At 36.6% G+C, this 144,179-nt stretch overlaps 2 protein-coding genes and 1 long non-coding RNA gene across 5 annotated transcripts; 1 reads left to right on the top strand and 2 right to left on the bottom strand.

Moving 5' to 3' along the window:
• Positions 1–24,903: 24,903 nt before the first annotated feature.
• Positions 24,904–62,757, bottom strand: SEC11A (SEC11 homolog A, signal peptidase complex subunit). 2 transcript variants are annotated; one of them, XM_051981211.1, is made up of 6 exons: positions 62,608–62,734; positions 51,128–51,237; positions 40,011–40,160; positions 31,378–31,497; positions 25,686–25,743; positions 24,904–25,443 (listed from the first exon to the last, which is right to left on the bottom strand). In XM_051981211.1, exons 1-6 carry the CDS (start codon positions 62,656–62,658, stop codon positions 25,393–25,395), a joined length of 540 nt encoding a protein of 179 aa, XP_051837171.1. In that variant the 5' UTR covers positions 62,659–62,734; the 3' UTR covers positions 24,904–25,392. The 2 variants fall into 2 exon arrangements, with proteins under 2 accessions (XP_051837171.1, XP_051837172.1); XM_051981212.1 differs by lacking the exon at positions 40,011–40,160 and having other exon boundaries at positions 62,608–62,757.
• Positions 62,758–64,950: 2,193 nt separating this feature from the next.
• LOC127551466 (uncharacterized) lies at positions 64,951–71,204 on the bottom strand. Of its 2 annotated transcripts, XR_007951095.1 has the most exons (3): positions 71,011–71,204; positions 69,125–69,179; positions 64,951–66,565 (listed from the first exon to the last, which is right to left on the bottom strand). It is a non-coding gene; the product is annotated as an uncharacterized LOC127551466 (long non-coding RNA). The 2 variants fall into 2 exon arrangements; XR_007951094.1 differs by lacking the exon at positions 69,125–69,179.
• Positions 71,205–71,313: 109 nt separating this feature from the next.
• On the top strand, positions 71,314–141,770 carry ZNF592 (zinc finger protein 592). The gene is made up of 9 exons (XM_051981210.1): positions 71,314–71,668; positions 115,266–117,598; positions 121,297–121,475; positions 138,046–138,222; positions 138,571–138,730; positions 138,828–139,130; positions 139,608–139,720; positions 140,537–140,672; positions 141,180–141,770. Exons 2-9 carry the CDS (start codon positions 115,286–115,288, stop codon positions 141,672–141,674), a joined length of 3,876 nt encoding a protein of 1,291 aa, XP_051837170.1. The 5' UTR covers positions 71,314–71,668; positions 115,266–115,285; the 3' UTR covers positions 141,675–141,770.
• Positions 141,771–144,179: the final 2,409 nt, after the last annotated feature.

Genomic DNA, 144,179 nt, shown 5'->3' with positions numbered 1-144,179 from the left:
AGGTCCTTCTGGTCTTAAATCAATTAATTGTATGGAATTACATTACAACAGGTTACCAAAAAGAGGCCTAGATTAGGAGTAAGGGGAACTGAGTTCAAATTTTATTTCTGTTATGTACTAGCTGTGGGAACTTGGGCAAGTAATTGTCCCTCTCTCTGGATCTGTTTCTTTCTTCCTTTTTTTTTTTTTTACAATGGAAAAAGTGCTGGATTTGAAATCATTTATCAGGGCTCAAATCCCAGTTTTGTCCCTTATTATTTGACTTTGGGCAGACCATTTAATTTCTCTGGGGTCTCAGAGATTTCCTCATTTGTAAAATGAGTCTGATGACTTCCAAGGGTCTTTCAAAGTATTAAACAAAGAATCCTATAATAGATCCAGGAATCCTAAGAAGTAGAGGAAGGTTTTTATATTCTTCTTAATTGCAACAACTCTGAAATATGGAGATCAAGTGAATTGCTCAATCATACAATGACTTTGTACAGACAAGATAAAAAACTTTTGAGAAAATGGAAGCTTTACTCTCAATATCTTCATTTAAAAGTAAGAATGTTGGACCAGAAGATTTCCAAGGTCTTTTCTAAGCCTGTGATCCCTCAAATCTCCTTTTAATTTAACTATTGGAAGAATATAAAGAACAATGTCCAAAATGGAAGTGACCTTCATAGGAGAAATTTAGATGAAATCCAAGGATGAGTCTATGGGAAATGTGTCATTAAATACTAGAACAGGTGACTACAAGAGGTTGTGACATCCCTTCCTGGGAGATCCTTTGATTTTTATGTAAATAATAGATAGCCTGTATCTTTTTCCAATCTCAAACTACTTGCATGTTAAAAAAAAACCCCAAAAAACAAACCCTAATACTAATTCAAAAGGTCTTTGCATCCCTTTATTCTTTTTTGAGCTTTATTAAGATAGACACAATTTTTTCACAGAATTGTAATCTGTATCCAAATGAGTCCATCTTTGGCTTTTGTGGATCAGCATTATTTCCTAGGTAAATTACTATGTATTGATATAATGCTCAGTTGTTGTTATTACTGTTGTTGAGTCATTTTTACTCATGTCAGATTCTCCGTGACCCCATTTTTGGTTTTCTTGGCAAAGATACTAGAGTGGATTTGCCATTTTCTTCTCCAGTTCGTTTTGCAGAAAAGAAAACTGAGGCGAACAAATTAAATTGACTTGCCCAAGGTCACATGGTTAAGGAGTATCTGAGACCAAATTTGGACTACGGTCTTTCTGATCCCAGACCTAGAATTTTATTCACTACACCACCTGGATGCAGTTTAAAAGATTTTAAAGCCAAAATAGACATTTAGAGTTCATCTTCTTCAACATCTTCAGTCTATGAATAAGGAAACTGAGGCCCAGAAAAGTTATATCACTTTTCCAAAGTCATACCAGTTTCAAGTGAAAGATTCAGAATTCAACTCTCAAGTCAGTGTTCTTTCACTATGGCTTTTACCTTATCAATTATTTACTATTATAAATTACACTTGATGGATCATTAAAAGCAAGCTTTTCTTTTTATCTGCCTAGGCTGGACACAGTCCCCCTGGAAGCAGGGCAAGAAGGAAAGCTCAGAGAAAGTCTTTGATTCCAATCATCAAACTCTAGATTGAGAGATGATGCAGCAACATCCAACCTACCTAAAAAGCAAGAGCAGGACTGAATACAGATCTGTTACATTGATTATAATTCTTGATCCTGATCCTTCTACAAGAAGTTTAATAAGAAAAAGTTCATAACATTTCCCAAAGATCCTTTTATGATAGAAAACTACTTCTTGGAAGCATATGAAAAGGCCATGTCAATGTAATGGAATACAACTTTGCTCTCCCAAAATAATAAATAAAAATAATAGAAAGAACATACAGAAAGATGTAAAAAATGCCACAAAGAGAAGAGCAAAATTGTATCCATGTACACATTGATTGGGACTGTATTTAAAAACAAACTAACAAACCCAACCAATCACTGAAAGCCAAAGAATTTTATAAATCCCAGATGGAAATAATGGTGGGTTGGTATTGTGCTGATCAGATATTATTTTTTGTTCCCTTCAATTCTATTCAATTCAGTTCTATACATTTGCTAAGCACCTACCCTAAGGAAGGCATGGGACTGGGCAGTCAGGATCCAAAACAGTCTCTCAAGGGATTTCATCTTCTAGGATGATATTGATATTGTCAGTTGTGAAGGCTTATGGAAAATTATGTCATAATTTGATGTAAATTTTTTTGCTATAATAATATTACATTATATTTCTTTATCACAATACATTCAGCTATCCCCCAACTGCTAAACACATAAATTACATGTGAGTTTTTGATATTATAAAAAATCCTTCAATAGATATTTTTGTACAAATGATTCTTCTTCTTTTCTTCCAACAATATCCTTAGGAAATTAGCTTTGTGGTTTTTTAAAATTGTGGTATTTATTTTTAATACACATTGCTTTATGAATCATGCTGAGAGAGAAAAATCAGAGCCAAAGGGAAAAGCCATGGGAGAAATTAAAAAAAAAAAACAAAAAACAGAAACAAGAAGTGGACATAGCATGTGTTAATTTACATTCAGTCTCCTTAGTTCTTTTTCTGGATGCAGAGGGCATTTTCTGGGCAAAAAAAATTATATCAAAATTTGATTGCCTAGAGAAGTTCATCAGTATGGTATGTCAGTTTCATGATGGCATGCTTGCCTGGGTTCTGGACAAATGGCAATGTTTTTGAACTTTGCTAGGCACTAATGGTGTGAAATAAAGCTAAGTGCTTGCTTCCATACTTTCTAGCATGATATTTTCAGCCATCTTGTCAACATGTTCTTGAGAACAAACATGGAGTCATAGGTCAATTACTGCACTGATGGTAAATTCTTCAACTTGAAAAGGCTACAAGCTAAAACTCAAGTGGAGGGAGTGTTGGTGCATGATTTTTTGTTTACAGATGATCGTGCACTCAATGCAGCCTTCAGAGTTGAGATGCAACAAAATATGGATTGATTCTTCTGCTTCTTGTACTAATTTTGACCTCACAATTAACACCAAAAAAACACAGGTACTCCATCAGCCTGCACCACACCATCCATATATGGAACCATCAGTTTTAGCAAATGGTGAAGTTTTGAATGCTGTGGATAAGTTCACTTACCTTGGCAGTTTACTTTCCAGAAAGTGTAGACCCATGATCAATTGTGGGAAGAGGATTTTTCTCTCTTTTCTCACCCTCCAAATATATATGATATCTTGGAGCAAATCACTCTGCTAAAAGAAGATACTACAGATAGCAGGGCATGGGCCTAATGAATTAAAACCCAAGACAGGAAGAATTTGGAATTGAGCTCTGTAGAGGAACGAACCTAGAGAGACCAGCTGAGTGACATGTGGGGGAGCAACATGAGAACATAAGAACACCATAAGAAAAAGGACATCGGGACCCTTCAGTGTTTGTGTAAATTGCCTGAGCCACATATGTTCCCTTGAATGTTTAACTTTTTGTTTGAAGGATACTTGAAGGATGTCTTCTCTTTCTATTAGAGAAATGTGTAGTAGTGGGAGGTGTTCATAGGAGGAATGTTTTATTATTAAAATGCCATCTGAGTAACTTATTTTGATCTAATAATGTCTCCTGGCCAACTATGAAAGGTAAGTGCATCTGTAAGGGGATCTATACAAATATACATGAAAATAGTATATACAAAGTTAGAAATAGGAGCTGCACCTATGATTTCACTGGAATGGAGAACTCTCTGAAAGGGGAACTCCTTCCTCCAATATATAATACTATAACTAGACTTGCCTAGGGCAGTTGTGAAACTCAAATAAACATGGATTGGGGAAGGGCAGCTAGGTGGTATAGTAGATAGAGCACCAGTCCTGAAGTCAGGAAGACCTGAGTTCTAATCTGGTCTCAGACATTTAACACTTCCAAGTTGTGTGACCCTGGGCAAGTTACTTAACCCCAATTGCCTCAACAACAACAACAACAACAAAATAAAATAAATAAAATGGATTGAGCTGGCTCACATTGACTTAGAAAATCACAAATTAACATTGCCTATGTTGTGTTGTATTTTTATTTATTTTGTTAAATCTTTCCTGTTGTTGTTCAATCATGGTTGATCATCACACACTTGCTGTTTCCAGGTACAATGCTCTCTTGGTTCTGCTCACTTTATTCAGCATCAGTTTATGTAAGCGTTTCTAGGTTTTTCTTAAATCAGCCTGCTCTGGGTTCATATTTGAACTCTGGTCCTCCAATCTACAGGACTGTGCTCTACCCACTACAGTACTTCTATGCCCAAATTTTCCTAATGAAGTTTTAATCTGGTTCAGGCTACACTCAGAAGTCTTAACTTCTTCTTAGGACCTGCTGGTAAGAGTTTACTAAAGTACAGAGAGGTTGTCAGTCAGTCAATAAGTATCTATTAGGCACTTAATATGTTGCAGGAACTGTTTTATTTATTTTGTATTTTATTAAAGCTTTTTATTTACAAAACATATGCATGGGAAATTTTTCAACATTGACCCTTGCAAAATTTTCTGTTCCAAATTTTCCCCTCCTTCCTCCCACCCCCTCCCTTAGATGGCAGGTAGTCCCATACATGTTAAATATATTAAAATATATATTAAATCCAATATATGCATATATGTATTTATACAGTTATCTTGCTTCACAAGAAAAACCGGATCAAGCAAGCAGTAAGTTATAATTACTTTGGTTTATCTTTTATTAAACATATGACAGTCGTCTCAGAAAGAGAAGAGACAACTACAAACATTTTATTAGAAAACAACATTGAAAATATACATAACAATCCTTTTTAAAAACTATTTACATCTAAATCAATCAGAGGCAGTAAATCTTCTATAAAGCCAATAGTCATATTGGATGAATTTGTATGTAGCATGCATACAAATTTTCAGATCGTGAGTTTGTTTAAAGTGGAACCCACTTATTCCTATCGCAAGACCAAGAAGGTACATCAGTCTCCTATTCCTACAAAAAGTCCCTTTCTTCTCAATAGCTAATACTGGGCATAGATGAGACCTGGAAAGGAAGGAAAGAGAAACATTTGCCAATGGCCTTTGATTGATTTTGAAGTTCAGCTATTCCTGATCTTTGTATATAGCATGATATAGAGGACCAAGATAGAGTTGGAATCAAGAAGAAAAGTTCTAATCCACTGTTATGACCTTCTAATCATCTTGCTTCAAATCTTTCCCTATTCCAAATCATCCTTTACTTAGTTACTAAGGGGTGTTTTCTTAACACTGGTCTGATCTCTATAGTTCAATGAAGGCAGAAGCTCTCTATTGATTTGATTTGATATGTTATATAATATAATATAATTAATGAGATTGTTATTATTAAATAATAAGAGGCATAAAGTACATGAGATAGCCAGGACTTTAGTTCAGGCTCAGGTCTGCTGGGGCAAACACATATTCTCTCACTGCCAGAAGTCAGCAACCCTCATTGTGCTGGCAGGTAGCGTCTTTTCCTGCTGCTTCTTCATGAAGTCTGAAGGAGAGTCCTGTAAGCTTCATATATGGGAAGAGTAAAAAGATGGAGTCGATCCTTTTAAAATCTTCAATATGCAGCTCTTCCTGGCTCAGAGGCCAATCTACCTTCATATAATTCTGATTTGGAGCATGGTGAACATGAGGACCAAGTAGAACAACCTGGTTGTACATGTCTTTTAGCAGGGACCTAAAATTCCTATCTCATCTTCCTAAGAAGCTAAAGTACCTGCTGCAAAAGGGTTGGTTGATTGTGATATAATTTTAAAAATTTAAACATAATTTAAAAGGGTATTTATGGAAGTTCTGGGATAAAAGTGAAACAAAAACAATCTAATTTTTAAGGAAAAGGAAATAAATAATTCTGAAACCAAAATAGCTCAAATGTTGACCTCTGTTTAAAAAAGAATCCCTATTCTCTTCCTTTTTTTTTTTTTTTTTTGCTATAAAATTGAGAAAGATGACTCTGTTTAGCTAAACATAAAATAACATTTAAGGAAGTCATTGAAGACATACTACCGTGGGGACTGAGTATAAAGGGGTTCTGATAGTCAAGAAAGAGCATCTAATTCCTGAGAGGAAACTATGACAACTGAGCAGAAAACTATGTCACAAAGCAACCAATGAGATGTTGATTTTCAGTCTTCAAAGAACCGTGATCAACTTTCCCTGATCTAGTAAGAGAAAAGTCCTCTCTCCCTCCTTATTATATGTATGTATGTATGGTATATGTTTATATATCTATTATATAATATATATGGGTAAATATATACATATTTAGCCACATATATGCACACATATCCACACTGTGGATGTGAATATATATATATATATATATAACATTTCTGGTTTTATATCTCCTTTATTTTGAAATATATGCCTTCTTCCTCTCTTACCTTGTAAGCTACCTTTTAAATAAAAATTTTGAAAAAGAAAGAAGAATAAAAGTAATTTAACAAAACAATCAATGAATTAAAACACAATATATGCAATGTTTCATCCCCACAGTCATCCAACTTTGAGAAAAAAAGAGGGAAATACATTTTTTCATCTTTTTCCTAGGGCAAGTTTGGTCATTGTAATTGTACAACCTTCAGCTTGGGGATATTTTTGTACTCGTTTAAATTGGTATAGTTATTATATCTAGGATATTCCAAAAGTCTTACTGAGGATTTAAGTTTTCATAGTTTAAATAGCTATAATATTTAATAAATTACAATTTAGTTATAGCTATTGCTATTTAGGGCAGCTAGATGGCTCTGTGGATTAAGTACTGAGCCTAGAGTCAGGAAGATCTGAGTTCAATATAACTCCAGATACTTGTGTGACCTTGGGCAAGTCAGTTAACCTTATTTGCTTCAGTTTCCTCATGTGTAAAAAGAGCTGGAGAAGGAAATGGCAAACTGCTCTAAAATCTTTGCCAAGAAAACCCAAAGAAGGGGTAATGAAGAGTCAGACATGATTGAACAATAAGCAATAAATAGCTATTGAAACTATGAAAGGTTAAAATTGTATTAAGAATTTTGGAACACTTTGCATCATTTCCTTTTTTGGCTTATTTCACTCCTCATTAGTTCACATAATTCTCCTTTGTCTAAACTCCTTCTTCATTCATTAGATGAACTTTTTATGGTGTGCAGGTTACTAAGCAAAAGGATAGAATTAGATAAGATATAATATCTGCCACTAGTCTTTTAGAAAGATAAAACACCAATAGAATAGAATGAAATATACAGAAATATGAGCTAAGACTACTAGAGGATTGCTAAGATCAAAAGAAATATGAAATCTGAAGAGAAACATCAACACTAACCTAGGGAAGGAGAGATATCCATAAGGATCAGATTTAAAGATGGAATGGGCTTCTGAAATCCAATCCAATCCTTTGACAAATGAGAAAACTGAGGTGCAAAGAACTCACTTGCCCAGAGTCACACCACAAGAAAATATCCCTGAAATGTGAATTGAACTCAGGTTTTTCTGCTTCCAAGTCCAGTATCCCGTCCACCATACAAACTAGTTGAATGACTTTAACTTTAAAGTTCCATAGTAGATACTTAATAAATATTTGTTGAAGAAGGGGTCACACAAGGCACAATAGGAAATTTAAGGAGAAAGAGAGAAACTTGGGGCATTCGGGAAAGTCAAAAATATTAGTGCTATAATGAAAAATGCTATTTACCATCAGAGAAAAAATTGATAAACTTGAACACAAATTGAAGAATATTTTTAAAATATCCTTTTTTCTTTTTCTTTTGTATTTTTTAATAACATGACAAACACAGAAATATGTTTTGCATGATTTTATATATATAATTGATATTATATTACTTGCCTTCTCAAGGGATGGAAGAAGAGTAGAAGGGAAAAATAATCTGGAACTCAAAAAAAAATTTTAAATTATTGCTAAAATTGTTTACATATTATTGAGAAATATTTAATGAAATAAATAAAAACATATCCTCAAGGATTATTATTCTTGGGAATTTGAAGATCAATATCTCTCAGTGGCTAATTTGGGACTTTTGGGTTCATCTCAAATACTAAGCATTCCTCCAGAGAACTGGATATTCTTCCTCAGTAGTAAGGATTCTTTGCCTCTAGTTCTTACTTCACTGAGTTGTTATGAAGATCAAATATTAAGTGGGAAATGGAATGACTCCCATTGTTGAAGTTTGCTAGACAAGTAATATACTTAGGGGAGAGCCAGATTTCTGTTCAAGTGAGGAAATGGAAGAAATGTTGGCTAAAAAGATCAAGATTTACGCAAATGAAATGAGGACTCCTAATACAATAGTAGAATTCTGACATTTGGGAGTGCCTTTGCCCAGTTTCAACATAGGTAATCTTCTTGCCCCAGATAACACTGTGAAATTTCTAGTATTGGATTTTAGGAGGGAAAGGATTGGTCAGTGGGAGGCAAAGGAGCTTTGCCTCTGGACACTGCTGGGAACTGGCTTGGAAAGTATTACCTCCATATTTGTTGCAATTGGACCTGTGATAGAATTCCTTCCCTGTCCTCTCTTTTTTCTTCTATTCCAACATGGGTAGGCTCAGAACAAAGCTGCTTCTGAGACTTGATTTACCTTAGTTTTTTTGACATAGCTTCCTAACCATTTAGACTCGCAGTGGTTCTCAAAGTATGGTCTAGAGAATCCTGGGGATCTCTGAAACCCTTTTAGAGGGTATACAAATTCAAAAATAGTTTTTATTTCCAGTATGGAAAATGTCTACAAATTCTGTTTTGGAGCACGGAGAGATCCTCAATAATTTTTAATAGGATAAAGATACTGAAAACAAAAGTTTGAGAACCACTGAGAGGCATAAAAAGTTCCAGCTACAATTCAGTGCCTCACTATGTTAGGGCAAATTAAACTCCTTTTGTAAATTTTCAAGAATTTTTGAGTGCTTCATTTTGCCCTAACATGGAATCTGAACTAAATGCATGTTGGCACTAGAGCTAGCCTACAACACTGGCCAAAACTGGTCAGAGTAATATGTAGATCCTAGCCCAGTGGTTCTCAAACTTTTGTTCTCAGTATCTTCATGTTGTTAAAAAACTATCGAGGATCTGTTCAAAGAATTTTTGTTCACATGGGTTATATTTATAGCTATTTACTATATTAGAAATAAAAAATGATTTTGAATTTGTAGAACCTCTGAAAGGGTTTCAGAGACTCCAACAATTCTTTAGACTACATTTTGAGGACCACACTGTAAACTCAAGACAAAAAGGATAATGTTTTTTTCTATCCCAGGTCTTAAATGCTCTTTGTACTTAACCTTATTTTGTCTTTTACCAGTCATTTGCCCACGTTTGGCTTATCCATTAGATTGCAAACTCCCTGAGAGTCTTTGTCTTATCTTTCCTGGCATCCCCATTTTTTTAGCACAGCATCTTGCATGCCCTAAGGACTTAACAAATATTCTTTAAATTGAATCGAACCTGAACAAATGTTAGGAAAAGAAACTCATAGCCTCTGGAGAAGAAAGAAATTCCAGAGACTTTGAAATATTAAAAGTTTATATTAAAGAAACTAAGAAGTAGTAAGATGATGGACAAGACACTAGAACTTCCAAGGAGATTACCTCATGTCTCCTTTCAGCTTCATAAGAATCTGAATTCATAATCCATTATTGATGGGAACCAGAGGATGGTTGTAAGAGAGCTTGATACTAACTCTTATTTGAAGTGAACTATATTTACTATGGGATGATGCTAAATTAAGAGGTGTTAGGAACACTGGGAAAGACATAAATAATACCAAATGGACCAAAAAGAGAGAAAACATGTGAAGAAGAAAATGTGAAATGGAGACAAAAGAGGGCAGAAAGAAATATCTAGATTAAAGGAAGAGAAGAAAGTTTATAGTTACAAATGAAAAGAAGGATGAGGAAGCAGAAAGAGAAAGGTGAAAGGAGAGGTGGGCAAGGAGAGGAAGGAATGAGAACTAGAAATGAGACCCAGAGGCAGACAGGCAGGAAGAAGCTTACAAGGAATGTGCTTTCCTAAGAGACAATAAATATGAAGATCCAGATTACAATGAGGGGAGGAAAAACATAGCAGGAGAGGATTTAGGATTAAGTCTATAAACTGGGAAAGTTAGAATTCTGACTGAAAATCTTAGGAGTACAATATTCAGAATATAGTGGGTATTCAATAAATATTCATGTCTGACAAATACAAGCTGATGAAAAAGACAAAACAACAACAACAACAACAACAACAAAAAGACAAAAGAATCAGGAAGGGAAAACTCAAGAGCCAGATGAGAAATCAAGAGGAAGAAGTTAAAATTAGAAGATGAAGCTTTCATGAATAGAAAAGAGGTGAGGAAGAAGAAAGCAAATAGTACATTAGAAATGGATTTCAAGACTTGGAGAGAAAAAACCCCACAAGAAAAACATTCACCAAACAAGAGGAGATAAGAACAAAGAAAAGGAGGAAGTGAATATTTTGTTAATAGAAAAATAATTTCTTCTCTCTCAGTTTTCTCATCTGCAAAATGAAAGAATTGAACTAGATGATCCCATCCCTTCTATTTTCTAATATTCAATGATTTATCAACCATGAGATCATAGGATTACATATTTTAGAGCTCAAAGGGTCTTAGAGGCCACTGAGTCTAAAGTAATCTCTCTCATTTTACAAATGAGGAAATTGAGACACAAAGAAAATTAAATAACATGCTCAGGTTCACATAGCTAATTATCATTTGAGGCAGGATTTGAACCTATGTTTTCCTGGTTCAGTGCAGTGGCAAGAACTATGGATTTAGAGTCAATTTACCAAGCTATAAAATGAGGGGATTGGATTCAATGGCCTTTAAAGTCCCTTCCTGCTTTAAATCTATGATCCTAAGAACCTATGACTCCCACTCCACTCTGTCCATGACGCCATGCTATTCAATGGCAGCAGAGTAAACAGGAAAAGGAGCCCTGTGGTCAACCTAATTGTTCCTCTAAAACTTCTGATCCCCAAACTAGTAAGTTCTAGTTAGTCCAGGACTATAAAGTAATTAATCCCATGTGAGAGCACTCTGATAACAAGAAATAGGTTGCAACTAAGACTTCAGCCCTAGTATTTTATTTTAACATTTTAATTTATTATTTTTACTACACTTTCAATATTTATAAAAGATACCAGTTAGCAATCCAATCTCCAAACAGTGAAAATCTCCAACCTTCAAATATGAACCTTTTGCATTTTAGTCATATTAGAAAAGAAAAAACAGTCAATATTATCCTTAAAAAAACAAACTTAAGTGTCTTAGCATTTTAAGACTCTTGAATCATCTGTTCTTCTTGAGAAGACAGACTAAAGTACTGAACTACTACTGATTCAAAGCTAGGTCCAGTAGGACCTAGGAACTATCCTAAAAAAAAAGGTGTGGCTGTAGAAAAGCCTTTTATGTTCACTGCAGTTGGCATCAGGCTATTTACTTAGTATTTCTGTACTGTGGAGGCTCCTTTCATCTGAAGAAGTTTACATTATGGAATCTCAGAGATCATAGTTGAAAAGGACACTGTAAATTATCTAGTCCAACTTCCTCTTTTACAGATTAGGAAACTGAGGCCTACAGAGAGTGACTTGGCTAGGAGCCCAGTAGTATTCTTTCCACTGTTTCCTAGGTGAGCGTCAGACAATTAGAGGTCCAGAATAAGCACTGGCCCAGAAGTCAGAAGATATGTATTCTAGCTCTACTATTATTAGTAATGTGACTTCTGCCTACTTAGCATGGATATGAAGGCACTTTGGAAACTGCAAAGACCACGAAAATGTGGAGATTATTACTGAGACGGGGTAGGCATAAGTAGGGTGAATAATTTGCTCAATGGAATGGGTTCAGTTCTTCCTTAATATCTCAGGGACAGGCTTTCTGCTTCAATGATCCTTACACCATCTATTCCATCTGCAAAATTCACTCTTTGGCTACTGGTCTAAGGAGTAGAGGCTCTGTGTCCAGGGTTGCTACCCATCTTCTTAAAACAGAACTCACCATGACCTTTGTTGTTCCCGAAAGGAAAGTCCAATAAGGATATTTTTAATGTTCACAAGAACTTCAAGGAACTTTACCTATCACTAGAAGGATTAATTTATCCTTTCAATAAATAACGGACCTAAACATTTATTTTAGATTTATAAAAATACATGTACCTGTTACTCCTAACTCACAAGGGAATACACAGAATTAAGGCAGCAAGCACATTTATATAAAAAAAATAAAATAAAATAAAAAAAGCTATCATTTTCAGTGAATTATGAAATTTTAGAAGTAGAAGTTGATCTTAGAACCATTCTCCTCATTTTATATATGAAGATACTTCCTTATGTGACAATATCCAATTTATCTTGTATATATTTTGCTTGTCCATAGTAGCATGCATATTTTCTTTTCCATTAGACAGTGAATTCCTTGAAAGGAGGGAAAGTTTTGCCTTTCTTTATATTCCCAGAATATAGCACATTATCTAGCATATAATATGGGCTTAATAAATGCTTGGCAATTTGATTTGAGGAAACTAAAGTTCATAGAGATTAAGTGATATGCCCAAAGTCATAGATTTAGTTCATGGCACACCTAGTTAGGACTAACACCTAGGTCTTTTGGTTCCTAGGTTAGTGTTTTTAATCCAATCCTACCTGGGGAAAGTCACATAATGTTCATCTTACATAGTTGTTATGGGCCAGAACTCTGAAATTGAAACAAAGGATCCTTACAAGGTACTAAGTCAGTGGAATAGAGACAATAGTTATCTAATTTAGCATGGTTCAGTATGATTGATTTAATCCTATAAGGAGATGTTATGGGCCAGAACTTGGAACAAGGTACTAAGTAGAATTGAGGAGACAATGGCTAAATTTACTTTAGCATTGATTTAATCCTACAGCAAATAATGGTTTCCTAGTGATATAATGATTGGTTTATACTCAGTGTGGAGCATATAAACTAGAAGCCTCAGCCAGGGAGATTGAGAGACAGGGGACAGAAGGCTGGAGGCTGGAGGCTGGAGGAAGGCTGGAGCACAAGCCCTTGGACTCAGATAGATTCATCCCATCTCACACCGCTTAGTGGCAGGCTCTCCTTCTTCACTTTTCCGCTGAAACCAAGGCTCGGAAGATCTCCAGAAAACTAGCTGAGCCCCAAGGACTTTGAAAGAGACAATAAAGGATTTGGACTTTAACCCCTGCCTGCACTTGTTATTACTGAACTGAAATGAAGGCTGCTCCAGAGATTCTCAACAGAGAACATTACATTTTAGAGAGAATATTACACATAGTAATTCCAAAAGCTAAAGAATCTTCTAAACCAACTGATGGTTACTTCCCAATTCTTGGAAATATGTTTTTTAAATCTGCCTTTTGTCTATGTAGAAAATTGATTCAAATTTATAAGAATTCAAGCCATTCTCCAATTGATAAATGGTCAAAGGATATGAATAGACAATTTTCAGATGAAGAAATTAAAACCATATGTTAGAGTTAGATGCTCTAAATCACCATTGATGAGAGAAATGCAAATTAAGACAACTACTAGATTGGCTAAGATGACAGGAAAAAATATGACTATTGTTGGAAAGGATGTGGGAAAACTGGGACACTAATACATTGTTGGTAGAATTGTGAATGGATCCAGGCCATTATGGAGAGCAATTTGGAACTATGTTCAAAAAGTTATCAAACTGTGCATACCTTTTGACCCAGCAGTGCTACTACTGGGCTTATATCCCAAAGAAATCTTAAAGAAGGGAAAGGGACCTGTATATGCAAGAATGTTTGTAACAGCCCTTTTTGTAGTGGCCAGAAACTGGAAACTGGGTGGATGCCCATCAGTTGGAGAATGGCTGAATAAGTTATGGTATATGAATGTTATATATGGAAAATTATTGTTCTGTAAGAAACGATCAGCAGGATGATTTCAGAGAGTCCTGGAGAGACTTAGATGTACTGATGCTAAGTGAAATGAGTAGAACCAGAAGATTATGTATAATGATAACAAGAAGATTATACGATGATCAAGTCTGATGGAAATGACTCTCTTCAACAATGAGATGACTGAGGTTGGTTCCAATGGTCTTTTGATGAAGAGAGCCATCTACATTCAGAGAGAGGACTGTGGGAGCTGAATGTGGATCACAACATGGTATTTTCACTCTTTCTGTTGTTGTTTGCTTGCATTTTGTTTTCTTTCTCAGTTTTTTTCCCTTCTTGATCTGATTTTTCTTGTACAGCAAGATAACTGTATAAATAGGTATACATATATTAGATTTAACATATATTTTAACATATTTAACATGTATTGGATTATCTGCCATCCTTAGGGGAGGGATTAGGGGAAAGGAGGAGAAAATTTGGAACACAAAGTTTTGCAAGAGTCAGTATTGAAAAATTACCCATTAATAAGTTTTGTAAATAAAAAGCTTTAATAAAAAAAATAATAAATCTGCCTTTCTCAGGATGAGAAAATGGATTATAAATCACTTGTGTAGACCTCAGTAAAACCGACTACTATTTTAGAACTGAAATTCTTCATGGCATAAAAAGGATATCCAGAAAACAAATGTGAACCCAAAGTAAAGTTGATAAGATTGTTTAAGAGCTGATCAGACTCTCTGACTCTAATCATACCTATAATTATTTTTTTAAATAATATTTCCCAATTACACATACGAATAACTGTTAACATTCCTTTTAAATTTTGAGTTTCAAATTCTTTTTCTCCTTTTCTCCCTCTTCTTTCCCCTGTTCGATATGGTAAGCAATTTGATATAGAATATACATGTGCAATCATACAAAACACATTTCCATATTAGTTATATTGTGAAAGAAGACACAGATCAAAAAAACCCCCACAAAAAAGAAAAAATATGTTTCTATTTGCTTTCAGACTTTTATCAGTCCTTTTACTAGAAGTGGATGACATTTTTCATCATGAATCCTTGGGAATTGTCTTGCTATCCCTAGAATTCTAAGGAAAAACCTTAAAAAAATTTTCTGAAATCACCTAATAATATCCCCTTTCTCATTAACTGATGATACATGAGAAAAGAGAACTGAAATTGGGTTTTGACAAAAATTTGAAGCTTGCTAATTTGCTTGCCTAACACAATCCTTTCATAAACTGATAATACATGAGAAAAGAGGACTGAAATTGGGTTTTGACAAAAGTTTGAAGCTTGCTAGTTTGCTTGCCTAACACAATCCTTTCATTTTCGACAAAACATCCTCTAACAGTTCCTTAACACTGAGCTTCCCAGGTTGGGTAAATTGGCCAATTTACAGATGCATCCTCTAGAGAGGCAGGCTGGACAGATCCTAAGAGATTGGTCCAGTGGTTCTTTTTTTTTAATTTTTTTTAAATCATGTAGATGCATCTGCTAAATCCTGGCACTTTTCATCTTTCTAATGAATTCTAAGGCAGATTTGATACAGGTAATCTTTACCTGGTTCTATGGACAGAATACACCTCAGGCAAAACCTACAATGGTCTATGACAATTTCTCAAACTAACTTCAATGTATTGTTGTATTGTTGCTGTTGTTGTTATAGAGCAAAATTTCGTATTAAGTGGGTTGTGTGGACCCTACCATGTGAGTGTGACTCCTAAAGTCTCAAAAGAGTCTTGTTAGCAGGCAGATATGAAATGATCCCTAGGGAGAACATTATATTAAACCTCTAGCATGTAATTCCCCAAAGCTTCAACAAAATAAAGTTTCTGAAAATGGCTAATAAATGTGCACACTGTGAAGTATCAAGAGACTATCTCTGTCTGTCTGTCTGTCTGTCTCTCTTTCTTTGTTTTTCTGATTTTCTCTCTGTCTTTCTCTCTGCCTTCCTCTCTCTCCTCTCCTTCCCCCTTCCCGCCCCCCCCCCCCCAAGCTGATGGGGCAGCAAGGCCTATGGGCACAGAAAATATCACCATTCCATTTGGGCTGATTTATTTGACAAACTTTTAATCACTAACGACACAGAAATGAATGAATATATGAAAACACATTTAAATGCTTACTATAGGCCAAGAATTGGGTCAATTGTAGAGGATACAAATACAAAACCAAAGCAGTCCCTGCTTTCCCAGGAAATTAATTCTAATTGAGGAAGACAACATATACAGGAAGGTAGTAGCTAGGGAGTAGTAGTATGGTCTGTAAAGTTATAGGAAAGATGAGTAGAGTTATTGGGCAATTGCTTGAGTTCTCCTTGCTAGAAATGGAAGTGTTGATGTCATTATTGTTCCCATAGAGATACAAAGAAGTGTGTCAGTGACCAGCAAAGAGTTCCAGACGCCACATGATCAAACACACTGCCTACTCCTACAAGAGAAATAAAGGATGAACTCAAAAGTGCAAACTAAGACAGAATATTTTTTGAACGTGGTCAATACAGGAATTTAATTTGCTTTAATATATATGTTTGTAAAAGAGTTTCCCAATTGAGAGTCAGTGAGAAGAGGAAGGAGAAAAGATACACCTCTATCAAAATGAAATTTAACTTTGAAAAAAGGAAGAAAAACTGGGTTTGTATCCCAAGGAGATCTTAAAGGAGGGAGAGGGACCCACATGTGCAAAAGTGTTTGTGGCAGCTCTTTTTATAGTGGCAAGGAACTAGAAACTGAGTGGCTGCCCATCAGTGGGATAATGGCTGAATAAATTGTGGTATCTGAATGCTATGGAATATTATTGTTCTGTAAGAAATGACTAGCAGGAAGAGTTCAGAGAAGCCTGGAGAAACTTATATGACCTGATGCTGAGTGAAATGAGTAAAACCAGGAGAACATTGTACACAACAAGATTATATGATGATCAATTGTGCTGGACGTGCCTCTTTTCAACAATGAGATGATTGAGGCCAGTTTCAAAGATCTTGTGATGAAGAGAGCCATTTACACCCAGAGAGAGGACTATGGGAACTGAGTATGAACCACAACTTAGCATTTTCACTCTTTTTGTTATTTGCTTGCATTTTATTTTCTTTCTCATTTTTTTCCTGTTTGATTTGATTTTTCTTGTGCAGCAAGATTGTTTAAATCTGTTTGCATATATTGAATTTAACATATAGTTCTACCATGTTTAATATATATTGGATTTCTTGCTATCTAGGGGAGAGGGTGGGAGAAGGGGAGAAAAATTGGAACACAAAGTCTTGCAAGGGTTAATATTGAAAAATTATCCATGCAATTGTTTTGAAAATTAAAAGCTTTAATTAAAGAAAAAAAAAAGAGGCACCTGAGCTCTAACATGGCAGGAAAATGACTCTGAGCCACATGGTGTGAAGTTAGAAATAATGAATCTTTACCAATTCTCATTCCCTTCAGATCTTTCTCTTTCCTCGCTTTCCCCAAATCCTCTTTTTTCATGTTATCTACAATCCACACCTTCAACAAACTCCCTCTGCCTACCTCCCTCTCCTTACTCCCATCTCTCCATTTTAATCCTAGCCTCCTTAAGCCCCACAGCCTGCCTAGCCACTAGCCCCTTCCATTGTGCCTTTTACAAGATGCCCTGCTGTGCATCAGCTTTCCTTCCATTTTCTCACTGCTTCTCCTTTCTCCACCTCCCTTTTTCCCTCCCTGGTACCACTTTACTGGCAACGCTTGCTCAAGAAAACTGCCACTTAGGAGAAAGAAATTTGTGACCAAAGATGAACTAGAGACCATTACTGATCACAGAATAGAAAATTTCGATTACATCAAATTAAAAAGCCTTTGTACAAATAAAACTAATGCAAACAAGATTAGAAGGGAAGCGACAAACTGGGAAAACATTTTCACAGTTAAAGGTTCTGATAAAGGCCTCATTTCCAAAATATATAGAGAACTGACTCAAATTTATAAGAAATCAAGCCATTCTCCAATTGATAAATGGTCAAAGGATATGAACAGACAATTTTCAGAGGATGAGATTGAAACTATTACCACTCATATGAAAGAGTGTTCCAAATCATTATTGATCAGAGAAATGCAAATTAAGACAACTCTGAGATACCACTACACACCTGTCAGATTGGCTAAGATGACAGGAAAAAATAACGATGAATGTTGGAGGGGATGCGGGAAAACTGGGACACTAATGCATTGTTGGTGGAGTTGTGAACGAATCCAACCATTCTGGAGAGCAATCTGGAATTATGCCCAAAAAATTATCAAAATGTGCATATCCTTTGATCCAGCAGTGTTTCTATTGGGCTTATATCCCAAAGAAATACTAAAGAAGGGAAAGGGACCTGTATGTGCCAAAATGTTTGTAGCAGCCCTGTTTGTAGTGGCTAGAAACTGGAAAATGAATGGATGCCCATCAATTGGAGAATGGCTGGGTAAATTGTGGTATATGAATGTTATGGAATATTATTGTTCTGTAAGAAATGACCAGCAGGATGAATACAGAGAGGCTTGGAGAGACCTACATGAACTGATGCTAAGTGAAATGAGCAGAACCAGGAGATCATTATACACTTCGACAACGATATTGTATGAGGACATATTTTGATGGAAGTGGATTTCTTTGACAAAGAGACCTGAGTTTCAATTGATAAATGACGGACAAAAGCAGCTACACCCAAAGAAAGAACACTGGGAAACGAATGTGAACTATCTGCATTTTTGTTTCTCTTCCCGGATTATTTATACCTTCTGAATCCAATTCTCCCTATGCAACAAGAGAACTGTTCGGTTCTGCAAACATATATTGTATCTAGGATATACTGCAACATATCCAACATATAAAGGACTGCTTGCCATCTAGGGGAGGGGTGGAGGGAGGGAGGGGAAAAAAAAAAATCGGAACAGAAATGAGTGTAAATATAATGTAATTATTAAATAAAAAAAATTTAAAAAAAAAAAAAAAAAAAAAAAAAAAAAAAAAAAAAAAAAAAGAAAGCTGCCACTTTCTCCATTCCCCATGACTCTGGTGGAGGACCAGGGGCATACTTGCTCTCTTCTCTACTGTGTCTCTACCATCTTGCAACAACTTAACCTCTTTTGAGGGCCCCTCTAGCTGCTTTTATCATCCTCTTCCTGGTTAGAGATTTTCTCATCTTCAATGAGGAGGTGTGAGTTTGAGTGGGTTTTATCCTGCAGAATAATGAGTTTCTGGAGATCGTAAAAACCAGGAGAACATCTGTATGAGAAACGAAGAGGTGAATTCCTTTGTGGCTCCTTGAAATGAAGGATTTAGGAACATCTAATATCCACCCCCACATCATCTCTAGCAGGAGAAAGAAGTCTTAAAGACTATGTGAATAAATGCTGCTAGTTTTTCTGGGTTTTGGATTTTGATTTGGGGTATTTAAATACAGTACTTTCAAATTTCCCAAGCACACAAAAATGGATATACTAAGATAAGAAGTTCTTCCTGCCCAGGCGTAATTCAGTCTCCTTTCAAATATACCTCAAATTTATTTTAGGGACATATTAAGCATCCTAGTTTCCTTTAATAACCAATTGTGACCAGGTATGGCAATACGTATGTATACTTCCTCCTACTGGAGGAGAGGCTAAGGCCAGTAAATTACTTGAAATGGGGATTCTGAGATGAAGAATGGCTAAAGCTGATTAGGTGTCCATACTAAATCTGGCTCAAATATGGTGAACTGGGGATTAAAGAGGGCCACTGGCTGCCTACAAGGTGTAGATAGCTAAAATTGAAAAAAAAAAATGGAGGCTAAAGCTTCAATAACAATCACTATTGGGATTTGGCCTGTGAGAATCTACTGCATAGGGAGGACCAGTCTCAGCCTTCAAACTCTCCCTGCAATAGATTTTAGCTGTTATCCATGGTATTTTAGGATCTATAGCCTCAGCTCTTGGGGCTCTCAGGCCTCTCAATGTTTCCCATACACTGTGTTTAGTAGGATGTTACAGAAATCATCCTGGACTTTCAGTCAAGACTGAATTTGAGTCCCTACTCTGCCTATTGGGAAAGGGGGGGATGCTGGGAACACATAACTGAGTTATGTCTTCAGCTGAGACAGGATAGTCTCAGAGAAGAAAGACCTGTTATGTTTGTCCTGGAGGGCAGAAAAAGATATAATGAATGAAAAATGTCAAAAGGCAGGCTTCAGGTCAGTGTAAAATTAAGATGTTTTAACACTTAGAATTGTCCATACCAGGGCTGTTTTGAGTAGTGAATTCTTCTGGAAACTGAGTGGATGCCCATCAGTTGGAGAATGGCTGAATAAGTGATGGTATATAAATGTTATGGAATATTATTGTTCTATAAGAAATCACCAGCAGGATGATTTCAAAAAGATCTAGAGAGACTTACATGAACTGATACTAAGTGAAATGAACAGAACCAAGAGAACATTCTACACAACAGCAGCAAGATTATGCAATGATCAATTCTGATGGACATGGCTCTTTCCAACAATGAAGTGATTCAGACCAATTCCAGTAGACTTGTGATGGCAAGAGCCATATGCTCCCGAGAGAGGGCTGTAGGGACTGAACATGGTTCAAAGCATAGTATTTTCATTTTCATTTTTTTTTTTTTTGGCTTGGTTTTTTTCCCCTTTTGATCTTATTTTTCTTGTGCATCATGATGAATGTTTAACAGTGAATATTATTTACTTACTCTTTCTGTTTAAATACAAAACTAGAAAATAAATAGTCCCGTCTACATTAGACCAAATAGATCCACTACTCTGTTAAATCCATTGAGTAGATTAATGGTTCTTGGTAGTCATTCCCATTTCCTCTTCTCATTTTTCTTCTATTATTCTGCCATTTTCTTATTTAAGAGATCCTCTTCCCTCTTTTTTCATATACACATTCTTTATTTCACCTAACTTCATGATGAATATATTTAGAAGAACTGCACATGTTTAACCTATATCAGATTGCTTGCTGTCTTGGGGGAAGGAGAAAGCTGAGAGGGGGAAGTAGGAGGAGAGAAGAGAGAGAAAAATTTGGAACACAAAGTTTTGCAAAGGTATATATTTAAAACTTCCTTTGCATGTATTTGGAAAAATATTTTTTAAAAAATTATGGTATCCAGACTTGCACTCAGCATACTGATGCCTAGAGATATGTGGAAATTTTATACAGGGAGAGAATGAATGCTTCCCATTTTGTTTCTTGTTGCCCAACAATGCCTGATATTTTATGGCTCTTTACTGGAAAATGTTATCAAGGGCAAAAGAAGAGGAAGAGAGATATTTATGACACTCAAGCAACACCTAAAAGGATTATATAACTAACCTTTAAAAAGGGACCAAATTAGTAGACAGTTTTTTTTGTTTTTTAATCAAGGAACAGCAAAAAAAGTAGTAGACTTAAGAATGAAAGGAAGGAAACTGGCATTTAGTATCAGGAAATGAAAAGGACAGCATCTAGAGTGGGCTATATAGATGGAACCAGCAAACAAACATACCCCAATCCATATACAATTCAAGTTTAGATTGTGAAGGATGAGTGAACATAATGCTTGAATGCTTCAGAATATTCATGACTTCACTGGTGCAGCTATTCCACCAATGCAGACACGTGCCTTAGTAGACAATTTTATCATGAGTTGCTATGGCTAAAAAACAATTCTTAGTAATGCTTATGTTCAGGTGACATAATCTTGTTGATACAGACCCATCTTCAAATTTGGGCCTGAGCTTGGGCCTTGGCCTGGCAGGGTTCTGACATAACTTTTGAGAACCCAAGGTCATGGCTATGCCACGATGAAATCATAGTCAGATAAGTGAAGATAATTTTGAAGACCTGCAATGATTGGTTCTGGACTTGCTAATTGTAACATAAGTTTTTAATGGTCCTCATCCCTAACAAACACTTATGTGGGAGGACTATGTTATAGCCTATGATGCAAAAGCACTTACAATCTAAGAGTGAAAACAGGACATATATAAATGAAAAGTTGACAATATAAGGCAAATTATAGTATATACAATAAAGGTGAATCCTGAGGAAGGAATATCATAAGGACTGGTTAGCTGGGGGAATGGGGACTTGAAATGGACCTAGAAGGAAGGGGTAGGGTTAGACAAAGATGAAGAGGAAGGAAAGGAAGAAGGCATTCTAAGATGAGAAACATGGACAGAAATATGCCTAAGGGCTCGGGAAATAATGGAAACTAAGTTTGGAGAAGTAGGGAGGACCCAGAAAATGGATGGTCTTAAATGCTAAACTAAGGCCTTTACCCTGGGGATGGGAGGCACAGCAGAGCAAACAATCCATAAGTCCTCGTTTTAAACTTTGTTTAGTGTATTATGGCACTCTTATCATAAATGGGAATTTCTGGGTGTGGAGGCGTGTGATGGTCATGGAATTTTTTGTTTTAGATATTCTGAGCTTGAAGTGGTGTTAAGAGGCAAACAGAAAAGTAAGGCTCAAAATGAGTCTAGGCAAGGACTGCAGATGGAAATTTGGGTGTCTTCATGGACAAGATGGCCTTAAACCTCCCTCCCTTTCAGATTCACACCCATGAATACCCAAGGGATGTACAGATGCTGAAACTGTTCTCTGAAGTTACCAGCAATCATTTAATTGCCAAATCCAATGGCTTTTTCTCCACTCTCATTCTCCTTGACCTCTCTGCAGTCTGTGATACTAGTCATCATTCTTTTTGATATTATCTTCCAGATTTTTAGTATATCCCTCTCTCCTGATTCTTTTTCAAATTATCAGACTGTTCTTTCTCTGTTCCCTTTGCTGGATCCTCATCCAAATTGTGTCCTCTTAACAGTCAGTGCACCTCAGAATTCTGTCTTGTACCCTCTTCTGTCCTCCTCTGTCCTTCTGTTTTCTCTTGGTACATAAATTCCCATGGATTTAATTATCATCTCTATGCTTCTGATTCTCAAATCTACCTATCCTGCCCTAATCTCTCAGCAGATCTGACTTGCATCTCCAATTACCTTTCATACATCTCCAATTGGATGTCCAACAGATTTAGATCTTGAATTCAACAAGTCAAAATTAAACTATTTTCCTTCCAAATACTGCAAACCCTCCATTCCCCTCACTTCCCTAAAACTGCAGAGGACATCGTCATTTTGCTGGTCCCTCAGGCTTGCACCCTAGGTGTCATCACCAATTAACTACTTCTCACCCTTTATATCCAATCTGCTGCCAAGGTCGGTTGAGGTCACCTTTGAACCATCTGTCAAATATACTCTCTCTGATGACCCGGCCACTACTTTGGTGCCTGGACCATTGTTACATCTTCCCATTCTAAAACATCTTCATTAAGCCACCAAAGGGATTTTCCTAAAGGGCAGGTTTCCAACTATGCTGCCCTTTTTCCCTACTCATCAAAACCCAGGGGCTCTCTATTGCCTCTAGAATCAAATACAACATCATCTGTGTTCAAATCCTTAATAACCCAGCATACTCTTGCCTTTTCAGTCTTCATATTTAACCTGACTTCCTGCTACTTATTCTTCAATCCAATGACATAGAATATCTTATTCATAAAAGAGATCAATCTCTTGGTTCTGGACACTCTCTTGGTTGCTGCTTTTGCCTACAACCCAATTTTCCTCCTCTTCTTAAAAATTCTTTATCATTAGCAAACTGCGTCATTGTGCCTCTTTGTCCGCCCCGACTAAGCCTTCAGACTGGTTCTAACTAGACCAAGGGAAGAAAACAGATGGAGAAAAGAAATGAGAGACTTCCTCCACAAAAATGAGACTGATAGTAGAGTGAGAGGCAAGGGATGGAAATAATAGCCAATAGTATAGAAATTTTATCCTCGTGGCATGAGATATGGACTTCATTTTCCTCATTTTATAAGAAAAAAATGCAGACACTTTAAATATTTTATCCAGAGTCAATAAGACCAGAACCTTCCACATTCATGGCATCATAGCACAAACCAAAGCATTTGTTATATGAAATTCTAAATCGCTTTGATCCACAGGAAGGAGCAAGAAGCTCTTCTACTTAGGGAAGATGGATTCTCTAGTTGTAACAGCTGATGCTATGGGCTCATGGAAGATATTTGTAAAAGATTCACAGCTAAATGAAAAAATACCACACCAGTGGTGTGGTACCCTGTAATTGCAGTACTTCAAGAGGATAGATTAGTTCTCCCCTCCCAACTCACTCCACTGTATAGAGAAACAGCCTTTTCCCTGCCAGTACTGAACTTCTTGGACAAATGATACAAAGTATTTTTGAGCTGAGATATATAACACTGGGCCACCACTTTCAAATTTCTCATAAAAATAGAATAAATTGATGATGTTTTGCTCTAGAATCACAATTCAAATGATCTGAATTTAAATAATGGTTCTATTAACTACGGTATATAACCTTGGAAAAATTTCACTTCTCTGGAGCTCAGTTTCCTTATCTATAAAATAAGGGCATAAGATCAGATGATCTCTAAAATCCCTTTCAACTCCAAAGTCTGTGATCTTGTGTTTTCTCAAGTTTCCTCCTAAATCCTTCCATCTGTCACAACATATTAAAAAGCCTCTGCTCTGGATATACTCCCAGATATCTTACCATCTTGCAGACTGGACTGAGGAAGACAAAGGGCAGGAGTCTGAAATAGGTAAGAGCAGACACCTACCTAGCAGCAACTACCTGCCTTCAGGCCTCTAATGCTTTGATGAAAATCAAAAATACAAATATGTGTAAGCTAGAGGGTGGTTCTGAGCCTTTCAGAGAAGCCTATTATATGTACATTAGAAGATGAGTTAGTGAACAAGAATTTTATTTGTATAATGTATTCAAAAGCTAAGAGAGTCTTTTTGCTTCACAAAGGACAGCAGGAGAAAATATAGCTGCTAAACTTTGGGGGAAATGCTTTAACCAAAGGACTCTTCAACCAAGCTTCCAATCTTTAGAAGATTTTATAAAACAGCACAAGAATGAAAACTCTAACAGCTCTTCCCGACAAACACAAGTCAGGGATAAGGGGTTCAATGTGCAAAGTCTTTTATTCAAAGTTTTGAAAAGTTAAGACTTATGATGACCTCAATATATACCATTCCCATTATCAAGAGGAATGGCGGTTTCAAACTCATCCAGAGCTAAAGCATTATTTACAGAGTTCTGTAGGCACTTTAGAAGTGAAGCTTAGCTTCAAAATACAAACACTGAGGGCTTTGGCTCAACCTTTTAATATAAAAAAATTCATTGATGTACAAAAAACGCTAAAATGTGATATGAGAACATATGAAAACCTGTGGCTGAAATTCCCTGTGTGTGTGCACACAGGCACACATGCACCCACCCACACAGTCACCCACACTTTGCAGTGGAAACTTATAAACTAATCCAAATCGATGCAACCAAGAAGCACTGAGATCTGCATTTTTTGCTTCCTTTTTTCACAGATCAGGATCTATTCCAAACATTTTGTAACAAAAAGCATAGTATCTTCCTCAGGAGCTATAAGGCAGACATCTTATTCCCGATGAACCAGGACAAATAAACCCAGTAAAAAGAGAACTGCATACTGGAAAACAAAGGAACAAAAATCAGACTGTAAATCCACATTTAATCTCTTCACTCCACCTCCACCAAGAAACTTAAACTAATCAAAAGGGATCAATTTTTGTTCACATGCAGTAAATTGAATTAACCAATTACTTTTCTTTTTTATTTGTAATTAGTGTGTGTGTGTGTGTGTGTGTGTGTGTGTCCCCAAACTGGACCAAGATATTAATTTTCTAAGGAAACAGTAAAGCTTTTTCTTACCTTAAATTTAGGATAGTCATTCATAAGAATTGTCACAATTCCAATATAAGGAACAAATCTAAGAGAAAACATATTTTGTTACAACACATTTCATATAAAACAATCAATGAAAATATTCACTAAGCATCTCTGTGTAAGGAATTAAGAATACACATCCAGGACTTAAGAGGCTTTCAAATTTAGATGTACTAACAGGACATAATACAGAATTACAAGAGGCAAGAAGATATATGTTGAAATTCAAATGAACTACAGGTTTGAAAAGCTCCTTTTGTGACTAAGAAAAAGTTATGCAAACTCACCTGAGAAATCAACAATATTTTACCATGTATGCAGCATGCTGCTATTACAATCCTCAATTCTCTATCAATAGTAGGAGAGGGTATCTCTGAGACCAACACTGTTCCCTATAATTGCTTTCAGTTTTGCACTTTGTCATTTACATACACTGCCATCCTAGTTCAGCTGGTTTCACTCTGCATCAATCCACATAAGTCTCATGTTTCTCTGAATTTTTTATGGTAAATAGTATTCCATTATGATCATATACCATAATTTATTCATCCATTTACCACTTAATGAGTATGTACTTTGTTTACAGCTTTTTTTTCCCTACTACAAAAAGTTTAATTACAAATAGTTGAATAAATATGATCTTTCTTTATATTTGATTCTCTTGTGGTATATGCCTACAGTGGGGCAATAGTCAAAAGACATAAAACAATTTAGTAACTCTTCTTGCATAATTCCTAATTTTTTTCCCAGAATAATTGTTCCAATTCACAACTCCAATAATTACACTAATAAATCCACTTCTTACAACTCCGCCAATATTGACTATTCAACATTTTATCAATTGGAGCATGAGTTTAATGATTCTATCTATGCCATGACTCCCAAAACTATTTACTGAGCTGCATTCTCTTCCCTGAGCTTCAGTCTCACACAACTGATTGCTTTTTGAACATTTCAAAATGGACTTCTCAGAACTCAAGTTCTAAAAATGAACTTATCTTTACCCTTAAAATCTCTCTTTTTTCAAAATTCCCTATTTCAATTCCAGGAAGCACTATGCTTCCAATGGCTAAGTTTTATTAATTTAGCATTATCCTGGATTCCTTACCCTCCCTTATCTCATACAATCAGTTACCAAATACTGCCCTTTCCAACTCTGTATTATCTCTTGAAAAGGACCCCTTTACTCTCACAGTAACCATTTTAATGTAGACCTCAAATCACTCTCCCTAGATTGTTGCAATAGCCTCCTAATTGGTTTCTGGGTCTCAAGTTCCCACTACAAACTGCTACCAAAGTAATTTTCCTTAAGCATTGATCTCATCATGTGATTTCCATTGCTTCCTATTGCCTCTAGGATAAAATATAAAACTCTCTTGTTTGATTTTTAAAGCCCTACAGTGTAATGGGCTGAAGCTTGAGTTGATGCACTGAGGTCCCAAGCATGTGAGGCTAAATAGTAATTGGCCCATACTCTATTAATATATATGCTTGGAGAAAGAATAGCCTCCGTCCACTCTTTGTGCAAGTCCTGCTGTGTTGTATAGGAAATGACAATTTTGGTGGGTGGAGACAGGGAAGTAGAAAGGGAAGCGGAAAGAGAAACCGCTGGCTGGTTTCTTGACCCACCTTCACCTGTAATCCCCCTTCACCTCTGCTGGCTGGCTTCCTGTCGCAGCTGCCCATATTGCTATCGCAATGCCCCTTCACCTCAAAAAGAATAAAGATTGAAGATTTTTCCCTTAACCTGAATTCCTGACTCTGGCTGATTTTAAATACACGCTCATCACACTACAGAACTGACCCAAACTACCTTTCCAGCCTCTTTGGGTGTTACCTGCTATCTCCTTCCTGCATTCTGCAATCTAGCTAAATGAACCTTTTCTCTGTTCTATCATATCTTTGTGTCTTTGTACTTCTAGTCTGAGAATAGGTATTCCTATACACATGTGATTGAATTGTGTTCCCTCCTTCACTCTACCTCAGAGTTCCTCTCTTAACATACACACTTTTATGTACATTTGTCTTCCTCATGAAGATATAAACTCCTTTTTGCATTTTATCACCAGCACCTAGCACATAGTAGGTACTTGTTGATTTGCTTTTTAATTCACTATACAAAGCACTATTTTAGAATGATTAATCAAACCATAGTATGCAGGATGGAGTGGAAAGGAGAAACAGAAAGAGCACTTAGGAGATTAATGGCCTTTCAGTCTTGAGTAGAGTCAGTTATGACAAACTTGGACTAGGGTAATGACAATAGTAAAAGAAAGAAATCCTAAGTGTACAAGAAAATTATTTCAGTTTGGCCTACAAAACAAAGGTGGGGTTGAAAAGAATATTGTGAATTATTTCCAACAGACCAGCTGATCTCCACTGCTTTCACTTCTAAACATCTCTACTATGTTTTATGCTTTTATCTGAAAAAAATATGTGCAACTAAAGATAGAAAAGGAGAGAGGGTTTAAAATCACAGCAGGAATGACAGGGAAATACTTTCTATATGAAAGCCACAAGTTAGTAAGGGAAAAGAAAGATCCTTCTTTACTAGATTTAAAAAGAGGAAAACTCTGGGTTCAAAATGCACTTTGCTATCTTACTTGAAGCCAGGGGATAAGATAGAGTAGTAATTTCATGATAAACAAAGAATGAAATTAACAACAAACTTTGTGTTATAAAACATTAAATAAACTTTAAAATTAAGATCCCTTAATGATTATATCCCAATCTCACTACTTGACAAATGAGGTTTTCCTCCTTTTCTCCTCCCCTCCAAGGCAAGGGCAGATGAGGGAGATATTTAGCAAAACTGGTGAGATGGAATGGGAATACAGACAGGAACTGAATCTGGAATGCCACTAGAATAGGGAATTGGACAAGTAATGAAATAGGAAACTCCCTAATTCCAAGGGCATGTTAGTCTATCTGCAACATGTAGCCTTAGAGAGTTGCTTAAAACAGAGTTGTCATAAACCCTCTCTCTCTCTCTCTCTCTTTTTTTTTTTAAATTTCATAGCTTTTTATTTACAAGTTATATGTATGGGTAATTTTACAATATTGACAATTGCCAAACCTTCTGTTCCAATTTTTCTCTTCCTTCCCCCCACCCCCTCCCCTAGATGGCAGGATGACCAGTAGATGTTAAATATATTAGAGTATACATTAGATACACAATAAGTATACATGTCATATACTCTCAATGGAATCAGATTAAAATGTAATTAGGAAATGTTTGACAAAAGAAGTAAAAAGACAATAGAACATGTCATTTCCTAATTTAAGACTCTATCTTTAGTGGATCCCTTTCTATTTCAGTCCAACAATACTAGACAATACTACTAGGAATTTGGTGTCCTGTCCAGGATCACACAACCAGTATATGTCAGAAGTAAGATGTGAATCCAGATGGTCTTGGCTTTGAGGACGCTACAGGAATGGGGATAATGGGCTGAATCCGGGGAACTGGAGGTCTTCAATTTTCCAAACTAATCCTGATGTATTAACTCAGGGATCCTAAAGAAGGTACCAAAGACCTTATCTATAATATTTATAATTATCTATCAAACACTACCTGCCACCAGGTCTATCTCCAGCCATCTTTGTATCACTAATGCCCTCATGTTACAGATTTCTCAACATCACATTTGGCTGCTCCCCCCATCCCTGTCCAATAGAAAATCTTATTGCGAGAGGTAGGAGTCTTGGTAAAGTATTCATCTGATTAATCTACAATAACTTGTAAATTAATAATAGATTTAATTATTTTAAAATAGATAATATTTTATTTTTCCCTAATTACATGCAAAACAAATTTTAAAATTAAAAAATGTTTTGAGTTCCAAATTGAGATGTTTAATTCTTAATAGGATATCTATACTTTTAAAGGAAAAGCTTAATAACATAAATAACTTTAACTGCTAAAATGTGTGGATCAGAGATTTTTTGAGGATAGTGAAGCTTCACCAATTTCAGCTCCAACCTTCAATTTTTCTTTTTTATTTAATCACTCCACTAGTAAGTAAAATGCAAGGAACAAGCATTTTAGCAACATATCATCTGTTTTCTTTTAACGTCCACCTTGTGCAAAAGGGTTTTAGGGACTTAAACAGAATGATATTTGGGGAGAGTTGGCTGGCATAGCTCCTCTCTGGGTATGTTCTAAATTCATGTCTCTGAGGAGGAGAAGGGCTCCTGTATTTTTAACACTTACTCTTTATAATTCAATTGCACTGCTAGCATCTTATTGTTGCACTTCTATTTCATTTCAACACCCACATAAAAGCAACAGCTTTGAGAGAACCCTCTAATTTGGGAATAGGAAAGATTTCAGTTTGATATTAAACTCTTCAGTGCATCATGGAGAATAAGAACTACAACATCTTCAGTAAGAAGGCTGACATTAGATTTTCCCTTAGATTCTTTCACTAATAATATCCTGGTGGTTACCTAAAAGAATCTGGAGAGAGACTTTGACCCTTCTGCCTAAAGATCTACAAAAATGAAGGCCTATAAAGATGCTATCATCCTCTCTAGCTTTTTTGGGTTGCCATGGCTAATCAATTCATCAAGCGGTAATAACACATGACTAATAAAAAATTGTGTAAATTTTTTAACCTGAGATTGTAAACCTGAGATTTGATGAAAAAAGGGAAGCTGGTCATGTCACAAGAGCAAGAGATAACCCACTAATAGCTGTCTAGTATACAAAAGCATTAGCAGAAGACCCCTTTAGCACATTGGAGGGATGCTTCCTGTGGCAGATGAATGGGAACCAATGAGAAGAATCATAGAAGGACTGTGAGCGTAACCACTGGAAGGAGTGCCACATCAATGTGGTAAAATAACCAAAGTATCCAAAAAGTGGTATCAGTAGTGAGAATTTTAATGCTAGCTTGACCTTTCCTTTTCATCCTAGATATTTAGATCCGAGGCAACTCCCACTATTATGGGGTATCTAGGGAGATTTTAATATTAATATTAGTAAATATAAAGTAAATTTGCTGTTAGAAAAATAGTAAAAACTTAAAACGATCATATTCTCTATTTTACTCATTCCCTTTAGGAGCAGAAATCTTTAAAAGCCAAGTACTGTGTAACTCCATCTGATTGTGTTCTGCAAGGTACACTCTTCTAGGTGTGTGATACTAGTAACTTTATAACTAAAGAGTTTAGATTAGGGTTAGGAAAGTGATAATTCCATTCCACTTGAATGGCTTACAATACCTGTCTTTTTACAATACTCTTCTGATGTAATTTAAGATAAACTGGCTTCATCTCATGTCACTCTTTTCCTTTTTTCTACAGAATAAAACTAACTGACTTGTCAAAAGCATGGTTAAAATGGTCTTGGGGGAAATAATAAGATAAATGCTTTTTAAATAATGAGTCACTAATCAGGAGATTAAACCCTTTGATTGCTGTGAGTATATTCTGAAGAAAGTGCAAGGTACATTTTGCCACATCTGGGGTTCTTTGTTCTGCAATTTTTGTTATCTTTTTCTTTATTCTACTTTTCTTATATGCAAAGTAGGACAGAATTCTAGGGTGCTCTACAGTTTTATAAAGTCACCAACTAGTGTGTGGTGAGGCAAGAAAGAAATTCCTCTTGGTACAATAATATTTTACACTCTACAAAATATTTTAAGTAACCCAACAAACCCAAAATGTTACTTACCCTCTTGCTCGTCCCACTACGTCTTTCTTCTCTAGCCAGAGCTGTCCTTGCTTATATAGCCCTCGATCATCAACAGCATTATTGTCTCCTTTGGTCAAAAACTTGACATGTCCATCTTGCCTTATAAATAAAAAAGAAAATCTCAAATAATCAGGTTGCTTACGCACGATTGAAAATCTAAAATTTATCATTTGAAAACAAAAAACTTTTTATTATTTGTCAATGTTCCTATGGACTTTAAGAGTTGGAAAATATTTTGAAATAATTTCCTAATATGAAAACTAGATTTTAGATATATTAAAGTGAAATTGTTTAGGGGTTTTTCAGTCAAAGATGACTGCTCATTAGTAATCAGAAGCACTACCAATTATTTTACAATGTGAAAAATGATGCTTTAATCCTGTTAAAAATATGATAGGTTTCTAAAAGTTCAATAGAAAATAAAAGGTTCCATTGTCTTCTATTAAAGTTTTACTCAATTTTGTTCAAGTCAGTAAAGAGAAGAAAGATGACTTCAAATCCCTGTACAATCTTCTACTACCCACCTTAAAGTTACCATATCAAAAGCTAGCTCTCTGGGAGGAGTTAAAACTGCAGACAAAACAAAACTAGAAGGTGTTGCAAACACTAAAGACAGAAAAGTGCCAAAAGGCATTGAAAGGAAAAGTGATGCCACTTATAAAAATGCAAATAAATACAGAGAAAAATCATCCAGAGATGGTTATTCAAAGGAGGTGATAAAAAAAAATCTGAAAATATGTGGAGAGGAAAGGGGGAGGAGAGAGAAGCAGACAGATGCCAAGAAAGAGCTGGCTCCAACAGTGATGACTGAGATTGTTATAGAAATAAAAATGCCACCAACCTCAGCAGCAGAAAACAAAGTGAGTTATAGGAAGGCAAAAACTAGGAGATGGAAAGGTGTTGGGAGTTTTTTATTGACGGTAGTGGAAGGGGAGACACAATAATCTCAACTGTTCTTACAGCAGAGCTCTCCTTAGTATGAGCAGTGTATAGAATTCACAAAGAACATTTACAGAAACACACAGTACAACAGTATTTACCTAATAGGAGAATTTATGGAGTTTTGTTCTTTGGTCTGACACTGAAAGACCAGCTTTCTCTGACTGAAGTGAGTATTCTCTCAGGCTCACCAGCTCTTATTATAACCTACTCAAAATTTCACACTTTATGGGAGGTCAACTATTGATGGATGAGGACACATTTACTTAGAGCTTCAAGTTTTTACTGACATAACTACTAAAATACTTAATATCATCAAATTCTGAGGAACTCAAAGCACTAATGATTAGCCCTTCACTTTACAGTGATGGTGGATCAGAGGAAAGGAAGAGAGTGTCATTCTCTGTAAAACTAGGGAAAACAAGATAAAGAAAAGCTAATGATTCAGTCTCCTGCACTAAACTGCTATCAGGAGTCTAAGGCAGCAGAATATCTTGAATTAGAACTGAAAATGCATGATCACTGGACCATCATGTCTCCTATAATCTTACTTTTCAATGAAACCTCTGTTTTGGATTAAAAACTACATAGGAAAATGTGCTCCAAGTTGTATCTCCAAAAACTCAGTACAAAAAAGCCAGAAAATAATAAAATGAGTCAAGGGATTACCAATGAGAATATAGCTGAGAGAAGATCTAAAAGGCTTATTATACTGCATATATTTCTCAAACAATTTGCTATGGCAAAACACATCTCTAAATTAATATCTTTTTCAATCAACAAGCATCTCTTTTTTTTATTCTACCCATCCTCCTCCATTCCCATTGGAGAAAAAACAAAAACCTTTGTAAAAGATAGAGCAGAACACACCCTCAGTTATAAACAGACTAAAAAGCATTGAGAATACAAGACCCCACTGTTTGCTGACTATAAATAAGCAATTATATAGCAAAATGCAGCCTTACAGGCTCTCTTCCAACAAGATGCAAATGTTAATTTCATATCCATCGATCCATATGTATTTGCTAAGCAAGCACTGGGAATACAAAGAAAAACAAAAATAGTTAAAACCAGCCAAACAAACAAACAAGAAAAACCCTTCAAGGCAACCTTCAAGGAATTACATTTTAACAGGGGAGATAATAAATATACAAATCAGAAAAAACCAAGATAAATATACAGTGAGTAGAGTATAACTTTATCAAGGGAATGGCACTAACAGTTGGAGGTAGGAAAGACTAGGAAAGGTCTCTTGAAGAAGAGTGGGATTAAAGAAAGCCAGGAATTCTTTGAGAGAGACAATCTTTCTCTTTCAGAGAACAAGCTTTGTTCAACAAGTGTCTATCAATATTAAATAAAGCATAAAACAGGGAGCTACATGATCATCAAAGATATGCTGTACACTGATATAGGGGATGTGCCGCAGAGTCCAAATGCAAGATGGATACAAGGTCCATTCAGACAATAAGTGATATTGTATCAACAAGATCAAGTCTCGTAATATTTACAATAAAATCTGCAACCACTCAACAGAAAGAAGTTCAAAAATCCTCACAGGAAAACCAAATCACAAGAGTTTACACATTAATACATATCTCTTATGCCTTAGTAAGAAAAAGAAAGAAAGCTTAATAGTAAAAACTGATGACATTTAGTAAAGCCCTTAAAATAGATTTGTCAATTAACTTAACTATGAAAGATGGAGACATCCTTCACAAAATGCTTCCGCCCCTACTACATAAAAAGTACCATAACAATTAAAAACAACTAATAGTCCCAGCATGCTTAACACAATATATTGAAGAGACAAAACAGATAATACACATATAGAATACTCTACAAACTTAATGCAAAATTGACTGTAGTGGAGTGAACAAAAGGCTTGGTCAAGATCCCAGGAAATAGAAGGGGTTAGAATCAAGAGCATAACTAAAAGAGTTGGCAAGAATCTGGACCACTCACTTCTTTATCTGAGAACTAAAAGCAACAAAGAGTGGAGAATAAATGAAGAAGTGCAGTGTATGGAGGTGGGAAATTGAAAAAACTTCTGATATATGGTCTTAATCTTAGTGAAAAAGGAAAGGTAAGGTTTTCTGAAGATGAACATAAGAGACGGGGGCTTACAGAGAGAAAAAAAGTTATTTTGGGGAATGAAAGAAGGATCTGGTAAAAGAATGAAAGGATGGTCAGTAGTGGTAAAAGTCTTGGGAAGGCTAGGAAATATAAATTTTAATAGAATGAAATCAATTCAATTTCAGTATTTTCTCCAGCAATATTAGATTAATATTTAGTTTTCCTGGGAGAACAAAATATACTAGTTTTCCAACATCTAATCCTTCTAAAAAAAAAAAATCTTCCAACCAGCTTTTTCCAATTTGTCTTTTCTTTTCTCATGTTTACCAGCTTCCTTCTGGGTCAGTAATGCAAGAACAGAGGTAAGCCTGTAATGTGCAGATAAGAGTACCAGGTTCCTCCTTTTTCTATTGCCCAATCAGGGAGTTATTTGTGCAAATCTCAATCTCATGTATAGAAGAGGCTGCAAGACTGCCTGACTGGGACAGACACACAAGGATGCTATTCCATGACTACAAGGAGCTGATGATTTCTTTCTTTTGGCTCAAAGACAATGTGGTGATGAGCTATGTATTTCTTCAAATAGCTTTTAAAATTATTAACCACAACAACTTTGCAATATTATAAGTGACCAAAAACTAGAAATGGAATTAAGACATGGAGGCTGTATGATAGAATGCCATGGCAAAATGAATAATGAGCACAAATAAGCTATGGCATGTTTCCAATGATGACTTGTACACATTAAGGGTCATAAAAGACATATTTCCTGGAAGATTGGAAAAGGCAAGCCAGTCAGGTGAGACCGAGTAACAACAGATGTACAGTTCAAATGTAGAGAGTCTCATAGAATGTTAAAAGACCTAAGCAGAAGTTTCTTTTCTTGGGGTCCAATTACTTGGTTTTAAAATTTTTTAATCTTGTTTTTATTTTTTCTAATTCATAATATTCACTTTTGAAAGTTTTGAGTTCCTCCTTCTAGACTCTTCTCCACCCACTGAGAAGGCAAGCAATATGATATAAATTATACATATTAGGCTATGCAACATATTTCCATATTAGTCATGTTGAAATAAAAATTAAGAAGAATAAAATGAATGAAAACAGTATGCTTAAATCTATTGGGGCTGTCTTGGATCATTGTATTGATCAAAGTAGCTAAGTCCTTCATAGTTGAGCATCTTTACAATATTGCTATCACTGTGTACAATGTTCTTTCTCCAATGTGCAACGTTCTGTTCACTTCACTTTGTATCACTTCATGAAAGTCTTCTCAGGTTTTTCTGAAACCATCTCCTTTGTCATTTCTTATAGCCCCAAATCATAAACATATCCCATATTTTGTCTAGCTATTCTAGCTATTCCAGGGGCATCCCCTGGATTTCAAGTTCTTAGTTACCACAAAAAGGCTTCCAAAAATATATTTTTTCTTTGATCTCTTTAAAATACAGGCCTAATAGTAGTATTACTGAATCAAAGGGTATTCAGTTTTATTCCCTTTGGGCATAGTCCCAAATCTTCTCCAGAACAGGTAGACTTGAATTTGTTTTAAAAAAATATTTTGGTACCAATATGACTGATTTCCTCTGTAACCCTGTATATTATGTTTTATGTATTAAAAAATACTATTATGGGAAGAGATCTAAAAGCTTCATCAGACTGCTGGACCCATAGCTTCAAAAAAGGTTAAAAAAAATCTTATCCTAGAAGAAGGCTTTTTTAACATTCTAAATAATTCTCTATATGGGATTTATGGAAGGATATAGATGAAAATTCCAATGGATGAGAAAATATGGAAAGGCTGTCATTAAAACCACTGAGGGGAACATTTACACAAAAGATATGAATGCAACAGTCAATTTACAAATGGGATAATATAAAAGAATAAAACTATATTATGTGCACATATAAAAGATATTTTACATTAAGAGAAAGGGAAGAATGTAGGAGAGCTGATGAAAGTGAAAAGGAATCAAGAAGGGAAGAATCTTTCCTTATTAGCACCTTGTTTCCCTGTATACTTATTCCTAGTCTGATGATCTCATCTCTTCTTTCAAGCAATCCCCAATCTTCATCTGCCTTTCATCCTGCCTAGTCTATTCCTTAAAGCAAATAATTCATATTGAAATAAATGGTCAAACTATTAAAATTAAGAAAGCCAAAATCATAGCTCTTTAAGTCGGACCTCTCAAGATTATAAAGTAAATCACTAAAAGACTAAGGTTTTGCTATGTGAAACTTTCAGAATTCCATGAGAAAAGAAAAAGTTTATTTAAAAAAATAAATTGTGATGTTCTCTTAATATAAGAATTGTCTTTTAAACAAACTTCTTAAGCTCATCATATTTTGAAAGATTTGTGAAAACATATCTCTGATAGGAGGAAATACAAAACTTCAGCCAGGCCAGATCAAGGTCCTGACAATTTTATAGTGTAAACTAATGTTGTTTTGTCCACTGTAATGGAACTCAGAGAATACAGATTATGTTAACTAAGTTAGTTAAGATAAACTGGCAGCTTCTTGAATGTCAAGGGGATCTTTTGGATATTGTAAAAACTGCAAACTGTAATAACTCCAAAGACAACTCATAAAAATTTTAAGTTATCCCTCAAATAATATTCAAATCCTTCAGAATTTTATGGAAGAATAAATTTTCACTTACAGTACTTAAAATTTATTTTTGAAATAAAGGCAAAGAAGCTTTTTTTTTTTTTTTTTAGTAGAGAAAGAAATGTTCTAAATTGCTAAAAAAAATTTAAAAAGAATTTTCAAGTATAGTGATAAGAAATTGATGCTCACTTAGCAAGCAAAGAATTGGGTGTGGAAAAAGTTACAAGTTTAATTTATCCTTATTCAAAATTAAAAATAGACAAAGCAAAATTCTAACAGATTGAAAATAAATTTTAAATAGGCTTAAATACATATATTTTAGTTAATGGTCAAGAGGCAGGAATTGGAGAAATAGAGAAAATGGGAAGGAAAGAGCTGGGAAAAAAGGAAACAATATAGGTAACACAGAAGAAAAGAATATGGGAAAGTCAGAGATATAGAGGTGAACATGTTGATCTAGCCCAAATGAGCATATGTCCTGTCTTAAAAATTCTAATCAGGTTTTCAGATGTTTAGAACAATCTTTTCTGTGATGAGAAAGACTTTATTCATTTATAACTTCATTTTTAAATAAAAAATTTTTCCCCATAAAATTCTAATGGTTTTAAAACACAGTTTAATACCAAAAAGATAGGACTATGTAGAGTAAAAGATTAAATGTGTAAAACTGATTTAGATTTTAGAAATGTTTCTGAATTTATACAAAATGATGAAAGCCAGGAAATCAATATAATCAATGACTATAATAATATAAATGGAAAGAACAGCAGCCTCACAATCATCCTAAGTGATTATGTTACAAAGAACAAGCCCAGCCCCCAAAAAGAGAATACCCCTTTCCTTCGATATGGAACATTACATAGGATATCAGATTTTTTTTAGATGTTGTGGTTGGTTTTACTTAATTTTTTTTTTCTTTCTCTTGAAAAAAATTATTTGTTATAAGGGATAGCTTTTTATGAGGGAAGAGAAAGAAGCAACAAGAAAAGGATACGGGGAAATCTAGGCAATGTAAAAACAAAAGATGACTCTTCAAAGAAATGATATGAAAACCTAAGAAATTATCATTAATTTAAAAGTTATTCCTTTGATGATCTAAAAGGGATAATGGAGAGCTACAAATGTAGAAGCAGGGAGAGGACCAAAAGGACCTATACAACATAGATCACTCCTCCAGACATAGCTTTGGTGTTGGGGCTACAGCTCCAAGAAATCCAGTGCCTGGAGCAGACAGGCAATAAGAGAAGCTACTTCTGGAGCAACTGCCACCATTTCTAAAGTATACAGGTGGCAATTAGCCAGAGTATTTAAGGAGAAGAGAGGGAAATTTCTATTCAACAGCAAATAAGACTGGCCTTAATTGTTGCCTTTGGATTGAATAAGATTAACAGTAAGGGAAGAATTGACCCCTCTAAGCTTTCAGGAAGAAGGGAATGACACAGCTGCAGCTGTGTGGGTGGGTGTTGTTTGTACTCCACCTGTGTGTTGACTAACTTGGGGAGAGGGTGCCAAAATCCCTGGACGGGGAGAGTCTGATGACACAGTAATTCATATGCAGCTTGCACTGAGAGTGGAGAATCTATCCCACCTGATCCTTCTAAGGCCGGTAGGAAAAAGTTTCACCTCAATTCTATGAAGTGGTAGGAACAGCCTAATTCCACAATTAGGAATGTGAAGGCTCTATCTGAAACCAGCATTTATGTCACTTGGCAGAACTTTTATCTCCTCCCTTCCCTCTTCCAAATCAAATCCAGTTTTTCAATGTGGTTCAGAGGTCAGTAACTAAGTATATACCAAGGCTCTTTTAGCCAAAATTAATGAAGTGTTTATATTTGTGTGCTGATTCACCATATTAATAATACTCAAACACATCACAAACTATGAAGGGCAGCTTTGGAGGCAAGTGAACTCAGGATCTTCCCCTTACCTGACCAATGAGCTCAAGGTCAGCCTCCCTTCTCCCCCATCATCTCCTACTTGAAAATCTTTTCCTTAGTCACTTCACCATCCCTATTATTATAGTTCATTTACCTCTCCCCTAGCTAACTTACATTCTTATCCTCCCAGAGCTGGGATTCCCTGCTTTCCATTTCCAATATGATACAATAAATTAAAATCATGTTAACCAAAGAATTCAAAGAGCAAGCCTGAAATACAAATATATTTATGATTCATATTTATACCATTGCTCTTCAAAAAACTATAGAATAAGAACATTACCAAATATGGCTCTTCTCGATTTTAATACACATTTTAAAAGCACTTATTATGTGCAAAGCAATGTACTAGGTATTAGAAAAGATTTGACTCTTGATCTAGCTAGATTCCGGTGCCCTTGTAGAAATCAGCAAGCAGGGAGGTGAAGAGATAATACTGTGAAAAAATGGAGAGATTTAGTGAAGTGCAAGATCAATGAGTATATAGCATGATATGACCATCAGAAACCTAATGTGAACTTAACTTTCAATAAGAGACAATGTCCAGGAAGGTATAAGAACCATTTTGTCTTAGTCATGTCATATCTAGAGTACCATGCTTAAATCTGGACTTCACGTTAATAACTGGGGGAGAAAGTCATCAAGAGAGAGCCACTTAGAATGGTAAAAAGCTGACTTAGATCATGTAGATTGGGGAAGGTGGAGGAAAGTGGCATAAAAGACTACCAGACAGAAAAGAGGATGTAACTTATTTTTGTTCTTAGCAAAACTAAGGGCAATGAACAGAAATTTCAGAAAGGCAGAATGATGCTCAATATGAGGAATAACATAATAATGAGCACTATCCAAAAGGAGAATGGGAAGCAGATTCCCTTCTTTTACTTTCTTGAAAGTCCTCAAGAGAAAGGTGGATAGAGTGGGTTAGGGTGCAAATTCTTGCTTAAGTTCAGTGAGATGGCCTTCCATTTTTGTGATTCTGGGAAAATAGAAACCAATAGCACAAAAGACACTGAAAATACTTCAAAAACCCGAGCACCCATGTTTTACACATACCTTTCATGAATTTTCAAGACTCGGTGAACAATTGGAATTTCCCTTCCTTCTATCTTAAAGACAACAATCTCTCCTACTCTTATAGGATCTTCAATTCGATTGGTTAAAAAGAGAAGATCCCCTCTGTGAAATGCAGGTTCCATGCTTCCACTAGGGAAAAAAAGAGCAATATCATTAGCAAAAAGAAAAACTTAGTTGAGCTTAAACATATTTCAAAATTAAATTAAATAAAATTCAGCAGAATACCTTTGGAATATTCCTCCTCTATAATTACAACTTTAATAATTTGATTAAACAAGGATAGGGTTAAAATATAGTTTTTTCTGGCTCCCTTCTAATAAATTTTACATGAAACATTTGTTATATTATTAGTCTTCATTCGAATTAGGCCATTTCAAGCATTGTTATTTGGAGCTTTCTTATATCTTGAAAATGGTACAATGTTACTAATTTCTTAACCTTTCTAAATTTCAAATGAATAACACAGGAAAAGAAAGAATGAACTTTAAAAACATTGCCCTTATTACATCTGAAAATCACTAAATATATTCTGGTATTCAAATGAGCAATGGATCATCTTTTACTACCAATTAGGAAGATATGGCTAAGATGACCTTATGGATTTAATTCAAGTGCTCATCAAGGCAAAAGAGCAGCTTGCCTAAGAAATCACATTTTTATTATCTTTTTGTCCCTGTTTTGCAATGAGGAGCAAAGGTGAGAAAAAATGAATAAAGGCTGAAGAATAAAGAAGGTGGAAAAACTTAGATTAATAAGAGAAGGAACCAGATTTTTTCAGTTATTCTGTAAAAAGGACTCTTGTTGGGTTACTTAAGACATTCTATGAATTTGTTATGAATTCTGTAGATTTTCAAGTCATTACAAATGTACTTCAATGTTAGACATTGACAGAATTAAATTCCATAAGAAGTGCTTCTTTACCAGTCACTTAATCTAGATTTCTAGATAAAATTTCTAATATCCTTAATTTTCTTCACTACTGATTCAGTACTCTTAGAACCTATCCTTTTAGCAAAAAAAAAAAAAAAAAAATTGTTTAAGTTCCTAAGTCTTCCCTCTAGTATCTTAAGGTCAAAATTGAAGTTGCAATAGGGAGAAAAATAAGTAGATAGAAAGGAAACTAAATTCATGAGGAAGTTTGACATGTCCTCAAATAGAAGTCTGTGTATAACTTTTCACACTACCATGTAAGGGAAAAATGGTTTTGCTTCTTGAAAATGTGACACCCTTACTTCTTCTTTCTCTTCCATTTGGTCCCTCTTTTCCTTCGTTGCAGTGACTTCCTGAGAAAATTAGCTCAATTAAGTGTTTATATTATACAAACTAACTTACTTCCCGGAAGAAACTCTGTTTTAATTTAAAGGAATATGGTTTCTTTAAATGTGTTGGTTACAACTTATTTGACTCATTAATCACACTTCTGACAAGCTTCATTTTACATCCAAAATACACTGGTCCATTCTTTAGATCAGACCTTGGAGAGTCTTAGTTCTGCTTTATTGGCTTTCACTTCTTATTTCTTACCCCTGAAGCTAAAAAGACTTGAGAGGAAAAACATTAGAAAAGTAAAAAAACGAAAATATTTTAAATAATAAAGCTTTTAAAAAATTGTGCATTTAAGTGAGGGATCCTCATATGGCTAGTAATTCAGGAGGAAGCAAATGGACAGATATCTTTAAATATTTTACTACATTATTTTGGGATTTGATTGTCAGAGGGAGGATCTTTCCTACAGAAGATAAGCCCCTTACAGAGACAGAGACAGTATAGGGTGCTTTGCACAACATAAATACTTTTCTAAATTAAACCATTGGCATTTAGTATGGTACAGGATGTGGCAGCTGAATTGAAGGCAGATAATGTGTGCATCTGAGAAGGGCTGGTTGATTAGGGTGGCCCCTAAGAGCAATCTAGGAGCAGCAAGCACTTTTTTTTTGGGGGGGGGAGGGGAGGAAGGCAGTTGTGGGAGTCTTCAGAAGATGCATAGAGAACATGGATGTATAGTCTACCAGAGAACTTGGTTCAGGCCCAGAGTGTTATTTCAGGTGATTTGTTGTAATTGTGCTTTATGGTATTCCTGCTAGAGGTAATTGCCACCTCTATGCATATTTTAAATGCTTGCTAAAGGAAAAAACAAAAGAGTTTGAGTAAAGTAACCTTTTATTCTTGCCTAATAGAAAAGATGAAGAATTTCTAGACTGGCTGAAAGGGGAAAAAAACAAAATCAGAAAGATATTTCTAGACAGGAGGTGGAAGGAAATTAAACTTATGTCATTTACTTGTATGACAGAAGAATGTGTCACAGTGAAAAGATGTGGATGCCAGAAAAGATGAAATCCTGGAGAGTACTGCTGTAAAACAAGTCATGAGATTTTTCCCAAAGAAGAAGGTGGACTTGGATCTAGTGAGGAAAATGCATCCCATGCTCCAATAAACAACAAAGAATATTGACTGGATACAAACCCAGGACTAGATCACAAAGAAAATTAGAAATGGAAGTTTTTAGGGAACTCAAAGAAAGAGCAAGATTTGTTTGCTACAGGGTACAGAGAGAGCCACATGCATATGTGGCACAACAGATGAGATGTCATCTTCTAAAAAGATGCTGTCTTCTAGACATAATTGAGATATATCAAACCTGCCAATCACTTTTTCAGTACATGTTGGATGAGAAATAATAGCATCAGAAAGCTAGAAAGAATCTTTAGGGATCAGAAAGTTCTTGGTAAAAACTAGGGTGCATAGGCATGGGTGTACGTGGTAGAGTTGAAGCATTAATCATCTTTTCTCTTTGGAAAGAAAAAGAAGGATTTTGGAAATAAATAGCTATTAAACAGAAGAAAAAGATTTTATTTTCTCCACTAAAAGAATGATGGAATCTTGGCCAAAACAAAGAAACCTGTATTCGATAGCAAATTGCTGATTTCCTCAAGAAAGGTTTAAGATGAAAAGAAAAAGATAAATACTGAACTATAATTGTTATATATAAAGGACAAATGCCCCTACAAAATTATGACTATTGGATGGCTACAGATATAACAAAGAAAAAAAAAGAGTACTAGTAGAAAACATGCCCAGTAAGTGATAAAAGATAATTGGAATAAAGTGTTGAACTTGGAATTAGGAAAATCTGAGCTTAGCAACTTATTCTCTGTGTGACTCTGGGCAAATCACTAAGCTATTAGCCTCAGTTTTCTTGTTGGTAAAATGGAATAATAACAGCGCTTGTCTTACAGAATTTTTATGAGATCAGATGAAATAATAAACGTAAAGCACAATGCAAATTTTAAGGCCTTAGATATCTATATGCCAAAATATACTAGATGGATAATTCTCCCCCCTCCATAGTATTTTATTTTTTTCAATTATACTTAAATAGTTTTCAACATTTATTTTTATAAGACTTTGAGTTCCAAATTTTGCCCCCTCTTTTCCTTTGCTTCCCTTTCCCCAAGACAGGAAGAATGATATAGGTTATACATGTACAGTCATATTAATCATATTTCCATATTAGTCATGTTGTAAAAGAAGAATTGGGGGGTCAAAAAGGAAAAATCATTAGAAGAAAAACACAACCAAAAATTAAAATAGTATGCTTTTAAGCTACACTCAGATTCCATAGTTCTTTCTCTAGATGTGGAGAACATTTTCCAGATGGATAATTTTTAAAAATGAAAAGGAAACTATTACACAAAAAGAAAAACATTATCTTGTATAACTAAGTTTTAATGGGATAGGAGGACTCACAACCAGGATATGGCAATGGAAGGGCGTACTTTATTCAAAACAAACAGATCTGACAGAAAAAAAAAATTTAATGTAGGATTATGTCAAAATAGATATATATACTTTGATGGAAATCTATGAAACTGAAGCAGCAGAATTTATTTAAATGTAGATAAAATGAGAGCTACAGGATTATATTATTACCTATCTCATGATCACAAAGGAGAAATGGATTATGAGTCCTCAATTAATATCTTAAAATTATGGTGAATGCAAACTGTAGGCCTTATTGACAGCTTTCATTCCCTAAATAAAAGCTGACCACTCAATCATAGATAACTGAATTAGCTATGACCATCTCTGTTGACAATTTCATATTTCAAAAGAGAGAAACTGCAAAGAGAAGATTTGCTGATTGAATCTAACTCTCACCTATAAGAAAGAATTAATTGGCTGGGGGGAATTAATGGGAAGTGAGGAGAAAATAATCCTGTTGATTTAGAATTGTGATTACCAAGGAAGGGAGCTTCAGACATAGTTCAAATTATAACTTAAAGTTATTTTTAAAAGTTCAGGGCAAAAACAGGTCCAGAATGATGGCCTGAATGCTTTTGGTGGTCTGATGAAACCAATAGATTCTTTCTCAGAATTCTCAGAATAACATTTTCAAATGCATAAAACAAACTACAAAAGATTACAAAGAAAAGCAATTTTATTGAAATAGATTTAAATACACACACACACACACACACACACACACACACACACACACACACACACACACACACACAGGTTAAGAACTCCCAAGTCTAAAAGAAAAAAACAACGGGTCCAAGAGAATAGGAACAGACTGATTGATAAGAATGAAGCTGATGACAAGATTCCAGTGAGGAAGGAAGGTAGTAAATCTCTTACTACTCAAGACAGGACTGTTCTTGGAGCTCAAATTTTAAAAGGATGTACACAAGTTATGGAAGCAATTTACATAACTAAGGACAACTACAAATGCCTGACACTAAGCTAAGATACTTGAATCATGTCAAGAAGACAAAAGATAAAAATGAATAAGACTTGCAGAAAATGTTAAGAAAAAAAAAACTTTGTAAAAGTAATGTCTAAAGGGAAAAAAAAAACCCACCAAGGAAAGCCTAAATCCAATTCATCAATGAGAAAGAACTATTCTGCTCCTCTTCTGTTTATATATTCTTTCAAGGAGAAGAATCTTCTGATTTTTAAAGAAATTAAAGTGGGGCAACTAGATGTTACAATGAATAGAGCAATGGCCCTGGAGTCAGGAGAACCTGAGTTCAAATTCGGCCTCAGAACCTTAATATTTACCAACTGTGTGACAACCCCAATTACCCAAACAAAAATTAAAATAAAGCTCAGATGGGTGAGGCAACAGAGATGAATTACAATAAATGGTGCTAAACAAAACGGAGAAATAATCCATGTGCCAACACTAGCAACCTTTAACAAATGATGCAAAGAGCATGGGATAGGCAAATGTCCCAATTTTCAAAAATAGTTAGATTTTTGCAATATTTATTCTCAGAAAAATTCCTTAATTGTTAAGAATGAAGTAGTCAAAAGAAAACACTATGGTTTCATTAAGAACAATTATGCCAATCTAACCTCCTTTTGACAGGGTTACTAGACTGGCAGAACAGGAACTCTGTTAAGATTCTGAATTTCAACAAGTCAATTTAACAAAATCTCTCATGATCTCCTTATAGGAAAAAGGGAGAAACACGGACTGGCTGGCAATGATATTAAATGGAATCATAACAGGTTAAATTAATGGACTCAAAGAATGGACAAGTGAGCTGTCTCACCCTGTTCTATTTGTTTGACATTTTTGGCAGTGTCTTGGGAAGATCCATTTGGCATGCAGATCAAAGTTACAGATGACAAAGCTGAAAGGGACAGCTAATATGGTGGACAAAAAATTGAGGAGATAAAAGACTCAGCTGACTTAATAGACTGTTTCTAACAAGAGCTCATTTAATAAGGATAAATGTGAGGTCTGACACTTAAAATTTAAAAACCATTTGCAAAAAGATATGGCTAGACAGCAGTTTCATGTGCAAAAGGCGTAGTTCTTACTGATTCCATGATAAATTAGAGTTAATAGTTAGATCTGCCCCCCAAAAGCTAATTTAATCTTAGGCTGACTATATTAGTAGAACTATAATATCCAGAACAAAAAAAAATTTATATTCTGATTAGATGATATCTGGATAGCATATTCAGTTGTTGAGTACCAAATAAGGGATATTAACAAACTGTATGTAACATGTCTAATGGAGGATAACCAAGATTGTAAGTGAACCAAAATATATGTAAGGGCAAGATAAGTTGGAAGAAAGAAAGATGTCTGATTTGAGGAAAGAATGATTTAATGGGAAAATATATCTGAAGGATATAAAATGGAAGAAAGATTAAATTATTCTTTGTAGTTCTAGCTTGTAGATATGGAACCAAGGAGGAGAAGTTACAGAAGCATATTTTAGCTCAAGTAACTAAGGAAGAACTTCCTAAGAACAAGAATTGTTCAAAAACAGAATGTACTACCTCATAAGGTGGCTAAAGCCTGTAAGTAGAGATATTTAAACAGAGACTGGAGAACCATTTGCTAAGGATCTTGTAGAATTGAAGGTGTCAGACATTCAGCTTACAGGTGCATGCACTCTATAATACTCCCAAGTGTGTCATGAACCAGATTAAAATGTAGCTCCTAAAACTCACTTTAATGTGTTGATGTAGTAATAAAAAGAGAAATATATGAACAATGTATGGTTTTCTAAGTCAATATATGGCCTACAGGGATCCCTATAAGTAGCCCTCCTTTCTATTTCAGTTATACATTACTGATATAGACCAGGTTAAGTTACTTGCAAGAATCTTTCCAAAACTAGCTTATACCTAGTTTAAAAAAAAAACAAAAACCTATGTTTTTTTTAGAGAAAAAAAGTTGGATAGGATCATCACAGGTTTCCCTCAAATCATTTCTAAAAACAACAGAAGAAAAGTAGGTATGGTATTAGATTTTTACATTTCCTGTACATTAATAACAAACAGATGATTTTAAGTTCAAAACACAAAATTAAAGATATAATTCAATTCACCATTGTTATACTTCAATTCAACAAACATTAACTGTACTGTGGGTATTTACATTATGTGCAAGAAACTCCTACTCTGTTGAGAGAACCTACCATATAAACATATGAATAAATACAAGGTGGTCTACGAAAGGGAGAGAATATTAATAAGTAGAGGCATCAGGGAAGACTTCATGGAAGAGATAGAATTTTCAATGAGCCTCAAGAGAAGATAAGGATTCTAAGAGGCAGAGAAAAGATCAGCCAAGGCAGGGCTAAGGGCTAGATTGAGGTAAATCATGAAGATGAAAGAAGGAATTGTGAGCTGGGGAACAGCTAGTAGGCTAGTTTGGCTGTAATGTGGAGTAAAAGTAGGAGAATAATCTTAATCAATTACCCTAGGAGACCAATTAGGAAGTTATTATAATAATCCAGATAAGATGTGATAAGAATCTGGACTAGAATAGTACTGTGGGGAAGATACTAGAGATGTTGTGGAGGGACAGAGAATCAACAAACTTGGTAAGTAGGATGAAGAGTGAGAGTTATGAAGAAGTCAAACATGATTGAGATTGAGCACCTGAATGACTAGGAAGATGCCTTCAACATAATCATAGAGGGGATAGAAGACAGTAATTCTAGAAGAATATGTTAAGATGAATTGTGTTTTAGAAACATCCTAAGAGTTGCTGGTTTAGATACATTTCTGATTTGGCTCCAAAAAAGAAAGAAAGTAGCTGCAGCAATCTTCTAGGAGGATTCACACATTCAAAGGCAAAATTATCACAGTAACAGTAACATTGCTATAGAATCTGAAAGGAATACAAATAAAAAGAAAATAACCTAATGTTTCAAACTTTCCTTTTTTAAATTTCTGTTTGTGTTCTAGTTCCTTCTAAATAGCTTATTCCCTAACTCTCTTGACAAACAATATTTAGTCCAAAATCAATCAAAAAGAATTATATCATGGCAACATACACTTGGGAAAGAGGGAAAGACAAAGGAAGATGTGAGTTTCACAGCAGGGACCATGCTTGACATAGTACAAGATGCCACATTATCTGGGGTTATTTGCCTTCATTCCATTTTCTTCTCATTTCCAAAGTATATAAACTTTATATATTTTATAAACTTAATTCTTCTGCTTTATTGAATTATCTGTTTCTCTATTGTTAAATCTACATTCAAATTCTTAAATTTTTAATCATTCTATCCAACTTTACTTCAAATCAATAGACAGAAATCAAATGGACAACTAAGAACCTAGGAATCTATTGGCAATGTCTGCTTCCATAATCATAAGGGCTAACCGTGTAGTACACTACATGGATAAAATAAAAAACTTCATTTAAAAAACATACTGCCCATATGCCCCCACACAGTCACTGACAAAAAGCTCCAGGTATAGCAAAATATTTATAGTATCACTTTATGTGGAAATGAAACAAGCTTATCAACTGGGGAGTGGCTCAACAAAATGTAGGACATGAATGTATTTGATATTCTGTGCTTTAAGAAACAACAAATATGATGACTATGAAGAAGCACATTAATACTTCACAAATTTATGTAAAATGAAGTAGGCAGAACTGGGAAAATACTGAATATACTATGAATACAACAATGTATATGAAAAGAACTATCATCACAAAACAATTTTAAAATGAGTACTTCAAAATTACAAAGAATAAGCTTTGACAAAGAAGAAATATAAGAAGATAAACCAAGACAATCCTTTCCCCCCCACCTTCTTGGCAGGATGAGGTATCCACAAGGGTAGATAAGAGTATATGATATTAGATTATAATTGGTTTTGTTGAATTTTTTTCTCCTCTTCCTATTAAAAAAAAATTCTTTGTCATAAGCATTGGCTTTCTAGTAGGAATTAGGAGGCATATGGGGAAAACTTAAGCCACATAAAAACATATTATATAGACATATAAAAAATGTGCTGATATTTTTTCTTTTTACATTGCCCAATCATAAGATGTATGTGTTCAAATTCATCAAGGAGATAGTCTAGAGGAAAAAATCTGAATAAACAGTAAATTTTGGTCTGCATTCAGCAACACAGAGTACTAAGGAGTACAAATATTGGCTCTGTACTTCTTACTTGTGTGATCTCAAAAAGACTGGGTATATTTTTTCTCCTTTTTATTTTATAATAGCTTTTTACTTTTCAAAATACATGCAAAGATAGTTTTCAATATTCATTCTTGCAAAATCTTTTGTTCCTAATTTTTCTCCCTCCCCACCACTAAGGGAGGGAGATAGCAAATGATTCAATATAGGTTATACATGTGGAACTCTTCTAAACATATTTCCACATTTATCATGTTGCGTAAGAAAATCAGATCAAAAAAGGGAAAAAATGACAGAAAAAACAAACAAGCAAGCAAACAACAATAAAAACGTGAAAATATGAAGTTGTGACCCACATTCAGTCCCGATAGTCCTCTCTCTGGATGCAGATGGCTCTGTCTATCACATGTCTACTGAAATTGGCCTGATTAACCTCATTGATGAAAAGAGCCACATCCATCAGCGTTGATCATCACATAATCTTGTTGTTATGTACAATGATTTCGTGGTTGTACTCATTTTGCTTAGCTTCAGTTCATGCAAATCTCTCCAGGTCTCTCTAAAATCATCCTGCTGATCATTTCTTATAGAACCATAATAGTCCATAACATCCATATATCATAACTTATTCAGCCATTCCCCAACTGATGGGCATCCACTAAGTGTCCAGTTTCTTGCCACTACAAAAAGGGCTGCCACAAACATTTTTGCACATACAAGTCCCTTTCCCTTCTTTAAGATCTCTTTGGGATACAGACCCAATAAAGACAATGTTGGATCAAAGCATATGCACAGTCTCATATCCCTTTGGGCATAATGCCAAACTGCACCCCAAACTGACTGGGTCATTTCACAACTCCACCAACAAAGTATATTAGTGTCCCAGTTTTCCCACATCCCCTTCAATATTTATCATTATCTTTTCCTGTCATCTTAGCCAATCTGAGAAGTATGAAGTGGTATTGGGTATACTTCTTTACCTCACTAGATCTCAGTTTTCTCATCTATAAAATAGGAGGTTTGGACTAACTGATTTTTAAGATCTCTTCCAATTCTAAATTTGTCATCCTATGATCCCTAAGTAATCATTTTAAGGCAGTGTTGGGTTTAACCAAGAATATAGATTATTACTGAAATCATTATTACCAAAAATTGAAATGGATTAACCAAAAGTTCTTAATTCACAAAGACCTAAATAAGATTTTATTATGGGCCAGAATTTGGGACAAGGTGCTAAGTCAGTGGAATTGATAGAGACAATAGTTATCTAATTTAACATGGTGCTTAACAGTTTTCTAGTTCAATACATGTTCTTAATACTTACTATAGTTCTACAAGATTCTACAAAGTTTTACAAGTACTTATAAGTTCTACAATCCTCAACCAGGATTCAGTCGGGGAGATTCATAAGCCAGAAAAGGCAGGCAGGAGCTTAAGCTCTCGGAATCATGGAGAGAGGAAGACCTCCAGAAAAATTAGCTGAGCCCCAAGTGAAGGAGATAAGACTTTGAAGGAGACAATAAAGGATTTGGACTTTAACTCTTGGCTGCACTTGTGGTAATTACTGAACTGAAACTAAGGCTGCCTCCAGAGACTCCAAGAAAACCCCAACAAGAGAACATTAGAACATTTTAGAGAGAATATCACAAGATTTCCTAGTCTAATCTACAAAAAGGCCCAAGGAAGCCAGGGGGAGGAATAATACTAATTTTTAAATAAGGGACAGAGGAAGAAGATATAGTTTATTGACAATAAAATATTATGAAATATTTTAATTAAGAATTCCATAAAAAATAGTAGTTTTAAGAGATAGTAATTAGAAATGGAGAGGAGTGAATTTGAAGCTATAAACTAAGGAGACACCTCAGAATCCTCTTTTGCTACATACCCTCTTGGAGACTGCTCTTCTTAAAGAATTACTTTAAAATGCAACACAGCAGTAGCCGACATATGGAAATGCACAGGGCCCTTGGTACTCTGTAGAGGACAACTATCAAGACTACAACAGCAATTACTAGTTCTTTATTAACTTTCAACTAGGCTGGCTGCAGGAAACAAAGGCAAGCTCCCAAAGGAGTGAAATGTGTTGGTTATTTAAAACTCTCCCCCTCCTCCATCCTCCCCAGTAAGATTATTAGTCCAATACAACTCCAAGACCTTAAAAAAGAAAGAAAAATAACTTACCTGAGCACCACTACAATTGGGCTTTCACTTCCAGTTACAACCATTAATCCTTTCCAGATCATTAAGGCTGAGGAGACAATCATCCCAAAGTTTAAGACTTGATAATATAGCTGAAAAAAACAAGAAATGAGATTAATCATAGCTATGCCTCTCAAGGAAGATTATCTAGAACTATAATACAATACACTTTCCTCCCTCTTTTATTATCCATTTAAAAGAGCAGCCTCCTGAGTTAGTCTCCCTACTTCTAGTCTTTCCTCAATCCAAATCTTTTATGTAAGATTACACTTTCATCAGATCATTTGCAAAAACCTTTTTCTTTGGATTCCAGAACAAAACATATAAGTTCGGCATTCACAACCCTCCAAAACTTGAACTTAATCATTCTGACCATCCCTCTCCTTCTAATACTCTATATGAATTTTCTAGGTGGCTCCCTGGATAAGGCATTGACCCTAGAATGGCACACCCTAACAGCTGTGAGGACAAAATTTGTAAAATTATGAAAACTTTGAAGTGCTTTATAAATACTAGCTATTATTTTTATTGCAAATAAAATAAGTAGTCATTCCCTTATGATTCAAGCATACCCCAAGAATGTATTCAAATTCTGAGCTAATTATCCTCTAAAGCTGGAATATTTCCATGAGACTGACATTTTTACAATGCTTTATAATTTTATATGTTCAGATGCATCTTCATTTGAGTTCCCAGCAATCAGCTACTTCTGGGAAACATTTCCATAACTTTCCAGTCCACCAACTTTTCTTCCCTTGATCATTTAATGTCTACAAGTCTTTGGCACTTGATCCTAGAACTGAGGAGGTGGAAGGAACCTTAGGTATTACATGTGACTGATTTGTTACAGGGTCTAGGGAAGCATCATGTAGCCTCAGGAAGTAAATACTCTGTTATAATGATGATTATGAATTCTATAATATGGATGACATATACATTACTGGTGTTCCCACGGATGTTAATGATTAGAAAACACCAGCTAAGTTTCATAATTTTTATAACTATTTTCATAAAAAGATACTGAATAAATGAACTGAACCTGTAAATTTATAACATTGCCCATTTAAAAAAAATCCTGACTAGTTAAGATTGGGGTTCTTAGATAGAGTACCAGCTCTGATGTCAGGAGACCACTTAACATGTCTTGGGGTTGTGACCCTGGGCAAGACACTTAACCCCAATTGCCTCAGGGAAAAAAAAAAAAGAAAAACAACCCACAAACAAGTTCTTGTAAAATCACAGATATCCCCTTACAAAGTCTCTTGCATGACTGTCTTTTATTGCCATTTAATTTTTCATAAGCATGTGTCTAATCTCAAATGGACCACAGGGCCAGGCAGGGACTATGCATTTTCATTCTTTACAGCTCCTATAGCACTGCTATAGGCTACAGGCTAACACAAGCATGGCTTGTTGAACTCTACTGTTTAGGAGCTGGAAAGATCTTAGGGATAATCTTGTCTAACCTCCTTGTGTTGTAGGTAAAGAAATTGAGACCCATAAGTTAAGAGACTTGCTTAATGAAGGATGAAAACTGGAAGTGGCAAGGTTAGATAATGTCCAGATGATTATCATCATTCAATACTAAGTCACCTTTCAGTCCAGAACACCTTCCTTTGCCTTTCAGGCCAATCCACCTTATGAATACTCAGAACATCTTGCAGGTCTTATACCTGTAGGTCTATCAAATTGATTCAATAATAGTAAAAGACACAAAATATGCATAAAAGGGATACTATGCCCACAAGGAGAGGAGAATAGATTGGTCATATTGGTCATAACTGGGGAGACCGGTAATTGGGGGGAAAGACCACTATAAAGGCCTAATTATATAGTACAGCCATTAAGTACAAGTAGATCTGGAGAAGGGAGCTTAATCAACATAGGCTGGGCAATCAGAGTGGAAGCTAGAATTTGAACTGGAATCTAAACTAGGAAGTTTTTCAGATTCCTTTATTCTCTAAAATGTTGATTCTGTGAGATGTACTTCGGCAGAGAAAAAGATAGAGGGCATTTCAGCATGCTTCTAGATGAGTACACTGGAGGGAGAATGAGAAGGAACAATAAGACAAGCCTTATTGGAATAGAAATTTATGCTGGATAGCAATGGCAAACAGATTTGATTAGATAGGATAGGATCATAATACACAGAAAACCTCAAGTATTTGGCTAAACCTGGACTTTATTTTAAGAGGAATTAGGAAGTCATTGAAAGTTTCTGAATAAGGGGGTAATAGAACAAAAGTGATTTTTAAAATAATAGTCTGGCAATTATAGGTAGGATATATTTGAATAGAAAGGTATTAGAGGCAAGAAAACCATGTAAAAAGCAATCTAGTAATGCAGAGGATAAGATGAGGGCTTGGGTAAAGGCAGTGGCTATGGAAAAGAGAAGGGACAAATCCAATTTAAGTGAAGGAGACAGATGGGAAAAGGGCAAATAAATACATTTAGGAATGTGTTAAGTTTACAAGAAAAGCAAAACATTTAAGTGGCAAAGTATGATAAGTAACTAGAGCTCAAGTTCATTTATTTATTTGCTCAGCATTTATTAAGTGACTAATATGTGACAATAATTATGCTAGGAGCTTGAGATATAAAAATAAAAGGAAAACAGTTCTTGTCCATGTCAAGGAAGTCACATTCAAATAGATTCTAGGTGAGAAAATGTGTATATATTGTTATTCATCCTTTGTTTTCAAAGAGGATCAGTGATATCACAAGGTGATGTCTTGACTTCCTTGTGAACTGGATTAAGTGATGCAGAGTTACAGAAAGTCATCAACCTCATTCTTTCTTTCAGAGTCATTGAAGTTCAGTAGCAAGAAAAAACCCCAAAATATCTGGTGATGGCAATGGATGATGATAGTGGCATTTCCACGTCAGACTAAGCTCTAAATCAGGGATCCTCAAACTTTTTAAAATATGGGGCCAGTTCATTGTCTCTCAGACTGCTGGAGGGCTGGACTATAGAAAAAACAAAAACTTTGTTTTGTGGGCCTTTAAATAAACTTCATAGCCCTGGGTGAGGGGGATAAATATCCTCAGCTGCCGCATCTGGCCCGCGAGCCGTAGTTTGAGGACCCCTGCTCTAAATGTTCCACAGCACCTACTTTTAGCTGCCTTCAGGACTGTTGGAACAGATTGTTCTCACCTGCCTATTCTGCCAAGATAAGTCTTCCATGTTTGAATAAACAGCATCTTTAATTCACTGATGGTTTCGAAGCCTGAAAGTTACCCTCAACCAACAAAGGGTTTAGATCACCTTCAAGGACAGTTTCACTGGGGTGTGACTGCTACACATACTACAGCTTCTTGAAGCCATAGATGAGAATTAGGTGAAGACAGACCTCAAAGGTGGATAAATAGCCCTGAAAAAACTCAGAGGAGAAGTGCTAGTCTTCCTAAATTAATCAATTATCCATTTAATATAAGTGGGCATATATATATATATATGTATGTAGATACACATATACACACACAATACATATGTATCACTACATTACATATGCCATCAGCACTGAGATAATTAGTTCAAGTTCAGTCCATGGGAGATGCCACTTTTCTCAAGGGAATACAGAATGCAAAAAAAAAGGGGGGGAGAGAGGAAGGGAAAGAGAGAAAGAAAAATTGAGTATGAAGAAAGAAGAGAACAGAGAGAAGGAAAAAGAGAAAGGTTAAAAATTTCATCTACCACACAGTGTACTTTATAATCATTTGAAGTAGAGAATAGGATCATTTTTCTATCTCTAGAATATTGCCTTAACTATTCATAATTAGTGACAAGTTCAGGAGCCCTATAGGATACAAATGTTTTTGGGTTTTTTTTTTTTTGTGCAGCCAAGTGTTCTGAAACAGTTGCATATAAACCATAGCCTGAACCAAAAAAAAAAAACAAACAAAAAAAAAACTAAAACAAATTATATTAACTCAATGAGTCAATCTTTTTTTAAAAATAGTCTAATATGAGAATGTTCTTACCTTATAAATAAAGTAACTGAGGCCCAGAAAGGGGACATTTGAACCCTAGTTTCCTGGTTCTAGTTCTTTCCTTTTCTCTTCTGTCATAAAAGATATAGAGCCACTTTCCTTCCTTACTTCTTGGCTGGATCAGTATGACAGGTCAGTTGCCACATTACATAACAAACACAAGCAATGTTTACCAATCTGTATTATGCTGGGAGATGCTCTATTTAATGTTCCTAGGGTTAGTGGAAAAGAGCCAGGGTAGTAGATAGATAGCCTTTCACAAACAGTTAAAAGTTTAATTTGGTATTATCAGCTCACGGAAGCAGAGAACTTAAGAGAAAGAAACAGCATGGTGTGGTAAAACAAGAACCGACACTGACATAATTTTATAATTTATGTATTTACATATTGATGTACATTGCATTATATATCATTATACACTCTAGGAGGCAGTCAGTAAAGCACTACCCCAATTTTACATATGAGGAAACTGAGGGTCAGAGAACCTCAGTAACCTAGAGAGTCAAGAAGCAGCTTGGGAGGGTAGAAAATGGTATATCTGGAAGTAAACAGTGCTCTAGTCCTATCTGCCCCCTTTGGGGCTCTGGCCCAGGGCAGGTCAATCTGGTTCCTTGGGTCCAGTTAGTGAATTTATGACATGAAGGGTTAAACTTGACAGCCTCTTAAGATCCCCTGTAAGTTCTAAACTCAGGCTTCTAGACTTTCTGTGATCACACAACTAAAAATCATCAGAAGTGGGATTCACACACATCTCTCCTTAATTCAAGGCCAGCCTTCTTTTCACTACGGATCATTAGCTTTCTATGCACTGCACAGCAATCTGCATAGAGGATGCCTGAATTAATGATCCAATTTCCCTAGAAATTAACTCTGAGTTGGAATGAGTCACTTACCTTCTATGAGCCTCAGTTTTCTCATCAGTAAAATGGAGATAATACTTGCACTACTTCCTTAATGTTGTTGTGAGGATCAAATGCAAATGTGGAGGTAAGGTGTTTTTGTTTTTTGTAATCATAAACCATTAAGAAATTATAAGTTAAATATGTAAATCCTGAAAGGATCTGATTTTATTTTTGTCAAGGTATGTGTTCCTCTCATAGATCACAAAATACACTACAGCCAACTTAGTGTTGAAAGTTCTGAATGTAGCCAGGTGGTCTCCAAACAAATTAGTTCCTAATTGATAAAATCAAGAGAGGGGATCATTGGTGAAGGATAAACTCTGCAATTGTATATAAATTATAATAATGTTGAAGAGAAGCATTCTATATTGTGTATCTCTGAGCTTTCAGCATAAGTAGTATTCCTAAGCACCCACAGAAATCAGAAAAGAATATGTTTGTTGCACCAACACACATAGAAGCATGATAACAAACTACCACATAAATTTCTACAAGCCTCCTTTGGAATGTACACTTCAGGGTTTTCTGTATATTATTTTTCTTAGTCTCCTTCTATCCTCTCCCCCCAGGATAGAACAACAAAGATTATCATGAATGGAATATTCCACATATTTGCTAAGTGACAAATCTACTATATTTATAATGCAAACTTGCATCAATATGCACTACAACAATTTATTCTAATTAAGAAGTACAATAAAAACGATCTGTAACATGGAAATATCACTTTACTAGTTTCATCTACTGTGATTATTAAATAGCCAAATCAATGACTTTTTCTCCATTCTCATTCTCCTTGACCTGTCTACAGCTTGTGAGATTGTTGGTCACGCCCTCCTTGATACTCTCTTTCTTCCATCTCTATGCTGCTGTTTCTTAAATATATCTATCCTGCCCTAATCTCTCAGCAGACCCTCAGATTTGCATCTCCAATTATCTTTCATCCATCTTGAATTCAACATGTCAAATAAGTCAAATAGTCAAATCCTATCTTCTTTCCAAATACTGTCTCTTGCCCCGCAACTTCTCTAATAGTGCACAGCGCAGCAGTCCCTCTGGCTTGTAACCTAGGTATCATCATCAACTATTTTTTACTTCTCCTTGCCCCCTTGCCCCAATCCAATCTGTTGACAAGTCCTGCTGATTTCACCTTTGCAACATTTCTCAAATGCACCCCCTTTTTTCCTATGACACTGGTACATCTACCTGCTTCAAATCTCTTCCCACACTAATCCACCCTCCATTCTGCCACATAAAGGATTTTCTTAACGGGCTCTCACTTTCCCTAACAAAACTCAGTGGCTCCCAACTGCCTCTAGGATCAAATAGAAAAATCATTTGTGTTCAAAGCCCTTGATAACCCAGCACATGCCTGCCTTTCCAGGATTTCTTCAATCCAGCTTCTTTAGTGTTCCATGGACAAGATCCTTCATCTCTAGGCTCTGAGCATTTTTTTCTGGCAATCCCTGATGCTTGGAATGTTCTCCCTACTTAATTTTGCCTCTTGTCTATCCTTGTTTCCCAAATAAATCCCCATTTTCTAAAGGAATCTTTTTTTTTTTTTTAAATTCTCTCTTTCCCTTTTTTTGGATGAGGCAGATGGGGTTTAGTGATTGGTCCAAAATAACACAATTAGTAAGTGTCTGAGGCCAAATTTGAACTTGGGTCCCTTCTGACTCTTAGGCCAATGTTCTAAGTACTTCGCCACATAGCTGCCCCTAACAAAAGATTTTCTTACCCTTAAATTCTAATGCGTCCCATTTATTATTTCCTACTTATCTTGTATATAGTTTCTTTGTACACACTTATTGTTTCTCTCATTAGAATGTAAGCTCCCTGAGATCAAGGACTTGTCTTTTGCTTCTTTTTGTCTTTTGAGCATTCAATATAGTGCCTGATACATAGTAGAAGCCCAATAAATGTTTGATGACTAACTGAATAAAAAACTATTTTCTATACATAAGTGATACCTGAAATATATTTTCCAGATGGGAACCTTGTAACAACCTCAAGTGACCATCACTGGGAACCAAGAAGGGCATCTAACACCAATAAAATAAAATAGCTGGTCCATGAACTTTGCTGCCAGGAGGCCCTCATTTAGAGTCTTACTTTTACTTAACACAGTATTCTAAATTATTATCTGGTTTCCCAGTCCATCACAGATTATAAGTATTAGGAGTAGAAAAAGAGAAGCTATTACAGCAAAAGAGACAAGCTAAAAAAGCAGAAAAATGAACTCACAATAATTAAGTCTACAGCTATTTAGCTTAGCAGCCTACTGCTCTACCAATATGGAAAGTCCTAAAGCCATCATAGTAATAATTAAATGCTTATAATGATGAGAGCCAGCATTTTCAAGAAAAAGATCTTATTTGATGAATAATAAAATTATTTTTGAAAAATTCCTACCATAAGTTATTCGTTAAGAAGTTTTATTTTTTATGAGTTTTAACATTTAAAAACACACAAACTTTTGGTGCTTAAAGCAGTAAATATTATTTAATGAAACATAAGAAAAATCAGAACATTACAATATTTTCCAACTAAACTTCATTTTATTCTAATATGTTTAATTAATGTATGTGTAGGATACTTATACTTTAAAGGAATCTTTGGTGAATCCTTCAGGAAAAGGAGGAAAGAAACAAATGCAACAAAACTTTACATTAGTAAAGATCTGAAGCTTTTTTTTTTTAAATAAAAATTAAGATTTTGCTGTATAAGAGACACAGCCACTGGCTTGTTTTGAAGGGATGGACAGAGTATGGGGTTATTGCATCAGCACAGCAACTAATTCCCTGTTTGGAAACTTCCTCCAGGCATGTAGAACAGTAACTCATAATTTAGATTTGGTCCCCTAACTACTGCAGCACCAATTTTCTTTTCTCCCAAGAGAGACTGAGATATAATATTTAGAAATATTTGAACTCTTCACCCAAAGGCACTTGAATGTGTCCTCAGAAATGTTGTGCTTTATAACTAACAGGAAGTTTGTTTTTTCTAAACGATTTATGAAAATATGAAACAACTCCAAGTATTGGTTATACTCAAGCATTCTTATTTAAAACTTATTAAAACTAAATAAAAACTTATTACTTTAAAAATTATTACTTCCCTAGCCCCCAACAATACCCCTGGTAATTCTCAAACTATGTAAAGAACTAATCTGTATGTAAAAGCTCCTAAACTAGTAAAATCACAGGTACTATCCTTAAAAACTTATACATTAATACAGAAAAATTACCACTATTGCAATTCATCCTTAGAAAACAGAAAAAGCAACTGATATGTCATTGCTTTTATATATATAATGATTACAGAATCCAGTTAAAACCATCTTTGGAATCACATTTTATGTATTTGTTGATGAAATTCAATAGCTACTTGGCAATGACAAATAACTCAAAATGTAGTTAAGTATGTTTACAGTTTTTAGTGGTGTGGGTACAAAGAAGCCTTAATTCTGTAAGAAATACAGTTTTGCCATTGTGCAGCACTAATCAACCACAGTGCATCGAGATCCGCTGGGAAATAGCTAGCTGAAAACGGCCACACCCTCTTTACTCCCTGTTGCCAGCTGAAGATTGGCTACAAGGAGATGTGAGAGATGGCCATGTAACTTTAAAGACATCCAAGAAATAGAGGATATCTGACAGGATAGCTTCTTTTCATACATTATAAAAGTGATCTACACTGATTAAAGAAGGTTGGAAAAATTATTGGCCAGGGAATTATGAATATACTTACAATGCCTAAGTTTCTGGGAATTTCCAGGTCAGTTTTCTAGAAAATTTCAAATGAGATGACTATTTTTAAAGTTATAAAGAACTTAAATTATCATAAATAAAACTATGAAAGTATATAATATTATTAATACCTGGGATTTACTTAGCTTCTTAAGGATAAATATAGAATATAGAAATATATATAAAGAATATAATACAGAATATTAAAGAACATAATATAGAAAAAAGGGAGAAAAAAATCTGGAAAAGAAGTGAGCGAAATATTTCTTTGCTCATATCATCTTAACTGATTCATTTACGAAAACTAACTGATAAATATTTACTGAATATCTACTCTTTTCCATGCATTGAATTCAGAGAGATAGATCTGATCTCTATCTTTAAAGGAGCTAGTGTAATAGAAAAATGAAATAACCTGGTATATTATGTCTCAAACAATAATGTTAGAAGAGATCATCTGGGGCTGAGATAGTCATATAAAGTCTTTGAATAATATGTGAAGGAGTAAAGAGAGGGCTTTACAGAGCAGAAAACAGAGATGGTACAAGATATAACTTGACAATAAGTACACTGTTTTGTCTATGATAGGAGGTTCATTTAACGGGAGATAAAGTTAGAAAATTATTATAGATATTATAGAAGGCACCCCAATACTAGACTCCTTACTCTCTGAAGTGATAGGGGAGATCAACCTACTTTGTATACCGGCACTAGAACCAGATTAATGACCATATTTCATTTTAATTTAAGTAATAAGCTAGCAATCATACTATAATAAGTAAAGTATGAGACCAGAAAATAGGTTAGTGTTGTAATTTAAAAAAAAAATACAAACCACTTGCTTTTGTTACTGTGCCTATATTTATGATATAAAAACTATTTTATATTAATTAGACAAAAGTTAAACTGTTCATGTAATTTATGTAATTAATACAACCAAAAAAATTCTTTAGTTTTTCTTGGTTACTTCTTCAATACCTATAATAAGTATCTATAGCAACATTTTCTTCTGAACTCATTTTTCAGGTACTCACAAAAGTCCTGAATATAATTCTGATAATCAAGATATTCTGTTTGCTCCTTGCCCTATGACATTCTTCCCCTTTTGAGGAATCCCTTTAGTAATTAGCAGTTAGCCACTTCTTGGCAGTGTCCCTGGGTGCAAATGAAACTTTAAAGCAGGAATCTGTGAACCTCCTGGCTGAAAGCAAATATATAGTGATTATAGTGTGACAGGAGGCAAAGGAAACATAATCATGGGATGGGATCAGTGGGGAGAAGGGATGATTGAAAATAGGCCTTGGATTCCTAGCAACTGGAAGTCTTAGGGCAGTGAAACCAGGAGATGGGACTGGAATCTCTTAGAAAGATCTGTGAAGCCAGATGAGCTTCTTACCGCATTCCCTAAATCCAAGGAGATTAAAAATAGTGTGTTCCTACTCTTAAAAATTTTAACAGTAGAAACAAGAAAGCAGAAATTATTTCATTACTAGTGACAAGTATCTCAATGATGAGTTCTAGTACACTATCTAGTGATATAAATAGGTTTGAAGTAAACAAAAAAAGTCCACACTATTATGACCTGATATTGTTTAAGATACTAATGTTAACATTTGATAGCTGCATTAAACATAGGTCTAATTACTAGACTAATATTGAATAAAGTCTTATTATTTGGACAAAAACAAAGAGTTTAATTTAAGCTTAGAATTTGGAAAACAAAGGGCAAGCTCCTTGGAAGCTAAAACAGTACCTGAGGACTCGCTAAAGGGCTATACCTTCTATCTCTAAGTGAATACAAAGTGGCGTTTGTGAAACTGCTCCAGCTTTGTATCTTAAAAGCAATTTGAGATACAGTGTAAATAACTACATGAGCATTCCAAATACTGGATCATGCACAAATCCACTGGACCAGGATCGAATGCTCTTAAGTCACAGAGGAAGGGTTCAATTTTACAGCTTTTGCTGCAATCATGACACACAGGGACATCCCCTGAAATCTGCCGCTGACAACACAGCACAAGGGATGTTGCAAAGCAGTTGGGCTTGAGGCCAGGCAGTCCCAAAGGCCCTTAAATGACAAAATAACTAGAAGCTCCGTCCATCCAATGACTCTTGGGATCTTTTTGGGGAGGGATTTGGAGAAGGTCCAGACAGGTACATCCTGTCACTCAACACTGACTCGGAGAAATCTCTGGGATAGGCCACCTCAACTCGAACTTTACAGGTTGGCCTGACCCCGACCCACCCCCAGACCCTTACTTTTTTTTTCTAAGTAGAGAAAGTTGGGTGTGGGGAAGGATAAACTGACCTCAGAAACCAAGAGGATTGTATAATGTTAGAGTCGAAGGTACCTTAAAGGTCACCTCGTTCAGCCCTTTCATTTTACACATGGGGAAACTGAGACCTATGATTTGGAGCGACTTGCTCAAGGTCACACAGGAGCAAAGCCAACATTTGAACCCAGATCCTCAGCTGACATGTCCGGAATGCTATTCCACATCACAGGTGCCTCTTAACTGGGGGAGGGGGGGGGAGGCGGGAGGGGAGATGTGCCAGAGCGGACTCCCTCTCCCCCACCAACCCAGGCAGTGCTGAGCCGGGTGTGTGGGGGGACTCGGTCCCTGTTCCAGTCTGGGGGGGGAGAGGGTACTCCAGGCTTCTCTCACTCTCAGGTGGCCAGGCCGAAGGTCGGCCCGGCCTCGGGCGGCCCAAGGGGAGGGGACAAAACGGGGAGGGGAGAGACGGCCCAGCTGGAGCAGACGAGGCGCAGGAAGAAGGGGAAGGCGAGCCCCGGGATGTGGGACCCGGCTGGCCTCACCTGCCGCTTGTTCATCCGCCGCACATCGTCCAAGAAGTCCAGGGACAGCATGGCGCGGGCGGGACGGAAGCGAGGGCAGCAGCCGGACCGGCGAGTAGGCGGTACACACTCTGGACCACCCCGCCCCCCCGTGCCCCACACTTCCGCTTCCGGGCTACCGGGGCTCACCCCGCCCTGCCGGACGGGGGAGGAAGACAAAGGGAAACGGAGAGAACGTGCGACCTAGCCTTACGTAGGCCACGCCCACCCGGGCCCGGGCCCCAGCCCCGCCTTCCATTACAAAACAGTAGACTGAGAAAAGTTGATGCCGGGAAGTCTGCCCCACCTCCTAAGATTCCGCCAATTAAAAGGACTCATTCTTGGCTTCGGCTTTTCTTAGATTGGCTGAGAGCTGGGACGTCCCTCGCCGGGGGCCATACATTTTTTGCCCCTTATCTTCCTGGGTTGAGTTGAGATAACCCTGTCTGGTTCTGGTGAAAGTTGACACCCACGGGCTTTTATAAGGGGTGCCTTCTTGCGTAGATTGGAGCCAAAGTCTGGTTAGGCAAGGGAAATGTTCGGACTCGAGAGCTCAGATGCTCTGTTAAGGCTAACTTCTCTTGGTCTGGAGGGCGCTTTGCCCAAGTTTCACCCGGCTCAGCTGCCCTGCTCGCTCAAGTAGGCGGTGCAAATTCCTGTCGTGGGCATCATTCATGTCCCTGGAGTAGAAGTCCTTTCCGCCTATGCAGACGAAGATCGCTTATGATCTCCTAGGTCGCGGGGGTCCTCAAACTACGGCCTGCGGTTTGCGGCCGCTGAGGACGGCAGCTCAGGACGTTTATCCCCCTCACCCAGGGCTATGAAGTTTCTTTATTTAAAGGCCCACAAAACAAAGTTTTTGTTTTTACTGTAGTCCGGCCCTCCAACAGGCTGAGGGACAGTGAATTGGCCCCCTATTTAAAAAGTTTGAGGACCCCAGTTAGGGTAACTGAAGCCGGGGTGGAGGTTGCATTCATCACCAGTCCAGTGTCTAGTGTCCACTGCCCCGGCAACTTTATGGACCTACCAGAGCAAGCTCTTAGGAGAGTGGCTTCGCCGTGTACAAAGGGCGGGGCCTGGAGTTTGGGAAATCTGGGAAGCAGGAAGATTTGGGAAGCAGGATGACCCGGTTCCCAATGTGCTTCTCAGACTGATTAAGTCACTTAATCCTTCTCAATTTCCTCATCTATAAAACAGGGATCACTATTATGGTGCTATAATAATTATATTAAATAATTATACATAACATAATATGTATATAGAATAGAATCTAGAATAAATTATTATACATGACAATAATAATGATTAATAAATATGTATAAATTATACTTATAGTGTGTAATGTATAAAACACTTTGTAAACCTTCAAGCCCTGTAAAAATATGAAATTTTACATGTTTCCTCTGGGTCTCAGTTTTCTTATTTGTAAATTGGAGAGAGGGCTGAATAGATTCTAGTGCTCTTTTAACTTTTTAAATTGACCCTGTTATTGATTTTTAAAAATTGAGCATCCTGCCAATATATGCATATTTGTCATTTATAAATCACATACATAAAATTTAAAAACTATTAAATATGAATATTTAAAACAAAAATGGATATTATAAAAGAACATGGTAAAGATGGAATGACATTTGATTCTAGGACCACTAGAGTAGGGGAATGACAGTGCTTAGAACTGCCTCTTAGGAAAATTGCCTTGGCATCTATGAGTAGGTTGGAGAAGGGAGACTTTATCAAGGTGAACAAGTAAGAATCTATTCCAGTGGTCTTGGGAGAGGAAGGGCAGGACAGTTGAGCCACTGATGGTATATGTGAGGTGAGGGAGAAAGAAGAGTCCAGATTAACTACAAGATTGTGTGATTGTAAGGATGATAGTGCCCTGGAAAGACATATGAAAGTTCAAAAAGTAAAATAGAGGACTTACTTATTGTGAGCTCTCAGAAGGGAAGAGTCCTCTCGTTGAGGGGTGCCTGTTGCAGCCCTAAGATGCCAGTGTAAAGGGCAAAGTGTGGGAGTAGAGGGAGCAAGGGAATTTGCCTGCCATAGGTTCATAGAATACCAGTCAACTAATATTTATTAGTTTTGCACTTAGTACATAATAAATGCTAGAAAGACAAAAGATGGTCTCTGCTTTTAAGAAACTCACAAATGGAGGAGAGAACAATATACAAACAAGATAAAGACAGATAAAATCAACAGAGGAACGATGCAAACATACTTGCAGAAGATAGAAACTGGAATCTGAAGGATTTTTATCCTCTTTAGAAAATATGTATATGTATACATACACACACATATATAAACAACTTCAATACAATTGGGTTTTCTCTGTAAGCTATTTTATTTTGTGCATTTAAAAACTAAACGCCCATAGACTTCACTAGATTGTCCTGGACACAATGTCTACAATCGATTATAACAGCCCCAAGGAGCCTCCGCCCCAAGAAGCCAGGAATGTCTATAGTTGGAGGGGGTGGAATGGGAAATTATTTAAGGGAATGAAGTGATTGTGTGGAGCCTAGTTCCTTATCTTCTAGCAAGGGTGTGGAGGCTGGGATTCCAATGATCTTCCTACCTTCTCATTGGTTGATTACAGATCCCCCCCCACCCCTCTCGAGGGCGGTGTTAATCCTGGTACTAGAGGATTTATTTCACTGCCTGTTACATTGGAGACCATTGGATCTTAAGTTTCCTTCAATGTTCAAAATTCTGAGACCTGCATGCCAGGTATGTGATTACTGATCAGCCTCAATATAATAAAATGCCAAAATTTATGGTATAACACTCATTTAAACTATGTCTAAAGAAGCCAACATCGAACAGAAATGAAAGGAATAGTAAATCCAAGGAACAACATTGGTATTACTTTCACAAAAATTAATGTGCATGATCTTCGTGATTTATTCATTAATAAATGGCAGAACGATTCAGTTGCAGTCACTTTAAAAAAAAGTTGGTATTTGTTTTGGGGCTTTGAAAAGTTTGTTTTATGTTGTTTATAATTACTTTTGTCGAAGAAAAAGTCAGTAAATTCAAAAAAAATGTATGGCATGTTCGGTACAATGGAAACAGCATTGTTTCTGTACTCTTAGGACATGGGTCAGTTGTTGGGTTAAATATTTACCAGCACTTCGGTGACTGAATTCCCCCCTTTCCTTTTATCTACATGCTGCTTCATAGGTAATAGATGCTTAATAAATAGTTGGTGAATCAATTAGTGCTGCTGGAAAATAATGGGAAAGGTTATGTTGAGGTGGAGGTGGGGTTTCGTTCTAGATTGAAAGACAGGTAAAGCATGGATATCCAGAAAGGAGGAAGAAGGTGACAGAAACACGAATGAGTCAAGAAAAATTATTGGGGAGTATTAGAAAATTAAGTTTAGATAGATAAGATAAAATAATGTCTGGGTTGTAGGGAGCCTTGAATGTCAGTCTTTGGGGAATCATTATGCATTCTCCAGAGGGTTGGAGTAACATGCTTTAAATTTGATAGAGGCTATTTTGAAATTGTCAAATATATGCAATAAGAAAAGTATCAACAACTAGGAGATGCAGTAGATGGAGCACCTGTGCTGGAATCAGAAAAATTTGAGTTCAAATTCAGTTTCAGACACTTCAGACACTATACAAGTCACTTAACTTCTGTTTGCCTCAGTTTCCTTATCTGTGAAATGGCGATAATGATTGCATCCATTTCTCTGTATTGCTATGAGGATTGGCTTAGTAGTGTAAGGGCTACACAAATATTAACTGTTATTATTATATGTGAGATTGATAGGTAAATTATGGAAAAAAGTTCTCTTCTTTAGAATTAGTTATCAAGGTTGACTGTATTAAGTCAAAGAGCTTTGGAAATCAATTAAATGGGCATTCTGTCCCAAGACTGATGAGTTGTATCTTCTTGAGAAAATCATGAATCTCTCTGGGCCTCAGTTAACCTGTAAAATGAGAGGACTGAATTAGATGATTTCTTCAGTGCTCTCTGTAAATAGAAAGAAAAAAAAAGCATGAAGTCTTATGTGAAATCTAGAATTTAAGGAATATATTATGCTTTAATACAATATAACTTGATATGTAATAATACTATAACAAAATATAACATTCTATTACTTATACAATATGGCATTATATTAGGCAGTATAATAGAATATTGTCCTTTTTATTATAATGAATGCCTTCAATCATGAACATTATAATTAAGATGAAAAAATTTGTTTACTAAATGCTGGAATGAGGGGACAGTCATTGTGGCTTCAGCCAGGCAAGTTTAGAACAACTAAAATTATTACTATTTTATTATTTGAACCTAGTCAAAATTTGTGCAGCCAGGGCAGAAGACTGTGGATTATTAAGTTTTCTCATTGGGTTACAGCAGGGTCTTGGTCTTTTTCAGTACCAAGCTAAACTAATGAATTAGCCCCTCATTGCGAAATTGATGGAATTAGAGTCTCTCAAATAGAAATTCTTTTGGGCATTCACTTGATCTCCTCTTTCCAGGTTTCTTATATCTAACACCCCACTACATACTCCAGTGACACTAGATTACTTCCTTTGCTGTTCCTCAAACAAGATACTCACATTTTCCAACTCTGGGCAATTTCACTGGCTGTTTCCTATCCCTAGAATTTTTTCCCTCCTCATCTCTGTGGATTTTCTCTGCTTCCTTCAAATCCTAGCTAAAATCTCACTTTCTACTAGAAGCCTCTTTCTTCTTTTCTTCTTTCCTTCTCTCTCTGTCTCTCTCTCTGTCTGTCTCTCTGTCTGTCTCTCTGTCTCCCTGTCTCTCTCTCTCTCTCTCTCTCTCTCTCTCCCTCCCCCCTCCCTCGGAGTCACATTGCTAGGAAGTGTTAAGTGTCTGAGGTCAAATTTGAACTCAGCTCCTCCTGACTTCAGGGCCGGTGCTCTATCCACTGCACCACCTACTTGTCCCTAGAAACCTTTCTTGATCTTCTTTAATGCTAGTGACTTGCTTGTATCCATTGTCATGATCTTGTTTGTACATAATTGTGTGCCCTTAGATTATAATCTCCTTGTGAGTGGATACTATATTTATATCTTCCAGTGTTTAGCAAGGTGTCTAGCACATTGTAGTTGTTGAGTTGTATCTAACTCTCCTGGTTGGTATTTTCTTGGAGTGTTTTGCCATTCCTTCTTCAGTTTATTTTTACAGGTAAGGAAACTGAGGCAAACAGGGTTAAATGACTTGCTCAGGTCACATAGCTTTTAAGTGTCTGAGGCCAGAGTTCAACTCAGGAAGACTCATCTTCCTGACTCCAGACCTGGCACTCTTACCTATTTTGCCACCTAGCTGCTCATACCTAGCACATAGTAGGCACTTAGTAAAATGCTTATTGATTGACAAAGCAAACTTTCATAAGATAAATTTATTCATCTGCTTCTTCTTTGAGCTGAGCTTCAACTACTTGGAGATGCATTTATGGTAGTCAAAAGGCCACTGGATAGCCCTTCCCCCACCATGCATGCAAATAATGATTTGAAAGATGTGAAATAAAGATGTAAAAGAGACTTTAAAACAGTAAATTTTAACATCTGTGTGTGTGTGTGTGTGTATGTGTGTGTCTTGGAAAAACAAAAAACTTTTGGCAAAAACCACAGACCCCCTTCTCAGTCAGTCAATAAGCATTTATTAAGTGCTTATTATATGTTAAGCCCATATTAGAGGCAGCTATTTAGTGAACTGAGCACTTAATCTGAAGTCAGAAAGATTTGAGTTCAAATGTACTTTCAGACTTGTCTTAGCTATGTGACTCCAGGCAAGTCACTTAATCTGTCTGCTTCAAGTTTTTCAACTGTAAAATGGGGATTATAAATAATAAAGAGCTTAGCATAGTGCCTGGCACACTGTACACACCATATAAATGTTTATTCTACAGGCCTCCTCTTTCCTTTTCCCTAATTATCGGACACAGACACAAAGAAATGCAAAAACATGGTCTCTGACTTCAAGGAGCTCTCATTCTACTTCTCAGAATATTTGTTGCCTACTTTTTTGATGGAAAGATAGCATATTTCAGCTAAAGGTTAGTGAAAATGAAGAAGTGGGTTTTTTCCCTATCCAAGTTCACTAACCTCAGATTAAATAACTCTGCTTTCAGGATATAATCTCATTGTAAACTGTCAAGAAAATTTTCTTCCTGTCATTACTGTACTGTTATTGAAATTTTTTTGTCATCCTTGATTCATTATCTTTTTCTGTTCATTCATATGAAAAGATTTTCAACCTGCAGCCCGAGGTCTTGTTCCTTTTCAAGGTTAGTCACATGTTTGACCTCATGTAAATTATTTGACCTCCATGTCTTATCATGAAGTCCCATAGTCACCTCAAATTTCACTTATCTAAAACAGATAACAGACTTCTGCTGGTTAACTTTAGATTCCAAAATGTTCCAGAGATCTGAGTTTTGCTATTGCTGGGAACTTATCATTGGTTCTTAGTGCTATATATGATAGGAATGGGAAGGTCTACTGGTCTTTACCTCAGTAATGTGGATGGATGGCTGGGGTTGAGAGAAAGGGACAGAAGGTGAACTGCTGTTGGGATCAAGAATAGCAGTTAATAATTTGTCACTCAACCAGTATTTATTAAACAACTATTGTATGACTGGCACTGTGCTAAGAGCTGGGATACAAGCAAAGTCAAACAAACTGAACAAACATCACTCAGTCCTTGCTTGCACCCAATTAATTATACAGCCTTTAAGTTTTGCAGATTGCTTTTTGTATATATTCCTATTTCATTCTTACAATAACCCAAAGATAAGCTATTATTATCACTCCGGAGCTACCTGAGGCAGTGAACTATTAAGTGACTTGCTTAGGGGAGTTTTTAAAAGTTTATAGAATGAAAATTGAGCTCTTTCTAAATCTCCTGTGTTCCCTTCTCCAAGTCTAGCTCTAGCCACTATTCAATCTACTAGTTTAAGTACAAATTTGGCTTTAGAGTTCTTCTTTTATGTAGGATTTTTTTTCATGGAGTCCTTAAAGTGTTGGATGGGGAGTGGGAGGAATGATTCAAAACTCTGGTTAGCCCATTTTACTATTCTTATTTGCATCTTTTACTGACTTCCCTGAGTTTCTGGCAATCACTAGGTTTGTTTCTATTATTCCCTTTGCATTCCTCAAGTGTTCCTCTGAGGGTTTTCCTCTAACCTAATCTAATCTCTAGGGTCATGCTAGGAGCCCCATGCACACAGTAGGCAATTAAAAATATTTCACTGACATTTTGACCAGTCTCCCAAACATGCCATGCACATTCTTATTTACACATCTTTACCTTTGTGAAAGCCCTACTTGAAATGACCCTTCCTGCTGCTATCTTATAAATCCCATTTTCCTAGGCCCAGTTCAGGTATTATCTTCTTTTTGAAGGCTTATTTAATTACTCACAGTCAAATACTCTTTCCCTTGAATCTGTGCTATTTTGATTTTGCTATTGTTGTTTTACCTACATCCAGGTTTGCCAAATGGATTGTAATCTCCTTGAGGGCAGTTACAATATGCTATTCACTTTGTGTTCACAGTCCCAGTAAAATAGTTTAATAAATATTTGTTTATATGATGGTAGAACAGGTTCTCAAAGATTCTTTAAAAAGAGCAAACATAAGGGGGTGAGGGGCCCCTTACCTAAGCTAAATCCTACAAATAGGTAGGATTCCAAGGATGGTGGCCCTTTTGTCCTAACAGTTAAACACAGTAATTAGAACGAATAGCTTTTGCTTTCCAGAGCCACACCCACATTGCGACAACCTTCCGAAAAGGGGAGGGGTGTGCAACCGGAGATACGTAGAAGAGCTCTAATTGCCCGCTAACCCCTAGAAAGAAGAGGACCTAGTGGACTTTAGGACCTAGCCGATTGGCCGGCATTTGGAGAACCAAAGCTACCCCGAGGCACTTTTATGCATACTTGTTTTAATATGCATATTTACCCATTTACGAGTGCTCGTTTATTGTGTATTCAATTTACTTGTGCTAGGCTTGTTCGTCCCTCCCGCCAGTTTCAGGCCTCAAGAAGTTAGGAACCTATTCTAATTTAGTACTGTTATTGTATCTTCCCAGAATACATCCCTTCGAGATACTTTATAGCTGTTGTGTTCCTGAATGAAAGAAATTCTTCTGAAGCTTTGTTGTATAGAGCTGGGAGGCAGGGGTTCTACTCCTAACTCCTGTCACGAATTTGGGTCTCAGTTTCCCCAGCTGTCAAATGAGGGGTTGCATTCTGTGAGCCCCAGGTCTGGCCTTCTCCATCATGCAGTTTGTAAAGCTTAGCTCATTAGGCCTCTTGTAGGGAGGCCATGTCTCCCTCTTCCAAAAGTCACCCCGAGACCCAGAGATGAGAAACCAGAGAATACAGGAAAGGGGGTACCAGGTTCCTAAGGGGAAGCGCGCCGGCCGCGTCCCTAGGAGCAGCAGGTTGGTGCCTGGGCAGGGTCCCGGGGGGCGCGCGAGTGCGCGTGTGCGCGAATGCCTGGGTCTGTGTCCGGAGGGGCGGGGGGCTGGCTCACGGCCCGGGAGGGAGCGCGCGCGGCCGTCGGAGTGTGCGCAGCCGGGCCCAGCTCCCCAGCGTCCCCGGCGGCGGCGGAGGCTGCGGGCCGGGGCCGGGGCCGGGGCCAGGTGGAGCAGGGCGCGGCGCGGCGCAGCGCGGCGCGGCCGGGCCGGGCCGGGCCGGATCAGGCCACGGAATGGGGGGGCCGGGGTCCAGGTCGGGGGCGGCCCCCGAGCTGCTGAGCAGACGCCGGGCGACCGGGCGCCCCGATCGGGAGTGGGCTGCCCGCCTGCCCGCCGGCCTGCCTCCCTGCTGCCCTTCCTCTTCCCTCCTCCCGCTCGACGTCCCTCCCCGCCGGGCCGCCCCAGCCAGGGCCCGCCGCCCGTCCGGCTCCCGCCCCCGCTCCGCCCCCGGAGCCGCAGCCCCGCCCGCCACCGCCGTCGCCATGTTGTGGCTCCCGCTGCCGGCGCTGGGGACTTAGTGAGCGGCCGAACCCGGGCCTGACGCCGCCGTCGCTGCCGCTGCCGCCGCCGCTCGGGTAAGTGGCCGCGGGCCGGGGGGCCGGGCGCGGGGAAGAGGAGAAGAGCTTGCCGCCGCGGTGACCGCCGTTCCTGGCTTGGCCCCGACAGGGAACCCGCCGAGGCGCGGCGCTGCGCCGCGGCCCGCCCCACCAGGAAAACCGATCCCGCTCGGCCGCCTTCCCCGCCAGCGGGCCGGGCTCCCCCTCTAACCTCTCCCCCACCCTCCAACCCCGGCCGAGGTGGCCCAGCGCTGCCCCCGAGCCTGCGCGCTGCCGCCGTGGGCATGCCCGCCGGCCAGCCCATCCTCTAGTCCCCACACCCCCTCCACGGGCGCCCCGAAGGCGGCATGGAGCGCCTGCACACCGATCCTGCTCACATGGACCCCGGGGGGCCTCAGCCAAGCTGCATGCGTCCGGGGCAAGCGGGCATGTTGGAAGGGGGGGGGGACGACTCAGGGGGATCAGGCCTGCTGGGCTGGCAGGAAGTCAACTCCTCCGGGGGTTCTTCTGCCAGACGTGGGACCGACCTACAGATAGGCTACTCTTAGGGTCATTTCGGGAAAGGAAAAGCTGTGCCAGGTAAATCACATCCTGGTTCCAGATGCCAGTGCTGCCCGGATCCGGGTGGGCCCAGCAGTGGGCAAGTGAGAGGAGGGGAAGGAAGGGGGCGGTTCACTTCAGCTTGTCTGTCTGTTGATCTGACCGTCTGTCTCGGGGGGAGGGTCTCAGTTTGGAGCATTGGCTGCAGCCCCAGCCTGACCGACGCGGAGGTCATCGCTGCTAAGGAAGGCTCCTGTCTCCGCACACGGATTTGGCCATTTCTGGGGCTGCTTCTGGGGGTTGGAACAATTCTTGGGTAGGCCAGAGGGGGCATCAGAATTCTGGACAAAAAACCGAAACCTCCACCAACTACTTAGAGAAGGGAATTGGACCAGCCCGAAGGTCATGGTCCTGAAGTAAGGGGAGGGGGAGTGGTTGATTTTATCCTAATTTGCTTTGGCTTCTATTTGAGGTTCTTAATGGGTTCGAACTGTTTCCTAATCCGTGTATAAAACCTCTTAAGCACATTTCCATAGGTGTCCCCATAGCTGAAGTTTTCTCACAACCCTTTACCAATCTTTAACCAGAAAGTCGAAGTTTGAGTGATGGGCTTGTTTCAGTGTCTATAAAAATCCGTGGGCTGTATAAACTACAGGTTCAAGATAAATTGACCAATAATTTTATCCCGTCTCTTGTGGACTTGCTTCCTTACCCAACTCTTAGGATCCACACTCTATTGTCAGGATGTATGTCTTCAGTGGGCTTTTATATATATATAATTTTGTAGCAGGATAGCCTAGGTTTAGAAATCTTACCACAACTGCTTTCTAGGAGCTAATGTACATCAAGACCCATTGACTTCTAGCTGGGATTGAATTGGGCAGGTGCAGGTCAGTGTTGAGAGGAGTTAAGAGTTTGGAGAGCTTGGGTCAGTGGCTGAGTTAGAATTTAAGGCATCTTTCCACTTAGGCAGACTGGGAATTTTAATTTTATAGAGGTATTTTTGTTATTGTTGGGTTTTTTTTTGGGGGGGGGAGGATTTGTACATGTTGGGAACCAAATCTCCAGTGGTTATGAAGAAATGGTAGATAAGTACATTTGCTAAGGTTTGATGGTGTACTTAATGTTAATGTAGAAAGTAATGAACTTGATTCAAACAAATTCAACAAAAAAATTCATGTAGAGGTTTTTGTAAGCCATACTCTATAAGAGTTTATGCAAATAGTTAATATCTTTAGATTTGGAGTGGACTAGAATGGAGTGGACCAACCTAAATCTGCAGAGGTTTATAGTAAGAGAGTTGATCTCTAATGTATTCATTTTGGCAACAGTATCTCCTTTCTGTAATTCTGTATAGGTTTCTGTGAAACTTTGTTCTGGCTTATTTCCTATCTTAGTGACCCTTACCACTTTCCTTTTGGGGATCTTTGTCCAGGTCTCCTCAGCTCACACAGCAGTTGTCTCCAAGCCTCTACCCTGGGACCTCTTCTCATTTCCCTTTATATCATTTCACTTGGTGGTCTCATTTGCTTCAGGGAATCCAGTTTTCATTATGGGTTCCTGATTCTCAAATCTGTATATCCATCCCTAACCTCCTTCCTACATCCAGACTCGAATCTTGTTAGGCTTTTGGAACTGGGTGTCCGATAGATGTCTTAAACTTTGATTTTTCCAAAATGGAACTCTTTTCTTCCATATCCTACCATACCACATGTTCTGAATTTCCCTATTCAAGGACACCACTCTTCTACCAATCACCTGGATCACAACCTGAGTGTCATCCTCATTCTCACTCACCTTCTTCCTGTTCCCCCAAATCTGTTGATTTTGCATTTGTGATATCTCTATTATATGCCCCCTTGTCTTAACTGCTGCCATTCTGATTCATACCCTCATCACCTCACACTTAGGTTTAGTTCTAGACTAAAGCAATAAAGCAAATCAACAAATACTTTGTTTCTTAATGACTATAAAAGCTGTGTTTACACTATATTGTAGTTTAAATATGTAATAGTAATATGTTCAGAAAAGTATCTACCTTAATTTAAAAATACTTTATTCCTGAAAAATACTAACCATCATCTGAGATTTCATTGCTCTCTGTTATTGGCTGCTGATTGATCAGGGTAGTGGTTGCTGAAAGTTGGGGTGATTGTGACTGTTTCTTAAATTAAGGGAACAATGGAATTTGCCTTATTGATTCATTCCTTTCATTTGAACACTTACAGATCATTGTAAGGTTTTTAATTGGTTTAATTTCATTATCATTGTGTTTCATGGAAAAGGGAGGCCTTAGGAGAAGCAGAGAGAGGGGTATGGCCAGTAGGTGGAGGTCAGAGCATACATTTATTAAGTTTACATCTTACATGGATATGATTTGTAGTGTTCCAAAACAGTTTCAATAGTAGCATCAAAGGATTGCTGGTCACAGATCACCACAACAGATTTAATATTAATGAAAAAGTTTGAAATATTGTGAGAATTATCAAAATGTGACTTAGAGATACTATGTTAACACATCCTGGTGGAAGATGACACTGATAGACTTGTTTGTGGAGGGTTGTCACAAACCTTAATTTTGTTTAAAAAAAAAAAAAGCAATATCTGTGAAGTGCAACAAAGTAAAGCTCAATAAAATGTGATAATATACAGGCCAAAGTGGAGATAGCAGAGGAGAGGTACTAGCATTAAATATTGATCTAACTAAAGCAGAGGTCTGACCATGTTAACATCCTATTTAATCAACTTCATTGGCTCCTTATCACCTTCAGAATCTATATAATATAAAATCCTTCATTTGGGTGTTTATAACTTGGCTCCCTCTTGCTTAATCTGCTCTCATTCTTCCATGTCCTAGTAGTCTGATACAGTGATACTGGATTTGCTATTCCTCCTCTGAAATATTCCATCTGCTCTTTCCATGCATTTTTACTTATTGTCCTCTGTGCCTGGAATTCTCTCCCTCCTCATCTCCATCTCCTGGCTTCCCTTAAGTTCTCAGCTAAAATTTCACTTTCTATAAGAAATCTTTCCTGATCTTCTTAGACCTAGTGCCTTCCCTCTGTGATTATATCCAGTTTTGTGGTACATATAATTGTTTATTTTCATGTTATCTTCCCTATTAGACTTTGAACTGCTTGGGGTTGACTGTCTTTTGTCCTGTATCTTCAGCTCTTGGCACAGTGCCTACCACACAGTTGCTATCTAATAACAGTTTGTGGACTGACATCAAAAAATTTTAGGATTGGAAAAGTTTTAAAATATTGAACTTGATGTTTGAACCTTTTTTGTATCATGGACCTTTCCGGCAATCTAGTGAAATCTGTAGACCTCCCCTTCCCCCTTTTTGGAATTAAGTTTTTAAATATATAAGATTACAAAATAAGCCAGTTATTGACATAAAGATGCATTTTTTTCCTTTCTGATTTCATGGACTCCCTGGAATCTATCCATATAAGTGAATGGTTAAGTGGTTGTGAGCACATATGTTGTAGAAAAGGTTGTTCAGACCCTGGGGACTATTGGAGAATCTCAGCTAGACCTTGGGAGAAAAGAAAAAGGGAGCGGATAGTTTTTGTAAATAAATCCTTCAAAAGGTCTACTTTTTGATCTACTGATGGCAGAAATAACATTCTTCCATATCTTAGTGCATTATAGACTACTATTCAGAAATGAGTTGCTTTGGCCAGAATAAATTACCAGGCAGGGAAACATCTGGTAGGAAGCTACTTCCCTTAGCTAAACTCCTCCGTGGTTGAAAATTCCTCATCAGGTCTGTATTTAAGCCTTTCCAGTTTGGTAACACCTGGCACAGATTTTTCTCTGCTGGCATGATGTTTGATTTCTCACTGTGGTGTGTGAAAATGAACTCAGGTTCTTAGAATGAGACAGTGGAGGCATAAATAAGCACAAAATATTTTCCTTCTGGAGAGACTAATCCATGACATGAATCTACATCTTTACTTACTCTTGGCAGCTGCCCTAGGCAAGGCCCCAGTAGGGTACATAGAGCTTGAAACCAGGATGCAAGAATTGGGATTCTGTGGGTGATAGCACCTAGAGAGCCTGGTGGAACTGAATTGGAGAGAAATAACTAAGGTTTGACTGGGGCCTGAGAAGCCATTAGCAGCTACATGAGCCCTTCTAAAGATTGTATCCATGACAATCCATATTCCTTAAAGTGAGTGAAACTTTGTAACCTTTAGATGAAGTTATTCCAGTTCCCCTTGTTTTCAGTATTCACAGATAATTGATGATGAGTTTATAAAATTACAAATAATCACTTTAGAATCATGGAATTTTTCATTATTTGGAGATTTTTTTTTTGGATCTTTCTCTTGCCTTACCCTTAATTGTTTTTTTTTCTAGGTGTCTCTACTATTCTTCTTAAACTTTCTTTCTGTAGTATAGTAGAAAGAACATTGGACCAAGATTTAGATATTATTCTCAGTTCTGCCACAGAATAGCTGCATAATTCTGAGCAAATTGGTTTCCTTTTCTATGTCTATTTCTTCCTGTGTAGGTGATTTCTCAGGTTCCTTTGCAGATCTAAAGCTCTTATTCTAAGGAACTTCTGAATCTTGTTTAAGAGCAAAATTTTCTTTTTTGGTTGAGTAGAGTCCACTTTTGCATGTAGGCTAGCAGTATCTGGCCTTTTGAATTGTGCATTTTCAAAACTTTTGAGTCTGGGAATTATTTGTGTTGGAGCTTTATTCTGTTCTGCTTTTACAGCCTCATGATATTCTTAATAAAATAATGCCTTCTGTCTTGCAGTCACTTTGCCTCATTTGTCCTAAAAAGTTTGGTGTTTTATCTTTTTTTTTTTAAGATCTTCAGGAGAATTAATGAAAAGTATATTTATTTCAAAAATCCCCGATCTAACCGAGGAGCACTTTTTAATTTAGAGCCTGAGTATAAAATATGTCGTAACTATTTTGTTATTTCTTACAGAGTCAAGGGCATTTGAGAAGAAGCTTTAACCTTTGCTAAAGCAAGATATTAATTATTCTTATGGTGGCCAAGCTAACTTGAATTTTATGGAGATTGACAGACAAAGCATGACTCTGCCTTAAGGCTATGTAAGAAGATTCCTTGATCCCTTTTTTCAGTTTTCTGGAACTCTGACTACAACAACATCCCCTTTTTTTTTTCTTTTTTTTCAATCTAGCTGCCTGTCTCAGTTAATGACTGACACCAATCCATTCTTTTTTTAATTTAAATTTTTATCTTCCTCAGTTACATGTGAAAACAATATTTTTTGGGGGTGGGGGTTATACATGTATATTCGTTTTTTACGTATTTCCTTATGAATTGTGTTGAAAGTTCTCTCTCTGGATATGGGTAGCTTTTTCCATCCAAAGTTTATTGGGATTGCCTTGGATCACTGAACTTCTGAGAAGAGCCATAATTCTAAAAGTCTGTCATAGTTGATTGTTGCATATTCTTGCTGTTGCTGTGTACAGTGTTTTCTTGATTCTGTTTGTTTTGCTCAGCATCAGTTCATGTAAATCTTTCCAGACCTTTTTAAAATAAGCTGTTCATCATTTTTTATAGAACAATAATATTACATTATTTTCATATACCATAAATTATTCAGCCATTTCCTAATTGATGGATAATTACCCATTTTCCAATGGTAAATTGTGACCATAAAAAGAGCTTTTACAAACATTTTTGCACAAGTGGATCTTTTCCCCTCTTTTATGATTTCTTTGGGATATAGACCCAATAATGACACTGCTGGATCAAAGAGTATGCACAATTTTATAGCCTTTTGGGCATAGTTCCAAATCATTCTCCAGAATGATTGGATTGTTTCACAACCCCACCACAGTACATTTAGTGTCCCAGTTTTCCCCCCTTCCCTACAACATTTATCATTATTTTTTCCTGTCATCTTAGCCAAACTGAGAAGGGTGAGGTAGTACCTAAGAGTTGTTTTAATTTGCATTTCTCTAATCAATAGTGATAATAGAGCATTTTTTCATATCTATAGATGGCTTTAATTTTGTCATCTGAAAATCTTCCGACTTTCTATCAATTGGGAAGTGACTTGTATTCTTATCCATATGACTCAATTCTTTATATATTTTAGAAATGAATCCTTTGTTAAAAACACTGGCTGTAAAAATTTTTCCTCAGCTTTCTGCTTCCCTTCTAATATTGGCCGTGTTGGTTTTGTTTGTGCAAAACCCTTTTTAATTTAATCAAATTTGTCCATTTTGCATTTCATGATGTTCTGTAGTTCTTTTTTGGCCATAAATTCCTCCCTTCTGCAATGATCTGATAGGTAAACTATTCCTTGCTCTCTTAATTTGCTTATGATATCACCCTTCATACCTAATCATGTACTTTTTTTGATATGGTATGTGAGATATAGGTCTATGCCAAGTTTCTGCCACACTATTTTCCAGTTTTCCCAGCAATTTTTGTGAAATAGTGAGTTCTTATCCCAGAAGCTAGCATTTTGGAGTTTATCATACATTAAATTACTATAGTCTTTAATTATTGTGTGATGTGTATCTCACCTATTCCACTGATCCAGCACTGTTTCTTAGCCAGTACTACATGGTTTTGATGACTGCTGTTTTCAGACATTAATCCATAAGCATTTGTGGAAAAATATTCAATGGTATTGCAAAATAAAACTAAATGATGAGATCTTATATGAGCAACTTTAAAAAGCTAACAATAAATTTAATTCTTTTTTTTTTTTTTTTTAATAGACTGTCAGAGAATAGCTGGCACTTATATAGCACTTTAAGATTTGTCAAGTGCTTCACAATTATAATATCATTTTATTTTTCCTGCACCAATGGAAGTTTGGTAATATTCTAATCCCTCATTTTACAACTGAGGAAATTGAATCAGACAGATTCAGTGATTTGCCCAAGGCCATGCCATTAGAAACGATCTGAAGTTAGATTTGACCTCAGGCCTTCCTGATTTCAAGTTTGGAGCTCCACTTACTGTACCAGCCCAAAAACTAACACTTTGGCCACAAAAACAAATCAGGAGTGAAACTAAGTGTATTGAAAAGTAGCACCTTGTAGATCACTATTTGTTCTCCATCATTCATGTTTTTGTGGTTGTTACTAGCATTTCTGCCAGTGTAGGATCTTGGTGTCTTATTTCATATGTGCCCTGTATTTTCCCTTCTTGTCTTTCTTATCATTCTGCTTTCTGTGCATTTAGCTTTTATGTTTACTCCAGATAAAATCAATCATGGGTGGCTTAGGACATGTTCTCTTGCAATTATAAAATGTCTGTTTGTGCTGGCTCCTTGTTCCTAAATAGAAGTATTTGGGATCTTGTTTTCATGTGTTATTTTTTGACAGACCTGATCTTTCTCATCTCAGTATGGAAATTTTGTCTATTTCATAAAGTGATTTGGGTTAACTTTAAATGGTTTTCTGCATCCACCACTTTAGAAGAGCCTTTTTATAGCAGAAGGAAAAACACAGCAGACCAACCTAGGTATAGATGAATTTGTTTCTCTTTATGGGTGATATATAAATTAAAGCATTTGAGAAAATCTCTTTCTGCATGGATTTCTGTTTGAGGGCATCTAGTCCATTGTATTGCCCTACTGCTTGTAATAAATACATATTTTGTGATTTATTTTAGCTAGTATCTTTTGAGGAATATTTTCATCAGAACTGAATGATACTACCCAACCATGTGTCAGCTTTAGTTGAGAATGAATTGGTGAGGAAGGGGAAAAAGATTTCAGAGTTGCTGTGAATACAGATTAAGTAAAATACCATAGTTAATGGTCAGGTTAGAGGAGCATACTTCAGCACATTTTGGCTTAATATGAATCTCCTAGATGTAAAGATGGAGGCAGCTTTATTTGTTAGTTGTATGTCAGTTGCCTGGGATTTAAAAAATAAAATAAGATCTTACTTTCCTAAGACATCTTGGGAATAAGGATGCTTCCTGACACTTACTGATTCTTACTCTTAGTATTTACTTGCATTTGAATGCCCATAGAAACCCATGACTTTGGAATGTGTGGTTTTGTTTGTTTGTTTGTTTGTTTTGTTTTGTTTTGTTTTGTTTTTGTGATGTTTCTGTTTAGCTCGAGTTTTTAACTTGGCAAACTTTTGCCTTTGGGAAATAAGGGTTTCCATTTACAGACTATGTAGTTTTCTATGTGATTTCCTTGATTGGTGACTAATCAGGAAAGATACTTTCGGTTACTTTAGGAAGGAGTCACCACTTTATAATATTGTCTTTGTTCCTTTGGCACCTGAATATTCTTGGATTAGACAAAGCTTTCAACTAGGGTGTGGATACAAGGTCAAAGTTTTCTCTGAGCCAATTAAGTGGATCTGGGATCTTCTTTCCTTCTCTTCATAGTTGGCTGCAAAGAATCTATATCCAACCGCTCTCTGCTATGTCTGAACTCCCTTCTCATTGATCTTGATTGCTGTCAAAAAAGCAGTTTGAAGGTTTAAGACAGGGATACTTAATGTGGATGTTCATTATCAGCTACAAACCAACTTCCCTGGGATGCACCCTAACTCATCAGAACATTGCTGGACAGGATTTGGGCATCTTTAAAGAAGAGAGGGAAATGGGAATAGTATGAAGTCTCTCAGCTCATGTGGAGACATTTCAACTCAAGAGTTTTAGCAGAACAGGCAGCAGTTATCTCTGAATTAGAGGGTACTCTGCATTCTTACTTTGCCATATAATACCTTCTAGACTTTTAATTGAGTTGTTTGGTCATCAAAATTGTTTCATTGCCTAAATACAACATTAAGGCTATAAATCTTCGAGCTCTAAAAATATGTATGAATAATATCATAGTTCTTAATTAGAAGCTTTAGTTATTTCAAAGATCATTCATAGCATAACTACTTGGAACTGTATCAATCACTTCATCAGTTATTTATTGAGTACTTGCTATATATAGATGCCCAGCTTTGTGCTGGTAGATGTTGGAAAAAAGAAGCTTATAGGATGAGGCATCTTCCCTTAAGAGCCTTATTTGAGGAAACAAAATTAACTCTTACAAAGTAGAGAGCAAGAGCTAAACTGGAGTTATTAATTTTTTGCATTTCTCTGTGTGTGTGTGTGTGTAATATGTGATATGCAGTGAGTATAATTGTAGTCATAGTACATATTCACAAATTTATACCTGATTTCCCTTCTACCAAAACCTTTTTTTCACTCCTTAGCTTTTGAAGCTTGGAGCAGTTTTTTTTTTTTTTCTTTTTTTTTCTTTCTTTCTTTCTTTCTTTCTTTCTTTCTTTCTTTCTTTCTTTCTTTCTTTCTTTCTTTCTTTCTTTCTTTCTTTCTTTCTTTCTTTCTTTCATTAGGGTTAAGTGACTTGCCCAGGGTCATACAGCTAGAAAGTATTTGATTTGAACTCAGGTCCTTCTGACTTCAGGGCTGATGCTCTATCTAGCTGCCCTTGGAGCAGTTTCTTTAGATTCTGTGCCCTGTCCTACTTTCTTTGGCATAGTTTCATGATCCTACTAGTCCCTCCAGTCTCCGGAAGGGATTTGTAGCTTTCTCAGATAGACATGGCAGAAATTCATCCCAGGAATTAGTTGACAGCCAGCTAAGATCATACTTGGGGTTCAGTATAGGCCCTTTTTTTATGGTGGTTTTGGTCATTGTAGGTTCAGTGGCAGGTAAGGAGAAAGTAGCTTTAATTAGGAGAGGTTGGGAGGCATCAAAGACAAACTTTTTTTTTTTTTCAGGTTATTGTTACTTTATTTCTGAAGGGATTTTGTATATATATATTTTTAAATTTTTATTTAATAATTACTTTATATTGACAGAATCCATGCCAGGGTAATTTTTTTTTTTTTTTTTTACAACATTATCCCTTGCACTCGTTTCTGTTCCGATTTTTTTCCCCTCCCTCCCTCCCTCCACCCGCTCCCCTAGATGGCAAGCAGAAAGACAAACTTTTGCTATTAATAATTTTGTCTGGGACCTACCCTAGTTGTGCCATCTTATTTCAAACATGATATTTTTTTTGTTGCTGATCTCTGCCAAATTGTGGAACTAGCTACAAGTGCAAAAGGGCTCTTTACTGATATGGGGTGAGCAACAAGGCACTTTGAGATATTCAGAAGGAAAATCAGTAGAATTTAGTGATATGATATCATATCAGTTGTATTATTTTTCATGCCTGGTTGGAACTGTCCTATTTTTGAGCTTCATAAAGTTAAAGTAGTTTTTTTTTTTTTTGTAACCCACTTGAATATAAGCAGTGTTTGTTGCTGTTGTGTAGCAAAATGCCAAAAAATTATAACATTCTGATCTCTTTCAAACAAGGTGACATCCCATAATTAGTCATTTGAATCAGGGATGCTTTCTTCTTGACCTGCAATGAGTTTTTCCCCTACCCTTTATGAGTGACTCAGTATAAATGTCAGTACTCTCTGGAATTCTTTTGAATAGAAACATATCAAATCTTATATCTGAGATTTATTGTTTAAGATAATTTTATAGAATTTTATTCCTTTTCTTTTTCCTTCATTTCATTTATAACAGATCAACATTCTTTATCATCATACCTATTTGTAATTTGATTTACTGAAAAATATTTTTTTCAGTAATTGCTGTTTCATTAGCTTGACTCTGAAAGGTGGTGCTCACCTCCCTCCCTCCCCCCCCCCCTTTTTTTTTTTTTTTTTTGTGGTTTTGTTTTTGGCCAAGACAGACTTGGAGACTTTGCCAAGACAGAATATGTCTTTGACATAGTCAGCAACTTTTTTTTTTTTTTTTTTAAGGATGCTTTGACTTGTATCTCTTTGAACTTTTCTATGTATCTGGTTGAAAGGAGAGAAATATTCATCTGCCCCAAGAAGTCAGGGGAAACCAAGGTTTCTGGGACCATGGAGGATAGTCAGTCCTGATGTCATCTTTGCTTGGTACCTATGCGCAGAAGCTTCTGCAAAGCAAAAGTTCTGCAAAGTATTCGAAGATTTTTTGCTGCTGCTGCCCTGCTGTGAGTGACTAAGACATTTCCCCCTCCCATTACATTACAAGACATAAAGTATATGCATATTTTAACTTGCCTGATTTTTTCAACAGTTCAGAAATGAAAGCATGTACTGAGATTGGTCTCCATAGCAGGAGATTAGGGAGATAGTGATTTGCAGTCAGAGAGAAGTTAAAAATTTCCCTTCCTGGTTCAGGAGTCTCTTTGACCTTGGGAGTGATGTTGTGTCTGCTGTCATTTATGCTACCTCTCCTGGCTGATACTCCATATCTTCCATTAATCCTCCAGAGCCTGTCTTGACCTTGAGGAGGATATGGTGATTGCTATAGTTTATACTATGTGGTCCACATGCTTGACATATCATGCTTTTCTTAATTAAACCAATTTATTATGAATTAAAAAGATAGGAGACAAAGCACTCAATAAATAAATAAATATAATTATAATATGTAATTTGTGCTATATTCTGTGGGGAAAACAAAGAAGCAATGGTTATTTTCCAAAAGGAGCCTAGTTGGAAGAGTGAAAGACTAAAAAACATATTAAGAACTAAATACTAATGGGATAGTTGGAGGTTGTGTGTATATATGCATGCGAGCAGGTATGGTTTATAAAGCCTGGCAAAGACTATCAGTTCGTAGTTGAATTATGGAGTAGAAGTATGACAAATGCTCACATCTAAGGACCTTGTGTGAATAGATTCTTTTATGGGTTAAGGGTTATTTTGAGGGGAGAGTTAGTTGGTTAAGAAGGTTGAGTTGGCAATCTGGAAATAGCTAAATCCACTCCTAGTTTAAATAGATATATCTGAAGCTTGGCAAGTCAATTAACTTATTTGAGCCATGGGTTTCTCTTTTGCTGTAAAAACAAGAGGGTTGGAGTAGATGATATCAGAGTCTGTGAAGTATACATTGGAAAGGGTGCTTTGGATTTGGCATTACGGGTTGCTGCTCAATTCCTAACCCTGCTATTTGCTTCAAGTCCCTTAACTTCTTGGAGCCTCAGTTGCCTTGTCTGTAATTTGAGAGGTTTGAACTAGATAACCTCTGAAATCCCTTCTAGCTATGTGTCTGTTGTCCTTTTATAATTTTGAAACCTAGGATTTTTCTTAAATTGTGGCTGTAGCTATCAAAAATCTTACATCTCATGGTGTTGTTCCATAGATTTAAAAGATTCTGATAATGATCAGCAGGATGATTTCAGAGAGGCCTGGAGGGACTTACATGAACTGATTCTAAATGAAATGAGCCAAACCAGGAGACCATTATACATGCCAATAGCAAGATTATATGATGATCAATTCTGATGGATGTGGCTCTCTTAAACAGTGAGATGATTCAGGCCAGTTCTTATGATCTTGTGACAAAGAAAGCCATCTGCACCCAGAGAGAATACAGTGGATTCCATATTCAGTGGAATGTGGAACACAGCATAATATTTTCACTCTTTTTGTTTTAGTTTGCTTGCTTATACTTTGTTTTGTTTTGTTTTCTCATCTTTTTTTTTCCTCTTTGGTCTGATTTTTCTTGTGTAGCATGATATTTGTGGAAATACGTATAGAAGAATTATACATGTTTAATATATATTGGATCACTTGCTTTCTAGGGGAAGGTGGGAGGAAAGGGAGGCAAAAAAAATTAGAACACAAGGTTTTGTAAGGGTGAATGTTGAAAATTATCTATGTATAATTAAAAAAAAAAAAGACTGATTACCCAAGTCTGTCTTCTGGATAACAAAAAATGATTACAAATTTGTTTTTTGTGATATCCCAGATTTGCAGTATTTAAGCAGTGGTCATAGTATTATTCAAGCTAATTTTAATTTTTATATTTATTATACAGCATTCCTTGTTTCTTATCTCTTGAATGCTAAACAAATGAATCAGTGAATGAACCCTGCAGATTAAACTCCTCCTAACAAATATGCATAGTCTTATAATTCAAAATTCTACTCTGGGCATGTCCAAAAATGTAGTTGCATTCTGTATTTTAGGTTTGTTGCCTCTCTGGCTAGAAGTAGGTCACAGGCTTCATCTTTAAACCTCTGGATTTATAGTTTGTCATCATTGATCAGAGTTCTGAAGCCTTTTAAAATTGTTTTTTTCAATAATGACATTGTTTAAACTGTTTGCTTAGTTCTGCATATTTCACTTGATACCAGTTAATAGAGATCTTTTGTTTTCTCTGAAACTCTATTTTTTAAACACAATATTTCACTAATTCATATATTATAATTTGCTAAGCCAGTCTGGGGATGGAGGACACTCCTCTTAATTTTTAGCTACTGTGTAAAGGATAGCTATAAATATTTTTGTACATACGGATCCTTTTCCTTTTTATTTGATCTCTTTAGGATTTCTTGTATTTGACCCAGTAATCAATATGTAGCTTTATAAAATGATATGCATAGTTTGGAAATTTGGGGATAATATTTTCAAATTCCTTTCCAGAATGAACAGGCCAATTTACAGTTCTACCCACAGGGCACTGGTTTGTTTGCCTTTCCCCACCCCCATCCTCCCACCCCCAGCAGTAGGTGTTTTCTTTTTTTGTTATCTTTGAAAATCTGATGGGTATGAACAAGTTGTTTTAATTTGCATTTCTGTAATTATTTGTGATTTGGAACATTTTAATGTAATTGTTGATAGTGTGGATTTCTTCCTTTGAAAATTGCCTCCTCGAGACTTACCCGAACTGATGCTGAATGAAATGAGCAAGGCCAGGAGATCATTAGATACTTCAACAACAATACTATATGATGATCAATTTTGATGGACCTGGCCCTCTTCAGCAATGAGATGAACCAAATCAGTTCCAATGGAGCAGTAATGAACTGAACCAGCTACACCCAGCGAAAGAACTTTGAGAGATGACTAAGAACCATTACATTGAATTCCCAATCCTTATATTTTTGCCCACCTGCATATTTGATTTCCTTCACAGGCTAATTGTACAATATTTCAGAGTCCGATTCTTTTTGTACAGCAAAATAACGGTTTGGACATGTATACTTATTTTGTATTTAATTTATACTTTAATATATTTAACATGTATGTATTGGTCATCCTGCCATCTTGGTGGGGAGGGGAGAATTGGAACAAAAGGTTTGGCAATTGTCAATGCTGTAAAATTACTCATGCATATAACTTGTAAATAAAAAGCTATTAAAAATTAAAAAAACAAAAAACAAAAAAAACAAAAACAGAAAACTGCCTCCTCGGATCCATTGACTATTTGTCCATTAGGAAATGACTTATAAATTTAAATCAATTCTGTATCTTTTGGATGTGAAACTTTTGTCAGAGAACTTGATTTTTATTCCCATTTAATCGTTTTTATCTTCTGATTTTCATTATGTTAGATTTGTGCAAAAACTTTTAATTTTTATATTATCAAAATTGCCCAGTTTATTTTTATTTGGTCATGAATTCTTCACCTATTTATAGATATGAAAGATAATTTCTTGTACCTCTAATTTGTTTATGATGTCACATGTATCCATTTGGAGTTTATCTTGATTATATACTTTGTGAAATATTGGTCATTATTTAACTTCTGCCAAACTGCTTTCCACTTTTCCTAGCAGTTTCTGCTTAGTAATTGGAGTCTTTGGCTTTATCAGACACCATGCTTCTTTATGTTGTGTACCTAATCTGTTCTACTGATTGATCTTTTTAAAAAACTGTTAAATCATTTTAATGATTATTACTTTGTGGTATTGTTTGATATATTACCTAAATATATTGTATGTTCATATATGTTATCTAAAAAGCTAGATCCTTAAAAACTTTTTTCATTATTACTCTTGCAATTCTTGACTTTTTGTTCTACGTAAATTTAGTTGTTTTTTTCCCTATTTCTATAAAAACAATCTTTGTAGTGTGAAGGGATATCGTGCTAACTTAGTTTTGTCATTTTTAAAATATTGGCCCCATACCTTAGTAGTTAATATTTCCACAACTATTTTTGTCTGTACTTGTGCATTTATAGCTGAATTAATATTATTTCTGAGTGTACATATAGGTACACATTCAGATATTTTATTGCTTCTGTATCTGCTCCGAATAGAATTTCTAGTTTTAGCTTTTCCTATTCAATTTTGTTGGTAATACAGAAAAATATTGATGATTTCTATAGGTTTATTTTATATGCTAGAATTTTGCTAAACTTATTTCAGTTTTTAGTTAAATTTTAGTCAAATCTCAATAAATCATTATCATCTACAAAAAGCAAGAATTTCATAATTTTTTGCTTCTGCTTATTCTTTTGATTTTTTTTTCTGCCTTGTATTATTGCTATGTAATTTCTAGGACTATGTTAAATAATAACAGTGATAGTGGACATCATTGCATTACTGGGGATCTTACTGAAATCAGACTTCTAATGTTTCTCCATTACATATAATGGTTGCTCTTGGTTTTATATAGATATTATTTATTCTATTAAGGAAAATTTATATACTTTATAGAGTTTTTAACAGAAATGGATGTTAGATTTAAAAATTTTCAGCATGTATTGATTTAGTTACACCATTTTTATGATTTATATTATTAACACCCAGTTGTTTATATCACAAATGAAAAAACAAGGAAATTACAAAACAAATGAAAATTAAGAAAAGGGAAATCATCAAAAACTATTTTGACCCAATTATCTAAGTAGATAAATATAGTTAGGTCTTGATTAGTGAATCAGAATCCTGTTTTTAAGAAGTAGATGAATTAACTTTTAGTTAAACAACAGCAGAATCCAGCTCCTAATTTTATTTAAGTTCAGTGTGTTTTTTTTGCTCTCATATTTATTAATCTTTTCTTTAATTTTCAGAATTTCTCTTTTATTGCATAGTTGAGGATTTTGGATTTCTTGTTTTAAATTTTTTAAAGTCTTTTGTCTAGTTCTTTGATTTGTTCTTTTTCTCTTCTGTTGAGGAAAGAGTTTGTTTTGTATAGAAATATAAATTTTTTCCCTAAAAAATAATTTTGTTTTTTCTTCATCTCTTTTTCTCATTTATCTTTTTTCCTTCTTCTTTCCTATCCCTTTTCTGGTTCTTTCTTACCTCTTTTGCCTCTCCTTCTTCCCTCTTTCAATTCCTCATTCTTCCCCCCCCCCCTTTTTTTTTTTTCAGAAGAACAGGGAAATCATTCAAACTTATTTGGGACCATATATTTGATAGGCTGTTGACCAAAATGCCAATTCTTCCATCTTAATTTTTTGCTTCTTTCACTTCCCTTTAGAATTGCTGTTTCTTCTTTTTTCTTGCCTGACCTTATATATAATCACTCCCCTCCCCCCCATCTCTTAGATGCCTTAAACTTAATTGTTTTGAATTCTTTTTAATTTTCTTTTTAGAATATTTTATGTCTTGCCTTTTCACTTTCCCATTTTTTTCCAATCTTCACTTTTCAGTCTTCTACTTTGTACCACAAGAAAAAAAAAAAACTATATAAAAATGTATAATTAACCAAAGCAAATTTCCATGTCTAAAAAGATTTTTCTTAGTTTGTATTGAGTCCTTTCCCTCTGTTGGAGATGGGTAGCATGCTTTATCATTAATGCTATGAGATCTCAGGGGTCCTCAAAACTACAGCCCGAGGGTCAGAAGCAGCAGCTGAGGATGATCATCCCCCTCACCCAAGGCTATGAAGTTTCTTTATTTAAAGGCCCACAAAACAAAGTTTTTGTTTTTACTATAGTCTAGCCCTCCAACAGTCTGAGGGACAGTGAACTAGCCCCCTATTTAAAAAGTTTGAGGACCCCTGTATAATACCTAGCTAGTCATTATACTAAGGATTCAGAGCATTAGTCCATCACATTATAAACCATAACTTGTTCAACTATTCCCAAATTTAGAGACACCTCTTTAGATTCCTATTTTGCCACCTCATAACAGGTATGAAGTATTTTTAATCCTTAGAATTTGTTTTGCTTAAAATGTTTGTGGCAGCCCTTTTTGTAGTGTCAAGAAACTGGAAACTGAGTGGATGCCCATCAATTGAAGAATGGCTGAATAAATTATGATATATGAATGCTATGGAATATTATTGTTCTATAAGAAATGACCAGCAGGATGATTTCAGAGAGGCTTGGATTCTGATGAACTGATTCAAAGTGAAATTAGCAGAACCAGGAGGTCATTATACACAGCAACAGCAAGACTATATACAATGATCAATTCTGATGGACATGGCTCTCTCCAACATTGAGATGATTCAAACCAGTTCCACTTGTACAGTGATGAAGAGAACCATCTACACCCAGAGAGAGAACCATGGGAACAGAGGGTGGAACACAGCATATGCTTTGTGAACAAAAAGCTTTAATTGAAAAAATTTATTTTGCTTAGGACTGATTCCTCCCTCATTCTACCCTTTATCTAATTTACCATTCTTCCTTCCTCCCTGCCCCTTTCCCTGTTGAGTCAAATGTATTTCTGTACACAGCTGTATATGTGTATTTTTCTTTTGACGGTTCAGGTGAGAATGAAGTTTAAATATCAGCTGTTCCTTTCTTTTCTTTGTCTTTTTGCTTATCCTAATTATGTTAGGTAATGTTCTTTAAACCTTTCTTTCCTTTGCAATGTATTCTCCTCTCTTTCCATTATTTTCTTAAGGTCATTAAAACATAACTACTCAGGACAATGATAGAATTCAGAGGGAACATGTGTCATTTTCGTATTTGAACTGAAGTTCATATTCACTGCTTTTTATCATTGTTCATTGTTTTGCTTTTTTTTTGGTTCTCTTTACTCCTGTGTTGAAACTTCAAAGTTTCTCTACAATTCAGTTGGTGTAATGGGCTGAGGCTTGAGTTGATGCCCTGAGGTCCCAAGCACATGAAGCTAAATAGTAATTGGACCATATTCTATTAATATATAAGCTTGGAGAAAGAATGGCCCCCGCCCACTCTTTGTGCAAGTCCTGATGTGTTGTATAGGAAATGACGATTCTGATGGGTGGAGGCAGGGAAGTGGAAAAGGAAGGGGAAGGAGAGACTGCTCGCATTGCCATTGATGGTTTGCTCGGCTCAGATCTCTCTCTGTTAGCTGGCTTCCTGTCGCAGCTGCCTATATTGCTATTGCAATATTTCTTGCCCATATTGCTATTGCAATCCTTATTCATCTTTTCACTTCAATAAAGATTGAAGATTTTTCCCTTAACCTGAATTCCTGACTCCGGCTGATTTTAAATACGAGGTCATTACAAGTTTTTTTTTTTTTTTTTTTTTTGGTTTTGTTTTGTTTTTAATTAGGATTGCTTGGAAGGTCCTCTATATTATTAAGGGTTCTTTACCCCCCTCCCCCCTCTGTAGCACAATACCCTGTTTTGCTGGGTAAAATATTCTTGGATTTAAACCCATCTCCTTTGCCTTCTAGAATATCACAATCAGAATTCTCAGATTTTTTATAGAGATGGTTGCTAAATTATGTATGCTCCTGACTGTGGTTCCTTGATTTTTGGATTGGTTTTTGTTGTTGTTGCTTACAATATTTTTCTTAATCTAGAAGTTCTGGATTTTGACTGTAATGTTCTTGAGAATTTAATTTTGGTCCTTGTTTCAGGAGGAGATTTTTCTATTTCTGAATCTTACGAGATCTGGGCAGCTTTTTGTAGTGGCCAGAAATTGGAAATTGAATTGGATGCCCATCAATTGGAGAGTGGCTGAATAAGCTGTGGTATATGGATGTTATGGAATATTATTGTTTTGTAAGAAATGGCTAGCAAGATGATTTCAGAAAGGCCTGGAGAGACTTACATGAACTGATGCTGAGTAAAATAAGCAGGACCAGGAGATCCTTATACAATATTGTGGTGAGCTTTTTCTTCTCAAAACACAGCCAGGTGATAAAAGTTCAGATCTTTTATTATCCCAATATAGCCCGGTTAGCTTAGAGGCCTATCTCTCTGCTTGGTTCCAAGAGCTCTCTCCAAATGTCTTTAAATCCAAAGGTCTGGTCCTTCAGCCTCTGCCTCTACTTTCTTCAGCCTCCAGCCAGCTCCAGTCTTCATGCCATTCCGGTGAAAATCCCCCAAAGTGCTCTGTGTCTGTTTCTTTTATACAAGAGGGAGGAATTGTGGGCTACGAGAGAGAGGGATTATGGGTTTTCTCCCATAGTGCTCTCTGGCCCAAAGAACTTCAAGGGAGGTGTGAACTCATTGAACTCCAATGAGTAAAGGTGTGGACACAAGCCTTGTATTAATTAGTTCTACTTAGTACCTTGTTTCAGGTTCTGCCCAAAACATCTTCTTGTAAGATTAGATCAACTCTAATTCGTTAACAGTTAGTAAGGATTCCAACATCTCCCCCTTTCTTTTGTTTTAAAACATAGGGGGTTTCTGAGGGGGTACACATAAAGCCATCAATATGGGCCAGAACTTTGTAACAGATATATATGGTATACATAAATCCATCAATATGGGAGGCATTATACATAATTTACATAAGCACATAGCAATATAACACAGGCTAGTAGTAATGTAACAAATAACATGAATCATCCTGAAAATTTACACATGTCCATAAGTCCTAGAAACAGTCCAATAGGATTCCATTGTCCATTAGTTCATGTGCCAGGAATCTAATAATTCCTGTAAGCTCTGAAGTACTGCAAAAGGTCTCATCAACAATTTTTCATCTCAGGGAACCCAATGATTCTTGCTGGTTTTTCAAGAACTAAAACAGTTTCATCTTGTGTTAGGAAATCCAATGATTCCTGAAGATTTTAAAAGTCTTTTTTTTTAACAGTCTCCTTGTCAGCCATTTGATTCTTTCTCCATCTGTGGAAATATAAGCAGATCCTCTTCCCCAAGCAGTTAATCTAATTCCCTTCTATTTACCAAATTTGGGATTTCTCCTCATCATCTGGTAATTACATTGGAGCTGTTTGCACTGGATATTGCCTTGTTGTCTTAAAAGACCTGTATTCTTCCCAACTGTAATCCTGATTGCTTTTCTGTTGGTTGATGACATCAGAATCCTGAATTTCTAAAGTCTCTCTGGGTGTAACTTCAGCTGCTATCATGCCCCACCTGTCCTTTGATTGATACTTTGGAGCTGGGCCTTGCCTCTCATTCTTCTGGGTCAATATACATTTAGAGGCCCAGTGAAAGCCTCGGTTACATTTTGGACATGGGGTTTTGGGTTTTCTCTCACCCTGTCTTCTCACTCTATCTCCATATCTACAATGAGCTCTCAAATGTCCAACTTTTCCACAATGAAAACATCGACGAGTTTCTCTAGAATTCCTCTGCCAAGAAGGACCTTGTCTTTCCATGTTCATCATAGTCTGGGCATAATAAGCATTTGTGCCCACTGTGGCACAGCGTCTAATGATTTCTTCTAAAGGAGCATTTTTGTCTAGCCCCCATATAATTCTCTTGCAAATCTCATTGGCATTTTCCTTAGCCAAATGTCTAGTCATTATTTCTGTTGCTGCATTGTCTCCAATGGTTCTTATTACAGCTGTTTGTAAACGTCCCACAAAATCTGCAAAAGTTTCATTGGGACCTTGCTCTATTTTTGTGAAAGCATTATTTCCATCTTTCTGTCCAGGGAGAGAATTCCAAGCTTTTATTGCAGCCTTAGAAATTTGCTCATAGACTGTTATGGGATAATAAATCTGTTCTGAACTCTCTGCATACTGACCTTCACCAGCTAGTTGGTCAAAAGTGATTTGTACAACAGCTCCTTTTTGCCTATTGCGTTGGACTTGAATCCTACATAATTCATGAAACTCCGAAAGCCACAATAAATTTTGTCCCGGTTCTAGACAAGTTTTCGTTATGGATTTCCAGTCATTCGGGGTTAGGATTTCATTAGACAAATTATCCAGTAACATCTTCACATAAGATGATGTAGCCCCATAAAGAGTGCAACCCTTTTTCAAATCTTTAATTTTTCCCAAATTAAAAGGAGTGTATTTTCTCTCTTTTTGACCTGAGGAGTTGAGCTCTTCAATCACAGGATATGCATTTATAAAATCAGATATATCTTCTCCTTCATTTTTTGCTTTAATTAATGCTTTTTCTAATCTTGTCAAATTCTGCTTTACAGGAGAAGCTGACTGTGTTTCTGTCTCTCTCCCTCCCCCTTGTTCCACCCATGAAGGGTTAATTGCGGGGGGAGGGTCATGAGATGTGGAATCACCTAATTCCTCCTGCTGTGAAGTATCACACTCAGAATTGTAATTAACTCCATTCTCATCTGATTTGTCCTCCTTTTCACCTAGTAAAGTTGGCACTTCCTCCTGTACTTTCCTTTTCATCATTCTATCACTTAAATAACTTCTTATAGCCAATTGTATTACATTATATGTATTAATTATTGAGTTAGGCCCATTTTTATCATAGAATTGACAAAGATCCTCTCCAACCAATTTCCATTCATTTAGATCTAATTCCTTATCAAGAGAGAAACAAGGACATATGTCCTTTACAGTTTGTAAAAGTTCAGTGATTTGCTGTAAACTTATAATTAAACCTTGGCTTTCCATAATTTTGACAATGCTCTCTAAACATTTTCCTTGAACAGAAACAGACTGTTTTCTAAATATCTGTCCCATCTTAGCTGAAATTCTACTTTAACTCTTCTAACAAAATTTCTTTGTTGCACTCACCCTAATTTCTGGGTTGAAGTTTTTTCCACTGGATCAGGATCAGAGGCTTTTCCACTTGAATCAGGATCGGAGCTTTTCCACTTGAATCCGGATCGGAGCTTTTCCACTTGAATCCGGATCGGAGCTTTTCCACTGAAATCCACTGAGGGGTCTGTTTGTCCCACGTTTAGGGCGCCAAAATGTGGTGAGCTTTTTCTTCTCAAAACACAGCCAGGTGATAAAAGTTCAGATCTTTTATTATCCCAATATAGCCCGGTTAGCTTAGAGGCCTATCTCTCTGCTTGGTTCCAAGAGCTCTCTCCAAATGTCTTTAAATCCAAAGGTCTGGTCCTTCAGCCTCTGCCTCTACTTTCTTCAGCCTCCAGCCAGCTCCACTCTTCATGCCATTCCGGTGAAAATCCCCCAAAGTGCTCTGTGTCTGTTTCTTTTATACAAGAGGGAGGAATTGTGGGATACGAGAGAGAGGGATTATGGGTTTTCTCCCATAGTGCTCTCTGGCCCAAAGAACTTCAAGGGAGGTGTGAACTCATTGAACTCCAATGAGTAAAGGTGTGGACACAAGCCTTGTATTAATTAGTTCTACTTAGTACCTTGTTTCAGGTTCTGCCCAAAACATCTTCTTGTAAGATTAGATCAACTCTAATTCGTTAACAGTTAGTAAGGATTCCAACACAATATGATGATCCATTCTGATGGAAGTAGCTCTCTTCAACAATGAGATGAACCAAATCAATTCCATTTGTTCAATAATGAAGAGAACCAGCTACATCCAGCGAAAGAACTATGGGAAATGAGTATAAACCACAACATAGCATTTCCACTCCCTCTGTTTTTGTCCGCTTGCATTTTTGATTTCCTTCTCAGGTTATTTAAATCCAATTTTTCTTGTGTAGCAAAATAACTATGGATATGTATACATATATTGTATTTAACATATACTTTAACATATTTAACATGTATTGATCTACCTGCCATCTAGGAGAGAGGGTGGGGATAGAAGAAGGGGAAAAATTGGAACAGAAGGTTTTGCAAGGGTCAATGCTGAAAAATTACCCATGCATATATCTTGTAAATAAAAAGCTATAATTAAAAAAAAAAACCTGGGGAAAAAAAAGAGATCTGGGCAGTGTTCTTTTAAGAAAATGTTTGAAATATGATGCCTAGGTTCTTTTTTGTTCATGGCATTAGTATAGTTCAGTTATTCCTAAATTTTTTCTTTTCCATCTCTTTTCTAGGTCAGTTGTTTTTGCTATGCGGTATCTTACATTTTTTTTTTTTTTTTTTTTTTAGGTCTTGAATTTGTCTTAATATTTATTGTTACCTCATGAAGTCGTTGCTTTCTGTTTGGTCTATCATAGTTTTCAGTGTTTTTGTTTTTGTTGCTTGGGCAAGTGCCACACTGTTAGTTCCCTTTCCATTTCTTTTCTTTTTCTTTTTTTTTCCCCTTTGTTGTTTTCTTTTTATACATGTGTATTAACTTTTAAAATATACATTCCCCTGGGAGAGAAAAATCAGAACAAAAAGGAAAAACCAAGAAAAAAAAGTGAACATAGTTATGTGTTAATTTATATTCACTCTCCATAGTTCTCTTTCTGGATACAGTTGGTGTTTTCTATCCAAAGTTTATTGGACTTGCCTTGGATCACTGAACCACTGAGAAGAATCAAATCTTCCATAGTTGATCATCACATAATCTTGCTGTTACTATGTACGATGTCTTTCTGGTTCTGCTTGTTTTGCTCAACATCAGTTCATGTAAATCTTTCCAGGCTTTTCTAAAATCAACTTGTTCATTATTTTTTATAGAATAATAATATTCCCTTACTTTCATATACCACAACTTATTCAACCGTTCCTCAATTGATGGGCATCTACTCATTTTCCAATTCTTTGCTACCACAAATAGCTACTACAAACATTTTTGCACATGAGATTCCTTTTCCCTCTTTTATGATTTTGTATTATGTATATATGTATGTATTATGTATACACACACACACACACACACACACACACACACAATCCCAAGATTATGTATCTTGGGATACAGACCCAGTAGTGGCACTGCTGTGTCAAAGGACATGCACAGTTTATGCCCTTTGGGCAGAGTTCCAGATTGCTCTCCAGAATGGATATCATTTCACAACCCCATCAACAATGCATTATTGTTTCAGTTTAACCAATCTCCTCCAACTTTTATCATTATCTTTTCCTGTCATTTTAGCCTGTCTGTGGGGTGGTACCTCAAAATTGTTTTAATTTGCATTTCTCTAATCAATAGTGATTTAGAGCATTTTTTAATATGTCTATAGATGGGTTTAATTTTGGCATTTGAATATTGTCTGTTCATATCCTTTGACCATTTATCAGTTGAAGAGTCCCATTTCTTTTCTCATTTTTTCCTTAAGCACTCTCATTAAATTAATAATTTTTTTTAATTCTCTTAGTTTCTTCCAAGAATTCTTGTCTTTTAAGCCCAAGCTATGTTTTTCCTTTGAAGTATCATTTATGTTTGGAGTAATCATTTTTTCTTCCTACTGTAATAACTTACTATGGTGGATTTCTTTTTTTGTTCATTCTTACATCTTATTTCCTGACTTCAGGCTTGATGTTAGGACTGGGCTTTGCAGCACTTCTGGAGGGAAGCTCTGATCTGTATGCTAATGTCTTGGGGTATTAAGCAATGTCATTTTATAATCTCAAGGACGACTTCAGGCTTTCAGTGGTTTGTAGTGGTCTGATCTAGGGTAAAATCTGATTGCTTTGGGCTCTGAAGAATAGGACACTCAGTTGACCTAAAATAAACTGGTCCTATATTTACCTAGGTTTCTCTCTGGGTTTGGTCTAAGCAAGAGTTGTTGAACTCTGCTAATTGGAAAACTCTTTTGGTTCAGAGTGGCAGAAGTATAGCCTCTCTTTAATCTGGAATTCCTATTTTAGTTATTTCTTTGCAGGCTGAGCCAGATGCTGGAAGTGAGACCCTGCTCTGAGCTTGGGGTCTGAGCTACACCACACTGTTACTGTTGCTGCTGCTGCTGCGTTTTGAACTTCCATTTTTCTGTATGCACAATCTAAAAGTTCCCTAAATGATGACACACTATTGGTCAGATCTTTTATTCTGCCCTAGATCTGTGGTCTAGAACTGGGTAATGGGCAATAAAGTTGCCAATTCACACCTATCTTTGTTCCAATGCATCTGTATGAGTCTAGCAGTACTATGTATGAGCCTGGGATCTTCTCTTGCCTTCTCTTAGAACTGCAGTCCTTTACATATGCTGCATTTCTGGCCTGACTTGTCTACACCCTCTGCAGACCCCTTTTCTGACTCCTTATACCAAGCTGGGTTGCAGAAAGAACTTACTTTTTCCTGGATTTTCCTGTCATGATTGTTCTGTGCATTTTAAAAATTTGTTTGGAAAAATTTAGTGAAAGGGAACTTGCTGCTTTTTTTTTTTTTTTAAACCACTTGACCACGTTGGCTTCCTTGATTTGAATTCTTTATCTGTAGAGGGCTGGAACTTTGGAGAAGTATACTTGAAACAAGATTTTAACTCAGTGAACTGATGAGATGGTTGTTCTCTAGTTCACATGTATACTTAATATGGTGATATAATGGTTCTCTAGTTCACACATAATCAGTATGCTGTGATGATATAATTACAATAAGGCATATAAGGACTAAGAAGGACTGGAAGATAGATATTCAATTTTTGACCAGTTTCGTGGTGGCTCTCATTCCTCCTGCACTAAGATCAAGACTAAGCCAGAATAAAGAATCTATACTCTATTCCTGATCATTTTTGTGGTGTCTATCCCGTTGAGACCAAGGCCCATCCAAAGGACCTCCAGAAAGCTAGCCTGGACATTACATTTATCCTTGTTTCCTGGTTGTTCTCTTGTCCTCTTGCCACTGTTGCTGAATTTAGTTCAATTCAGCAAATGTTTCTCAAGTTCCTTTTAAATGCAAGATATTGAGGAGAAATGGTATGAAAAAATCGAGCATTGAGTCAAGCATTTATTAAGAATCTACCCCAACAATTCTTAACCTCAGGGACCATTCAGTTTTAATGGAAAAGACAAAGAGTTCATGTAAAAAGTATATACACACACGTATATACAAAATGACTTGGGAGAGAGGACACTAGGAGTTGGGAAAAGCTCCATGAAGAAGATGGTGCTTGAATACTATCTTAAAGTGACTAAAAAGGCAAAAGTTAAGGAAGTATCTTCTCACTTGTGGGGGATGGCTAGTGTGAAAGCATACAGATGAGAGATCTCGGATCACATGCAAAGAAGGGAGAGGCGGTTTTGGTTGACTCAGTTGTGGGGGAAGAGGAATAATGTTAGTGAATTTAGAAAGTTAGGGCCTGTTAACTTCTGGAGGGAAGCTCTGATCTGTATGCTAATGTCTTGGGGTATTAAGCAGTGTCATTTCATAATCTCAAGGACGACTTCAGGCTTTCAGTGGTTTGTAGTGGTCTGATCTAGGGTAAAATCTGAGGTAGAGGTGTGTGTGTGTGTAGAGTTTTTAAAACCAAATAGAGGAATTTCTATTTTATCCTAGAAGTATTACGAAGTCACTGGAGGTAACTGAATAGAAAACTCATAATCAGAACTGTGTTTAAGGAAAATTACTTTGGCAGCAATGTGTAGGAGAGGCTGGAAGAACTTGAGGCAGGGACACTAATTAGGAGAGACTGTTGCAATAATTTAGGTGAGAGGTGATGAATGCTTGTTCTAAACTCATAGCTGTGTGAGAGGAGAGGTCAGACTTGAGAAATGTGAATGAATCAGATATGACATTTCTTCCACCAAGGAGTTTATAAGAGGGAAAAAGGTAAGTATACAAATAATACAAAGCAGTATGTCATAAGTACCTCAGGAGAGGTATACAATTGTAGGCCAATTTGTAAGCTAAAGAGATCACATCTAATTGTTGAGGAGGGAAGAATTAAAGAAGAAGATGAAAGTAGTGTTTGAATTGAACTTTGAAGGATAAATACAGTTGGGATATGTTGGAAATCATTGAGTATATTTAAGATAGAAGGAACAGTATGAACAAAGGTATGTTGCAAGTGTTTAGTTTGACATTGAAGAGTATTCATTTTCTAGACCCAGACACCCTATCTTCTTTCTTCTCTTCAACTGCTCTCTACATACTGTATTTCTATGGCCTTGGATTTCCCAAATTAGAAGATAAGAAATATAATTGTGCTGAGAGTTTCAGTCACTAAAGTTTGTTTGTGGTCTTCTGTCATGTGTTTTGCTGTATTTTTTTTTTTTTTATTAGAGAATACATACTTCAGTAGTCAGCAAACTGGTGTGTTGGCTACCAAGCAAGAGAGCTATACCTAAATAAGTCTTGGCTTTTTTGGAAATTGGTGGTCTAATGGGAGAGAACAACAGGGAGAAGAGTAGAAGATAATAAATCTGTATGTCTTTGTTTACTGGGAGCCTGCTTTAGTTTTTTTATGTTTTTAAGGATAGTTTTCCATGACAGGCTATAATACTTGGTACATTTTTATTTTCTTTCTCCCCATCTTGCCTCACTTTACCTTTCCCCTTCAGGTTTGCTAAAAGTATATATTTTTTCTTTTCTTTTTTTTCTTTTCCCTAGGAGGTATTTATAAAGTAGATAATGTGCCTGGGTAGACATTTTTACTTGGCTTGTTGCTTCATATCTCCAGCTATACTCACTAAATCCTTTCTCTTAAAAGAACCTTGTTAAAGTATGATACTTACTCTAGAATGAACTGGTTCTATGTTTATCTGGGAACCTTTTTTTGTCAATAGAACTAGAGTCTGGTACTTGACCATGAAATCCAGTTCTGTGGTAGAATGAGCCTATTTTCTTTTTTCATCTATGTTATTAAGATGTTTAAAGTATGATTATATCTGTTCTCTCAGGAGAAAAAGGTATGAGATCTATTTTATGACCTTTTTGGATCAGTCTCTTGTATACATATAGATGGGAGAATTTAGCAAGAGAAATTGGAACTTGCTCGTAATGCTGAAAGGATGACTAATAGTTTGCAAACCTAAGGGATTGGGAGGATGGTGTTGCCCATACAACAAACAATAAGCCCCTATCTTAACACTGAAGATGGTGGGTGGGGTAGGGTGGCAGGGTTAGGGGGAAAGATAATGAACAAGTTCTCCATTTTCTTATGGTCAGTGACAGTAAATTACTGGTAAGAGAATTTACTCTCTGATAGTCAACTCTGAGACTCCTGATGATTCAAGAAAAATCTTAGACCAATTAACATTTCCCTTATGTACTCAAAAAACTTCTTAAATATTGAAGTCATTTTGATTTTAATTTGTCCTGAGAAGCAAATAAAGAATATGCGTGATTATTAAGGCCAACTTAATTCTGGCTGAGGTCACCAAATATATACATACCAAAGACTGGGAAATGGTCGGAATCCAGAATTATCTCCTTACCTTCAGTGTTGTTCCATATCTCTGGTTTCCAGGGGACTGCAGCTTTTTATTTTATTTTATTTATTTATTTATTTTGGTACCGTCTTTCAGGCTACTTGACTTCTCTGCATTTGTGATGTCCATCACAATGTCAAAAATCATGTTTCTTTTACTCATTATCTTTTGTAAATTTTTTTCTTATTCTCTCTAATACCTGACTTCTAATTATAATAGTACAATTGAAAAATAAATGCATTCTATTTCTTTTAATTAAGGGTTTTAGAGAAGCAGAACATGATTGGACTGTTGCTTAGGTATTACACTAAGGCATTTTTGATCATTCTACTTTTCTGAGTATTCCAGGCCTGTAAACTTGTGGCTATGACCTGTAATCCTTAGCTCAGATGTCTTGATACTAAGTCATCTATGATCATTGTCCTGTTTTCTATATCTGTAATGTAATATGAAACCCTAAAACTTTTGGTTTTGGAGTGGGCTTCAGGAAAGTCCTACGCCCAATCTGTCTGATTCTGAGTAGACTATTTCTCAGTTCATTGCTGACTGGTGATCTGGTCTGTGATAATCAAATTTCGAAGACCACCCCTCAATCTGGAGACTACTTCTTAGCCCTACCCTTGGGCTATAGTATTAACATGCCAATGATAGACTCCCTAGTTGAGCCATAGAATTAGCATATCTATGGGAGAAGCTGGCTAAAATGGCTCTCCTTGGTTCTGTTTCTTTGCTGGAATCCCTTAGAATTGTAATGGCATACCATTATTTTCTTTCTTTCCCTCTGTCCCTCTCTTCTTCTCTCTCTCCCTCCCTCTCTCCACTAGGAAGTTCAGTGTCTGAGGTCAGATTTGAACTTAGGTTTTCTTGATTTCAGGGCTGGTGCTCTATCCACTGCACTACCTACCTGTCCCGTACTATAATTTTCAATAAAACTTTGCCCTTTGATTAGGAGATGGGTTCAAGCCTGCAAATTCTTTTGAGACACCTAGTGACACCTGTCTAGCACTTGGGGGCCCCCCCTTTCCCACCCTCAATACCTGAACTCTAGGAATTGGGTTACTACTAGTTTTGTCCATATGATCAAGCTTCTTGCTTTGGATCTCAGTACCAGTAACTAAGTCTCTTTTTTTCTGTGCCTAAGACCCTATCTTAATATTTTGCCCTAGACCCCACGTCTTTTCAGATTGGAATCCTGCTTGTTTCTGCCAATCTTCCAAAGGACTGGAGCTCTGCTTGAACCATAGTTCCTGTGGCAAAGTCCTCACTTCTTGCTGCCAGGTCTCTGTAATCCTTAGTGTTTGCCATCCTGGATCGCTGCCTGTTGCCTGCTTTCAGACTACTTTGAGGGCATTTGTCTTCTGCCACTGTCTTACAGATTACAAGCTTTTTTGAGGCTAGTTGCTTGCCTGTTGTCATACTCCTCTGTCTTTCTACCTGCTTCTTTTTCTTTCTTCTTTTGTCTTCTTCTAGGATCTTCCTGGATTACTTGTTTTGACTATAGCGAGAGCTCTCTAATCTCAGGTTTGTAGCTAGTCCCTCAGAATAGATTAGTACAGATCACGGCTTTGTGACTTCTCATCTTGGGTATCTCTTGCTCTTTTCCTACTATAAATCTTTCATAGATGTTCCATCCAATGTGTTGAGGTATTACCTCTAGCTATCTTGACCTTAAGTGGATACCAGTGGAGCTTGCAGATCTCACAATTATACCTTGCTCTTTAAATAAACTATTGGTTCATCTTCTTTTTGATCATATATTTCTCAGACAATTTCCTTTATGCTTGTTCTCTTGTCCATTTCTTGGCTGGTGATAATGTTGCTGCTCTTGATCAACACATAGCATTATTAAAAGGAAATTAATATTAAAAATACTGACCTTTGTTTCAGGAAGAGAGGGTGGTCTCTGGAATTTATCTCATTAATTCAGCTGCCTATTGGACAAAACTGGATGCTTCAGAGGCATCTCAAATGCAGCATGTCTAAAACAAGTTCTCATCTTTACCTCAAAACCCACTCATCTTCTGAACTTGCTTATTTCTTTTGAAGGCATTAGCATCCTTCCACTCAACCAAATTCACAGCTTGGGTGTTATCTTGAGTAATCATTCTCTTTTATCTCAATATATTCTGCCTTTTGACAAAGCTTATTATTTCTAGCTCCACAGTGTCTCTCTCATCTGTCCATGTTTTTCCAAACACAGATACTAGGCTTTCATCATCATCATCATCATTATTTGCCTGGACTATTGCAGTAATTTCCTTATTTCCTTTCCTTTCCTTGAGAATGCCTCATTCTCTCTCTACCCCATTTCATCTTCCAAATAGCTGTCAAGTGATTTTTTTCGGAATTGTAGGTCTGTTCTGACCATGTCATTTGTCCTCAGTAAATTCCAGGGACTTAGCTTCAGAACCACGTTGTACTTTCTACAGGGAGTCATTTCTGATCTCACCTGCTGTTACTCTGCCCACTTTGCGTTTGTATTTTGTATCCTTTTTTTTTTTTTTTTTTTTTGTATAGACTTTTAGTATATAGATTGTCTTCCTTGGTAGAATGTAAATTCCTTAAAAGCAGGAACTGTTTAACTTTTGAACCTCCAGTGCCTGGCACAATGCTTAGCACATAGTGTGTGCTTAATAACATGGGTGTTAGGAAATTACTGTGTGGAAACTATGTAGAGGTATAATTGTGCATCTTATGGGCTTAGTCCTAGGAATCCTAGACATTCACATAATCACAGTGTGCCTGGGTGTTAAGGACTTTTAGGGATCTCCTGAAATTGCTGCTGAAATTGTTGTTGTTTTTTGAGTTGCTTTATTTTCCAGAAACATTGGAATAAGAACATGCAAGAAGGCCCTGAATGTGTCAAGGATAAAGCCACTTCCCCTCCCAGATGACATAATTTATTGTTTGCATCCCAAACTGGATTTCTAGTGTGTCCTTTACTAAGCTTGTGTAGCTGGAATCCTTGCTAATAAGGAGATTTCATCATATCTTTATGGTTTAGCAGTTCCTAAGGAAAAAGAATGTGACTTTTGTGGTCATCTTGCTCCTCCTCATCAGGAGGGGTATTATCCTTTTCCAATTTTTACTGCACTTAATCCTCGCATGCCACACCCCTTTAGGTGGGGAGTTTGCTATCTCCTTCCTTTGTTCTGCTGTTATAAAAATGCAAATTAATGTGAACTCTTTGGATTCCACTTGCATAGACCTAAACCCAGGTCATCTTGCCTTTGAGATCAGCTCTTTCTGCAGAACACTTCGATGCCCTCTTTTGCAATCTTCTCTAGACTATCAGAAAAAGTTCTTTTGATATCATTGCCCAAGACAAGTAGAAAACTTGTGTGCTCCTTTTATAGTGGCTCTCTAAGTATACGAAGCACATCTCTTAACTGTACCTCATGCTAAATGAAATTAGTGCTCAAACTTGTTTATAATCCGTGAGAAGTGAAGGGAAGTAATTAAAAACCAGATAAGCTGGTGCATATCTAAGTTCCATATCCTGTGTGATCTGTGCTGGGATATCTAAGTAAGTTTCTGGTCCATGCTGACTTGGTCCTTTTTTAGCCTAGCATTAATGCCAGTTTCAGTCATAATTCTGACCTCCTTCCTTCCTAATCTGTCTGGCTGGATACCCTCCCACACCTTCTTCTTTCTCCTTGGTGTCTAAGTCAATTTCTCTTGAATCACTTATGTTAACGAAATTTTCACAGATTTAAACAAACACGATTATTTTTCTGCAGGGAGTATGGCTACTAACTGGATATCCTTGTTTTTTACATTGGTAAGAGTGTTAATTTAATACATGTTTGCATGGGAGAGAATTAAATATCTGTCATTCTTATTCCCTCTTTTCCTCCTCTTTTCTCCCAAAACCAATTGGAAGAGACATGCCATCTTCAAAAAGATGGAAGCTATATAACTATAACCTGATGGATAATTTTAGAATTCATAATGTTTTTTTTAAATTAAAGCTTTTTATTTACCTCCCCTAGATGGCAGGTAGTATAATACATATTAAATATGTTAAAATATATGTTAAATCCAATATATATATGTATATTTATATAGTTATCTTGCTGCACAAGAAAAATAGGATCAAGGAGGGAAAAAAACTGGGAAAGAAAATAAAATGCAAGCAAACAGCAACAAAAAGAATAAGAATGCTATGTTGTGGTCCACACTCAGCTCCCATGGTCCTCTCTTTGGGTGTAGATGGCTGTTTTTATCACTGAACAATTGGAATTGTTCAGTTTGATTTGGTTTGAATCATCTCATTGTTGATGAGAGCCATGTCCATCAGAATTGATCGTCATATAGTCTTGTTGTTGCCATGTATAAATAATCTCTTGGTTCTGTTCATTTCATTTAGCATCAGTTCATGTAACTCCAGGTCTCTCTGAAATCATCCTGCTGATCGTTTCTGTCACAACAATAATATAACATAACATTCATATATCATAACTTATTCAGCCATTCTCCAATTGATGGGCATCCATTCAGTTTCCAGTTTCTTGCCACTACCAAAAGGGCTGCCACAAACATTTTTGCACATGTGGGTCCCTTTCCCTCCTTTAAGATCTCTTTGGGATATAATCCCAGTAGAAACACTACTGGGTCAAAGGGTTTGCACAATTTGATAACTTTTTGAATGTAGTTCCAAATTGCTCTTCCTAATGATTGACTCTATTCACAACTCCGCCAGCAATGTCAGTGTCCCAGTTTTCCCACATCCCCTTCAACATCCTCATTATCTTTTTCTGTCATCTTAGCCAATTTGAGAGGTGTGTAGTATTATCTTAGAGTTGTCTTAATTTGCATTTCTCTGATCAATAGTGATTTAGAGCACCTTTTCATATGACTACAAATAGTTTCAATTTCTTCATCTGAAAATTGTTCATATCCTTGGATCATTTATCAATTGGAGAATGGCTTGGAATTCATGATTTCTTAGATGAGTTTTTTTTTTCTTTTCCCACTATTGCAGAGCATTACTGTTTTATGGCTTTGTAGACATCTTTAAGTTGCTGTGGCCAAAAATTAGTAATTTTTTGATTATCCTTTTATTGATAAACTTCTCTAGACTTAATTAACCTAGTTTTGGTTAATTTGGTTAATTCCCCCTGGTTTTAGAAGTAAAGAGAACTGATGATATAAATGAAGATTTGTCTTATAGGAAACCATTACAACTTGTTAGTACCTGCTAAAGCTTATGCCCCCTTGGCATATATTTCAGCAACTCAGGGGCACCTCCATGAATAATGAATCATACAAAACTGTAGTGGAAGATATCTCTTCTCACCCTTTGACAATCTGTTAATCTCTCCAAACAATCCTAGATTCTGAAATAGATATTTTATTAATCATTTTGGCTTTCTAATGGAAATTTGACTTTCAGGATTAACTGAGAAAGTGGTTATGGATCCGTGTTCCTCTGACTTTAGCTTGGGATAGAGAAGTGTTGGAAATAAGTTAAAGTGGTAATGGCAGGGCCTTACCACAGTTTTCTTATTACAATAGAGCCCCAGGGAGTATAGAGGGTTTTTTCTAGCCTGTGTCAGTTCAATTCTTCTGTTGTTTTGCCTGCATCTGGCCTTTGCTCTAGTATTTCCCAACTCTTTTTATTCTGTAACATTTCTAGATGTCTAAAATTTCCATGATATGTTATGGGTTATGGTTGGTGGTGGTCAACCTGAGAATAAAGTGTTTTGTGTCCTAGTTGGTACAGAGAATAGCTAATTGGGAGACTTATGCCTTGACTAAAGTAATGGAGAGAAAGTGAAGTCTTATTAGGATGGAGGAAATAAGACCAAGGAAGAAATTATAGATAGAATATTATAACTTAGTACCGAATTTTGTTAAACCAGTGAGCTATTCAAATTAGTATTCTTTCTCTTGATTATGGTAGTTGGGAAGGTATTATGGGGAAAATTGCTTGGTAAAATGGCAGCATAGGTTTAGGAGCATGTGATTCTGTTTGTTGTAAGTACTAGAACTCTTGGGACTCTAGCCTTCGAAATGTGATCCTTTTGTTTATTTCCTTCTCCTCTTCAATAGCACACATCTACAATATATAGTAGTATCTTCTCAAACTACATATTATTGAAGGTTGCTTTATCCCAGGTAACATGATATAAAACTATTAAAAGCTGTAGTTAAATTCATTAGTTACATGGAAGATATACTTGAAAAATGTGATGCCACTTGAAAATATGTAATAAGTCACCGAGTCTATGGACTTATTGGTTCTGTGTGGTCTCGGCAGTGATTCCTGGGCATCTCTGCTGGGTTTTAGGAGAAAGGATGAGGATAGGAAAAGGTATCAAAAGATGGAAGGATACCTTGTAATCTCTGTATCATTTCCCTACTGAGAAGGATTCTGGTCATAGAACATTTAAGCTGGAAGAGTCAAAAATCCTAATGTGTAAAGAAATTTCCAGTTCCTTCATTTTGTCATAGAGAGTAGTCCTGGGGAATCCACTTGTCTGATGTTGAACTGGTAGAATTTGGATGACACTTGAATTCTAGTGATCCCTGCTATAGTGCTTTTTCCTTCTAGGAATAGTAAAAATCCCTGTTCTATTCATAATTAAGTTTATATCACTTAGATTACTATAATAATGCAATATTTAAGTTATTTAAACACAATCCAACTTTTGCTTTGTTTTGATTAATTATAAAGGATATTCCTTTGAAATGATTCTTCCTTTTGGAAAATGAGGCCTGAAAGAGGAGATCCCTATGGCCCCCCAAAAATGTTAACACTTATAGAATATCAGTAATTTTCAAAGACCCTGATTAAGTTAGGAGCAGGCCTTTATTTAAAATATTTCCTATACATATTCTCCTTATTTTAGGTACTTATTGGGCTAGCAAACTTCATTTTATATTACAAAGGAGACAGGAAAAGGACATATATTTGGAAATGAATGTGATCTTAAAAGGCATCAATAAAAACCAGAAAACATTTGAAAATTACATATATATTCATGGAAGCAATTAAGTCCCAAAATAAAAACTTTTTTGGAATGGGAGTTTTTATTAGTAATATTTGAGAGGAAGGAAAAAATGGTGTAAAGAGGTAATTTTGGAGTGTGAAGCACTTCAGAGGCTTGTGTGTAGTGAAAGGAAGAAAGAAGGACTTTAAGTGTCTAGATACTAGAGAAAAAACTCTGGGTGAGGAGAAAGAAGTTCAGTTTGATGGGAAGTAGCCAAACATTTTGGACTTAGCATTTTGCTTTATAGCCTGTTATGAAACTGCTTCTGTACCCCATGAAAAATGGAGACTTGGTGTAGATTTCAGAGGCTTATAATAATAATAGAAATGTCAAATTGTATCTTGTAAACTGTGTCATAAAATAAGTCATGCTACAAAATGTCTTTGTGTATATGAATCAAAGGAAATGTTTAACTGGGGATCTGACTATACAGGGAGGAAATTAACTACTGATATTATAGGTATAGAAACTAATTTAGCTTTGTCTAGTTTGAGAAACAAACTTTATATCTTTATCTGGATATATCTGCCCATCTACTGTGTCTGATCAGTTCCAAGACTAGGCCTTTTTCTTGGTATTTCCAACATAGCTTGCCTTTTGTCTCTTGATACAATTCAGATAAGAAGGGGAGAATTCAACTGGGAAAAATCTTTGGATCAAGTATCTCTTTTAACAAATAATTTAAGAATTTCTTAACAGAATGTGAAGTAGTTATTAAGAAGAAGAATGCAAAAAAAAAAAAAAACAGTTCTGAGATTTTACCTCACATCTAACAAGTGAGAAAATGTAATAAAAGTTGGCTATCATGAATATAGGCAGAATTATAGGAAAATAGTCACACAAATGCACTTTGGATGGAGCTGTGCATATTGGTCCAACCCTTCTAGCAATTTGTAATTATTTATTTTTCTTGAGAATCGTACAGTTTAGAGCTAGGAAAAAACATGAAGGCATATGACATTAGAACTAGATGAGACTGTAATCAAAATCTAAATAATATTCTGATTTTACAAGATGAAGAAACCAGTCTGCAGTGGTTAAATGATGGTGCCCAAAGCCATGTAGCAAGTTGGTGTCAGAGCCAAGGCTAGAGCCCAAATCTCCCAAATCCTAGTCCAGTGAATGTTTTTTTTTTACTCAATATCATGCGGTATAGTGCTTGAATTTTAAAATTAGTTACTTATTCCCTTGTCTTAATAAACAGGAAATATTGATGTAGATCATTATTAATGAACATAAATTATTGTTCTGGTGGAATGTGACTTAAAATCCTAGACTATTGAAAGTATTGAAGGGCTTAGCTTGTCCTCTTTTAATGCAGATTCTTTTTTTTTCCCCTCTTACTTCCATTTATCACTATTATTGTGTTGGTCTTCCCTTTACCCCAGAATCCTTTCAAGTTCACTTTGCTCTAATTAGGAACAGCTAAATGTTCCCAGACAAGATAATCATCCAAGCTTATTAAATCAGTAAACTAAGATTCACCTAAAATTCAGAATCAATAGACTTTAGCTCAAGTTAAAATTTAAAGAAAAAAATGGATTTTGTGACCACCATCCCCCTCCCATTCTTTATAGAGTTCTTTTTCATTTACCTCACATCCATTTTACTTCTAATTTCATGTTAGTGGGTCATTTGTACATTTATATTTTTAGCCTTTACCACTTCTTGGGGCAGTAAGTTCCATATATTTGCTGCCAAGATCACGAAATTGTACTTTTATTTATTTTTTTTAAAAACCCACTTATTTTCTTCTTATATATATTTTTTCCTAAATTTTTTTTTTATTTTGAAAAAATTTCTTTACAACATTATCCCTTGCACTCACTTCTGTTCCGACTTTATCCCTCCCTCCCTCTACCCCTTCCCCCAGATGGCAAGCAGTCCTATACATGTTAAATACGTCACAGTATATCCTAGGTACAATATATGTGTGCAGAACCGAACAGTTCTCTTGTTGCACAGGAAGAATTGGATTCAGAAGGTAAAAATAACCCCGAGAGAAAAACAAAAATGCAAACAGTTTACATTCATTTCCCAGTGTTCTTTCTTTGGGTGTAGCTGCTTCTATCCATCATTAATCAATTGAAACTGAGTTAGATCTTCTCTTTGTTGAAGAAATCCACTTCTGTCAGAATACATCCTCATACAGTATCGTTGTTGAGGTATATAATGATCTCCTGGTTCTGCTCATTTCACTTAGCATCAATTCATGTAAGTCTCTCCAAGCCTCTCTGTATTCATCCTGCTGATCATTTCTTATAAAACAATAATATTCCACACCATTCATATACCACAATTTACTCAACCATTCTCCAATTGATGGGCATCCATTCATTTTCCAGTTTCTAGCCACTACAAACAGGGCTGTCACAAACATTTTGGCACATACAGGTCCCTTTCCCTTCTTTAGTATCTTTTTGGGGTATAAGCCCAGTAGTAGCACTGCTGGATCAAAGGGTATGTACAGTTTGATAACTTTTTGGGCATAATTCCTGATTGCTCTCTAGAATGGTTGGATTCGTTCACAGTTCCACCAACAATGCAAAAGTGTCCCAGTTTCCCAAATCCCTTCAACATTCTGCATTACCTTCCCCTGTTATTCTAGCCAATCTAACAGGTGTGTAGTAGTATCTCAGAGTTGTCTTAATTTGCATTTCTCTGATCAGTTTGAATTGGAACATTCTTTTATATGAGTGGAAATAGTTTCAATTTCATCATCAGAAAATTGTCTGATTAAATGAAGTCTCTGATTTCCTATTCCTTTCTCTACTTTCCCTTCTCTGGACTTCTTTAAAATTTCATGTATCTAAAAGATTATAGAATTATGAATCTAAGACCCAGAGAAGATGTCATTTTTCCAACATCTCAGAGTTAAGTGGTAAAAATGGGGATGAAGAGTACAGGTTTAATTTTACTTATTTAAGTGTATCTGTAATATACATGTAATATAGTGAATATAGTGAAAAAATATATATGTATTGTGTAATATAGTGAATATAGTAATATAGTGAAACATATAGTAATATAGTGTAATATAGTGAAATATATATAATATAGTGTAATATAGTGAAAAGACCTGGGTTCAAATGAAGACTTTTCCACTTTCTAGCTATGTGATCTTAGGCAAGTAACAAAAGATTTCTGATCATCTCCTTTCTGCATTTGTAAAGGAGAGTAATAATACACAAGATACAAAAGTTGATTGTGGAATACTCATACTAGTCTATTCAACTCACAGAGTCAAAAGCCATTCTGTGATCAACATTGCCTGCTCACAAATAGATGAGAAAAATAAAGAACTCCATCTTCTTAAGCTACTTTTAAAATATAAATAATTTGTGCAAAGCAGGTTATTTGCTTTCTTTGTTTTGGTTGTTTTGTATTTCCCTTCAATTTTCCTCCCTTTCTTTAGCAAGTTATATGGTGAGGTTTTTTTTTCCTTTTGTCCTGGTAGAATATAGAATTTAATTGTCTTCCTCTACTGTTTGTCTTTAAAGTTTAAATTTATAAATTCAGTTTTATACAGATTGAATATTTATCGTTAGTTTGGGTGACTTGAAGTATATTTTTAGGCAAGCTAATCTTAGGTAGATATGCATAACTGGAAGAAAAAAAGCATGTAGCCCAGATCCACTTAAATATATTTTTTACAAAAATAAAATTTATTTAAAGTAGCATAGATATTGATTTCTAGTTTTTATCTTTAAGCAACATGATACATAATTTAGAGAAAATTTAAACATGTAGTTATCCAACTGTTATTAATCACAACTTAATTTAATTGGTTTTTCTTACTTTGTCTTAAGTAGAAAATTTTCATTCATTCTTACCCATTCTTAGAATTTGAAGCATATCCAGAATTTGTAGCATATCCAGAATTTATGTCCAGCTTAAGCTCATACCCTGGAAATGGATATCAGCTCTTCAATTAATCCTTATAATGCTTTCTACTGTTCAATAGCCAAGATTGTCCTGTTCTTCCCTTTAATTTCCTTAGCAACCAACTGATCATTATCTCTAATTGTTCTCTGCTTATCCTAAGAACTTCAAGTCTCTTATTATTTTTGCAGCAAAATGCTACCTTTTTCTTTACAGCTCTGTTCTTCTATTTCTCCATTTTCTTGTCTCTTAGAGAAAATTGGGAGAAACAGTAGGAGGTATGTGCTTTACTTGCACATGGCAAAATGATCTTTTCCCAACATTTTTACAATTGGAAGATAATTTTCCTACATTCCTGAACAATTTAATTATATATTCTTTAAAACTTGAAGGAAAAAAAAAACTGTCAGTACTCTGGGATTGGCACCATGTAAATCTTCTCTGAGCTTTACCTTCTTCATAGCACCTGCCCCATTTCAATCTCCTTTATTCTAGTAGATTTTTCATCTTAAATTTGGTCTTAAATTAAATGAACCCATAAGAAACTTATGAAATGCATGCAGAATGCAGAAATAAAAGGATAAAATAGGTAATGAGATGATTTTTTTTTTAAACCGATGCAGTTTTGAGCCATGGGCTCTCATGGTTGCTATAAAAGTGGATTATAGTCATTTATCCTCTTGGGACAAAGGTTCCTTCCAGATGAACAGTTCCACAGCTTCCCTTTTTCATTTTTAATGTTATTAATGCTTTTCTTTTTGTTTATATCATTGTTACTTCCTACTGACTTCTCTCTCTTTGCCCAATAGGACATTTCCCTGCAATAAATAAGTTTAATGAAGCAAAACAAACACATGGGTCATATCTGAAAAATCTCTTCCTGTATCCTCTTTCTACTTTGGTGTCAAGAGTCAGGAGCTGCCCTAAAGAATTTGATGCTTACCGTGTTGATCTATTCTAAAGTCTGTCAGTGTTGTTTTGTCTTTGTTGTGGTCATTGTGTAAGTTGTTCCTTTGGTTCTATATCAGTTCATACAAGTCTTGGCAAGTTTTGTACTTTCTTATACTGCAAAAATACAATGTTCTATTCACACAGCCTAATTTGTCAGACATTCACTTGTTTTCCACTTCTTTCAGAGCTTTTATTTTTTTAAATCATGTTAAAAACACAGTTTCTCACATGGGAGGGTTTTTTAAAACTTAATTCTGTTTCTTTTTATTTAATAAAAAATATTTTCTATTTCTTTCTCTTTTCTTTTACCTCTCAACTTGAATAAAAAAAGAGAAAAATTAAACTCTTATAACATATGCAGAGCCAAGCAAAACAAATCCCCTCATTGACTATATCCAAATATTTGTCATTTTGTGCCTTGAATCCATTATTTCAGTCAGGTGGGTAGCCTGCTTCATCATCTTTCCTCAGAAATCATGCTTAGTCAGTTCTTAAATGAGAGTTCTTAAATGTTTCAAAATTATTTGTCTTTACATTATCACAATTTTTAATAAAAATTATTTTGGTTCTGCACATTTCACCCTGGTGAATACAGGACTGAACCTAGGTTTAGAAAATCTTGAATTCAGGTTTAACTTTAGAAACTAACTAGCAGTATGACCTTGAGCAAGTCACTTAATCTCAGTTTCTTTATCTATAAAATGGGAACAATAATAGCACCCACCTCTCCAAGGCTGTTATAAAGCTCAAATAAGAGATTTATTATGTGCTTTTAGCACACTGACTGGTTTATAGTAGGCATTACATAAATGTTAACTGGTATTATTATTAGAAAGTAGGTTACCACCGGCCCCAAAGTCAGAAAGACCTGAGTTCAAATTTGGTCTCAGACACTTAACATGTCACATTTCCTAGCTGTGTGACCCTCGGCAAGTTACTTAACCCCAATTGCCTCAGCAAAAAAAAAAAAAAAGAAAAGAAAAGAAAAGAAAAGAAAAGAAAGAAAGAAAGAAAGAAAGTAGGTTATATAAGTCTTCCCATTTCTGTACTATTTTGCCTTTTTTTTTTTTTTTTTTTTTTTTTTTTAGAATGCAATGGTATTCTATTATATTTATATACCATAATTTGCTCAGCTAACATTCAGGTAATGGGCACTCATTTGGTTTTCAGTTCTTTGCCACCACAAAAAGAACTGCTATAAATGTTTTTGACCACATACGTGAGTTTCTTTTTCCTTTGTTGTTTTTAGGGAATAGATCCAGTGCTGAGTATTGCTAAGTACTGCTAGGTATAATGTATTGCAAAATAATTTTTAGATCAGAGTTCCAAATTGCTTTCCAAAAACATTGGACCAACACACAACTCTACCAACAATGTTTTAATATGTCTGTTTTTCCCTCAGCCCCTCCATCATTTGGCATTTTTCTCCTTTCAACTTTACTAATATGATGTGAGAAGGACTTTCAAAGTTGCTTCAATTTTCATTTTTCTAATTATTGGTGCTTTGAAGTATTTTTTCTTTTGCATAATTATGGATAGCTTGGATTTCTTTCTTAGAAATCTACCTGTTTGAACCAGGAGATCATTATACACTTCAACAACAATACTATATGATGATCAATTCTGATGGACATGGCTCTCTTCAAAAATGAGATGAATCAGATCAGTTCTAATTGTTCAGTAATGAAGAGAACCAGCTAAAACCAAACAAAAATACTATGGGAAAAGAGTGTGGACCACAACATAGCATTTCCATTCCTTCTGTTATTGTCCGCTTACATTTTTGTTTTCCTTCTCAGGTTATTTTTACCTTATTTCTAAATCCGATTTTTCTTGTGCAGCAAAATAATTGTATAAATATGTATACATATATTGTATTTAACTTATACTTTAACATATTTAACATGTATTGGTCTACCTGCCATCGGGGGTGGGGGAGTGGGGGAAAAGAGGGGAAAAGTTGGAACAAAGTTTTGAAAAGGTCAGTGCTGAAAAATTATCCATGCATATATGTCTTATAAATAAAAAGCTAAAATAAAAAAAAGAAAAGAAAATAAATCTACCTGTTCATATCTTTTGACATTTATTCATTGAGGAATTACATATTTGAATTAGTTCTTTATATATCTTGGAAATGAGCACTTTATCAGAAAAATTAGCTTCAGAGTTTTTCCCCCCCAGTTAACTATTTCCCTTCTAATTTTAGCTTGTCTACATTGGTTTTATTTGTGCAAAAACTCTTTAACTTTTATGTCATCACAATTTCTCATTTTATTTTCTATGACATTCTCTATACCTGGTTAGTCATAAACTCTTCCTCATCTATATCTGCTTTGTTCCCATAATTTGTTTATGATGTCACCCATTATATCTTAAGTTATGTATTCATTTGTAACATTTTGATATAAGATATGAGATATTAATCTATGCCTGGTTTCTGCCATACCACTTAACAATTTTCTCAATAATTTTTATTGAATAGTGAATTCTTAGCCACTGTATCTGGAATCTTTGGGTTTATTAAATACGGATCTTGAAATCTTAAATATTGATCTTGAATAATTTTTTTAAAGTCCAAGTCTAGAATCATAGATTTGGAGTTGAAAATTATCATCTAGTCTTTCCCATTGCAGATCTGCAACTCCAGTTACAGAGTTTTAGTAGTTCTGTAAAAGTGAAGTAATTTGTCTGAGTCTTCCAGTTTGTTTCTATTTGAAACAGTATTTAATCCAGAATATTCAAACTTGAAGCCAAGTTCTTATCCACTATGTCATATCACCCTTTTAGTGATGTAATTAATAAGAATAGATTAGCATATGATAATAATTGGTCTTAAAAGAGGAATTAAACTTTTTCCTAAGAAAAAAAGATACTGAATCATAGATTTTCTTAAGGGTAAATTTATCTACATTTTTGGAATAAATTATTTATTTCATACTGGAATTTGAGTCTTCATGAGAGAACAAGAAAATGTAGTGTGAATGTCCTTTAGTCCAGCCTCAGGCTTAACAACCTCCCTTTTGGATTCAGGATCTGTTTTAAAAATAAATATATTTTTCTCCAGCTCCTCTTTTCCTAGGAAGCTCATAAAATGGAATTGTTGTCTTTTATTATGAAACCTTGATGAATGGTTGTTTGCTAATTTGTTCTAGATAGATGGTCTACTGTCAATGTCTAGAGTGATCCTAACCACCAAAGCAAACACTAACTTCATTCTTTGTTTGTATTATAGCTGGCATCCAGTTTCCAGTCATGGGGGACATGAAAACCCCAGATTTTGATGACCTTTTGGCTGCTTTTGACATCCCAGACCCAACTAGCCTTGATGCCAAAGAGGCAATCCAGGCCACCAGTGAGGAGAATGAAAGTCCTCTGAAACCAGCAGGAATGTGTATAGATGAAGGTGTGTCCTTGACTCATTCAGGGTCAGCTCCTGATGTCCCAGCTGTGAGTGTCATTGTTAAGAACACCAGTCGCCAAGAATCATTTGAAGCAGAGAAGGGCCATGTTAGCCCCACTCTTTTACATAATGGATTCCGGGGACCTGAACTTCCCCCAGATCCCCATGGCTTGGGACACAATTATGGGAAATTTGATTCTAGTTTTATGAATGGAGATAATAGTAGGAGTTACTCTGACAAGTTGGACCCACCGAAGTCAGAGCCTTTACCAACATTTAGCCAGTTCAGCCCAATCTCCAGTCCAGAGCCGGATGATACTCTCAAAGACAATGGGTATGGAGAGAAACAGAAGCATTCTGAAAGCCCTTACTTCCCCCCACCATCTGTATACATCTCCACGGGAACTTCAGCCCTGGAGGTGCTTGGGAAGTTTCCTGTTCCAGAACTGAGTATGTTTGATCATTATTGCAAAAAAGAAGAAAAGATGGAACTGCAGGACCACCAGGAAAGTAATCTAGTTGCTAGTGAGAAGGAACATGATCAAACCATTGAGAAAGTAATAGAATGTAAGAAGGAATTGGTAGATGAAGATGAGTTCTTTGAGGAAGCTCTGACATTCAATAATATCCCTGGCAATAAAACTGGGGACTCCAAAGGTCTTGTCTCTGAGCTGAATGTTTGCTCATCAGTTCCTCCACGACAGCGCCTTAAACCAGCTCATTCTAAGTTGTCCTCTTGTGTTGCAGCTTTGGTGGCCCTTCAGGCCAAAAAAGTGGCTGGTATTTCAAAGGACGATAAGGCTAGTATTACAAAAGAGCATTTAGGACCCATTAGAGAAGGCTCTAAGGGTAGTCCCAAAATGCCCAAATCACCAAAGAGTCCCCGAAGTCCAACAGAGACCACAAAAAAGAGCATCAAGCCTCCAGACAGCCCTCGGAGCATCTGCAGTGACAGTAGTAGCAAAGGATCCCCATCTGTGGCAGCCAGCTCCCCACCAGCAATTCCCAAAGTGAGAATCAAAACCATTAAGACATCATCAGGGGAAATTAAGAGAACTGTCACAAGCATCTTGCCAGATCCAGATGATCTGAGTAAGTCTCCAGTTGGGTCCCCCACAGGCAGTGCCACTGCAGAGGAGAACAGTGTTAGATTCTCTCCACTGATGGCATCGAGGGACTTGCCAGAATGTGAGACCTGTAATATCTCTACCCAAACTGCAGATGATCTTTTTTCAGGGTCTGCTGTGGATGCAAAGAGCCCTCTGGGTGATGGGAAAGGAGATGAAAACATGAGCAAGCCCAATGAAACTTCATCATCTTGCCTCAACTCTAGTAACAGAATTTCAAAAGTGACACCTGTGGTCCCTCCACACAGCAAAAAGCAGCAGCAGCAGCAAAATCTGACAGTACCGGCATCTCCTCTGGCTCCTGCCAATCTCCTCCCCAAAGCTGTGCATTTGGCAAATCTGAACCTGGTCCCCCATAGTGTTGCAGCGTCCGTCACCGCCAAGTCTTCTGTGCAGAGGCGGAGCCAATCCCAATTAACACAGATGTCAGTGTCTCTTGTCCACCAAGTGAAAAAGGCTGCCCCTTTGGTTGTGGAGGTCTTTAATAAAGTTCTCCATGGTGCCAATCCTGTACCCATATATGCCCCAAACCTCAGCCCCCCTGTTGACAGCAAGATTCGATTGCCATCCAGTGGTTATTCCTGCCTGGAATGTGGGGATGCATTTGCCTTAGAGAAGAGCCTGAGCCAGCACTATGGCCGGCGGAGTGTCCACATTGAAGTTCTCTGTACCCAGTGTTCTAAGACCTTGCTCTTCTACAACAGGTGCAGCCTGTTAAAACATGCCCGTGACCATAAGAGCAAGGGACTTGTTATGCAGTGCTCCCAGCTGCTCATGAAACCCATCTCTGCAGACCAAATGTTCTTACAGCCCCCTGCAAACTCCCCAGCACCAGCACCCCAGCCTCTCCCTTCCTCTCCTAAAGCCAGTCCAGCTCCTGGGAGCATCAACCCTGCTGCCCCTGCGATGCCGCTCTACCCAGACCCGCTAAGACTTGTTCGCTATGGGGTCAAGTGTCTTGAATGTAATAAGCAAGTACAGGATTATATAGCCCTGGCTTCTCATTACCAGAGGACAGCCGAGGAGACTGAGGGGCTGGTAAGTGAGCTCTGCAAATTAGACTTCCTGGTTTGTCTGCAATAAGTGTGAATAAATGCTGTAGTGACAAGCAAATGGGCATGTAATCTTGGTTTATGAACCCTTTGGGAGAATGACAGCTCCTAATGTAATTGGCTTTTATTGAGAAAAGTCACCTCTGTGTGATTGAGGAACATATCTGAAGTAAATTACAAGTATAGATTGTTGATTGTTTCTCTCTTAATTAAGATTAGTAGTTTTGTTCCACTTCAGAATAGTTTTTGATGTTCCAGGGACAGTATCTTGGGTACTATCTCACTGGCCATGACTCAGAGCTTTTTTGCTCTCACCTCCCTCACCTCAACTGCATTTTCTCTCTCTGCCCATAATTGCAACTACCTTTCATTACAATAGTGAGAATCTCATTCTTTTGTCTTTCTGCTTTGTTGTGGGTAGCTCTATTTGATATTCATTTCTTCTACTTTTTTCTTCTTCCAGATATTTAGTAGACATATTTCTTTTCTTGGTTTCTTTTTTTTTTTTTTTTCACTTTCACTATAACAACTATTTATTTACTATTTCTTTAGTCCCAGGCACATTGTTTACAGAATCAAAAATGAAACAATTCCTGCACACAAGGAGTTTACAGTATGCTGTATATAGTTATAGCCTAAATATGATCAGAATACAAAATGTAGGTGGGGGTGAGAGTAGAAACTGGAGAGATCTGGGAAGGCCTTATAAAAGGGACACCTGAACTGAATCTGGAAGGGAGAGATGGACATTGAGGTATTCATTCCAGCAGTGAAGAATAGTTTAAATGAATGCCCCCAGGAAATCTCTATTAGAGGCTTTCTCCAGCCTGGCACTTATTGTTCACACTCTCCCTCCTTTGTCCATCATTGACCTTTGTTTGTTCTAAAGAAGAAAAGAATTTGTCTCAGGAAGTGAGAGAAAGTATTAGCCTTGGATTTTATGAAATAGTGTCTCAGTCCCAGATTAGGGTTGGCTCAGAGTACTTAGGTAGGGATTCAGGCTCAGCATTAGAGGCAGGAATAGGTTGGTACTTTTTTCTTCCATTCTGGAGTCTTATAAATCCATAAGTAATCTCTGCCTTTTTTTATGTTTTCCCTAAAACTCAAAAGCGCTTGTAAATTAGTTTCCCTAATTGTCTTGTAGGTAGGAATAGTTGATTCTTTGCTGTTTTGACTACTATTTCTCTTCAGTGGCTCTTTGGCTAGGCCATACCTATGACAGTTCTACCTGGAAAGATAGAGGGCAGGATGATCATACTGGTTCCAGCAGTGAGTTGTCTGTAAGTTTTTGTGGTTGATTAGTCTAGAAATTGGGTAGTTCTAGATCTTTTATTTCTTCTAGCTTGTGAGGAAATCAGATTCAGGGAAACTTCAGGGGAAGAAATGTTACTCAAATAATGGAAAGTAGAAAGGCTCTTGGATTTAGAAGGGACTAATAAAGAAATCTAAAGCGAGGGGAAAAGGCAAACAGTAAATATATAATTTACTCTGTGTAAAGTATGGCGGTCGGTCCAGAATTTGCTCTCAAGGTCAAACCAGGAGCTTGGGGGATGAAACATGAAGGCACTAAGGTCTAAAGAACTTTTTTCTCTTTAAATAGGGAGATACAGAATTTCATAGTTGGAAGGAACAGTAGCTATGTCATTCAAACCCAGATCTGGAACAACAACAACAACAACAAAAACATCCAGTACAGCATACTGAATAAATCATCCTGAGTCTCTGTTGAAAGCTTCCAAACCATAGCCTGTTCAACTTTGAAGTGTTCTAATTGTTAGAAAGCTTTTTACCTGACATCAGACCTAAATTTGCCTTTTTGCTCCTGGTTCTGGGGAGTTGTTTTACTCTTATACGGCCTCTTCCTCTTTCCAGACCTTGAAGCTGGTCAACTAGTGTGTCCTGCATGAGGCTTTTTTTCCCCTGTAGATGAAATCTCCCCCTTTTTCTCATCTATTCTTTATGTGATGGGGATTTGAGTTTCTTTTTTCCTCCGTATATACTTTTATCTTTTCAGTGCTGTTGTTCAAATGGTATCAATTTCTGGTAGAAACAAGGACTACATATTGACTTAGAAGACCACAAATTAACATTATCTATGGCCTATTGTATTTTTATTTTGTTAAACTTTTTAAAATTACCTTTTAATCTAGTTAGGGCTACTTGGAGGGTTGTGGACTTGGTATTTTGATCCATCTATTGTAGATGATGTGTGACCTGGGCAGAATTCTCTAGGACTTTCATTTTCTATTTCTTAGATGATATGACTTTCAGTGAAGTCTTACATTGAAATAGCTTTTTGGTTTAGCACAGTCTACTGCTATCTTACTGAATAATAATAATAATAATAATAATAATAGTTAACTTTTAGCATAGTGCTTACTATGTGCCAGACATTGTGCTAAGGGTTTCACAAATATTTTCTTGTTTGATCTTTACAATTCTGGGAAGAAAGTTCCCATTCTTATTCCCCTTTGACAGAAGAGGAAACTGAGGCAGACAGATTAAGTCACTTGCTCAGGTCACAGAGGTAGAGTCTATGATTGAAGTCAGGTCTCCTTGTCTCTAGGCTCATTGTTATTTCCAGTATACTATCTAGCTGCCTAGCTTACTGTCTACTAAACTCTTAAAACTTTTTTCTGATGAACTGTTCTCTGATAGTGGCTTCCTCATCATATGCTTTTGAAATCAGTTTGAAATCTTACATTTGATCCTATTGAAGTTCTTATCCTGGATTCAATCCAGTGTCCTAACCAATCATGGTCTTTTTGGATCCTTACTCTGTTATCCAGTGTGTTAGGTATTTGGTAAATTTACTGTCCACACCTTAATTGAAGACACTGCTAAAAATGCTTCAAAAAGTACAGGGCTATGCACAGAACTCTGGGACACTACATTGTTAATCTAGTCCTTTTTTTTTTTTTTTAATTTTTTTTTTGTGCTGAGGGCAATTGGAGTTAAATGACTTGCCCAGGGTCACACAGCTAGAAAGTGTTAAGTATCAGGTCCTCCTGACTTCAGGGCTGGTGCTCTATCTACTGTTCCACCTAGCTGCCCCTGTTAATCTATTCTTAAACTGACATTGAGCCATTAATGACTGGATTGAATCCAGGCATTCAAACAATTCTGAATATGTCTAATTGTACTGTCATCATTTAACACACATATCTTCATCTTTCTCACAAGAATAGTATGAGATGTTTTATCAAATGCTTTGCTAAAATATCTACAGCGTTCTCTTGATCTGTCAGTTTATTGTGTATCTGAAGTGACTCAGATAGGTTTTAAGTTCAGCACGGATCTTTATGAAATCCAATAGAAAAAGAAGAGATTTAGGAATGAATAATTCCCTGGGCTAAGAGGGAAGAGAATCTTGTTCTATAGAAGGCTAAGCTGCTCTTTAAAGTAGAAAAAATTAATTATATTGGTATTTTTTGTTTTTACATTATCTTTATTCTTAAGGAAAGTGCAACCTAGGATAAAAATTCCTGATCAATCCCAGAAGCACAGTTAATAGACAAGAGAAGAAATTTTGAACTGGGCAAATCCAGGCAGACCAATTTAATATTTTATTATTTTGCCTCAGACAGTGTTGAAGCTCACTCATTCAGAGTGGAACACAAACTCTTTACTGATGATGCATGCTGTGATTCTTTCTCTTCTCCCTTCTCCCCCTCCCCCCCCCAGACTTGCCAGGTGTGTCAAATGATGCTACCCAATCAGTGTAGCTTCTGTGCCCACCAGCGCATCCATGCACACAAGTCTCCTTACTGCTGCCCAGAATGTGGAGCACTCTGCCGCTTGGCCTATTTCCAGACCCATGTGAAGGAGAATTGTCTGCACTACGCCCGAAAAGTGGGCTTCCGGTAAGTGTTGCTGGACTTGTACATCTTCTCTTTGCACCTGTAATTTCTGTCTAAGTCTGGGCCACTCTTTGCTGCTTTCTGGAATCTGGATTTGAGAGATGCTTTAGGGTCTGACTCTGGAGACATTGAATTATGGCTGCTTTCACATTTGGCTTATGAGTGACATCTGATTGGTAGAGCCAGGGACAGACCTGTTTCTTGGAAAACAGGGTAGTTGTAAGGGACTTGTTCTGCCACTTACATAGCCACTTACATTGCAGAATGAGGTTTTTACATATGACTGACTTAATTATCTAAGACTCTGCTTTTAAGGATCTCTCTCTGGATTGGGCACACCTTGCATTTTTATTTAATCAGGAGGAGGAAGAAAAACAAAGAGGAGGGAGATGTTTATGTATGGAAATAGTTTAGTCTTTTTTTAAAAGGACATTTGTTGATATATATGTATGCTTATAGTGCATTAAAAATTGTTCTTATGTAACTTGTCATTGTTACTTTACGTTGATGCATTGTGTACAACTTAGTTTGCTTATAAAATTATGTTTGATAGGTAATGGTTTTAAGTATCTATCAGCTCTGCTAAGTGTTCTGACTGTAAACCCACTGTTCCTTCCAATATATTGTTTTGCATTTCTAGATATGATTCTGGATAGATCATTGTATGGTAATGATGATTTTGACAGTAATTATAAATCTTTTAATGTAACCTGCTTTTAAATGTTAAAAAAAATTCTTAACAAATGGAACTATAAGCAGGAGTCTAATGTCAATTTTTGCTACTTTATCAGAAACAAGCAGAATCTTGAATAGAAGAAAACCCACATTCTCTAATAAAAGCAAAATATCTTGTTTTTCAATTGCTTTCTAAAATGTTGTTAGTGTTACTGGTCTTCCATAAGATAAAGCAGATGCAGAAAATTGTTTTCAGACAAGAATCCAATGTAGGAAAAATCTGAATATTAAGTACAGCTGTAACTATATAGAACTTATATTTTATCACTCTCTATCTCTATCAATTATTTACATTTCTTCTGTATTTTTATACTATATTTTTATAATCCTTATGGGTTCCATAAAGCTAGAATCTATAGGCCAGATCTGAATTAAGATTTATGTTTATTTCTTCATTGATGTATTGCCAAATTCTTTTTACTTCATATAGAAGATAGTGATTTGAGATTATTGAAATTTCATAGAATGCTGTATAAAGACTTTGCTACTTATCTTCTAAGTAGAAGGAATATCCTTGGTAGGATTCCAGACCAAATGCCTGATTTTAATTTTTCCTCTATCAATATTTAGAAGGTACTATTCCATATCATATCTTAAATAGGCGGCTTATTTTGTATTTTAGTCAAGTGCAATAGCAGTTCTGCATCATTGTTGATACTCTTATTATTCTTAATGAATTCAGATCAACTGGGCCAAGTCAACTTCATCATAGGTAATTAAAGAACCTTTGGTTTTGATTTTGAATCATTGTCAGTAGTCTTTGAAAGATTGTGGAGTATCAACAACAGGTATCTGTGAGGTGCTGTGCCATGTGGTGAAGATACAAAGGCAAACATGACATTGTCTCTGTCCTTTCAAAGTTTCTGAGAGTAAGTGTATTCAAAATAAATACAGAGTTCTGTATGGAGAATAGGAGAATTGTCTCAGGATCAGAAAAAGAAGTGTTTTTGTCCTCTTCTTTCCCCTTGTCCTTCCTCACCAATATTTTGCTTCTGACCACCAACTCCCTTTGTCCTCTCTTTTGTCAGTCCTTTACCCCTTTCTTATCCCTCTCTCTTTCTACTTCTGTTCTCCTTTCTATTAGTCTCTCCCTTTACTTTCCCTTGCCTTGGTTTTCAAAAAAAAGAAAATAAATGGGGTCTGTAACACACTACATGCTTATGAATATGACTTTTATTCTTACAGTTTTAGAATGTATTTGAAGGGATGGCTAGTGAACATCTAGAAAAGGAAGCAGTGATCACAAAAGAGGTCCTGTCAGACTAATTTTATTAAAATTTTTTTTTCAATTAACAAAAACATTTTCTCTTCTTTCTCCCCTGCTATCTCCCTTTTACCCCACTGAAAACAAAGGAAACCAAAACCCTTGTAATAAACATGCTTAGTCTTGTAAAACACATTCCTTTTTTTGACCATGTCTTTAAAAAATGTCATTCTTACTTGAATGCATCATCTCTCTGTCAGGAGATAGGTAATATGCTTCATCACTGGTCTGTTGAAATCATGGTTGGTCATTACATTGAATAGAATAAGTCTTAAAGTCTTTCAAATTTGATTGCTTTTGCAGTATTTTTGTTATTATATAAATTTTTCTGATTCTACTAATTTCAGTCTGCATCAGTTCATATAATTCTTTTTAGAATTTCCTGAAGCATTTTACCTTTTTTTAGAGTCCAGTAGTATTTCATTATATTCATATACCATAATTTGTTCAGTCATTTCCCTATTAACAGACACTCTCATGATTTTCAGTTCTTTGCCATCACAGTATTTTTAAAAATTTATTTTATTTGAACAAACAAAATAAGAAAAACAGAAAAAGAAAACAAAATAAAATAAAACAAAACAAAAGAGAACATTGTCAGGTTCCCAGCTTAACATCAGGGAGGATTCAAAATATATAACAACAAATTATCAATCAAGAAAGTATATATATTAGAAGAAATTATGTTCATAAATGTCCATTTCTTCTTTACTTCCTTGTAAATTGTTCTTTTGTTTTCTTATGCATGTTATTTATTTTATTCTTTCCCCCTTTCATACCCCACCCCTTTTTTAAGGAAAAAAAATAAAAGTACTATAATTTGCTATTATCTTCTTCCCTTTGCTTCCCCATCTGCCTATCCCTCTTCCCTTATTTATTTATAGATTTTGGAGGGTTCTATACCCTTCATGGTATATATGCAGTGTTGCCTGTTAAATCCATTCCTGGTGTGAGTAAATTTTCACAACTACAAGCCCTCCTCCCTCCTCTGATGCCTCTGTGTATATTCTTTCTCTGCATCTCATTTATATAACATAATTTTTGTTTTTACCTCAACTCTACCAATCTTTCTTTTGAGCCACCCTATTGTTGATGTGAATCTTAAACATATAGTATATATTTCCCATGTAAAAAAACATAAACAAATTGTCTTTGAAATTGATCTTTGATATTGGCTCTTATATGTTAATTTTTCTGTTAACTTCATATTTGGTTGATAGAAGGTCCTGAAAAATCTGCAAGTTCATTGAAGGTCCATTTTTTTTTCATTCAATATTATAGATAATTTCCTAGATATGATATTTTTGGCTGCAGGCCTAGTTTGATTGTCAGTATATCTACTGACATCATATTTCCAGGACTTGCAGTCTTTTACTGTAGCTGCTGATAAATCCTGTACAATTCTAATTGTAGCTCCAGCATTCACAATTTTCAGGCAATCCAGTTATTCTTATATTTTCTCTTCTTGATCTGTTCTCTAGATCTGTCATTTTTCTTTAAGATGTTTTACATTATGTCTTATTTTTTTTTTTTCATTCTTTATTATGTTTTGTTATTTCATGGTCTCTCATAGCTTAACTGGCTTCCCCTTGCCTGATTTTAATATTCAAAGAATTATTTTCATCTTTGAGGCTCTGTATCTTCTTTTCTAGTTAGTTAACTTTTTCCCCATAATTTTCTTGTTTTTCTTGTATTTATTTATTTATTTTTAACTTTTCCTTAATGTCCTCATTTTATTTTTAAATTCTTTTTTGAGTTCTATAAATTCTCTGTGCAGGGTGCTATTTCACATTATTCTTTGAGGTAGAAGCTTTTTTTACTTCACTGTCTTCTGAAGATGAACTGTGGTCTTCCCTGTTCCCAGAATATGTTTCTATGGTGGGATTCTTTCTTCTTCACTGGTTCATTATTTATTTGTTTGTTTTTTAATACGAGATATTAGTATAAGCACCTAATCATGGGGTAAGGGGGGTAGTGCCTCAAGCTTCCCTTCAGCTTTCCCTTCTGAGCAGAAACCCCAAACCAAGCCCTCCACCCTCCTGCTCATACTTGTAGCCAGCAGCGTCCCTGCCCTGTTGCTTCTGTACTCACTTGGTGCTGGGTTCCAAATCAGCCAAATTTCACTCAATCTTCTGGGACTCAAATTCCGAATCCACAAACAATCTGGGAAGTGAAAATCTCTGTAGTTTCTACTTAGGCTCCAGCCACACCTAGCTAGCCCAAGGGGTCCCCATTTGATGTTTTTGTGAAGCTAGCCTGGAAGTGTTGGAACTTCATATAGGTTAATCCTGATCTGAGGTCTTTCTTCAGATCTTGTTGGGTTGTATCAGGAGGACACCTCTGTTCTGCCCCAAATTTTTATTTTTTATCAGTTTATGTTTATCCTAAGGCACAAATTTGCTTTATTTGTGGAGGAAATCGGGAGAGCTTAAAATTTACCAACCTACTCTGACATCTTCCTAGAATTATCCCCTACTATAAATATTCTTGTTCACACTTGTCAGTTTCTTTTTCCTTTGATTTTTTTTTTTTTTTTTGGAGGGGGTGGGTGGGTGTAGACCTAATCAATGTATTGCTGAGTTAAAAAGAATCATAGACTGATTAGCAACTAATTTTGGGGACAGAGTTCCAAAATGCTTTCCAGAAAGGCTAGACCAATACACATCTCTACCAACAGTGCATTAATGTACCTGTTTCCCCTCAGTTCCTCCAACATTTGTCATTTTTTTCCTTCTGTCAACTTTACTAATCTGATAGGTCTGAGGTTGACCCTCAAAGGTGCTTTAATTTTCATTTGTCAGATTATTGGTGATTTAAAGCACTTTTTTATATGATTGTGGATAGCTTAGATATCTTTCTTAGAAAACTGCCTGTTCACATCTTTTAACCATTTATTCATTGGCTATGCCTCTTCTCCTTATAAATTTGAATCAATTTCTTACCTGTTTTGGAAATGAGCCCTTTATCAGAGAAATGTAGAGATTCCTCCCTTCTCCCTCCTCTCCTCCTCCTTATTCCCCCAATTAATTGTTTCTCTTCTAATTTTAGTTTAGCTACATTGATTTTGTTTGGGTAAAAACTTAATATTTTCTGTGATTCTCTGTATTACTTGTTCAGTCATGAATTCTTCCTTTATTCATGTATCTCAAAGGCAATTGCATTTCACTACAGTAATTTCTTTATGATACCTCCCTTTATGTTTGGTATATATCCATTTGGAAGTTATCTTTAACTTCATTTTTGTTTTTGACAGGATAGAATAGATTGGTAGATGAGAGAAATGCATTAAATTTAGTTTATCTAGATTTTAGCAAAGCATTTATCAGGCTCTCTTAAGCTTTTCTTATGGAGAAGATGTAGGGAAGTAAACTATGCAGTAGTATAGTTAGTTGAATTTTGAATTGGTTAATAGAAAATCCAAATGGTAATCATTAGTGTTTCAACACTGAAACATAGACTATGTTTCTGGACATGTTGTCCAACAGAGTTCCTCTCTTAGCCTCTGTTTCCTTTTTGGCCTCTCAGTTAACTAAGAGCTCTTAATCTCTGATCCTGTGATCCCCAGAGTTGTATTCAAATCTTATCTCAGACTGTTCGGTTCTGCAAACATATATTGTATCTAGGATATACTGCAACATATTTAACATATATAGGACTGCTTGCCATCTAGGGGAGGGGGTGGAGGGAGGGAGGGGAAAAATCGGAACAGAAGTGAGCACAAGGGATAATGTTGTAAAAAAAATTACCCTGGCATGGGTTCTGTCAATAAAAAGTTATTATAAAATAAAATAAAATAAAAAAATCTTATCTCAGGCATCAGTCAGCTTTCTGATCATGTTGCTTAACTCTGAGAGGTTCAAGTTGTTTATCTGTAACATGGGCATTTGTGAGGACAGCCCTTTGCAAACTTTAGAATTTCACATAAATGTGACGGATTACTTATTAGTTTCACGTAATATTCTGAGAAATCTATAGCTCTGTAGTCTATGGTTTTTTTTTTTTTTAAGTTTTGCCTTTTAAAAGTTTACACAGAAAAAAGGTAGTTTTCATGTTTGTTTAGTTTATACAAGACTATGACAGATGCACCTTTTTAATAATTTTGTTCACTGATTTGTCACATATTAAAATCAAGACCAGTGTAAAGCAGGGAAGGAAAACATGGATTCCCGTAAGTAATTTTGTCTGTAGATAGTGCACAAAATCCAAGCAAAGGAAGAATTTCCTGTTAATGACAGTATTCTTACATTGGGCCAGACAATACATTGCCCTGGAGCTCTATAACACCTTCATGTCATAATGTAAAAAAGATTGTTTTAGCCATCTATGCTGCAAAAAAAGGATAAAAAAAATGCCTTTTGCCCAGACTATAATATAGTTGGATGAGCAACCTGTTAAGGAGAAGAGAGAGAGAAGAGAGTATGCATTTTTATTTGTATGTAAAATTTTGGACAAGTACTATGGATGAACAGTGAACTGGACCTGAAAATTAGTAGGAAATGAAGAGAAACGCAGGCATTTGGGAAATTTTACACTGCTTTTAGTGAATCCAAATTGCTCATTGCTGCAAAATCCTCTTTTTAATATCATTTATTCTCTTAGCATATTGCTGAATCATGAAAAATAAGATCTTGGAAGAATCAAACTGAAAAGTATCTCAAAGAGCAAAGAAGAATATATATTGCCTAGATAAGTAGTTTAAAAGATATCATTGAGAGCTTTAGCTTTCACATCTATTAAGTACCCTGCCACAGCTAATATTCTGTGGGTTTATGAAGCTTCATAGATCTATTTGATGAAAAATGGAAATAGGCTAGTTATGGTGGACAAAACTTCCAGTAGCCTGGGATGGATCCACTTAGGGGGCATTTAGGAATATAAGCCTGAAAAATGGAAAATGTTGTGATCTGTGTATATGGATTTATCAGCCCTGAGTTGTACTAGCGTGATCATGGAGGGAGCACTGGTCCTGAAGTCAGAAAGATCCTAATTCAAATGTGACTTCAGACACTTACTAGTTGTGTGACCCTGGGCAAGACAGTTAACTGCTGTTGGCCCTGATCCCCTGGAGAAAGAAATGGTAAACTATTCCAGTGTGTATGCCAAGAAAATCCTATGTTCAGTATTGGTGGGCTGTGGTCCATAGTCATTAAGAGTCAGACATCATTGAATAACACCAAAGTGTGTACTATAGCCTTTTTGGCCTAATTAGGAGGACAGAAATATTCCCTAGCCCCTAGATCAAAAGATTACCAGAGAAAACAATGAAAGAAAAATTTGCTGAATACATATTTCCTCTCTTTAAAATGTCCATTCCTCTAGAGGTAAAATTACATTTTGTTGACAGGTAATGTGATATAGTAGAAGGCAAGATTTAGATATAAGAAAAGCCTAGGTTGGAACTCCACTTCCAGTAGTTATTATGGATGTATCCTTTTTGAGCTTTAATTTCTTTGTCTGTAAAACGTAGGTGATAATGATGCCTGTGGTGTGTGTTTACTCAGAGAAAGCAGTGTGACACTGGATAGAGAATTCACCTTGAAGTAAGGAATCCATTAGTCAACAAGTATGTTTAGCTTTGGACATATACTAGTGGTATGACTGTGACTTACCAGACAGAATATACCCATCTGCTTTGATGAAGGAAGTTTGCACACCATGGAGTTTCCCACTCTGATAAAATTACACATCCAAACCTTCTTGCCAAGAAAAAAATTATTTTTCAGGGTTTTCATGAGGATAATATGTATAAAGCATTTCACAAATCTTAAAGTTACTATTTCAGCTGTCATTATTATTATTTGAGTTATGTTTGTAGGCTGAGGACAAAAAGCATAGGAATGTAATTGATTTGATAATGTATTCTAATATAAAGATGTGAATACACACGCATACATATAAACAATAGTTAATTATTGTCCCATTGTTGACTACCCCAATAGTCACGTGGTAGTTAGTGTCCATGATCCAAAGAGTGATAGCTTGACCTACTCTTTAGGTAAAGCTTATCCAAAGCCACAAAAACTATGACTGGAACCCCCTGAATTGAAATAATTGAAGCAAGTTCTCTGTTTTGCTATCCTTTAGTGGCCCAACCTGTTCAGCCCTCCAGGGAATTAGGAATTTGAAAACATTTGTATAGCTAGCCAGCTAGAACATTTTCTTGTGCTCCTGATACCCAGAAATAAAAACACAAGTAAGTAAGCAAATTCTTGCCCCAGAGAAGCTTACATTCTAAATGAGAAAACAGTACTTAAAAGAAGAGTTGGGAAAGAACTGGGAGAGGGTTTTCACTAAGAGTGGAGGCAGCCAACAGAAGAGGAGTAAATGAAGTCCAGAGAGTTAGTTGGCAGTAAAGTGGAGCTAGATTGGGGCTTTTCCTGAAAGACCAATTGCAAGCCAGTTAGGCAGTCCCCAGTCAAGATGGAGAGTTCTATAGTTCACAAAGTACTTCCACATCCATTATCTCTCTCTTTTTTTTTAAAATAGCTTTTTATTTACAAATTATATGTATGGATAATTTTACAGCATTGACAATTGCCAAACTTTTTGTTCCAATTTTCCCCCTCCTTCTCTTCACTCCCTCCCCTAGATGGCAGGATGACCAGTAGATGTTAAATATATTAAAGTATAAATTAAATACACAATAAGTATACATGACCAAACCGTCATTTTGCTGTACAAAAATAATCAGACTCTGAAATATTGTACAATTAACCTGTGAAGAACATCCAAAATGCAGGCAGGCAAAAATATAGGGCATATCCATTATCTCATTTGTATTTTGCAATAAACCAAGACCAGAAGTCATTAAATAATCTGACAAAAGTCATATGTAGCTAGTTAGTGGCCCAAAAAGGCCTTAAACCCAGATATTCTAATATATGTTTCAGTCAATACTCTTTGCTCCTATAACATACTGTATCTGAAGGCATATGTCTTTAGAGATCTCAAATTCCCATGGGCTAGCTGTCAGTAAGCAGCTATTGAGTATACCTTCTGTTAAAGGGAATTTCACAGTATCATTTATTTATATGGAATGTCAGTTAATATTGAATGAATTGAATCAATAAGCATTTTATTAAACTTCAGCTTTGTGTTTCTGTTCTAAGTAGGAACCAGATCACATTATGGTATGGGCATAATTATCTCTATATGCATTCCTTTACTCATAAATAAGACATCAGTACATATATTATCAGTCAACAAACAATAATCACCCACTTTTTCTATAGCCCCATGTTTTATTTTGGTGATAGAACTATATATGTCTAGTATGTGGGAAATTGGCAAGATTACCATGTGACCTGCTGATGTAGGTATCCCCATTCTCTAATAGTGTCTGAGTAGTGACTTAGGAGGAGCAGTTTTTTCAGAGAAAATAATATTTCTGTCTGTCAAATAAAAGTTTGGAAGTAGTTCTTATACTTACAACCCACAGTATTCTCCCCCAGCAAAAACAGGAATGGAAAAACTCTACCATACCTCTGTAAAACACTCACAGCTCAAGGCTGACTTTGTTGGGATAGGGGTGGGACTGTTACCTTAAGACAGTCCTAGGTTCTGCATGCCCTCAGTGCTGACCTTCTCTGGGAGATTCTAAAAAAAAATTGAATAAATAGCTCTTGATCTCAAGAAACTTATGAGTCATTTGGGAAAACTAGATTTGGTGGACATAAAAAGATAGCAATGTAATTGGCTTCAAATGAATTACATAGGTAATTCAGTAAACACTTACTAGAAGATCTACTATGTGTAAAACTTTGTGATAGACACAAGGATAGATAAAAAGAGAAATGAGATAGTTCCTATAAGGAACAAACAACTTATTGGTAGAGATTATGTCTACAGAACTACAAAATAAGTTAGAATATGATATGTACTTAGAAGTTTAAAATGCTGCTTTGATAAAATCCAACATCCATTCCTAATAAAAACACTTGAGAGCATAGGAATAAATGGACTTTTCCTTAAAATAGTCAGGAGTATATATTTAAAACCGTCAGTAAGCATCATATGCAATGGGGAAAAACTGGAATCTTTCCCAGTAAGATCTGGAGTGAAGCAAGGTTGCCCACTGTCACCATTATTATTCAGTATTGTACTAGAAATACTAGCCTCTTCAATAAGAGTCGAGAAAGAGATGAAAGGAATTAGAGTAGGCAATGAGGAAACCAAACTATCACTCTTTGCAGATGATATGATGGTATACCTAGAGAACCCCAGAGATTCTACTAAAAAGCTATTAGAAATAATTCATAACTTTAGCAAAGTAGCAGGATACAAAATAAATCCTCATAAATCCTCAGCATTTTTATACATCACCAAGAAAATCCAGCAGCAAGAGATACAAAGAGAAATTCCATTCAAAATAACTATTGACAGCATAAAATATTTGGGAATCTATTTACCAAAGGAAAATCAGGAATTATATGAGCAAAATTACAAAAAACTTTCCACACAAATAAAGTCAGACTTAAATAATTGGAAAAATATTAAGTGCTCTTGGATAGGCCAAGCAAATATAATAAAGATGACAATACTCCTTAAACTAATCTATTTATTTAGTGCTATACACAATCAGACTTCCAAGAAAATATTTTAATGATCTAGAAAAAATAACAACAAAATTCATATGGAACAATAAAAAGTCGAGAATCTTAAGGGAATTGATGAAAAAAAAAAATCAAATGAAGGTGGCCTAGCTGTACCTGATCTAAAACTGTATTATAAAGCAGCAGTCACCAAAACCATTTGGTATTGGCTAAGAAATAGATTAGCTGATCAGTGGAATAGGTTAGGTTCACAAGATAGAATAGTCAACTATAGCAATCTAGTGTTTGACAAACCCAAAGATCCTAACTTTTGGGATAAGAATTCATTATTTGATAAAAATTGCTGGGATAACTGGAAATTAGTATGCCAAAAATTAGGTATGGACCCACACTTAACACCATATACCAAGATACGATCAAAATGGGTCCATGATTTAGACATAAAGAACGAGATTATAAATAAATTAGAGGAACATAGGATAGTTTATCTCTCAGACTTGTGGAGGAGAAAGAAATGTGTGACTAAAGATGAACTAGAGACCATTACTGATCACAAAATAGGAAATTTTGATTATATCAAATTAAAAACCTTTGTACAAACAAAACTAATGCAAACAAGATTAGAAGGGAAACTGGGAAAACATCTTCACAGTTAAAGGTTCTGATAAAGGCCTCATTTCCAAAATATATAGAGAATTGACTCAAATTTATAAGAAATCAAGCCATTCTCCAATTGATAAATGGTCAAAGGATATGAACAGACAATTTTCAGATGATGAAATTGAAACTATTACCACTCATATGAAAGAGTGTTCCAAATAACTATTGATCAGAGAAATGCAAATTAAGACAACTCTGAGATACCACTACACACCTGTCAGATTGGCTAAGATGACAAGAAAAAATAATGATGAATGTTGGAGGGGATGCGGCAAAACTGGGACACTGATGCATTGTTGGTGGAGTTGTGAACGAATCCAACCATTCTGGAGAGCAGTCTGGAATTATGCCCCAAAAGTTATCAAATTGTGCATACCCTTTGATCCAGCAGTGTTACTTCTGAGCTTATACCCCAAAGAGATACTAAAAAAGGGAAAGGTACCTATATGTGCCAAAATGTTTGTGACAGCCCTGTTTGTAGTGGCTAGAAACTGGAAATTCAATGGATGCCCATCAATTGGGGAATGGCTGGGTAAATTGTGGTATATGAATGTTATGGAATATTATTGTTCTGTAAGAAATGACCATCAGGATGAATACAGAGAGGACTGGCAAGACTTACATGAACTGATGCTGAGTGAAATGAGCAGAACCAGGAGATCATTATACACTTCAACAACGATACTGTATGAGGATGTATTCTGATAGAAGTGGATTTCTTCGACAAAGAGACCTAACTCCGTTTCAATTGATAAATGATGGAGAGAAGCAGCTACACCCAAAGAAAGAACACTGGAAAATGAATGTAAACTATTTGCATTTTTGCTTTTCTTCCCGGGTTATTTATACTTTCTGAATCCAATTCTCCCTGTGCAACAAGAAAACTGTTCGGTTCTGCAAACATATATTGTATCTAGGATATATTGCAACATATTTAACATATATAGGACTGCTTGCCATCTAGGGGAGGGGGTGGAGGGAGGGAGGGGAAAAATTGGAACAGAAGCGAGTGCAAGGGATAATGTTGTAAAAAAATTACTCTGGCATGGGTTCTGTCAATAAAAATTTATATATAAAAAAAAAATTAAAAAAAAAAAGAAGTTTAAAATGCTTTAAAGAGTTTTAAGAAAGGAGTCCTCTTTCTCTCATTTCTTAGAAAAGAAAATCAAACCCCATTACAAGTATGTATAGTCAAACAAAACAAATAACCTAGATTAGGAATGTGACTGCCCCCAAGTTCCCAATATCCTTCAGTATGCACTTTTGAGTTCATTACTCTCTGTCTGAAGCCTGTTTTCCTCCTGAATCCTTTAAAACTATTGGTTCTATTGTATTGATCTTTCAAAGTTGCCTTTGCCTTTATAGTTACTGTGTTATTGTATTAATTGTTCTGTGTACTTAATATGTATCATTTTCTGCTCTGCATGGAAAAGAGTAGATTCCTCCTCCTCCTCCTCTTCTTCTTCCTCCTCTTCTTCTTCCATCCAAAATGCCAATTCTCATACTGTTAGTCCTTTCACAGCTTCTGAAGGAAGATATGTGCTTCAGGAGGGGCTCATCGTATCAGCATGTGAGGCACAAATTTTGAGACCTGGTTTAGGCCCATTGTCCTAATGCATACTTTGTCCCTTGCATACTTTGAGACTTCAAAATAGATCACATCTATTTATGCATCTTCTCCAGAGATACAAATTACAATCTAACTATATTCTTTGTGCAACTCTTCTTGTGGTCCACCAGATTTTCTCCATGGCAGCCTTTTGATAATGCTGGTATCCTTCTAGATCTCAACATTAGATGGATACATATGGGTACACTGAGGTTGTCTGTGTGTATCCATCACTCTCAGTAAATAGCTTATCTCCTCTTCTAGTCTTTTATACCATTCCTACTAACTAGCTCTTAATTATAACTATTTCTACCCTTTTTTCTGTTCTTTCCAATCTGAAGAATATTCTCATTGCCTGAGAAAACAAGCAACATAAGCAGCTCTGCCTTCTCTCCATCAACATTGATCATCATCCCATCTGCCCTGTACAGATACTTTACTCCTTTGTTGATCCTCCACTTCTCAGAAGAAATTTGTTTTTAAATTCCATTTTTTTTAGCTTAGCTAGCTCATTCTAAGCTTCAGAATTTGACATGATTCTTAAAGGAACATGACATGTTATTTTTATTTATCTTCTATTACCTATCCCTGCCTTCATCTTCTATATGTGACTTTTAAAAACTCATATTGTGTTAAGGACTATGCCTAAGTTGAAGGGGCAGATCAGTTTGCCAGAAAGCCCCCACAGATGTGAATTGTAACATCCCTAAAGGAATTGCAAATCAGCCTTTACTGATGAAGATGTTGCTTGTGAATTGGGAATGAAATAAATTGGAGGCAAGAGGGAAGAGGAGGGAAGTCAGAAAACACAACTGCCTCCCAGTCTCCTTCTATCATTATCCTCTCACATGAAGGGATCTATTCTGATGAACAGAATTAAATCTCCAGCAGCTACCAAGGGATGGCTCCTGTAACACAACAATATTGGTTTGTGAATGCTCTGGGCCACGTAAACAACTACCCTTTTTCCTTTCCTCTAGAATTATTTCTCTTTACATCTTCAGAATTTCATTTTTGAGATCTTCTTATCTCTCCTGGGCTTATTTCTCTATTGAATTTTAGTTCAAAGGATACTGCTTCTGCTTTCTCTGAATACTAAAAAGTTGCTCTCCCCATATCTCAGGTCATTCCACACTGTGCCTAAATTTTTCTCTTGAAGGTACTGAAGGGATCTGCATATCTCAGTGAAATCTCATTCATCACAAATTCTAGGAGACACTAGATGCTCTCCTCCCTACCCGAAGGCTATTTTCCCTCTTCCATTTTGAGTCCACTGCCCATACACAATATATCCCTAAATTATACATATAAAATGGTTTAGATCTATGGCCTGACCACCCACCCAATTGCATATCATAGTTCGGACAATAGACATTTTTTGCCTCCTTGATTTTTCTTATGAAGCTAGAGAGAATGACCTCTTTTTGAGTTATTATAAATCTCATTTAGGAAATTTTGCAGTGTTATACAGTGCCATCTGCAAACTTATATTTGTTTTTTTTTTTTAGATATCCTTTGATTGTAGTAATTATCTTCATCTTCCTTTTTTAAGCTTTGCTATTTGTAATCATTCATCAAACAAATGTTGCTTGTTCATCTTTCATGGAATCTTGTTTGCTTTTGCTTTTGCTTTATGTGTTTACACTTTATTGAAGGAGAATCTTTAGGGTAGCATTTTGCTCTACCAAATCAAAAGTTTTTTATAATTAACAAATAGTAAGCCCAGTGAAATCTTGTATTTTCTTCACATTTCATTCATTTGTGCGAATGTAAAAATGTCTTTTGTAGCATGTTATGTTTAAAATCTTACCTTTTTTTCCTAATTCATACCTTAAAAAATGGATAAAGATTATTCTCATAAAAGTCATATAGAAATGGGAAAGTAGAATAGGTACATAGTTTGATAGTTATTGATGTTAAATTGTCACCAAAAAAAGTGTTGTTATCTATCCCTTCTTTGAAATAGTTTATACTTTATCCTTCACACCCTCAAAATTGTGACACCTTCAAATTTGGGTCTACAAATCATGTTAGCCAGTCAAGGACTAAAGTATTGTTGTTGTTTTTTGGCTATATCTGACTTTTTATAACACAATTTGGGATTTTCTTAGCAAAGATAGTTGAGTGGTTTGCTATTCCTTCTCTGGCTTATTTTACAGGGTTAAGTGACTTGCCTAGGGTCATACAACTAAGAAAGTATCTAAGACCAGATTTGAATTCAAGTCTTTCTGACTTTAGGTTTAGCGTTTTATCCACTATTGTACCACCTATCTGAAATATGTCATTGGTAGAGAAAATAGTTTGAAAAAACTGCTGAATTTTTGGTTCTGCATATCTAATGCTGATCACAATGCTGGCAACATAATAAGTGTTTAATAAATGTTTGTTGTTTGATCATGTAGAAATTGAAAAAATATTTTCTGTTTCATTTATTGTTTTCATAGAGTCATCATTAATTGCTTTTCAGTGATCTGGCTTAACTGGATATCTTATAGTGCTTTTTAACAAATTTAGCTATTTCTTAATACTGAACCATATCGTCTGACTTTTTGGGGAAAGGGTGCTTTTCTGTGTATTGCTGACTTAATTGGAGCCTTTATGAAGTATTTTGAAGAACATCTATACTTCTGCAACAGAAGGAAGGAAAGTCTTTTATATAAGTTCTAAAACGATACTGTAATTATCAAGTGTCTCATGAAATTTTTTGTTGTTGTGCCTTTTGAATGTGTAATAAAACCAACTCACCAACACCTTTAAAATCATCACATTTAGAATTATCATCAATATTATAAAATATGTGATTCTTAATATTCTGTATTCCTGCTCTTCTAGTCTTCTGTTATTGGTGTTGCAATAATGCACAAGACTACTGATAATATATATATTTTGGTCTTATGTGTTGCTATGATCAAGGAATTATCACTCTCGACTCTATATTCATCAACAAATACTTATGGAGTGCCTACTGCAATTCATTTCAGTTGATGAAGTGCTGGACTATGAGTTAGGAAGATCTGTGATCAAATCCAGCTCCAGGCTCTTGCTAATAAAATGGGAATCATAATAACACTTACCTCTCAGGGTTTTGGGGAAACCAAATGCTAAGTTATTTGCAAACCTTAAAGTGATATGCATACATATATATATATTCATTTATATATATAATTAATAAAATTACTACTACTATACGAAGACTGCCACCATTACTACAACCAATGATACAATTACAACAATAGCTACTATTACAAAGCTTGTGATTATTATGATTTGCTTTGGAGACCCAGCTCTTTTGTCTGGCAAAGGAGATAAGCTATTCACACAAATCACTGTAGTATGAGGTGTCATGTTGTAAGTCCTACTTGTGCAGAAGGCACACAAAACATAGTGGAGACAAAGCCAGAGAGACAGTTTCTAGTTAGAATAATTGAGACCAGAGCAGACCACAAGTTCATTGTCTTATAGTATTTTCCAGTTGCCTGTTCCCCAACTCCCCATGTGGAGATACTTGCTAAGTTGCTTCTGAAAAAAACATGAGGATTAGGTGTAGAGAGCTGAGAAATAAAAACTGTGGCCTACTGATGACCATTTTTGATATTCTAATTTCATTGTGAATATGGCTAGTGATTGGAAACTGGAAACTAGATGCTTTATTTGGGGGACAGAAGAGAAGGTATTCAGTGAAGGTCTGCACCTCTTCTTATCTGTACTTCAACACAGCCTCTGGGCCTGACTGCTGTTGTCTTTGCTGCCCAGGTGCATTCACTGTGGAGTTGTCTTTGTGACCTTAGCCTTGCTGAAGAGGCACATCCAAGAGCGGCACTGCCAGGTTTTCCACAAGTGTGCATTTTGCCCTATGGCCTTCAAATCCGCTAGTGGCACTGCTGCTCACAGTGCTGCCCAGCACCCTACCCAGCCACACAAAGCCTCTCAGTAAGTGCCTTTCCTTGATTGGGGGGTGGGAGGATGGCCAGGGGATCAGTCTAGTGGGAAATATCTAGAACCTTGGGAGATGTTGGGAGAACTCACTTAGGGTCCAGGAGCATTTGCAGATATGAAAAAGAATTTAGGAGGGAAGGGTTTTTTTAAATCTCCAGATGTGCTAGAGATTCTTCTCATCTGGCCTTGAGATACCTCATACCTAAATTCTCCTAGCAGCTGTTGTGCAATCCTTTCTTTGCAATAAGTAGTTTGTGCTTTGTGCCTCTAGGGCCTCTCAGGGTGCTGCAATCCTTTATGTGGAGATAGATAATCCTCCTGGTTCTATTCTCATTTCCCTAGACTGATCTATAAGTGTTCTTGTGAAACTGTCTTCAACAAAAAGAAGCTGATGCAGCAGCACTTTTATCAGAACACCAACAAATTGATGGTGGGAGTTTTCAAGTGCCCAGAGTGTCAGCTTGTGTTCATGCAGAAGCAGCTGCTGATGCAACATGTCAAGGTGGGTCAGGAGACCTGGGTGGGGAGGTTCTTAGAGAACCAGTACCAGCCCGCATCCATCTCCTTGCTCGGTCAGTAATCACCCTTCCCATCCCTAGAGTGTCCATGGTGTCCCACGAAATGTGGAAGAGCTGCCCAGCCTGCGGTCTACAACTGATACCCCCTCTGGCCATCCAGGCCCTGGGACCCCTGCTGAGCCATCAGCCACTAGTACTGCTGGGCAAAGCAGTGTTCAGACCTCAGTCCGCTGGGATAGGCCTGGGGAACGCCGTGCCGAAACCCAGAACAAGGCTGAGACAAAGCCCAAATTGCGGAGCACTGGCTGGACCTGCCCAGAATGCCGTGAGTGGCTTCCTGATCGTGAAAGCTATGTGTCTCATATGAAGAAGAGCCATGGCCGGGTAAGTGTTGTGTAGTGAGGTTTGGGGACCTTGGCAAGTGCGGGGAGGGAGGAATGTGATCAGGTCCCATCTGTCCTGAGCTGCATAGCAGCAGACAGACCTGAGTTCCTTTAAGGGGAGCCAAACATTCTGTCCTATTAGTTCTTGAGCTCCTTTGGTACTATGAGGTCCTCAGGAGAGTGAAAGGGATACTGATGCCCAGACTCAAGCCCTGATTACCAGGTTACCCAGTCTGGAGTTTTAGCACTTCATTTCTGTTTAGTAAAAGCTCCTTCCAGTTCTTTAGAGTGTCAACTTCATGTCCCATCAGTGAGGCCTCTTTTTCTGGGTTGGGTTAGTCCTCAGATATCTTAGAATAGTGGGGCCACTGGGTCTAGGAAAAAACATGCTCTTCTTCTTCCCCTCTTCTTCCTTTTAAAAACAATCTTTCTCAGCTCTCTGGGGTCTGATACTTTGTGTCCTGTTGACTCTCTTCAGATAGTGAAGCGCTTTCCGTGTCGGCAGTGTGAGTGTTCCTTCCATACTGCCATTAACCTTCGACGACATAGCCGAAACAACCATGATACAACCAAGAAGGTTTATACTTGTTGGTGAGTTCCCTTTTAGGTAGCTCCTGGCTAGAAGCCATGGTTAGAGGGTTCTAGGAGTTGAAAGCAATTATGTTGGCGGCATATGGGAGAGATCTCAGTGGTTCAGGGCACCTTAGAAAGGGAAAAGAAGAAACCCACTGACTATCCCGTGAAAGACAGTAATTCATCGCTGTTCTTTTCCCCAGTCTGCTCCACAGCTCCTAAGCTTTAGAAATAAAGCATTTTCATTAAAACCTGCTTCTGAGACTTGGATACTAGTTCTTTTTTTTTTTTTTTTAAATAGCTTTTAATTTTCAAAACACATGCATGGGTAATTTTTCCATCATTGACCCTTGCAAAACCTTCTGTTTCAACTTTTCCCCTCCTTCTTCCCACTCCCTCCCCTGGATGGCAGGCAATCCAATACATGTTAAATATGTTAAAGTATATATTAAATACAATATATGTATACATATTTATACAGTCATCTTGCTACACAAGAAAAATCGGATTTAGAAAGAAGGTAAAAATAACCTGGGAAGGAAAATAAAAATGCAAGCAAACAATAACAGAAGGAGTGGAAATACTATGTTGTGGTCCATACTCATTTCCTATAGTGCTTTCACTGGCTGTAGCTGGTTCTCTTCATTGCTGAACAATTGGAACTGATTTGGATCCTCTCATTGTTGAAGAGGGCCATTTCCATTGGATGCTAGTTCTTATGAAATCCCTTGCCCATTCAAAATGACACACTTGGATACCATTGGCTCTCCTTTTCAGCTCCCTTTGGGTTCTAGAGACTCTAATTCTCCTTCTCTCCTGGCCTTGTTTTTGAAGGTATTGCACAGAGGACAGGCCCAGCTTCCCTCAGCTCTCCCTGCTGGAGAACCATGTCAGCCTTATGCATGGCATCAAAAATCTAGACTTGAGCCAGACGTCCAAAGCCAGACCTCCTGCTGGAGAGTCCTCCCAGGTGAGTTTCCCTTACGATGACCAAGGCTTCCTGGATGGAATGTGTGTGCCGAGACCTGCTCCCTGGAGGCACATGAAGAGTGTTGGGAGCTGTGGGTTGTAAGTAGCCTTAAAGCCACAGAGGCAGAATAGGAGCTTCACACGTAGTGTTACCACCTTGTGGGAGTGGAGGTGGGAGGCGTAGAGAGTCAGGGAATAAAGAGAAGCCAGATCTTGTTTTGTGCCATGATTCTCTTTAGGCACAATAGCCCCCTAGTCTGTATTGACTACCACAACTGCTTCCTCTCCTGCTATCCCCAGCACACGCACAATACATCTGGGTCTTGTTTACTGAAGGAGGCTGCACAGACGTAGGAGGGACAGCCTGGAAGGCCTTGAGAGTTGTGTAGCATTCTCTGATTCTGGAGGGACTCACGTGGGCCTGGCTTAGGCAAGAATTCATTCTGTGCCCTCAGAAGGACTATCAGCGATAACAGGTTATTTCACAGTGATGTCCTCTCTTTTTTAGATGAAAGATCTGAAGAGACTGGCTGCTGAAGTTGAAGGTGCCCCGGGCTCCACCAACGGAGCAGCTGTCCCCACCACCAAAAGACTCAAGGCCCTATTCCAGTGTGCAAAGTGCAGCTTTGCCACAGACTCGGGGCCAGAGTTTCAGAGCCACATACCTCAGCACCAGGCAGACAGCTCCACGGTGCAGTGTCTGCTCTGTGGCTTGTGTTACACCTCAGTGAGCTCCCTCAACCGACACCTCTTCATTGTTCACAAAGTGAGAGACCCGGAGGAGGCAGAAGAGGTGGATCGAGAAGGTCCTGGGGAAGGAGCTCCTCTGGAAACAAATGAGAATGGGTGTGAGGACTATCACGGGGAGACTGTGTTGGCTGGATTGGAGGAAAGCCAATGGAAGAGGGGCCAGACCTCCAAGGAGGACTGTGAGCAGGACACAGCAGGCCATCTACAGGCCACTCAGGACCAGAATAGCCACATGACATCTCCTTGGCTGTAACAAGTGGTTTTGAAATGTGGGAGGGGAAAGGAGGGCCATGCTGCCCTAATATCTGCCTTGTGGAGAAGAGGGAATAAAAAAAAAAGCTGTGCCCCATTTTTTGTGTGTGTGTGAATGCACATGTGTGCACACATATATGTGCATGTGTGCACATGCCGGCCTTCAAAGCGGGCTCTGTTCTGATCTGGAGAACAGGTCCCTTAGACCCTGATGGCAGTTAAGAGGTAGCTCCTCTGAGCTGCACGTGGGCCGGGCCCCCAGTTATTTCCCCTGTGCACTTCTCTCCCAGAGTTCTTCTGAGACCTAGGATGTCATACCCTTAGTCCTGATGCCTTTTCTGCCTCATCTTCTCTTGCCCTCGGTTCTTGTGGTTTGGAGAAGTGGTGTGTGGTGAGAATACTGGCTGGAATTAGGAAAATTTGGGTTTAAATTCCAGAACCAGTGAGTGCCTGCCTCTTAACTATTGTGTGACTGAGCAAGCCAACTTATGACCCCAAGGGCTTCAGCTGTAAATCAGAGATGATGTACTTGTGGAACTTTCCTTACAGAGTTGTAAGAAAAGTGCCTTTTGCAGACTCTCAAACAAATGTGCGTTATAATATGATTTCCCAGCATTTCTAAATTGCATGTTTGAAACCTACAGCCTGATAGCTTTCAGATTGCTGTTTGCTTTATCTCTGAATGTGGGACTTCAGCAGGACTTTCCAGGTCTAAGACCTCTCAACGGAGGGGAGAGAAGCAACTAATCTTCAGGCAAGAAGTTCCTTTTTCCACCCAGAGAGTATGAATCAGAGATATAATGATAAAGGGGTGGTGGGGGTTAAATTGGAATTCTGAGACCGACTTCCTGAGAGTTCTGCCCAGTCACTCTTATTATATTATTGCCTCTCATTTTTTCCCCTCATTCCTCTGCTTCTCTATAAATTCTCTGGAGAAGTCAGCTAACACATTGACTATTCATTCATTCAACAACTATCAACATAGTTGTTGTTACTCAATATACCAACAACTTACAATAAAACACCTGCTATATTGGAGGGATTGATTTATTTATCCTGCTAGGAGATGGGTCGATATAAAAAGTCAGGGTCCCTGCTATTCAAGGTTACAGTGTGGTAGAGATGATAAAAACTGTAATCAGATAAAAATAAGGCAAATTAGGGTCCAGTAAGGAAAGTAGGAAGAGCCATGAGATCAAATGAGGAGGAGCTCCGTGCCACCTGGTAAATAGGGGAGAACTCTCCCCATCCATCATGCCTCTCTCATCTTTAGCCAAAGCCGGTCAGGAGGTGGCCTAATGTGGGCTCTGACCACTGTATTTGTGGGCGGTTTCTCCTGCCTTTCTTCACCAGGGGAAGTTTTTTTGGTAACCTCTGGAATATACTTTTGGTACTCTGCCACTCAGGAGGCTTGGAGGGAGGTACAACCAAGTCCCTTTCTCCCAGTAGGGCACTTGTTAACCAAGTACATATTCAGAAACAAAGGAAGTCCCTTGCATTGCTCCTGCAGAAGCTCCAGAGATTAACATTTTATCAAATCCTTTCACCTCAGGGTTCTTAACTTTTTTGTTTGTATCATTCTCAGAATAATGGATTTAAATAATACACACAGGATTGCAATGGAATCACTGATATCAAAGTACAAATATATTTTTTTAATTTTTTAAGTTCACACATCCCAGGTTAAAAACCCTCTACCATAGGTGAATTAGGAGAAGTAACGTTCAGTCTCTCCCTTATGAAAAAAGAAAACATTTAAGATCGTCATTTTAAAATATTCTTGGATCTAGCAAAAGGGAAAATCATAAGGTTATGTGAATTTAGAGATAATCCAATCCAACCTCTCATTTTACAGACATGGAAATAGCATCCCCGAGGGTTTAGGGTCACTATCAGCACTATTCACCACACAATTGGAGTATTTAAAATACTGATTTTTAAATGGGGGGGGGGGGGGGTGTGTGTGTCCACATTCTTTCTTTGAACTGATGACAGATCAAGGTATCTTGAGCCAGCCAAGCTGATAGAGCACCAGATTTAGAGTTAAGAAGCCCTAAGTTCAAATTCTGTCTTCTCCACATAACTATGTGACCCTGAGCAAGTCTTTAGTCTCTCAGCTTCAGTTTCCTTATCTGTAAAATGGGCATAAAGTAACTAAATCACTGGAGGATTAGGAGCATCAAATGTAAATGTAAGCTATTAATGATATGTGTGGGCCTTTCCCAGCAACAAAATTCACAAGGAAGACTTTGATGGGAAAGAGCTGTCAGTAAAGAGGGGTGGGGAAGATGATAGACTATAAAGGGCCTCTAAATCTCTAACTCTGAAGCACAGCATTTTGGAAAGGAGAATAAGCTGTGTGTGTTGGAGTTAGAGGTGGACAGGATCCAAGACGTATTCATTTCTTGAGTGCTGATCACATTTTGAGAGGTGACATCTAGGGAGGAATTAAATAGCAATTACAAAATATGAAGTCCAGATAAATGTGCTTGACCTTTCCAGATTC

This window comes from Antechinus flavipes, chromosome 2 (genome assembly GCF_016432865.1).
Source record: "Antechinus flavipes isolate AdamAnt ecotype Samford, QLD, Australia chromosome 2, AdamAnt_v2, whole genome shotgun sequence".
NCBI classification, from domain to species: Eukaryota; Metazoa; Chordata; class Mammalia; order Dasyuromorphia; family Dasyuridae; genus Antechinus; species Antechinus flavipes.
This window is presented reverse-complemented; position numbering and strand designations above follow the sequence as displayed.

Coding starts and splice junctions, on each gene's coding strand:
- SEC11A (XM_051981211.1), bottom strand. CDS start 62,658: ATGCTGTCCCTGGACTTCTTGGACGATGTGCGGCGGATGAACAAGCGG. Junction 51,238..62,607: donor GGCGGATGAACAAGCGGCAG/GTGAGGCCAGCC, acceptor TGTTTTTTTCAG/CTATATTATCAAGTCTTAAA. Junction 25,744..31,377: donor GTAGTGGGACGAGCAAGAGG/GTAAGTAACATT, acceptor GTTTTCTCTTAG/ATTTGTTCCTTATATTGGAA.
- ZNF592 (XM_051981210.1), top strand. CDS start 115,286: ATGGGGGACATGAAAACCCCAGATTTTGATGACCTTTTGGCTGCTTTT. Junction 138,731..138,827: donor TGCTGATGCAACATGTCAAG/GTGGGTCAGGAG, acceptor TCCCATCCCTAG/AGTGTCCATGGTGTCCCACG. Junction 139,721..140,536: donor AAGAAGGTTTATACTTGTTG/GTGAGTTCCCTT, acceptor TTGTTTTTGAAG/GTATTGCACAGAGGACAGGC.